The sequence below is a fragment of the Hydractinia symbiolongicarpus genome, chromosome 6 (genome assembly GCF_029227915.1).
Source record: "Hydractinia symbiolongicarpus strain clone_291-10 chromosome 6, HSymV2.1, whole genome shotgun sequence".
NCBI classification, from domain to species: Eukaryota; Metazoa; Cnidaria; class Hydrozoa; order Anthoathecata; family Hydractiniidae; genus Hydractinia; species Hydractinia symbiolongicarpus.
In genome coordinates this window covers 9079152-9203337 of record NC_079880.1, presented here as the reverse complement: position 1 = coordinate 9203337, position 124186 = coordinate 9079152, and the positions used below count along the sequence as shown (strand labels likewise).

At 34.5% G+C, this 124186-nt stretch overlaps 11 protein-coding genes and 1 long non-coding RNA gene across 15 annotated transcripts; 6 read left to right on the top strand and 6 right to left on the bottom strand.

The window, feature by feature from the left end:
- Positions 1 to 3338: 3338 nt before the first annotated feature.
- LOC130647349 (schlafen-like protein 1) lies at positions 3339 to 9250 on the bottom strand. Its single transcript, XM_057453174.1, has 7 exons — positions 8612 to 9250; positions 8417 to 8489; positions 7730 to 7838; positions 7432 to 7537; positions 6481 to 6564; positions 4157 to 4249; positions 3339 to 4059 (listed from the first exon to the last, which is right to left on the bottom strand). Exons 1-7 carry the CDS (start codon positions 8705 to 8707, stop codon positions 3907 to 3909), a joined length of 714 nt encoding a protein of 237 aa, XP_057309157.1. The 5' UTR covers positions 8708 to 9250; the 3' UTR covers positions 3339 to 3906.
- A 4711-nt stretch (positions 9251 to 13961) lies between these two features.
- Positions 13962 to 14570, bottom strand: LOC130647994 (uncharacterized). The gene has a single exon (XM_057454012.1). It carries the CDS (start codon positions 14568 to 14570, stop codon positions 13962 to 13964), a length of 609 nt encoding a protein of 202 aa, XP_057309995.1.
- Positions 14571 to 14618: 48 nt separating this feature from the next.
- Positions 14619 to 16652, bottom strand: LOC130647993 (uncharacterized). Its single transcript, XM_057454011.1, has 2 exons — positions 14847 to 16652; positions 14619 to 14720 (listed from the first exon to the last, which is right to left on the bottom strand). The coding sequence occupies exons 1-2, from the start codon at positions 16650 to 16652 to the stop codon at positions 14619 to 14621; spliced, it is 1908 nt and encodes a 635-aa protein (XP_057309994.1).
- A 2113-nt stretch (positions 16653 to 18765) lies between these two features.
- LOC130647966 (uncharacterized protein F58A4.6-like) lies at positions 18766 to 22984 on the top strand. The gene is made up of 7 exons (XM_057453979.1): positions 18766 to 19731; positions 20339 to 20444; positions 20577 to 20691; positions 21151 to 21296; positions 21678 to 21723; positions 22465 to 22525; positions 22603 to 22984. The coding sequence occupies exons 1-7, from the start codon at positions 19503 to 19505 to the stop codon at positions 22629 to 22631; spliced, it is 732 nt and encodes a 243-aa protein (XP_057309962.1). The 5' UTR covers positions 18766 to 19502; the 3' UTR covers positions 22632 to 22984.
- Positions 22985 to 24968: 1984 nt separating this feature from the next.
- On the bottom strand, positions 24969 to 32598 carry LOC130647967 (uncharacterized). Its single transcript, XM_057453980.1, has 3 exons — positions 32372 to 32598; positions 26038 to 26106; positions 24969 to 25469 (listed from the first exon to the last, which is right to left on the bottom strand). Exons 1-3 carry the CDS (start codon positions 32441 to 32443, stop codon positions 25380 to 25382), a joined length of 231 nt encoding a protein of 76 aa, XP_057309963.1. The 5' UTR covers positions 32444 to 32598; the 3' UTR covers positions 24969 to 25379.
- LOC130647968 (uncharacterized) lies at positions 29319 to 32363 on the bottom strand. Its single transcript, XR_008982914.1, has 2 exons — positions 31127 to 32363; positions 29319 to 30872 (listed from the first exon to the last, which is right to left on the bottom strand). It is a non-coding gene; the product is annotated as an uncharacterized LOC130647968 (long non-coding RNA).
- A 277-nt stretch (positions 32599 to 32875) lies between the features above and the next one.
- On the top strand, positions 32876 to 34591 carry LOC130647965 (transcription initiation factor TFIID subunit 6-like). The gene is made up of 2 exons (XM_057453977.1): positions 32876 to 34102; positions 34177 to 34591. Exons 1-2 carry the CDS (start codon positions 32888 to 32890, stop codon positions 34474 to 34476), a joined length of 1515 nt encoding a protein of 504 aa, XP_057309960.1. The 5' UTR covers positions 32876 to 32887; the 3' UTR covers positions 34477 to 34591.
- Positions 34592 to 36574: 1983 nt separating this feature from the next.
- LOC130647964 (inactive ubiquitin carboxyl-terminal hydrolase 54-like) lies at positions 36575 to 49105 on the bottom strand. The gene is made up of 15 exons (XM_057453976.1): positions 48913 to 49105; positions 47786 to 47878; positions 47262 to 47345; positions 46821 to 46871; positions 46203 to 46316; positions 45922 to 46001; positions 45646 to 45733; positions 45195 to 45276; positions 44800 to 44894; positions 43713 to 43862; positions 41965 to 43072; positions 41406 to 41516; positions 40685 to 41012; positions 39711 to 39774; positions 36575 to 38721 (listed from the first exon to the last, which is right to left on the bottom strand). Exons 1-15 carry the CDS (start codon positions 49069 to 49071, stop codon positions 37939 to 37941), a joined length of 3390 nt encoding a protein of 1129 aa, XP_057309959.1. The 5' UTR covers positions 49072 to 49105; the 3' UTR covers positions 36575 to 37938.
- Positions 49106 to 54907: 5802 nt separating this feature from the next.
- On the top strand, positions 54908 to 63528 carry LOC130647962 (SIN3-HDAC complex-associated factor-like). Of its 3 annotated transcripts, none has more exons than XM_057453974.1 (2): positions 54908 to 55054; positions 60278 to 63528. In XM_057453974.1, exon 2 carries the CDS (start codon positions 60280 to 60282, stop codon positions 61051 to 61053), a length of 774 nt encoding a protein of 257 aa, XP_057309957.1. In that variant the 5' UTR covers positions 54908 to 55054; positions 60278 to 60279; the 3' UTR covers positions 61054 to 63528. The 3 variants fall into 3 exon arrangements, with proteins under 3 accessions (XP_057309957.1, XP_057309955.1, XP_057309956.1); XM_057453972.1 differs by lacking the exon at positions 54908 to 55054 and adding an exon at positions 59880 to 60053; XM_057453973.1 differs by lacking the exon at positions 54908 to 55054 and adding an exon at positions 59909 to 60024.
- Positions 63529 to 63754: 226 nt separating this feature from the next.
- Positions 63755 to 74632, top strand: LOC130647961 (uncharacterized). 2 transcript variants are annotated; one of them, XM_057453970.1, is made up of 9 exons: positions 63755 to 64245; positions 65256 to 65354; positions 66039 to 66106; positions 66543 to 66616; positions 66723 to 66817; positions 68181 to 68257; positions 68471 to 68548; positions 72136 to 72870; positions 73703 to 74632. In XM_057453970.1, the coding sequence occupies exons 2-9, from the start codon at positions 65282 to 65284 to the stop codon at positions 73931 to 73933; spliced, it is 1431 nt and encodes a 476-aa protein (XP_057309953.1). In that variant the 5' UTR covers positions 63755 to 64245; positions 65256 to 65281; the 3' UTR covers positions 73934 to 74632. The 2 variants fall into 2 exon arrangements, with proteins under 2 accessions (XP_057309953.1, XP_057309954.1); XM_057453971.1 differs by lacking the exon at positions 66039 to 66106.
- On the top strand, positions 68853 to 72017 carry LOC130647963 (P2X purinoceptor 7-like). Its single transcript, XM_057453975.1, has 3 exons — positions 68853 to 70225; positions 70611 to 70731; positions 70826 to 72017. The coding sequence occupies exons 1-3, from the start codon at positions 69937 to 69939 to the stop codon at positions 70980 to 70982; spliced, it is 567 nt and encodes a 188-aa protein (XP_057309958.1). The 5' UTR covers positions 68853 to 69936; the 3' UTR covers positions 70983 to 72017.
- A 19835-nt stretch (positions 74633 to 94467) lies between the features above and the next one.
- LOC130647312 (ras-related protein rab-6.2-like) lies at positions 94468 to 100118 on the top strand. Its single transcript, XM_057453112.1, has 7 exons — positions 94468 to 94605; positions 96230 to 96288; positions 96750 to 96803; positions 98366 to 98471; positions 98831 to 98942; positions 99210 to 99303; positions 99721 to 100118. Exons 1-7 carry the CDS (start codon positions 94551 to 94553, stop codon positions 99856 to 99858), a joined length of 618 nt encoding a protein of 205 aa, XP_057309095.1. The 5' UTR covers positions 94468 to 94550; the 3' UTR covers positions 99859 to 100118.
- Positions 100119 to 124186: the final 24068 nt, after the last annotated feature.

The following is a 124186-nucleotide window of genomic DNA, read 5'->3' as shown; positions in this document are numbered from 1 at the left end:
ATATCCCCTTTTTTGTGTTACAACATAATCCACCATTTTTGTTAGGACCTTCACACAGAAGTAAGGCAAAATAGCAACTTTTAAAGCTGGCATTCTTTACTGGATTATGTGTTAACTATATAGATGAAACTAATATGAAAACTTTAGAAAGGGATATCTGAACTGCATGTTCAAAAAAAAAATAGACATATATATATATTAGAAGAAAAAACAAGAGAAAATGTCTCACAAAAGCTTGTTTTGTGGTCGTTTTTTGGACTCAGCCGTCTTTCTCTAGCTTAAATACAAAATTTCAACTTGATCTGATAAGGGAATCCACCGTGCTCAACTACTTCAAATTTTGTTACAAAAAATGTTGTTGTTGCGGGCTTTCGTGCCTTGGTAGTGAGCCAATTAAAACGCTATATTTGATCAGTATTTACTGGAACAGCCATGGCAAATGAGACATAGAGAGAGTTGAGGAGTTGAGGAAAACAACAAAAAAAACAATGAAACGTTGGTGTAAACATTGCAATTACCCCAAATTCAATCGTCTTTAACTTATGGACAATTGAATTTGAGGTAATTTTGAAAATATTTACGCGATCTCAGGATTTTGCAGCGCTGGAAATGGAAATGCTAGCATCAGTACATAGACTTTTTTGAATGTTTACATTTTCTGTGGTAAGTCCTTCTGGCTTTCTTGCTGAAGAAAGGTCTTTTTCTGCCTATTTCTTTCTACGGAAAAATACTAAAGTATTAGCGAACTAAAGTATTACCGAGTGTAGATGTAGACTTCTGATTAACATAATTATATAAAGTCGCATGACACCTTTGTGCGAAGAAACGGTCTAAAAAGGACCTCACTTCACCTAGCGCCTGCATCTTTTTTCCTGCAATTGTTAAAGCCACAAGGGATTACCACCACAGAAAATGTAAACATTCAAAAAAAGGCCTATACTTTACTCTCCAGCAGTTTCCCTGCTGACTCACTATCCAGCCATAGCTACACATGCACACCATTCATGTAATTGGGACGTTCTTTAGCCATTTTAGCTAATTTAGGTAGTTCCCACTATATAAACAGGCCGTTTTCGCAATTTGGGCAGAACACGATCAACCCAAAGGCAAGTCGTGTTGTTGTGTTTGTGTTTAGGGATGGTAATGTTGCATGGAGATAAACTTAGCAATGTTGCCTATTTACACGTCAGAGCATTAGTTATTAACAAGATTACAACATGAAAATTTACATCGCATGCTTCCACAAAATAGATCTTACTGCTACACAAACTTAAAAACACCTGTTTCGCTTTATCATTCGAACGAGCACGCAACTGTGGCGCCATTTTAACAAATCACAGCGTCCTTAGTAAACAGACGGTTACCGAGTTACTTGATCATCACACCGCAGGACAGGGCTTTTTCTTTTATGATGTGACAGCCTTTCCCTGGCCATTCGTGAAGAATAAATATTGCAGACAGACGCGAGGAAGTAAAAGAGGATATACATTTATGTAAAATTTGTAACGAAAGAAGTTTTATGGTGTTGTGGTGCTCCAACCTCGATCCCCCAGGACCTGTTGTCTCTTTTTCGTCAGCTCTGTCAAAATAAGAAGAGCAACGCTTGTGTGAGGTAAAAAGGTTTCAACATCCTTTAAATACAATGCGCGGTTGTAACAGTTACAGTCAGAGTGGAGAGGAACGTTAAATTTCCTATTACTTGAATACACCTTTGCTATAATTCAGGACAACTAACACTCCATCGCAGCTTATTCTGCGATCGGAAGAGGGAAACATCACAATTTTATTAGAACGATGGAGAGCCGTAGGAACGCATGTACAATTTAATTATCGTAAAGGTGTATTGAACATTTTTTGTTAGAGAACCGATCGAGGAACAGTCTTTGCTTTGAAACATTCGCTTCGTCGAAACAGTTCCTACTTTTTAGCGGCGAAATATTTCACTGTAAACTTTAAACCAATCAGAGCGCATTTATTCTCAGGAAAACTCATTAGTGAAAAGAATTTAAAATAACTGGCTGGTACTTTAAATTCGCTATGATTTTCTTTTCACCTGAAAATCAAAAAGACATTTCGCAGCTAATTCACCATTCACAATTCGCTCTGTTAGTGAATCTGGTGAAGCGGTTTTTGACATCTAACGTTACTGCTTTTTTTTTCTCAGTTCGACTTCAATTTATCAGCTCCTCTGTCCAATTGGAAGTTTTGCTTAATTTTTGTCTAACCTCGTCCCAAGGGCTTTTTGTGTTTTTACATCCAGTTTGAATCTGGTTGAAAACCTATAGGTTCCTTCCTGATGTAAAAAAACTAAAACGCTTTGGGGATTAGGTTGTTTTTTACCAAATTTGCAGTCTAAACCTAACAATTGATCCACTTCATTCAAGCGTAGGAGATTATTTTTCTTCATCCAACTTTTTTTCAACACGGTAGAATTTTTTTTCAACTTTTTCTAAAAACCAAGTCTAACAACCTGAACTTAAATACATAATGCATGCTTTGCACCATCGGTACATAAATTTAAAAAACTGTTACATAATGTACAAATACACTATTTTTGAAAATCAACCTCGTTCCCGGCGCCTGTTGTCTCTTTTCTATTGCCGGGACGGCGAGAAAAAGATACAAGATGCCTTGGGAACGAGGTTGAAATTAAATTTCATTGATATCAGATGTATAACTAGAGACCAAACACATTCGTGTGGTTTGTTACTTGGTCTTTACCTTCCCATGTACTTGATGACAGATGTCACTAAGGACAATGACGCTATCAGAACTCTGTATTTCACACTACACTGAAAAAGCTTTACACAACCTCGTCCCCAGGGCTTGTTAGGCTTGTTCAGTCCGTCCAAATATAAAAAGCCTAGAAGCCCTGGGGACGAGGTTGAGCTTTACATTAACTTAAATTTCAAGGTTATTTCTCTGAGTGTTTTCTTTTCCAGGATTTTTAGGCACTTTCTTTAATTCCAGGCTGTTAAGGGTTTTCAAATTCTCCTGGCTGAGTGGCTATCCTGCATATAGACAAATCACAGCCACACTGAGAAAAGATTGATAGAAGCGGCTGTTTAGTATTTATGCCGTGTTAGCTATGTTTAAGCGAAATTCAGAGTGACTGAAAAGCTATATTATTTCACAGGTGGAGTAGATCTTCATAAATGCAGCATTTTTTTAAAAACCACACCTGAAAAACTTTAGGGCAAGTTATACTTAAGAGGATAGAAATAGATCTCCTTATAAGTTATACCGATCTTACTGAGTTGAAAATTTACACTACAAGACATTTGGCCGTGTTTTCCAGGCAGGATATTTCTTGTATAAATACAAAAATAAAAATAGTATTAATCAAAATATATTTTTATTTCCTCTTTTAAATTTTTTTTACGTGCTACGCGAAAAAAGGTTATAAATATACCAATACAATTAAAAATATATACAAAGTCAAAATAGTCACTTTAAAAACTTACCTCCCATCCCATCACCCGACTAACATATTGACTCTTAACGCGTTTTATGGATCCGATTTCAAAATTCCCCACGGGTCATTTATTAGGACTCCCTCACATATTCAACTTTCTTTCACCCGGGTTACGGTTAAATTCGGAGCATTACTACAGTCTTATTTTTGGGGGAAAACCAACACCATACTTCGACTATATATACTTCGTTTTTTTCGTGTAGATAAATTTAAAAAATTCAATGTTTTTAATTTTCTTAATACGTTGGAAATAAATTTGTTTAAAAACAGACAAAGTTTCTTCGCGAGTACGGATAATGGGATATTGAACGCAACTAAATTTTCTGTATATCAATCGCTTCTCATCGGAGGAAAGTACGGGCATTGCTGGTACAAAATTCCACTCTTCCTTTAGACAAAACATTTTCCATCTCTTCTTTATGTCTAACTTTTCAAAAAAAATCACAGGTGTATTTGATGGTATTTCGTCCCTTTATCAGAGGAACTGGCTTAACAGCTTGGCTTGAAACTTGCGACTTGAGAGGCGATCTCTTCGATTCGTGTTCTTCTTCAATGATTTTTTCCAAACCTCTGTTGATTCTTAGCTATGTAAATCACAGACACGGACAGTAGGAAATTTCATGTTATAAGAAACTAATAAAATTTGTACACATCAAAGAAACAAAAAAAAATAAAAGTAACCTTATCAGCCTCAGACTTCTTTTTGGCTTTTTCACGTGCAACCGCTAAATTGGGAGTGGCGAATCTAGCAGCTTGCTCAGCGCCCTCTAAAGACTAGAAAAAGATTTTCTTTGCTAGAGAATTCACAATCTAGGTTCTCATAAAGAGTAGATCATGTTGAGATGCGGATTCTTTTACACCTTTTCCGCTCTGTTGGTGGCACGCCTACACATTTTTTTTTATAAGCAGCTCCACTTTTTGGTTTAGGGCTGCGGTTGCTATGGAATTTTAAAAATTCAGGACTAAAGTTGCTTAGTAGGTTGCTAAGAAAAAAACGACCTGGAAAAACAAAGAAAGCACGCGATCACGCAAACACTGCATCACTCCCTGAATTTTTGATAAACTGTCTGGCCTTTTTCATTTTAAAAGTTGCATGTGTCTGTGTTCTTATTTTGCCTGGTGACTGTTTTTTCTATAGATATTTTTGTTCTTCGTTTTCTTTATTGGTTTGACTAGCCGTCTGGAACACATTGTCTGGGTATATTCCATAGATAAAAAGTAAGTGATGAGTACAGTGTTAAAAATTTAATGATCAGTACAGTGGTAAAAATTTATTGATGACAGTTATAGTATACACGTGAAATTTCTTCTGGCAAAAAAAAGAAACAAGCAACTTTGGGGAGATTCAAATTTACAAGAACAGTTATTCACCAGGATAAACAAGTCCAATTGCATATGCCTGACTTTGTCGAGGAGGAAGGTCATGTAAAATGTCCGAAATGTGATCATACGTTTATGAACACACAAGGGTTGGCTTCTCATTTAAACTTTAAACATGGGAAATATTCCACTACCGCCACAACTTCTTCAAACGGTAGTGAGAATGATTTCGAAATACTGTCTGGTGGCTATAGAAACAACAAATTGAAAAGAAAGTTGGCAGAAGCATTACATATTAAGCACGTTAAACCAACCTTGAATGTTCAAGAACAATCAGTGCCATTGAAATTGTTGAATTAGGTCGTCATTTTTTATTACTGGTTTTATATAATATATATGTATTTATAGAAACGCTTACTTACTGTAACATTTTAACTTTTAATTTGTAAAAATATACACTCTGATGATGTCTACTGGAATGTGTAGACCAATATATAGTTTTTAAAGAAAAGCGTTTTACATCCCTCTGATTTTCACAATGATTAAGCTTCTGGTTATTTTATTTTTAATCAAGTTGTATGCCCGAAATGATATTTTCCAATGGGAAATATTCCACCACCGCCACAACTTCTTCAAACGGTAGTGAGGATGAAAAGATCAATCCAGAAGGGTTACCTGAATACGAAGTGACATCTCCATTGCCCCTTGAGCCCTCTATTAACCCACCCGAACAACTCGATCCCGAGACAATTGAAGATATACCGAGAGCACTGAAGAGGATGAAGTTAATGATGGCTTAGAAAGTTAAAATCCCCTGGACAATGAGAACGAAATTGTCGAAGATAACGGCAGAATCGAAGCTGATCGTAATATTTTTGATATATTTGGTGACTTCTGATTTACATTCATTTAACAAGGACACGAAGACATTTGATATTTTACATATAAAGGGTGTCCCAGAAAAAAAATAAAGTCTTTGACACACATTGCGTAAGTAAATATGCACCGTGAAACAGTGCGTTTTTACTTACGCAATCTGTGTCGAAGACTTATTTTTTGTGAGACACTCTGTAGTTGATCTCAATACGTTTTGTTTACGTGATATTGTTTGAACTCCACCATTCTTGATTCTTGTTTGCTTGCTGGTTATAGAAGTAGTTTTTGATAATTAAGCATCTTATGTTTTTCATTATACTTACCATAGCTTTACTGTACTCCAAACTGGTAGTTGGTGAAGAAAAAAAATACACATGCAGGAGAAAATGCATGCCAACTTTACTGTGTCAGTTACTGAAATTTCTGCTTTTTGAGTTTTGCCAAACAACATCTGGTTAATTTTATAAAATATTTTGCTGGGGAAAAAAGTTGCTTGGCTAAGTTCAGGGCTGGCTGTTGCTAAGCATTTGCTTAGTTTTTTGGCAATTCTTAGGGCTGAGTCCTTAGCAACCAAGTGACTTTAAAAAAAAAATGTGTACACAAAATTTCTACAAGGAAGTTACAATCTTGGACAAAAGATTGTATGGAACATTCAATTTCCTTCCTTCCCACAACTTAAGGTTTAATTTGGGGGCCAATCACTGTTTGGACTCCGGTATTCAGTGTAGAGCAAAATTTAATACTTGTCCACTTATTTATGTCCAAGATTGTAGGTATCTTTGATGACGAATAACAGCGCCAGTTTTCACCTCTTTATACTTTAACAAAATCAACTCTTTCAGCTCTTGTGGAAAAAGTGGTCCAATCAAACTCCCAGCATCGACCAGATAAACCTGAAGGCAGAAATAGAACATCACAATTGAGATTTTTTTTAATAAAATTTCTGTCGGTATAATGCTTAGTCCCTCAACCGAAAATGTCTGTGGACCCTCAGCCCACCCACATCTTCTTTCAAGCGAATTTTCCTATACCTGCATCCTATACATTGTCGTGCCATTACATTATCGTCCCATACATTATCGCAACATAGATTACGGGATAAAGTTTATGTGTGAAATCCAGAAACTTATATCTGGTTTTTTCCAGCTACAAACTTGTTCAAAACATGTTTTGAACAAGATGTCAACACTTCGTGGTGGTATCAAGAACATGATTACTTCAATCTCCTACATGGCTTTTCTTGTTGTTGCTGAATTTTAGTAAGGATATCAGGCTGGAGATTTTAAATGCCGTTGACAAATGCTCCCTAACGAAGGCTGCGAAGTAGGCAACAGTGAGATGATCTTCGTACTGCTCACATATCACTACGCCATGGTTGTATAAGCTATGGAAACGAAAGAGTCCGCCATTTTTCCACAGGTCCCTGCCTTCGTTTTTCTCTATTTTTAATGGAAATGGAGACTCTTGTCATGCTTTCTCCGCACCATTAATCCTGTGGATCTGGATTAATTAATGGGGTTTGACTTGTGCGCAAACAATGTGCTGTCAAAGTAAAAACAAACAAACAAAAAACAATAGAACACTTGGAAACTAGTTTGCGAGTCAGCAAAAACAAATGACTATGCTGGCACAATACAATGAGTGTTCTTAAAAATGCACGAAAGAAAGTCTCACATTTTATAGATTTGAAAAATTAAATCTACAAGGAGTGGTTTGCATTTAAGAAGTAAACAAAAATTCTGTGTACATTTAACCATCACCTTTAAACATCCGTTTTCGTAGATTTCACCAATCTCACCAACAGAAACTTTAAGTTCAATGATAGTGTTCGTTCTTGAACCATCTTTCACTTCTAAGAAGGATAACCTAAAATTAAGAAACGATATTCACAACCGAACATGGTTTTGTTTTGTACATATATGCCTGACTAGGTTTTGTGCACATGTCTGACTAGGTTGTGCACACATTTTATTGTCAAGAAATCAAAAAGTTCATTCTCCAAAATTTCTTTTTATTTTATAGACATTCCAAGCACATTAAAAATGATTGATGACCCACCTGTAATGGCTAGCAGTAACAAATGGTTGAAAAGATCCAAACACATGATCAACAGCCAAACGGTAATCATCCTCATCTTTACGTGAAATTCTGCTACCGAGCACTTGACCTACAATGGAGGTGTTTATGTCTGACGGATTTAGTTAACAAAAGAGACTTTATATAATTGCCTCAATTAAATGCCCTGGGTGTTTATAAAATTTTTTAAGATTTTTAGGGATGGGGGAGCGTTTATTAGGGAGGGGCGTTAATAAGAGGGGAGTTTATTTATAAAAAAATATTGTTTGATATGTTAGATATTTTTATTTTAATATATCCCAAATATTTACAAGGTCTTTTTCTTCATCAAAGTCAATTAAATCTTATTTAAAGTTGGAGGATCAAGAAGATGTTTCTGATTCAGGTTAATTAAAAGAAAGAAAGCAAGAATTAATAACAACTTTATTTTTTTTTTAAATTATATTTTTTCTAATTTTAAAAAGAGGAGCGTTCAAAAGAGAGGGGCGTTTATATATAGAGAGGAGCGTTCAAAAGAGAGGGGCGTTATATATAGAGAGGGGCATCTAAAAGAGAGGGGTCTTTATTGGAGAATATAAATAAAATTATATTTTGAAAATTGAAGTAAGTTGCACATAAAAGCACCAAAATAATTTATGCAATGGAAGGTTATTGAACTAACTTACTTACCACAGCTATTAACACCAAAATATATGACTCCACCATGTGAGTTCAGTAAGCCATTAGCATAACGTCTCACATCCTATAAAGCATCAATGTTTGTTAGCAGCTAATTACATAAAACTATATAACAAATAGGTCAAAACTCAATGTCACGCTTTTAAATGAACTGAAAATATAACAAAATGTGAACGAAGTATGTACCTCCTTAAATTGCCCCTTGGCATAACCAATCTCTTTGATAAAAACAGTCTCTCGTCCTTCTTTCACTTTTAAAACGTGAAATTTCTGCAAAACCATTGTTATATTTTTCTACATAAAAGCAAGCTCTAAGCACAACTGCCATAGTGTCAATCCACTTCTTTTTTGCCCATTTATATTTCATCCCCACCTCAAGTTAGATATCCCCCTATACATTTATCATTAAAGGGGTTTACTTGAATGAACATTTAAGCTGGTTCTATCATTATAACACCTTTGCTCTTAAACTTCTTAGAGCCAATGGTATTCTCTTAAAATTACGTTATTACTTATCTTGGAAAACCCTACGCACTGTATATTTTGCCCTTTCTCACTCTCATCTATCATTTGCAACTCAAGTCTGGGGTCAAAATCTTCCACTCAACTCTCGTATTTTTAAACTACAAAAATCTGCAGTTCCCCTCATAACTTTTTCTGATTACTATGCCCACTCTCAACCACTCTTTGATACTCTAAATATACTTACTGATATAATTTTCACAATAAACGTTTTCTTAGTGTATAAAACTCTTAACAACTTATCTCCTACGTATATACAAAATTCTTTCAATCTGACTTATCTTCCAAATACTCATGTAACTAGAGGATGCTCCTACAAAGTTCTTTCCATACCATCTACTTGGACTTTAACATATGGTATAGATTCTATTCACTATCAAGCAATAAAAAACTGGAACTCTCTCCAAAAGCATTTTAATTCTATTGATATTACCTCACTTCGTATTTCTAGACTTAAATTATTTACATGTGTACATTTCTCCAAAAAAAACACACCTCTTGAAATATTTTTTTTGCATATTGCATATAAACAAAAATAGCTTTCAAACTATACCTAAAGGTGGCCTCCTTAGATTAGCTTTTGCTAATGGTGGGTCTCCTGACTGCTATAGCTTATATTGTATTATCATGAACATACAACTTTATATACAATTATATATTTATATATTATATACTGTACAAACTATATAACAGCAAATAAATACTACTACTACTAGCTAGCTATATACCACAATACACCAGCAAAAGTTGCAGCAGTTCAGTTTTTTTACTTTATTGAAGTTAGTTTACGTTAAATACAAGGTCTTGATGTATGCAAACTCCTTTTAACTCTATGTCGTTGGTCCTGGCCCGTCAATTGACAGGGCAGCATATCAAAAGATGGGCCATCTTGTCAAAAGATGGGCCACTGTGTCTAAAGATAGTCCATCCCGTGTTCTAAGTTGGGTCATATATACTTGTGTACCACACAAAATGCTATTATTTGAAGGTTGTTTAAAAAAAAACCTGCCCCCTATGTATAATGTTGGCTACGGCATACAAATCGAAGAAGCTATTTCTTATGTGGCGCCGTAGATTAGTGGTTATAGCTTTCGTACTCTGTGCGAAAGACCGGGGTTCGATTCCTCTTGACGGCGATTCAACATGGGCGAGTGAATGTTACCATAGCCCCGGGTTAACCCAAGCCATGTGAGGGAAATTGGGGAGATGGCACACTGTGTGAGCCGTTGGATGTTGCCGGGAGTTGTCTAGTAGAGCGTGGGCCCTACTAATTGGGTCTGCGTAGCTCAAAATGAGCATTAAATACTCTAGGACTCTCCATCTAAGCCATAGCCCCTCCTGGAAATAATAGACAGGGTATATCCCTCGATATTTGTGAGGCTAGCCATGTAAAATATGCACATCTATCTATCTATATACATGGAGATCTATAAGAATAATGTGACAGTAGTAACCTTTGTGAATTTTCTTAAAATAATAACCTTTTTCATGCAGTAGTACTAACTTTCTTCAGCTTAAGTCGATGAGCAGATAGAAGGACCGCGCCATCAGTTTGTAGCCAGCTAAGCTACACTAGACAGCTGTAAAATAAAGTAAAAAAAATTAAGAGAATGTAAAATAAGATCCTTTATATGGTGGATGTGAAAAATCTCATTTATAAATTTTCCTTACACTTAGTGGTGTGTGACCGGCAGACAAAACGATGTAGTAATATTACATATACCTAGCTTCCGATCTCCAGAAAAGCAAATTAAATTATATAATATATATTAGAAAAAAGAAAAAGCTACCTAGGAGGTAAAAAGGCTGGCTGGGACCTTGGAGGAAAGAATACGGATTCTTTCGTATTCTTTCCTCGAAGCTGGGACTGAACATCGTGCTACGCGGGTTTTCAAAACAGAATGGTTGGCTTAAATTCCCGCGATTTGCCTCGCTTATGCCTATTCCAAGAAATTTGCCTTGCCTATTAAGACATTACTTTTAACAACATGGCCGCGAGTCAGTTTGGTAGTTAATCTTGAAGAACTCATCCAGCTTGACTCTATCCAGAGACTAGCTAGCCAAGCTCAATTATTCTCTCCTTTTTTAAAAACCCCGTGTAAAGCACAAGAAGGAAGACTGCACAGGAGGGTGGGAACTAGATGCTCTCTGTATAGATAGATAGCTAGATACACAGCTAGTTAGATAGATAATAATAGATGTGCATATTTTATATGATATTCTTGTGGTTGGACTCGTGTCATAATACTTGTTGAATTAATGTCATGTTATGAAATGGTGTACAAATGCCATAATCGTAATGTTTTTGTGATGAAACTTTCAAGTAATTATTTTTTTTTAGTCAAATCTTCGATACGTTTTATATACTGCTTAATTTTGCCATTTTGCGACATTTTAACGCCATTTTGCTTGTAAATTCTGATTAATTAAAATTTCTACTGTAAAGGTTTGATCGTGAAAAGTCCACTTTGTACCCCATCGAAGAGCAACAAAGGAGAACATTCCGACCGCAAGAATACCCTGTAAATTTCCTGGATGGGCCCTGGCTTAGATATAGTATTTAACGCTCATTTGAGCTACCCAGACCAAATAGAGGGTCTTCACTCTGCTAGACAACTCCCTGTCCAACGGCCCACACCAGTGTGTCATCTCCATTTCCCTAACACAGCTGATGTTAACCCAAAGATATAGTAATATATATACTTAAACAAATTGACAGGCAAAATAATGTGTGTAGTAAGCTGTGGACCTTCCCTTTTCAAGTGACAGCATCCTTAGATCTTGATATTGAAATATATAGTTTGCATGTTCCGAGTCACTAAGGACTAAGCCTCAAACTTGGACTGAAAATTAAGTAACTTCCTAGCAGCTCTTTAGGCTGACAGGAAAGATGTAAGCAGCTTGTTGAGAAACAGAGAAAATAGACAACAAACAAAACTTAAGACAACACAGTTAAACAAAATTGTACAGTAATTGGTAAAAGAATCTTCTGTAATATTGTCCTGCACTTTCTCGCTATTCTGCCCATCTTTACTATCAACAATGTAAAATTATAAGTCTGAATTTTCAAGGAACTTCCCCATACACTAGGTGTTTTTTAAGGAGAGATATTAATAACGATTGAAAAGGAAAAAGGTCTTCCACTGTTCTCAGAAATAATTTGAACTTTTAGCAACTACTTGGAAACTTTGAGGCTTAGAATCCAATTTTTCCTTAGCAACTCCTGGCTTAAATAAAATTGGAGTTACTTATAAAAAAACTGCAGTAGAACATTTGTTTAAAGAAGTTGCAAGCTATACCAATAAAGTTTTTTACAATAGTTTGACTTTCCTCATCTTAATTCTGCATTTAATTGCCTGTTAATTTTTCAGATTTTCTACGTATAGACGAGAGTCCTGTGAAAACGTAAACATTAAAACTTTTCTACAGTGTATATTAGGATTTCTGTGAAGTAAATTTGGTACAACGTGAAAAATTTAGCTGGATACTTTATCAATTAGATTGCTTTTATTTTTTATCCTTACGACATCATCATGCTTGTTGTTGGAAATGTTTTTTTGAGTAAAATATAATTCTTTCACATACATAACTATCCAATTGTCACAATAGACAATTAACATTCTTGGACTGCAATCTTGCTTGTTGTAACTGAGTGTTGCTTTAGAGAAATTCAAATTGAGTTAAAGCTCAGACATTCACACCTGTCAATAGACTATGAACAGGTGTGAATTTCAGGGGTAAAAAATGTAAACATAAACTGTTGCCAAGAAAGAATACACAAGAGTTTTGATAAGTCACATAATAAAGGCAAGTGCTAATGACTTTCCAAAAAAATTCTTGGGTTTTTTTAGAATTAGTTTCTGCACCTCCAGAATTTGCATAAATTATTTCAAAAAAGAAAAAAACCTGTTTTAATTTTGTTTATTTGACAACAAAAAATCTTTAAAGTAAAAAGTTGTGTCAATTTTAATCAGCATTTGAAATTATTTCCAGTAAGTGCCACTGGAATATATACTGTGTGGAATTTGCCATTGGTACCTTTTCACTAAAAAAGGGTGTTGGGTTTGATAGTAATGACCATACCTTACCATAAGTACTGGCATAAGGGTGCTGATCTGCACACACCGATAAAGTTCATGTATTTTTGGGTGAGCTGTGAGTTCTAAAAAGATCAAAATATATATCTGATCCACCTGAAAAGTTTGTACTTCCTTTGAAAATTAAGAAAAATTCTTTGACTGTATTACACAGTGTCAATAAACTTGCTTAGTAAAAACACAAAATTTATATCAGCATTTTTTCTATTAACAAAAACTGTATGCACCAAAGGTTTTTGCTGAAATTGGAGAACATAACTAAATACATAACCTGTTTGTCCATAAATAGGAGTCTCCCATTCAAATCAGAGAGTTGGAACATATTAAACATGCTGTGGGACACTACACGGTCTGGATTAGATTAGAAGATGGTTATGATATTTATTAAAACCACTAACCTTTTGTCTTCTATAAGACTTTCTAATATTCTTCTTCCTCAGTAATATTTTGTTCTGATAGTCTCTAATCTTTTTTATTGGAATCCAATAGCTTCTCTTGCTTTCTAATATTTTTTCTTGCTAAAAAATACTTTCATCCAATACTCACATGCAATCTTTCTTGTATAACCCAACACCTTCTTAGCTATATTTACGGGGTCAGTGATATTGTCTTACTCTTTGTTCTATATGACAATAAATACATGTTTACAATCTTCCCCTCTTTTCTTTCTCTTTCTTTTGTCAGTTTGATTAACTTTTAGTTCAACCAAATTTATTAACAGAATTGAATGGATATCCATATGCAGCTATATCCGACTTAACAACAACATAAGTCATTTGACACATAAACAAAACAGCACTTTTAACCAATCCATATTGTGGCCAGTTTAACGAAATCAACTCCAAAATGGTTAGTATTAACAAAATAACAAAAATGTTTAAACTATGTACACATCTCTCCTCAGATCTCCTCTATTTTTATTTTTCTTGTTTGAGTGCACCAGTTGCCAATGTAAAAAGAAGATTCTTGCAACTAGCTCCTTGTTTGGTAAGACAATCAGCGATTTGCTGTTCTTTTGAGACCCATGTTATTCGATTCACTTCTTTATTTCGAATGATTTCTTTCAAAATAGCCAAATCTACTCTTAAGCGATTGTCCAAAACTTGTTTTGTGGAATGTACAGCATCGTAAAGTGTTTTACTATCTGTTAAACATTGAATTGATGGTGCAATATTGAAAATTTCTTCGAAAAAACATCGAATCCAATATCCTTTGCCAGCAGCATCGATCAATTGCATGGTCTCTGCAGAAAGGGTACTATTCACTACTCTTTTCAATTTTCTTGACTGCCACGAAATGAGGAATAGTGATTGATTTAGTTGATTCGCTAAGAAAATTAAGAATCCACCTTGAGACCCTTCTCCCCTTAGATTAGCAAATGATGCATCATGAAATACTAAAAGTTTAGCTTCCTCTATGTTTCCAACTGCCTTGTATTTCAATTCCACAGGTTCACACTTAGCTCTTTGTAACACTTTGTTGGCTCTTCGCATATCTGAAACAGTGGCATCTTTGACGTTACCCATTAGTTCACAGCAATCAAAAAGAATGTCTGGACGTGTCTGTGTAGCCAACTAATTTAATTGTCCAATCAATACTCTCAAATCATGTTTTTGTTTCGTATTCAACAATTCATCTTTATCTTTGTGTTTATCAATGGGGAGTACTGTAATCTTCTGCAAATATGAATCTTGTGATACAATAATGCTATCTTTTCTTTTCATTAAATCTAATCCCAATTATTGAAATGCTGTGTTGTGCACTGTCCCAATTTTAAAGGTCTGATGCAATGGCAATATCACATTATTTAAAAAACGTTTGGTACCACCCCAACAAAAATCATCTACATGGGTTGTCATAATTCCATGTAGACGCCCATCTTTTCGATAGTAGAACAATCCTGCATCAAATTTACTTACTGCAACTCCAAGCTTTACTCTGGAATACCATGTTCTAGATGCATCTGCAAGGCCATAGACTGTGTTATTCAATTTCCAGACATATCCATCTTTCTGGAACTCTTTAGGTGGTTTAAGGTATATATCTTTTTCAATGGGTTTTTCTTGCAAAAAGGCAGCTTTAATGTCAATAGAGTTACAGTCCCATTCCTTACAAGCTAAAATTGACAACATTAAACGTAATGACTCCTTTGTGCAAGTTGGAGAGTCTGTCTGGATTGGTTTTTTAAAGTCCTCAAAACCTTGTGCCACTAATCTAGCTTTCACAATTCTTTGTCCATGAACATTCTTCTCTGTCAGAATCCATCTGGTGCTAATGCAACTTTGCTTTTTAATTTTCACTTTATCAAAAACTTTATTTTCGATCCAGTTGTTCAATTCCTTCTCCTTGGCAGACTTAATGTCATTTTCATTGGCTTTATTCAAGCATATTAAAGCCTCTTGTGATACCTTTTCAGCAAAATCCCACTTTTCAACCTTTGTCCTGTCTAAATTCTCAACATTCCCAACTTTGTCAACAATATTCAGCCAATTCCTATACTTTTCACTTGCTTTCCCAGCTCTTGAGTGCACAGTTCCTCTTCTCCAACCAACTTCTGTTGTGTATTTCACTTTATCTTTAATGTTTGGCATAATATTCTTTGCTTTCACATTTGTCTTCAATAAATTGTTATTCTCAAATGAAGTATCCATACCTGTATCATTATTAACATCGCTGTTAGTGATTGATGCTTCACTACTTAATTCCTCATTTTCCAATATTTCCTTTCCAGTTTCCTTCTCCTTGGCAGACTTAATGTCATTTTCATTGGCTTTATTCAAGCATATTAAAGCCTCTTGTGATACCTTTTCAGCAAAATCCCACTTTTCAACCTTTGTCCTGTCTAAATTCTCAACATTCCCAACTTTATCAACAATATTCAGCCAATTCCTATACTTTCCACTTGCTTTCCCAGCTCTTGAGTGCACAGTTCCTCTTCTCCAACCAACTTCTGTTGTGTATTTCACTTTATCTTTAATGTTTGGCATAATATTCTTTGCTTTCACATTTGTCTTCAATAAATTGTTATTCTCAAATGAAGTATCCATACCTGTATCATTATTAACATCGCTGTTAGTGATTGATGCTTCACTACTTAATTCCTCATTTTCCAATATTTCCTTTCCAGTTTCCTTCTCCTTGGCAGACTTAATGTCATTTTCATTGGCTTTATTCAAGCATATTAAAGCCTCTTGTGATACCTTTTCAGCAAAATCCCACTTTTCAACCTTTGTCCTGTCTAAATTCTCAACATTCCCAACTTTATCAACAATATTCAGCCAATTCCTATACTTTCCACTTGCTTTCCCAGCTCTTGAGTGCACAGTTCCTCTTCTCCAACCAACTTCTGTTGTGTATTTCACTTTATCTTTAATGTTTGGCATAATATTCTTTGCTTTCACATTTGTCTTCAATAAATTGTTATTCTCAAATGAAGTATCCATACCTGTATCATTATTAACATCGCTGTTAGTAATTGATGCTTCACTACTTAATTCCTCATTTTCCAATATTTCCTTTCCAGTTTCCTGTTTGTCTTCATGGTCAATTTCCACTTCTACATGTGCTTCTAACTTTTCTTCTTTTAATCGTAGTCTGCATGGATGCATTCTAACATATGTTGATCCATGCTTCACTAGAACTTGCTGACTTAGGTATCATCAAATCTCTGTTTATAATATACTTTATCTCCTGCTACATACTTCACACCTGTTGAAGGTCTTACATTATGTTTCAAGGCTCTTCTGAGCTTTTCAGAGGATTCAGATTTTATAAAGGCTTCTCTTGCAGCACGCAATGCGTTTAAGTTATCAGCAACTACTTGACTGCTTGTCCTTCCTTCTAGAGCGGGTGGATCATTCATTTCTATAACTGGAAAATTGGGATTGCTGCCAAACACTAGTTGGTTCGGTAAAAAGCCATGTACGTTTTTTAAGGAATTCTTAGCAGCAACAGCCCAAGCCACAGCTGTTTCTAATGAATAATTAGGCTTGTCCATCATTTTACAGACTGTATTGCCAATATCCATCATTTTACAGACTGTATTGTGGAATGATGTTGCTCAACAAGTCCATTACTCCATGGGCTCTCAGCAGCTGTTGTAACAATATTGATGTTTAAATTCTCACACATGCTACGGTAATCCTCATTATCAAATTCCCCACCATTATCCACTAAAAACTTTTTAGCAGACCCAAATATGGAAATCCAGATCTTAAAATTTGAGTTAATGATAATTTCTTTCCTTTTACTTCGAATAACACAGAATGCGCTAAATCTGGTCAAGTGATTAACAAGATTTAACAACCAAATTTTATCACCATACGACCATTGTTTCAAATCCATGCCAATGCATTCATTAAATACTGTTGCATGTGGTAACCCAACAATTGGTCTTGGTTGATTTCTTCTGTACTTGATGCATGTATCACAACTATCTGAAACTTCAGCAGTCAATTTTAAAATATCTGGGTCAGTTACATCAGCATTTCTCAAAAGCTGCTGAAGCTTGTCCTTTGATGGATGCGCAAACTGTTTATGCAATTTCAGGGCCACTTTTTCTTTTTCTTGAGTATCATCCAAATTATTCATTATCAGACATACTTGAGCAAAAGTCTTTTCAATTTCGCTACCCTCTTTGTTAATGGAAATACAATAATGTCCGGTGGAACTAAATTGGATCTGGTGTTCTTGTCCCAGAGTTTCAACCTTGTCATTTTCAAAATCAATAAAAACTTTACTAAATAGTAATGGTAAGTCCTTGTCTATAACTTCTGTTGTTATGCTAACATATTTTCCACTAAGTCAAGCAGGGATGGGGACACGTTTTGATGCTTTGATTTCTTTACCATCTCCGAATTTAAATACTGTTGATGATGGCTCTGCTTTGATTGATGAAGCATCCTCGTCTGAAAGACTTTCTACATAATAATTTAACCAATTCTGCCCGCAAACTGTTCCAGAATCCAACACTGCCATGGTAAATGTCTCACCAACGAGAGTTTCCATTATTTCCTCCGTATAAAATTGAAGTTTAATCTCATCACTCTTACTTTCAGCTTTATCTGGACACCCCCTAGCAAAATGGTAAATACTTCCACAGATGTAACATCTTGGACGATCACCCGATCTTCTATTCTCCTCTCTGTCACTTCGATTTCCACTGCTTCTACGATAATCCTTTAACCTATACTCTTGTGTTTTTCGTTGCCCATGATATCCCTGACCCCGTCTGTTCCACCCTCTGTCCGCATACCGTGAGTGAGGAACCTTGCTGTGTGAAGCACCATAAAATGTCTCATTGGAAGTACTATCACCCGAAACCTCATTAATTTGAACCGGCCCATGGTCATCTTCTTTTGAATTTGAAGATTCATTAAATACCTTCTTAACTTGATCAACCATCAAGTTATACTTTAAATCTGGAATTGTTGCTCGAACAATTTCTTTCTGTTGCGTAGAAAGGTTAGCACTATTTAAATATCGATAAGCTGTAACAGCATCTGGTAAATCAATATCATAATTTTTTAAATTATAGTAAAGGTCTTCAAACTCAATGGTATAATCCTGTAACGACATGTCCTTCTTCCTTTTAAATTGCTCAAATTTTTCATATGCTAATATGCACGATGCTTTACATCTTTAAGAAATATCTTGTCCAATTTGTCCGTAAGTTTTGTAATACCATCTTCAGTTTTTAAATCTTGAATGTCAAGTTGTTAGGCAGTCTTTTTAGCCTTACCATCTAATGAAGCAAATACAGCTAAAGCTTTCTTCTCATCAGCTAAATCTGTCAGTGCTTGCCACACTTCTAACTCCTTTTTCCAATGAATATCATTGGACCCATCTTTTAATACAGGTGGATTTTTGTAACTTGTTGAGGTCATAATATAGATCGTTCCAATTCTGCTACCATTGATATTTCTTAAAACCACTAACCTTTTGTCTTCTATAAGACTTTCTAATATTCTTCTTCCTCAGTAATCCTTTGTTCTGATAGTCTATAATCTTTTTGATGGAATCCAACAGCTTCTTTTGCTTTCTAATATTCTTCCTTGCTCAATAATACTTTCATCCAATACTCACATGCAATCTTTCTTGTATAACCCAACACCTTCTTAGCTATATTTACGGGGTCAGTGATATTGTCTTACTCTTTCTTTTATATGACAATAAATACATGTTAACAGGTTATTCTGTAAAAATAGTCAAATTGTGGCCTATGAGGATGTAAAAGCTTCTTATGTTGTTAATGTGTCAAATATTTCTGCTAAGTGTGATAAAATAAATTGGATTGGATAGTATATACAAATTTTAAAATTGGATGTCCCCACCTACCCCTATAATTAGGTTACTATAAGACTGTTGGGATTTTGTTGAGATTTATAAATTAAAATAGAATATTTTATATATTACTTTGTCCTTAACAGGTATATATATATACATACATACCTACATACATGGAAAAGAATTTTGAAGTATTGTTATATGTCGAAGAATTTAAGGAAAACGATCTTGTTCTTCTGAAGAAATGGAAAAGGAAGAAATTTGACAACAAAAAACTACTTTATATCACGTTATCTGTATCTGATCAATTCCTCTTTTTATTCAAATTGGAAATTTTAAACAGCAGTAGATTCCGCCAAGGATTTTTGCACTGGATACTCGTAGATGGCAAGAAGACAAAGGGTATGTTTTAAGACCAACTACAATTTTTTAATAAACTTGACTCAAATTTTAGTTTTTTAAAAATTACGTCTAGCAATCATTACAATGACCTATATCCTGGAAATTAACTTATATAATATTACAAAGCCATAAACAATCAAGGAACATGTAAAGGATTATATAAAACGAAACTTTCACAATGCAAATTTAGCTCATGCACCATTGTTCTTCATTTTCCCTCCCTCACACTGTACTTTTTTTAATTGTCCCAAATTTGTCATTTTACTTTTAAAATGACAATGGCAATAAGTTATGTATTGGTGGGACACTTTTAAAAAAGCAATTGGTTGGGAGAACCGAATAGAGACATATATTTTCAGGTACAGGGCGTTATAAAAAGGAACCTGAAAAACAGTGATAGGCTACAACATGCTCAAACTCTTCTCTAAAGATATATACATGTGATGTGAAGATAAACATAACAACTAACAATTATAAAGTTTAAATGTTCCAATAGAAATAAATAAAAATATTTTTCTATTTTATATACAATATGTGACAGAATTATGGGACTTTCTAACAATCCTTCAAGTTTTATTCTCCCTTTGATCTGTCAATTTTTAACTAGACTCTCTCTGTATTGTGCAAAGTAACGAAGATCAACAAGACAACATAGTTGTAAAGGTCTTAGCAAATAAAGAAGCAAAACTTTCATTCAGTAAAGAATATTTGTGGTAAGAAATTACTTAATACTCATATAGGATTTGTGCCGTTAATCAAAATATTTATTCATTCGCATCTGTTCCATCTAGGTGTCAAAGTCTTAAGAAATTTATTTTTTTGTGATACAGTCTGTTTCGTTTTAGGTGGCGTCTACTTCATCCTCTTCTTGTTCAAAAAATACAATTAGAATATATGATGGCTTGCCTCTCTACTCTGGGTGGAGCACATTCTTCTTTAGGAGATGTGTCAAAGAAACATGTAAGATTTAGTTAAAACTAGTTAAAACTACTGCAAATACACACATTGTTGTACCACAAAGAGCGTTAAGATAAAGTCTGGAAAAGCTACTCTTTCCCGCAGGCAGTGATTATCTTCAGTTGAAGAAGATATTCTGTAGCATGTAGCATGCATTTTGTAGATAAAAACAGTCTATTAGGTTAAAAAATATTCTGTTTTTGTGTTTCTTTATAAACGAAATATACGTAGCGTAATAAACTGAAGATAAGATACTGGACCTATCATTTAAAATATGAAAATTTAGCAAGCATTCATTGTTGCAATTAAGCCCATGAAGTGTTGGATGGAAAATCAAACTGTGATGATAATAGCAAATTGGGATATGACCAATTTGGAAGTGAATCCGATGTCTTTAAAATGAATATGTACACGTCTATTCAAGCTCGACTATTCACTATGTTCTTCTTCTATATCTCTTAGGCTGAAAGAGCTGGCGAGATTTCTGCACAGCAATACATAGTTGCTATAAAGTTAAACGACTCTGTCACCAAATCTCGATGCAAGTTATTTTTAGCGCATAGCTTGATGCAACGTGGTAGATTGAAACTGGCTTCTAATATAATACGGTAGAAACACCCTTTCAGATTCTCTAGTTGCATGCATGAAGCTCTAACAAAGTTCAAGGCAGAAACTTTGTTCTTATTAAAATTTTTATCATGGCTTATCAGTGTATACATACCCTGCATATATATATATATACATATATACCCTGTATAAATATACCATATATATATGTATATATATATGCCCTGTATAAATATACCATATATATATGCATATATATACCCTGTATAAATATACCATATATATATGTATATATATATATGTGTGTGCCCTATATATTCCTATATATCTACCATGTAAATATGCATATATATACCCTGCATATATGCATACATATCCTGCGATAATACTCGATATATCCTTGCTTATTTTTATTATTTTAGAAGTGAGTACAATACAGCAAAGGTCGCTAGGAGTGTTAGTACGCTGGTAATATTACTTTGTTCACAATTTTAATCGATTGTTTTAGTTGAATACCCTTGAGAAGATTGCTACAAGAATGTTTTATTTATTTGTTAATTTTTTGAAAGGAAACATTTCGCTAAATGTAGGAAAAATTTCGGTACTTATGGAGAATTTGATTTTGCAATTTACTATCTAGTGGAGTGTTCGCTTCAGGTTATCTTTTGGAGCCACGCACTCTGAAAACAACAACATGAGTAAATGAGAGTGCTCAAAAAACTTAAACTCTAAACAAGTTTGATATATTTGAATAAAAATGAACTGCACTTAGCTCTACGTCTTATAAAAAAACGTGAAATACATACCAACACAGATAAGGAAAAGAGTCCTTGGCTAATTTCTTTAATTTGAAGTTTTTTTGAAAGTGATAGATAATGGTCAGGTACACGGGACCATATATAATGTGTATATTAAAAACATTGCGTAAAAATATCATACCCTTATTCCCTTAATTTTCGCGCCACACCGATTTCCGCACAGGATAAATTTTCGCGTAGCTTCTGAAATTCATGTGGCATAAAATTATGATAGCTTTAAAATTATTCCCTATCTGTTGTCTTTTTATAAAGATTTGGCTTAAAAAAATTTCTTGGCTTTCTGGCATTTTTGATATTTACCCAAATAGGCTATTTTGTAGCTTAATTATTTGTTATTTTATTGTTCAGTTTGTTCTTGCATTGTTATTAACAGGCCATTATTTCATTTCAGTTGATAACATGTTGTCTTGCTGCATGGAGCAAACTGAAGTATCTATATACGCTTAAAAAAGGTGAGAAGGAGAACTACATCGTGTTTTGATTGGTTCGTAGTGTAATTTAACGATTTTGTTTACGTTCTTCTTCGTAGAGAATAAAGCACGAATCGCCGCAAGATAAAATAAATCTGTGAAAATCTATGTTCAGCTAATCTGGGAAATTTCTCTAGAATCTGCCGAGGTGTCGAGGAATTATGAAACTGGAATTTTAATATTTCATCAACGCGAGACAGATTCGTGATACAAGGCAGATGATCTCAGCGTAGCCATCAGCTGTAAAGTATTTGTAATCCGCGAAGATACCGTCGTTGATATTGTTGCTCTGAGTGCTATAGCATTTTGTGCATGACTTTGTTTTCTAATCCTTCCGAATGTGAAAACTGTAAACAACGTGTTAGTTGTAATGTGATGAAAAATTTTGTCCGTGTTTTACAACAAATCGTAAGTCGGTGAAATATAAAAAGCATCGAGAAACAGTTTTTTCTTTTGAAGAGGTTTAAAAAAGCACTCTGAAATACAAAGTTTAACCTTCTCCAGAGGGTATCCTTTTGCTTCTTTGATATCCACGCACGGAAACAAATTGAGAGATAAGTGTTTGCGCAAAGATATTGTTACTTGCATTTATAAGAGAAAACTAAAGTTTAATAAACAGCTACTTGCAAGAAAAAAACAATCCAGCTGCCTTAACGATAGCTTCCAAAATTTTACTAGAAACTTCTATTACAACGAATCGACATCATGAATTTTTAAGTATATTAAGAATGGTAGCAAAATTGCCTTGATTGCAAGGCTTGAACTTTAATGCTGTTCCTTTTGCTTTCCTTATCCATCAGCCTTTTCGAGTAACCGATTATTTTCTGCATGTTTTGGTTTTCATTTTATAAATAATTATTGTTGACTTCATGTTATCAGAGTTTAGTCTAAAACTAACGAAAAGTAATAGTAGGTCACGTGATGCCATAAAAAAGAGTATTGTAAAAAATCACAAATAAAAACTGCTTTACTGGTATGCTCAATTACATCTGTTTTGACGTTCGAATTTATACCCTAATGGATTAAATTTTCGCGAGCATTAAAATTTCGCGATTTTTTTTACTTTTCGCGTAACGCTTTAGTTCACTGTTGCCATTCGCTAAAATTTGTTCTCGCGAATTTTGGGGAATAACAAGGTTTAGTGTTTACGCATATCATACCATTTTTCATGTCCGCACTTTGTGTATTTTAATAACAGAAATAATATTTTTATTAGCCGACATGCCAGCTGTAGAAGTGTGGAGACACATCATTCGGTGACTTTATACGGGAGATCCATCACGTCGATGATAGAAATAATGATTCCTCGGATGAATCTGATTAAGACATGACTTGGATGCAAATGAAGGATGAAATATCTTCAACTTTTTGATTAATAGCTGTAAACTTGTGCCAAAGCCGAGTTTGTTTCAAATTACCAACCAATGTCAATATTGCCAGTGTTTTCAAGACTGTTGGAAAAAATTATGTATAACGAGTCGTCAATTAATTTACTAAAAACTCACTTTTCTACAACAAACAACTTGGCTCCCGTAAGCAGCAATCGACAAAGGACACCATTATGCATTTTTGGAAAGATATACACAAATCCTTCCCAAACGGAAAATATACCCTGGGTCTCACTTAGACACTGTTAACCATGACATTTTAATAGACAAATTACATGCTTATGGTACAGATGAAATTACACTAAATTGGAAAAGTCCAAAAGATATCTAGCTAATTGCAAACAGTGATGAAATGAGCAGCTGATTAATTGTGGGGTGCCACAAGGCTCTATACTTGGTCCCCCTAGTGTTTCATTTACGTAACGATCTTAACTGTTCCACTCAAATTCTACATCATATTATATTTGTAGTTGACACCTTTTTTTATTCTTATGCAGGTCTAAAAACTCTCTATAAAACTGTAAACAATGAATTAATAAAGTTGACAAACTAGTTTCAAGCAAATTTTAACGTAAACTAAAGCTTGAAATTTTGCCGAATCTAGTTGAAACTGGTCGATTAGATAGCCCTAACTTATTATGTAACGAACTGACAATTATTTTAGTGACTACAAAACGGAGGAAATAGTCAATTTTGTGATAAAACATCTCACGATGTTGATATAATAGGTCATTAACTTGTGTTAGTGATTTCTTGTCCAAATTGAAACATTCAGCTAAATGCCTGCTTTGTCAATACGGCTCTATTTATTTTATATGGTCACGTTGTCAGCAATTACGTCATTTTTCTTTCAAATTTGTATTTTTATAATGTATACTTAGAGTAAAAAATGAAAGAAGTTTTGTTTAAAATTCTTCCCTGGTTCAAACTTTATAACACACAACACAGTGTGGTAAAATGTGAAGTTTTTAATCTTAAAAAAAGAATGCAAAAGAAAAGTTGGGATTAAAAAAGGATTCAAACATAACAACAACAAATAAGATAAATCTAAAATTTTATCTCAAGCTATCAAGCAGAAGGTGACAAAAATACAATTTTTTTATATAATTCAGCGATTTCCTAGTTATTTTAAAGCTAAAATCTCAGATTGTTCAAAATTCGCATTTTGCTTAACTAATTCGTGTTTTGATTTTTTTTTTACTGCGAAAAGTATAGAATAGATATATTTCCGTCACCACAGCCACCGAATAAGCCAAAAAACCAAACCGGATGGATCATATTACATTCCGCAACAAGACATCAAAAAGTGCCTCGCTCTGAAAGAAACTTCTTCACCAACGCGGTAGACGGGGCACGAAACCAGCGTTATAATATATATAATATCTACAACGATATTTTTTTGAAAAAACATCACAATATAAATAAAACGTCCTCAATAAATTTTTAATTTATTTAGCTGTCATGTGCCTCATTAACATATTGTTTAGTTTTTCCAACTTTTTTACATCTTGAGCTTGGTCTGTTCGGTATTTTAAACACTAAAGAAAAAAAGAAGAGTTCATGACTTGTTTTTTACATACTCTGAGAATTACACCATTGGACTGTTCTTGCTGAGATGATGCTTTCAGGATAAAAAATAACAGACAAATTTGCTGTCCTGTTTAGAAGAGAAAAAAAAAGATAGAACTCCTAGCCTAATACAGTACAAGCTTATTAAAATCCGCTACACTGGGATCTACAGAAATGGACTGTGTGTTCCGGTAATTATTATACTTATCGGACTAAGATGCTCAAGAGCTTTTCATATTTATATGAAAATGTTTAGGCTTTACACAACAAAGATTTTGGCCAATCCGTGGACAGGAAACAGAATATTTCGGAAGACACTAACAAAATTGGTCTATCGAAAATGTTAATTTTTAATAGTTGTTACAAGAAAATTGCCTGGATTGTTTGGCTGAAAAACCAGTTTTACTATAGATGTAAACTACGCTTTAGAAAAAGATTGCCTCACTCGATGTGAAACACACTTTAAAAAACCTTCTCTTACTGGATTTACATCAACCCTTAAAATCAGCTAAACCGAAGTTTAGTATTATCACATACCACTTTATCATCTGTCATCTTTAAAACTAACTTGCCATCACAGTTTCTGTATTTTGTCACGAACCTCGTCTAAAGAAAAGATAAGAAGACAATTTAAATGATACCAATATTAATTACACCATTTTAAAATTATTCACAACTGCAAGCGCAAATTCTCAAAACATTACTCATTTTAACGCAAATAAGAAAAACGTAGAATTTCAAAAAAATGATACACCCAGTCTTATAATAAACAATGTCACATGATAAAAACACCTGAGATCTTAAGGAGGCATAATGCCTTTCAATGAGGGACAAAAGACCCATAACCAGGTAATAGGAATAGAATGTTAAAATGGGGCAGGATCAATTACTTTTATGGATTTCTCCGATAAAGACTGGCCACCCAGGCATGACATTTTCAATGATTGACATGCCAAAAAAATGAAGATTATCCTATTACGTGATTATCTAAACAAACTGTTCTGTGGAAAAAATGAAATTAGGAAAACTTAATGAAGCCAATTAACAAAAAGGATCTGTGGAGCACAGGTAGCAATAAACATGCTTTCTTAAAAATATTCCTTAGCCTGTCTAGTTGTACAATGTAGATTTGTCTGGTATTCAATGACTGATTGCAATTATAACAATTTATTAAAATGTTGTGTCCAAACCACACACAAATTGTCTCATTTCTGTGTATAGTCAGGACATAGGGACATTCACAAGTCATGTATCAGTGTGGCATCAAAGACTTCAAATCTAAGCCATCGCCCCTCCTGGAATTACAGACAGGGTATATGCCTCAATATTTGTGGACTAGCCATGTAAAATATAAACATCTTTAGTGAAATTGGTAAATGGTAGATTATAGACTGTCACAGTTAAGGATGTAATATATTTTCATAATCAATCCATAAAATAATGTGAAAGTTCCGTGTGCCTGTGACTTTTGCAAAGTGGATTAAATAAGGGGAAGTATGTTAAGATTAGTGAAGCCATCACAACTGACGTCACCTCTTGCATGTGTAATTAAGTAATATAGCTATAATATTACCAGAATTTAATATTTTATAAAATATATTTTTAGCACTAAAAGGAGAAGTTACAGTTGTATGATTTGGACAGAAAGTCGTAAAATAGCAAGGGGTAATGAATAGATATGACTGCCGTTTGCAGAAATAGCAATAGTGTGGAAAGCATCCAGATTTGTATAAAAAGATAATGTAGATGTATGGATAATATAATTTATTTATGGAAACATAATTAATCATAATTAATGCCAGTGAACCAAAAAAAAGAATCATTTTTGCGAAGCGAAGCCCATTTCCTTATTAATTGCTTATGAAAGTACTTTTTTAAGCCTAATTTAAGCTTAGGTTATTCTAAAAGGCAAAAACATTTCATCATCATCCTCATTCTCGGCTTAACGTCCATTTTCCATGCTAGCATGGCTTGGACAGGGTATATTAATGACCCTCTTCCATTCTGATCTAGACTGTGTTAGATCTAAACTTAACTTCCACTGTGTATTTATTCCTCTGTGTATTTATTCCTCTGTGTATTTATTGGAATATATTATAAAAAACACATAATCAGGCTCAAAATATGCTAACTTGAAAAAAAAATTGTATTTCAATTTTAAAACACTTAAGAAAAACACTTAAACACTTAAGAAAAATATGCATATGGAATGAGAATTGCCCACCTGTCCTTACAATGGCAACTTGAAGATCTGAAACCCGAAACTATAGTGGCAAAACATAATCGTTTTATCAATTCATCTATATTATAATGCCCGTATACGTCTGTCTGTCACACAAAATGGTAGCTTAGCTTCGCAATAGCGAGAAGCACGCCATGCGGTATAAAAAAGAAGGGGCGAACCCGTAGATTTTCCACGGGCTAACGACTAGTAATTTATATTATTTTTGAATAGGAAGCTTTGTGAGTTATACTGTTTGTAAAAATCTTAAAATGTATTGATGTCAAGAAATTATAAGATAGGGTATGTATAACTAGTTAGTACTACTATTTTAAAAACCTTTTTGGACACTTTGACAATGTTTTATCAATACTATATATCTTTACTGGCCACGGGATCCAAAGTAATGTTTTTCTAATTAGTTAATAAACAACTTTACGCATACATTATGGCTCCAAAGGCTGTTTTAAACATATTTCTCACATTTAGCCTAAAAATAACCCTTTGGACAATTTTTGACAACAATAAGATTAAGTCCTTTTTATTCCAGATCTTTTACCTAACCTATGGACCATAAAAAGGTGTTTTCTTAACTTAATTTCAAAGATATTGTGGAAGACATTCATCTAATTTATAATTTTTAAGACATTTTTAGACATTGACAAGTGTCCAAAATTTATTTTCTGAGCATTATGAGATTATTTATTTTTTTTACGGAATATAAAAATCTTATTTCCATCTTAAGATATCCAGTTTTAACCGGGAGGGTATATCAAATTATTTTTTCATAACAATTTTGTCCTCTGCGAAACAGCCATGTGTACACCGATGCCATGTCATTCTTGTTTTGTGTAACATTTTTAGCCTGATATATATATTACGTTCTAAACAAAATATGTCACTGGCCCATGGAATACTGCGTCCAGAACAGACTGTGGTACCACTACGGCAGAATCCCCGGAACATATTTTATCAAATTAAACCTCTTGTTTTGGGGAAAATACAACCGTTTGATTAAATACAGATAGATGTGCATATTTTACATGGGTAGCCTCACAAATATCTAGGGATATACCTTGGTTTAGATGAGGTCCTAGAATATTTAAAGCTTAATTTGAGCTACACAGGCCCAATTAGGGTCAGCGCTCTTCCGGATAACTGGTGCAGCATCCACCGACTCACACAGTGTGCTATCTCCCCGTTTAACCTAACCTGGTTTAATCCTGGGCTATGGTAACCTTCACTAACCCATATTGAATTGGCACAAAGGGGAATCAAACTCTGGTCAAGAGTTATAACCACTAAGCTAAGGTGCCAACAATAAATAAAGAAGAATATAAAATAAGAATAAAATGGAGCACATGAGGACTGTGTTTTTATACGATTCGATTGAAAGTAATATCTATATACAATTTTTTGCTTGCGAACATAGGGGACCCTGTACCCTACTTTGCAACCCTTTCCATATAGACGAATTGCAGTGAAATGTAGTTGTTTTGATTTTGCATTTAAAACAACGGACATGCGCACTCTCATACACACAGGCAAGAAATATAAAGAACAGACCACAACGATCAACAAACCAAGTTAAAAGAGCAACTTACTTTTTGAAATAATTAAATCCTAATCTTAAAAAGAGAAAATGATAGTTTATTCCTTAATTCTATACCTTCTTTCCTTACCTGTAAAGATGCGCACGCATATACTAAACTTTGTAAACATTTGCAACTTATTTATAGACCACTTTCTGCAAACTATTTAACTTTTGTAAACATTGGCAAGTCAGTGATTTGAGGAACGAGGGTCACGATAAGCCGCTTGCGCCATGAAAACTGTGGGCATTTTCAGGCGAGTTTGGCGTTTTGAAAAAATTCATATATTTGCCCAAGAAACCCGCATAGACCCAAATAATGCCAGAAAGAAAAAAAGATTTACCTAGAAAACACTCAAAGATTCAACACAAATGATTCAAGAAACTATAAAAATTAAAATCAACTATGTTGTGGCGAAGCTCTTAAAAGGACTGTTTTTGATGATAAGATTTACTTGATAAATAACTTAAAAAAAACTTTATCAACTCCTTTCTCTTCAAGCACCTTTTTCCAAAATGTTCACATATTATATTACAAGGAGTTGCATTTCGGGAATGCTCTGGGCGAGTCCCACAGCTGTTTCGAAGCCGACAAAAATGTTACGAAAAAATAATTCGAATTACCCTCTCAGTTAAAACAGGATATCTCAAGAACAAAATAAAATTTTTATATTCTGTAAAAAGAATAATAATCTCAGATAAATTGTCTATATTATTAAAAGAAAAAAATTTTTGGACACCTGTCCGAAATTGGTATATTTAGGCCAAAATGTCTAAAAATGACTTAAAAATTATCATTTAGATGAATGTCTTCCACAATATCTCTAGAATAAAGTTAAGGAAACATGTTTTTTATGGTCCACAGGTTAGGTTAAATATCTGGAATAAAAATTAATTAATTTTATTACTGTCCGAAATTGTCCAAAGCGTTATTTTTGGGCCAAATGTGAGACCTATGTGAAAAACGGCCTTTAGAGCCTCAATGTATGCTTAAAGTTTGTTTATTACCTGAATAAAAAACAACTTTGGATTCTAAGGCCATTAAAGATGATGTAGATGACATATTAGTCTGTCCGAAATTGTCCAAAGGGTTATTTTTGGGCCAAATGTGAGAAATTATGTGAAAAACGGCCTTTAGAGCCTGAATGTATGCTTAAAATTCGTTTATTAACTGAATAAAAAACATTACTTTGGATTCTGAGGCCATTAAAGATGATGTAGATGTAATATTTATCTGTCCGAAATTGTCCAAAGGGTCACTTTTGGTCCTAAGGGTTTTCGGGCCAAATATGTGACATCATACATTAAATAAAATGTCATTCAGAGTCGACAGTTTCAACATTCTAGTTTATCATGTTAGTAGAAAATATCTCAAGTTGTGCATAAATAGTTTATTTATTATATACATTAAATATATACAAAGCAATCATTTTGTGTTTCTTTATAAATTGTATAAAATAGCACCCAATCTAGTGATAAAGCCAAGATTAGCTAGCTAGCTAGCCATAAACATCTTTGATTTCAACAATTTTAGCTTGAAAAAGCCCACCAAAGTCTTAACTAAATATAAAAAAGAAGTATTAAGTGATTTAGCTACAAAACACGATGCAAAATGCAAAACTGTAGGACCAAAAAATAGCTACTCTTTACAGAAAAATACAAAACAGAAGAAAAAAGATTAAAAAAGATAACAATTAGCCACGTTTAAAGTTTTACAAGCTATAAAACAATTTCTTAAAACCAAGGGTGATATTATAGCAAAAAATAATATTAAAATTCCTGCAAAATAAAGTAGTTTACTGTTTTTCCCTTACCTCGTGCTCTGCCAAACTTTAGCTAGCTTCAAAATTGCTAAGACACCATTGTCTTGCTTATTCCAACATTTTCAAAAAATCCAGGTTTCGGATTAGGATTCCTGGGTCGAGCAATCAAGTCAAAAGTAAACACCGGGTTGCCATAATTTTGTTGGGAAAAACCATACCTACTAAAATATTAAACGCCATCACTGTGACTTGCTTAGAAGGTTAGATAATTATTTAATTAGACAGAAAAGGGATCACACTACATCAAATCGCTGTGCACCACTTTGGCAACTTTTTCTCCTCTTTTTTAGCGCCTAAAGAAGACTTTAACTTAAAATTTAAGTAGTTTATAGTTTGCGAGACGAACGGTGCACGGTACCGGCCAATAGAACCATGTTTCCAGGCCCCCCATAACAATTTTCAAGTCCGTAGCTAGTAGGGCGGCGTTGGCACAAGGTTGGAAAGATGGTATACTTTCGCCAAAAATAATGTTTTTTTTAGTTTTGTGTGTTTTGTTCGACGAAATAACTCGAAATTTATAACACACATGTATAACATATTTATATATTTAAAAAGGGGAAAAGTAGATCGTTTTAATACTTTTTAATTCAGTAAAATTAAAACAACACAAAAAAAGTTTCAATAACTTAAAAAATGATAAAAATACAAAATTTCCAAAAAAATTGTGGAAGCCATCTTAATTTTGTCTGCAATTTGACCGTAGTGAAACAGCCGTGGTCCCAGCATGCTCAGGAAAGTGTTATTGAGGGATATACCCTCTCTATTATTTCTTGGTTGGGGCCATAGCTTAGATGGAGAGTCCTAGAGTATTTAATGCTTATTTTGAGCTACGCAGACCCAATTACAGCCTGTGCTCTACTAGACAACTCCTGGCAACATCCAACGGCCCACAGTGTGCCATCTTCCTAATTTCCCTCACATGGCTTGGGTTAACCCGGGGCTATGGCAACATTCACTCGCCCATGTTGAATCGCCGTCAAGAGAAATCAAACCTCTGTCTCCCGCACAGAGTAAGAGAGCTATAACCATTAATCTTCACGGCGCCAGTCCCCCAGTCCCCAGATCTGGGTACCCCAGCCCAGCTGCTGTAACCTGGCTGGGAACCATTTCTAAATACAGATACTCTTTCTCCATTAAATAACATTTTCTACAAAAACTCGGCTAGTTTGAGTATACTGCTGTGAAACGACGAAAAAGGAAGCTATAAAAACAAAAACAAAATAATTTAGGGTTTACCTTTGTTGGGTTACTCAAGAAAAGCTGTTCAGCTGCCTTTGCAAACTCTTCCCAGTTATCAATATACGTCATAGTCAGGATATAGCTACCAACGCAAACAAAATGAACATACACGATCACACTGTGTTGTTAGACTGTTGTCAATACTTTCATTTACAGACACATCATGTATGGGTGGCAGCAGGGTATAGCCTGGCAGCGATGGAACAACTTTGTCTCATTAACTCGTTTATTATTTAGTGAAATTTGAAGATGGCACCCGAATAAACAAGATATAAACTAAAGTACGGACCCCATTAGAATAATTAGTAACTGAAATTTACAAGTATTCTTTGAATTTTATGAAAAAATAAAAATTGAAAATTAATGAAAACTAATAATACTCATTCTATTTAACATTTTTTTACCAAATATTAGTAGCTATTTGGGTTAGTTGTTCTAAAAAAATTGTCCTTTTTTATATCTGTGTTCACAATAAAAGCCATTGCTCTAACCAATGAATAAGTTCCTTTAAACATGGCGGGTGTAAATAGTGAAGATTCACAATCTAAGGTCAAAGATCTTTATGTGGAAGGGGCATATACAAATGAAGTAGTTAAAACTATCGTAGAGTCAGCAGGTTACGATAAGCCCCCTGATGACGTTCTTCAATATTTGGCAGAAACTATCACTTTCCGTATAAAGCAAATAGTCCAGGAAGCAGCTAAGTTTCAAAACAAATCAAAACGGAAACAGTTGAAATCAGCTGATATTGATAACGCTTTGCGAGTGAAAAATGTCGAACCCGTATATGGATTTAGCTCAAGTGACTTTGTTCCATTCCGGTATGCTAGCGGGGGAGGCCGTGAAGTATACTTTCAGGAGGAACAAGAGGTTGACCTTGAAGAAATTATGTCTCAAAATTTGCCAAAAATTCCATTAGATATTGCTCTCAAATCGCATTGGCTTGCAGTAGATGGTGTTCAGCCATCTATACCTGAAAATCCACCTCCCATATCTAAAGATATCCAGTTGAAGGATAATGTGGATCCAGTGATAAAAAGTGAACACATAAGTGAAGTTCCGGTTGATGGTTTACCCCAAGAAGAAAAGACACATGTCAAAGATACAAAGCAAAAAGAACATAAGTTAGACAAGAAAAAAATGGAGGAATTTAAAAAGATGAAAGATGCACACAAAAATGACGTTCAGAAGTTAAAACCATTGGTTACACATGAGTTGTCTGTGGAACAACAATTGTATTATAAGGAAATTACAGAAGCTTGTGTTGGGTCCAATGAAGTAAAGCGTACTGATGCCCTTCAGAGCTTATCTTCTGATCCTGGACTATATCAACTTTTACCTCATTTTGTGACTTTTATTGCTGAGGGTGTACGTGTAAATGTTGGTCAACACAATTTGGCTTTATTAATTTATTTGCTTAGGATGATCAAGTCCTTAATGGAAAATTCAACGTTGTACTTGGAAAAATATTTGCACGAACTGGTCCCTGCAGTTATAACATGTATTGTAAATAAACAGTTGTGTCCTCGGCCTGATTTTGAAAATCATTGGGCTTTGCGTGATTTTGCTTCTAGATTAATGGCCCTAATCTGCAAACATTTTAGTACAACAACAAATAATATTCAATCTAGAGTTACAAAAACTTTGTGTACATCGTTGTATAATGAGAACGCACCTTTAGTAACACATTATGGAGCTATTGCTGGACTGTCAGAGTTGGGTTTAGAGGTAAACTCATCTTTATCACTTATATAGTTTAGCAAGGTGTTTATCTTGCCTACAATATAATTGTTCTTTTTTAGGTTCTTAAATTCTTCGTTTTGCCACGATTAAAGCTAGAAGGTGATCTCATAAAACAGGCATTAGAAGGTAACACTTCTGATAAAAAATCTGCAGAACATTTACAAGCCTTACTCATCAAACATTGTTCTGTGGCCATTGCAAAGACTCATTCACCACCAGATGTACATGCACAGTTTGTAACTGATTTTGGATATCTTGGTACAGCAATTTGCACTAAAGTTCAACAGTTGCGAATGTCTCAGGGCAATCCAAGCAGAACACCAGTCACACCTGTTTTATTGCAAGCAATGTCAAAATAATGCATATATACATTAATTTGCATGCAGGGTCGGCAAAGTGATTTTGTCGCTTTGGTCCAAAATTTTGTACATACATTTTATACAAAATGATCCCATGTTTATAAAAATCAAAAGAGTTATAAGTGTGACAATCAAAACCAAGCATTAATTCCAAGTTACAGTAAGAGAAGAAATTTGGGAGGAGTTGATTTATTAAGTCCATTTGCGAAAATGTAGGTTTGCAAAACATACCAAATCTCGCGAAAATCAATTATCGCAAAAATGTTATACACTTTTTTATAATTAAATTTTTTATGAGAAAGTGGGCCTCAAAAACCTTAAAATCTTAACAAAATTTTAAGAAATCACCAGCCTCAGCAACGTGTTAAGAATCAATTTCCTGGAGAAGTTAATATTTACATTTACACTTACTAAATCACCATAATTTCAAACACAACACAACCAAGTTTCTTTATATACATCCTAACATAGTTTTTTCCTAAGAAGTGTTTTCTTCAATAAATTTGCAACCGTCAATAGAATATCGTAGTTATTTATGAAGAAAACAAAAAAATTAAGAAAATTTCAGCCCATATTCAGGCATTTTGCTAAAAAAATTGAAGCTCAGATCAAACAGTATTCTTATAAAAGAAAGTTGTACTGCGCTGAAACTTACATGAATTTACTATTCTCTTTACTTATCCTCGTCAATTATAACCACACTATATCCACTATAAATAGTTTTCTAATATCTGTTCCTCCGGTAATTTTTCTTTGTTATTCTTCTCGAAATTTAATTCCTGTTAAATGTTTGTAAATACTAAACTAAACATTAAACTAAAATTTCTTCTCGTCAAACGAAAAAAACAAAAACAATCTAAACAGTAATTCGCGAAACATTTTTCACTTAGATAACAATTATTCAAAGGCGTTAATTTTAAAAAGGCTAAGCGAATTTAAAAGCAGTTAAGTTTTATTTGTGTATGATTTTCACAGGGGTGGCACTAATTATACTCTGTTTTCTACTAAATCATGAGTCCCCATTAATTCCCCATCATTAACAATTCAAATGATAGAAATGGTTCGAATTTGACAGCAAAATTTGCCTTATTCTTGTTTCTGATCCTGTTGTTCAAATCTCTACAATGCTAAGAATTTTCATTTTCGGTCAAAATCTAAAGTAAATTTTTTAAGATATCCTTAGCTTAGTCAACTAAGCTTTCTTCGAAGTTATTAAAACGAATGTCCCTGTTATAGTTATTAATAAAACTAAATACTGTGAAACCCTCTTACAGGACAAATCCTTTATAGCGGACACCTGTCTACAGCTGACATGTCTTTCAAGGACGTATGAAATTCTGGTCAAACTCTCATAGTAAAGCCTCCTTGTAGCGAACACTTCATAGCGAACGCCACTTAAGATCCCTATCGACATTTCTTCCTATTTTTTGCCCTCCTTATACCCAAAAAACGTTTTTATTGAGCCGTTTCAAACATCGACTTACATTCTGATTTAATATTTTCTTCATATGCATTATTTTCCTTTTTAAGTTGCACCATCAAGGCCATAAAAATAAAATTTTACAGCGTTCTGTAGCCCGTAATCTGCTCGAAGATTACCCAAAACCGCAAACCTCAGCGTATAAGCTCGCCGATAGAGAAGCACACCACCAGATTAGCCCACCCCTTTCTTGTGTGCGTATTATTTTATCCCTGTGATTGGGTAGCTTAAGTTTTCCATCAAAACAAGTAAAACAATGATTCATAATCTTTTTTTTTGTCGTAATGGAAAAAGATTACAAAACCGGAGCGAGAATTCAACCTGGAAATCATTGACAAAAAACAAACTGAAAGTGAATACAAAGAGGCAAGCGAACGTTTTAAAGAAAGCGCTTCAGCAGAAAAGAATTATTTTAACCCATGAAAGTATCCACTTTAAGAACTTTTTTAAAATTTGTGCTTATCACAAAACGGTTTGTTGCTAATTTCATCAAAAAAGACTATGAATTGACTATGACTAAAAATATGGCAAAGAAATGAATTTTGTTGCCTAACGTTCACACGGTTTGGAAGCTAGCCGATATGCGAAACGGAATAATTCCGTTCCGCTATAAATAGTGAAATGATTCCGCTCCTCTGTTTTCCAAAAAACATGTTCACACGTCATTCCGGAACAAAACGATTCCGGAATGAAACCTATCCGCAATGTGTGAACATAGTCTAAAACGCAAATAAAACGTTTTAAAAGAAATCGACAACAACATCGATGTTTGCTCGTGAATTTTCCCGCACTTTAATTTTTAACGAAGCATTACTTTTACCTTTTGTGATATTAAAACCCGTCACGGTAAATTAGAACATAATAGCAAATCACATGATTTGTTCCAACTAATTAAAAAATAAACACAGGTTATATAAAATACAGAACATAGTTTTTAGGAGTGTATTTTAGGGCGCTTTTAAGGAAGATTGTAGATAATATAATCTGTGTATAACAGAGTAGTGTGTTGAAAGAATCAAAAAGTATCGTAAAACATTTTCCCTTTTGTTGGGTATTTATACATATTTACAAAATAACAGCGAAAAAAACTTTAATTAAAAAGCTAGTGGAAATAATTTACTAATTGTATTTTATAAATATAAATATATATATGTATTTAACTGTAAAAAAACGTATACACTACTATGCAGCGATTCTAAAAAATTCGCAATAAAAAGTAGAGGAATCACAAAATCAAATTGGAACAGGACAGTATAAAGCGTGGCGTGAAGTTGAATTTTAAAAATCTATATTTTCCGCAACTTAGAAAAGTGTAAAAATAGTAAGAAAAAGCTTTCTAAAAACTTTTTCTTCGTTTTTTCCATCTTCACTAAAATAAGCCCTTCCCTCCACAAATCTTTGTGGAGAAAAAAATTATGTCAACTTAGTAAAATCTCTCAGTATGCATTACGAAGATTTTTGTTCTGTGTTGTCTAAATATACAGACACGCGAGCCTTTATAGAAATAATTTAAACCACGATTTTAGCTACAACAGATATTCAACTTGCTTGGTCTACTGCTAGAAGCAACGGCAAGCTTTACATAATCCAAGAAGAATGTAACAGCTTTGTGTTTTGCTTTAGAAATTTTGGCGTGATTTTTTTCGTTTGTGCTTCTTATGATCTTTCAACAATCTTTTTAACCTAAGATTTTATATTTATCTAATTTCATATTTAGTTACGTCAGTAGATGTGAGAATTAATATTGTAATTTCTAAATTCCCTTATTCGTACTAATTTTCGCGTATATTAACTTTCGCGTAGAGAAAAATAATCAATTTCGCGGTTTTTAAATTTTCGCGCAAATTAGTACGAAAAGGATACTACTTTTACTCTCTTCTCATTTTTACTAAACATTGAGTATTGACGGGAGTGCAAAATCCTAGAAAAAAATTCTAAAATATTTGTTTCCAGATCGAGAAAATGTTTATGCAAATCTTTCGTTACAAAAATTCAGACTGACATGCCGTACAACATTTCCCCTCCACCTCAACAAGCCTCCATCCGCATTGAATGCACTTCATTCGCTTGCCTTGCGTTTTTATTTTTTGCAGCGTATCCGAAACCGGCTTTTTAATCACTGAATCGAGAATCTCTTCATTATTTAGTCTATCTATCAAATTCCGCGTTCTTGTTTGCTCCGTGCCTTTTTTAAACCATGCAGGTATGGATACGTTATCATCGTATATCGTTTTCTTCATATTTTCGTTATTCTTCGAAACATCAGTAAAGCGCAACTCACGCTCGTTATTATTTAACCTATTGTCGTATTGAATACTTGTATCGCTCTCAACGTTATCGTAAATGCTCCTTGCCCTTTCGTTTTTAAGCTTTGATCTAGCGGATAACATTTTGTTGGGTAATGTTTGCATGTAATAAGGATTGTACAGTCTTGGGTTTTGTTGAATGGATTCCCTTAGATCATGTCCAGACGACTTCGGTTGACGTAAAGTTTGCACATTTAAAATCGGTTGTCGGACGGGTTGCTTCATCGACTGTGAGTTTCTTAACTGAGTGATTTTATTAATTTTGTATTGGGAAGAGTTATTTGGTTTATCTGTAACCCATTCCACAGTTGGTCTTGGAAAACTAGTACCTAGATTCTCCGCATTCCGTGACTCGTCTACATGAGAAGCGGCGCTGTTAAAACTACTGATAACGCCTTTTATTTCTTCTAATTCGCGGTAGTTTGGTGGTTGAGAGTACTGTGGCAGGTTTTTCGTACCCTATAGAACACAAGAGAGATAATAGCTTATGGCACTGGTATTTTTTACACTTTGATTTCATGTTTTTGAAACTGACTTTCATAACAAGCAATGTTTTGTTATTGTTGAAGGCCTTCTTATTCTTTATCTGAATGAAAAGCACGGGTAAAAAATTCATGTGTAAGATCTTGAAGGTAAAGAAACACAAAGCAAATGAAACTCTTTTCCTCCTCATCCCTTGTACTGTGGAAAATCAAGTGAAATGCTACTAAAAGTCATTATAAGACAATATGCAGTCCCCTCGTATATAAGTCCCCTCGTATATAAGTCCCCTCGTATATAAGTCCCCTCGTATATAAGTCCCCTCGTATATAAGTCCCCTCGTATATAAGTCCCCTCGTATATAAGTCCCCTCGTATATAAGTCCCCTCGTATATAAGTCCCCTCGTATATAAGTCCCCTCGTATATAATTCCCCTCGTATATAAGTCCCCTCGTATATAAGTCCCCTCGTATATAAGTCCCCTCGTATATAAGTCCCCTCGTATATAAGTCCCCTCGTATATAAGTCCCCTCGTATATAAGTCCCCTCGTATATAAGTCCCCTTGTATATAAGTCCCCTCGTATATAAGTCCCCTCGTATATAAGTCCCCTCGTATATAAGTCCCCTCGTATATAAGTCCCCTCGTATATAAGTCCCCTCGTATATAAGTCCCCTTGTATATAAGTCCCCTCGTATATAAGTCCCCTTGTATATAAGTCCCCTCGTATATAAGTCCCCTCGTATATAAGTCCCCTCGTATATAAGTCCCCTCGTATATAAGTCCCCTCGTATATAAGTCCCCTCGTATATAAGTCCCCTCGTATATAAGTCCCCTCGTATATAAGTCCCGAAAACAAGCAATCCTGTACGCAATCCCTGATAACAAACAACCCTACATATAAGTCATAGAAATAAACAACCCTGCTTATAAACCCTGAAAACAAACAACCCTGCTTATAAAGCCTACCTTTTCCCGACTATCAAACGATCTTTTTTCCGGACTAAATTCAATTAGATTCGGCGGGCTTTGTCTAAATAAATCACACAATGTCTTGTTACACGTACTTATTTTTAAAAACGATTTTATCTCCATGACATTCACACGAAGAGAACGAAAATGACTAGTATCTGCAACAAACAACACAGTTGTTTTTCCAGCGGAAAAAACTTCCGTGTAAAATTCAAGAAACAGATTTTAAGTAATACTTTGGATACAATCAATTTTAAAAATCGGTTTTGCCTTTAAACCCAATCCAAAGAATTAAATAAATTATGGAAAGCAATCCTATGAATGTTAGATTTTATGTATTTTGCGAGAATAATTTTAATATGTGGATAAGTGATAATGGTCTGAGTTAGCTCTTCTGTCTGTTGGAAGAATTGCAAAGCATTTTTGTAAATTTTTGCGAGTTAAAAATTGAAACGTTTTCTAACAATAAACTTTCGCGAATCAAAGTTCACTATAGCAGGGTGACCACTAATAAAATGAGAACAGCAATAAGGATATTAAGGAGACTTAAGGAGACAAATTGATATTTTTAAGCATATTTCGCTGCGAAAGATAATAAAAAAAATATTTTTAATGTTACATGCTATGTTCTATGATAAGAAAATTATACATATTATACAAATATGCATATTTGAATTATGCCCTGAAAAATAGAAAATATAGGATTTTAGGTAACAGAGAAATATGTCTTATTTTACTGGTGATGAACAATCCATAACACATTTTTTTAGGTATATTTAAGTTCTTTTAAGGAGATTTTCTTTTTTTTAAGGTTATTTAAGGAATTTAAGGAGGAGTCACCCTGTATAGCTTCAACTAAGCACACCAATCTGTTTTTTAAAAAATAAGTGTCAAATCTTAATATTAGTTTTTCCAGAAAGTGAAATGATTTCTGGACGACCCTCTCGTTTCAGTAAATTAAATTAACTTACCTTGCTGCCGAAGTCACCGATCCATGTTTGTTTTCATACCATGACATGTTGGGTGACTTCTTGCTGTCGTATGTTGGCACATTACGTAAATCACTTTCGTCGTTAGTCTTGTACGATTGCACAGAACCTGACACGTCTTCGTGTTGCGAAGACGAAATTGTGGAGGAGTGTATGCTGCTAGCATTGGGAGTAACTCCTCCTTTAATGACTTTATCTGCTTTCTCTTGTAATAATTTTGAGCGCAAATAACTGTTTGAACGTTGGTCGTCGACAAAGTCAAGAAGACTTTTGCTAATACCAGGTAACCGGCTGGCTTCACGATATGCAGCTGAAGAAACAATGGTTATGGTTATATAAATGGTACAAGAACGGCAGGACCCTGTAACTGTTTTCATGAGGGATGGGGAGTAACTACCAACATAACGAAAAGAATAGTAGAAGTTTACAGAAGAAGCAATTAATTATGTGGATTACGTGAACACCTACTATAGAATCAAGAGCAAGGTTTTGCTTTTAAAACAGGGGGTTTCCTTAAAAAGTCTTCATTTCTCTTATACGTTATGTGATAAGAATTCCCGTATCTTATACGTTATGTGATAAGAATTCCCATACAGCAGTACGCCCTGCGTATTCTTCCTCAAAATGGCACAGGGTTACAGTCGTAGATTTGACAAGACAACATAGATGTCAATAAGCAATACTTTTAACACAGTGATCTTACCTGTGGCTTCTGAGCATATGTGCAGCGCACGCAGAATGTCTCCTTCGCGTTCATAAGCGTATGAATCGTTCATCAAACGCTCGCCTGCGTAAAGAAGCTTCTCAAATTCACCTGTAACGAAATAAACGAATATGAATTCTTTGGTGAAACGTTTATGCAACTACTTTGCACTGCTAACAGTAACGCATGTAGTCTACATGGCTCTACCCCTTTTTGTACAAGGTACATCAATAACCATCACAGTTAAAGATAAAGTGAATTGGGTTAGACTATAACACAGGACGATGTGATTGTTAGGAAAGAAAATCACTGGTTATCCCATTGAATTTTCTCAGTTTTCTGCAATTTGAGAAAAATATAATAAATGGATGAAAAAATTGGCATTACGAGTTCAAAGATGAACACATTGATAATAATAATATTAACCATATTTTTTTCATTTTTTTAGCGAGTATTTATTATATATAGTAATAATTTCTAAAGCTTTCTCTTTTTCTGAGCTGGTGTGAATTTTCCTGATTTACCTAAATTGCGACTAACCCTGCGAGAAGCACCCTACCTTTCAAATGATTTTCGTAACTTGGTGGCTGTGTGAGAGTAACAACTTGAGGTCTGCTGTTGAAGTGAATTAAATCATCATCTTTCACTGGCGCATTCGCTCTATTAGAATTTTCTCGCTCATATTGCAGAAAATCGTTTGCGTCAGTTTTTTGGTAATTCTCTATAACTTGATCAGCTGATTGCACAGGTCTGCTGTTAACGTCGTTTACATGGTAACCATTATGTTTGTCTCGATTTTCTTCGACGTATTTATAGTCCTTTTCCATATCGGTGGACATGTTTTCAGTCTTGGTCAGATCATCTCTGCTACGATTTAGCATGGCTTGATGTATTGACAGATTTTCAAGTTGTTTCGTCGGGGCATTGTCCGAACTTTGAGGTTCATTTCGCGTTTGGTAGGGCGAGTTAAACCCAATGTCGGCATAACATATATCGTTTAGAGAGTTCGAGTGCGATATCTTATCGTAACTGTCGGAAAGTTTCGCGTTAACGTTCTTAACTATCGGTTTTTTACCCAGAGGGTTTATATTCTTCATAGCATTGCTAAACTTTTTCTTAATAGAACCTGACCGTTTCTTAGTTAAATTGTCTATTTCGTCGAAAGAGTTTTCGAGGGAACTACCAGTCTTTGAGTATTCAAAGGTCTGACCGTTTCTAGTCGAATCCACAATGGAGTTGTCTGACAGGCTTCCATGAATACCTGTTCGTGTCATCTTACTTGATAAGTGGTTTTCAAAAACAGAAGTGTCGTCTGTTACTTCGACAGGGCGTTGTCCTTCTCTTTTCGTTTTATGCTTTTTAGGACTTCTGGGCGACATCGAAGCACCTGAACTCCTGGAGAAAGATCTCTCCACCCCATCAGTGGGGCTCAAACTGGGCGAGCTTGTGCGCGACCTGTTTTTCTTATGTTTACGATGTTTTTGTTTACGATGCGTTGGTGACTTCTGTGGTTTGTACAGAAGTTTTTCTTTTGACACGATTTCCACTAAAGATGGTGCGTTAGCTGCGTCGATGGGCACACCTGAAGAGTTTGTATAAACAACCAGCAATGGTTGGAATCGATTGCGGCGACATTTTGAGACCACGTGTTCCCACTTACTTCCAATCTAAAAAAAAAGTCATAGCTTCGTTAGTTTAAAATACGGAATATTGCTTTGGCAATGCCATGGCGTGACAATTCACGCGTGTTTATGCAATTAATAAAACACAGGGCATTTCTGCAGGCATGAATCTTGGTAAATTGTCATTCTTGAAGATTTTTTGTAAGCGTTAACTAAAGAATTTTTGGTAGTATTTATTTTCGCTTCTACGAAGTGTTAGTTTTTGCGAAAAAACTTTCGCAACCACACGAATTTAATTGAAAACAAAGTAGCAAAGAAACAAAAACAGACACAAAAAAATAAGTAAATTATATGCATATCCCTTTAGCAGGCCTAACATTACTGATGACAAAAAATGTCAAAAATTTGCTATTACCTGGAATACGACACCATAATTTACGCTGCATACTGAAAAGCTTAATCTTAAGAACGAAAAGAGCTTTTCAAAGAAATTAGGGTTCGCTAAATGACTTTGTAAGCTCTACAGCATAAGTTCAACATCATTTACGACCTTGGGGCTCCTTTAAAAGAGATGTTTCTTTTAAACACAATAATAACATGTCAATAGGTTAAAAACAATCATAGTTCACAAAACACAGACATTGGACACCCTGTGGTAAACAAGTACCAGCCAATGAACACATACCTTCTTCACGCGTGCGTCGTCAAAATACACCCACTGTTCCTCTCTTGCGTTGTAAAAGAACGAAGTATAATGTCGACCATAATATGAAACAACACCAGCCAACTTCAGTTCTAAACGTCTGTATTCATTGTCAGGAATGTTATCAAACAGCTGAAGAAAAATAACACAAAAAGAGTGATCGATACACTAAACTGTATACGCAAAATCTAATTTTATTGTTACAAACTGTAAACAAGGAAAAATTTGCATATTCTTCAGCTAAAGTAAATAAGAGCTAGCGATTCAAGTAATGCATCAGACCTGGATTTGAGTCCCTTGGCTGTTGAGGCAAAGCGGTTCGTGAGAGTCACTTAAATATATACATTCGTCATTTTTTTTAATTCTTGGAATATATAAGTCCTTTTTATACCGCATTGCGTGCGTCTCGCTACTTGCGCAGCTAAGCTACTATTTTGCATGACAGACAGACGGACAGACAGATACAGGTATTATAATACAGACTAGTCGTTAGCCTGTGGAAAACCCACGGGTTCGCCCGTCCTTTTTATACCTCATTGCGTGCGTCTTGCTACTAGCGCAGCTAAGCTACCATTTTGCGTGACAGACAGACAGACAACAGACAGACAGACATATACGGGTATTATAATATAGATAGTTGTTAGCCCGTGGAAAAATCCACGGGGCCGCCCGTCCTTTGTATATCGCATATTTCGTGTTTCCGTAACACGACTTTTTTTTCGCGCACAAACAGACAGACGAAATACGGCTATTAGAATAGAGAAGTCGTTAGCCCGTGGAAAAATCCACGGGGTCGCCCGTCCTTTATATATCACATTTCGTGTCTCCGTTACGGGACGTGGTAACCTTTTGAACAGACAGAATACGGCTATTATTAAAGAGATAAAATTTGGGAAATTAACAAGTTTCTGAAACCACAAAAATTGAGAACGCCACTACAAGTTACATTTTATACGACTACACAATTATAAACACCAACATCATTTTCAAAGGGTTCGGTGGTTTTTTGCATCCTTGAGTCTAACAGGTTGGTTGAAATAAAAAAGCAATATCTACGCTAGTCACTTACATCTATCAAATACAAACTCTGACCAATACAATCCAACACATCAGTTATATAACTCGCACTTGGACTGTCTGTGTTCCATATAATACCAACAGTCACTATGAAACAATTGTGTAATTTACAGAATGGCAAGACACTCATGCATGTCCTATCAACACAAGGGTTAGAAAAGTTCCAATTATCTAGGGATTCCTACATTAGTTTTGCATGGAACACTTTATGTTTTGTTTTTTTCAAAAAGAACACAATTTAGATCAGTTGATACTACTTTTCGTTTAACATGTCTGCGTTATTTGTTTCAAAAAATCAAACATTAAATTTTTGTTTAGTTTTTAAAAAAATTTGTTCCATGTTTGTTTTATCATGCACTGCTATTATTATTCTGAGCATATACGCACCAACATCGGGACAGTTAAGCAGAGTTGTTTGTACTGTTGTCATTGAATCTGGGGCGTTCTTGTAGTAACATCGTCGTTCATCCTACAGTGAATAAACAAACTAATAATCTTAACATAATCTTACTGCTTTTACCACTGACGTTTGACATGAACCTCCATGTCCATTTTTTCCTCCAAACAACAAATTTGTTTAAACAAACGCAAAAATATAATCAGACTATAACCGCTAATCTAAGCAAGCCTTTTGTTGTAAAATTTGTAAACATTACTGAAGATTTTTGGCAAAGACATACAGCAGATGTAAAGAAACTAATATTCAAAAAATGGCATTTTTACAAGTATTAACATAACAAAGAACTCTCCTTCCAACATGTTTTTGTGACTCGTTGTTGTATTACAAATTACACTAAAACACCGAATTTATCAGCAACTAAGGCAAAAAAAGATTTACCGGACATGGTCTTGATTCCCCAGACACTGTTGATTTTAAGACCTGCCCAAATGTTAAACTCTCACCATCATCATTTTTCATTTGATCTCTAAAAATCACAAAGAAAACCATATCAATGAAATTTCTATATACAAGATTGATTATAATATTTGTTTGTGAGAAAGCCAGGGATATTTCTCTGATTAGGCAATTTCCTTAGGGTTATTGTGATAAATGAACGTACTTAAAATACATCGTTTCAATAGATAGCACCTTATTTTCATAAAATATACTGACACAATAACTGAAGCAGCAACATAGTACACAAACTGATAAAAAGACTTCGGTTCACCACTTGCTTGACACTTGCAAAAAGTCTAAAAAAAAGATAAAAATTAAGTACAGAAAAGTAAAATACAGCACTTAGCCAAATTTGGCAGCTTGCCAAACTTATAATTTAAAAAACTTGTCCAATCCGTAAAAAAGCTATTTTAGAAAATAATGTTAAACTGGCCCATGTTGAACATTCTTGACGCTACATGGCTTTTTTAAGAATGACAAAATGTCTGCAACCATACCTGCTCAAGTATATGGAGAGCAAACTTTTGATGAGGAATGCAGTGTTTTGCTGCACATGCATCGTCTGGTTCGTCAATCGCTGTGTGGCTATGCAGTCGGTTTAATATGTTCTCCTAGCATAATATGGATAGCAAAGTTACACAATAAGGAATCAGGGTGTAGCATCTAAAATTGCCAAAAAAGACCACGTTCAGTAATTTTTTCAAATGGTTTGAAAGGTTTCTTATTAACAATCACAGCAAACATAACAGAATATTTTCGACTGAAAATATCTCTTGATAGAAATGCATTCGAAGTGAAACTAATTAGAAAGGCATGTTTAGGAAGGTATGTTGAACCAATCACAAGCTAATATTTTTTCCCGAGCTTAATCACAGTGAAATCTCCCCAACCACCGATCATTTTCATCTGAAACACGATCTTAGATCATAGTCAGGCAATTTATGAAGGTGGCAATAGCAATCAGGTTGACATGACTTTTACAACATGGTCAGGTGTTAAAAGAGGGTCAACTAATTTTTGAGCACTAAGTCCCTAATGATGTCTTCTTTGTTTGTTGACTGTCAATACTAGCCTTTAGCTTTGGATCTACTGTCAAAAATTTTTTGATTACTTACAAAGCATTCAGCAGCATCATCCATTCTTCCCAGTTGGAAACGCTGGTCATCCTATAATAACCATTTAATGTATACCATGCAAAACATTACTTCGAGAAAATGTGGCATGAACTAACGTTAAACAGGAGTCCGTCAGAATACAGCAAGGATTAATTACATAATGCGAAAAAGTTTAATTCAGTATCAATCCTCGAAGAGTCTGCAAATTTTAAAATTCAAACAAATCTAAGCACCTAATTTTTATCTTTGATTTTAATTTTTAAGATAAATACATTCTTTCATGAAAAAAAAAACTTTTCATTATTTATATAATCAATACAGTATATATTCATAGAAGAATAAGCCAATGTGACAAAAAATGGATAGTATTTTTGTTATTACTATAGCTGACATTTCTCTTTTTATTGACATTTTGATGTTATGAATAAATCTTTTTCTTACACTAAATGCATTAGCCATAGCTTGACGTAATCCGTCGGGAGCCAGAACTGCTGCATCACTGTCTTGGAATTGTTGAAATATTCTCTAAAATGCAAAAAATTGTGTTATAAAAATACCAAAACAATTATCCAAAATGCTCATTAACGTTTTCAAGCAGTTTTTTATTTCAAAATAGTCTCAACATGCCTAAAATTTGGAACAGGGCTAAATGTGTTAATGGTTATTATTATGTTTCCATTTTACGTAGGAACCCCAGACACAAGGCTATTTTGTGTTTTCTTTCTTAATAATAATTTGCTAGGCATTCACTTTATGTGTTTTAATTTATTATTGTTTGACATAATCTCTTATTAGATTAATTTGGTTCAAATTCTATATCTGTCTTTAACTTAACAATTTTTCAGGGTAGAAACTCTTGATCTTGAACCTAACACAACAAAAGTTCACAAAATAAAACATCTCCATAGTCTCCACTTCCTAAATAGTGGTATCCAGATCCAGAACAATGTAACTAACATGTTTACCTTAAGAGCACAAAATATACAAGCATCTTCCAAACAAGCATGCCCCTCTAATAACCTAAAGCTTCTTCGAAACACATTCAGATGCCATAAAACCTTAAAACAAGAAATATCTATATCTGATAACCTATATTTTTACATCTACTTGAGCATATTATACAGCTTTACAAGCAAAATAACCAAACTACAAATAAACTATACATAAAGAAACAGACAAGTAAGAACTCTCATTGACATTTTAATATTAGGTTTATGCAAGGATATCATAACACAACAATAACATAAAAAATCATATGAAAGAATAAGACAATATACTATAGCTTTCTCTTGTAATGGTAAATTGTGTTTACATGAATACTTAAGGGCAAAATTAAGTTTTGCTTTGATCATTTTGACCAGAATGCAATCAACACCAAAATGAGTGTTAGTTTGCCTATATAAATATTTACAAAAACTAGACTAGAAACTGGAATAAATTTTTGACCCCAAAATAGTCTTTGGCCCTTTGAAAATACATGGAAAACATTAAAAATGTATTGTATAATTGCGATTTCATTGTAAAGTTTTGATGAAATGTCTTTTTAGAAACTTCTATATCCTCTTGTTTTATTAATCCTTATTTTTTATGAAAATGTGACTTAAAACCACTTGTCAATTTTGATGCACTTCAGGAACAAAATTTAACATGCAGTTTTTACAATAAGTTTTAAGGTCTTCACAGGATACAACAGATTCTTCAAAGCCATATGCTAAGTAATGCTAAAGAGATGAATTAATGTGATAAACAATACACTGATTCATATTCTCATTTGTTGAAATTAACAACTCTATGTTACATATACATTCAACGTTGAATTTCAAAAACTTTGCTTTTGTCTAACCCAACATGAAACGGCAATGTCAACTCACAACGTTAAATAGCACTGGAAATATCTGCAAACAATTTATAGGTTACTAATTTCAAGTAAACAAATCCCCGACACAACCATCCAAGAAATTACAGTGCTGATAAGAAATTCAGATTTTTATATATATAAACTAATAATAATATAAAATAATAATATAAAAAATAATAATATAAAAAATAAATACATTGTAAAGTAACAACAGTAGTTATACAAAAAACGTACCTGGACACTAGCATTCAAAAAGCAATTGTTTTCTCCTGGTGCATTAAATAAACCTTTACTTGGCAAGCAAACTGACATGCGACTGTCTAATCTTGGACGCCTTGACCAATCTTGTGGCGTACTGAATGTAAAATTATCATCAAAAGTGTCTATTTCCATTGCAACATCTGTCAGCTTTCATTGATTTTTATAACTGTCAAAAAGAAATGTGTATAGGAAATAAATAAAATGATAAATCTTTATGGTGTTTATATAAATAACATATATATAAAATATTTTCAATGTCAATCAAAGAGTACTAACAATAACTTATTCTTTTCTCGTTAAAAGTGAATTATCTAATATAAAATGGATTTCGAGTGGACGTATTGAACAATTCATGTGTATAGACAGGTCTTTTAAACAAAACAACACTTTCATGAAGTGGAAATAATAGTTATTATATTAATAGGTAACAAAACAATACGTAAAAAGGAAATCTACACATTGACAGAAAATCAATTATATAAAATTAAAAATTTGGCTAACAACATTTTATAATCACATGTCCAACATGAACCTGTATTACACATAAACAAGAACTCCAGAACAACCATTTTTCTGTTTTGTAAAAATATATCATGTAAAAAATTTGTGTTATCTCCTTGTCATTAAAAAGTTTGAAAATATTTTAGACATTATTTGCAATACTTTAAATAAGTGGAAAAGGTTTAAGTTGGACATAAAAAAAAAACTTTGAACCTTTAACCACTCAGGCCATATACTGAAATTTCTTATCAATGGAAAATAAACAAATCAATTTTAAAAACAAATCATCAGTGTGATTGTAATCACCTTTTTAAGTGATAAACCAATTTTTTTTTACCAATCAAGTTTACTCTATGCAATATTACCAAATATGCTCACTGTCTGAATCAAAGAGATCCTATTGAAAAAAAAATAGAAAAAAATTGCTGCACACAAAGAGTTTACAAATGACAGGTGAATGACCCTTTGGAAAATCCACTTAATTCAGGAAGTATAACATTTATAACAGAGATAAAAGTTTGACAAAATCAACAATAAATCAGTCCTTTTGCAAAGAAAATTTCTATTGTGTACAGCTTAAAACACTATTGTTCAAAACAATAAGATCGTGGTTTAATGAGTAGTTAAGGACATTTATTCGTGTTTAAAGATTTTGGTGTATGAGCCACCAATGTACAAAATGTCTACTTCTAATGAGTAGATCTCGAAACACTTAATTTCTTATTAGAGAGCTGAAAAAAGTGGTCCTGGGATCTTTTTAAATTTTTGAAACATCTTTTCAAGATATACAGGGCTCTAAAGTTTCGCTAATTTTGCGAAATTATGACATCAAGAAGTAGCTCTAAAAAAAATAATTGCTGTGATCATTCTTAATTATAAAAATATAAGCTTGGCTAAAGACATTTACAACCTCATACCTTAGTAAAACTGTTATATGCAACATCCCACTTAAAAGTACTTGATGTTGCCATGCATAATTAGTGGATGTCTAAAATTTTAAAGAACTGATAAGATTTTTCAAAAGACATACCTACATATACCATATTCCTTGACAGCTTTTTAAGCTCTTTCATATGGAATCAATATATTTCGAAGTGGAAGGAATAAGCTTTAAGGTTCAAAAAATTTTTAATAATGTCATAAACTCATCTATTATAAAATGGATTGAGTAACCTAGATTTGAGAAACATATGCAATTTGGTGATCTCTAGCTGCATATGTGGGGATAAAGTAATTAATACCACCATCCTTTTTCATGCTGTTTGGCCTTAAAATTGTGAGCACAATGCAATGGTTTCAAAAATCTGATATAAGGTATTGACATGATAATGTACTATTGATCGATGTGGTAACATAACGTAAACAATAAAATGTTACAATATTTGTCCTTTAGTTTACAATATTAATATAATATCTGTTCATCCATCTGTCTTTATGTATTCACATAAAGACAGATGTTTCCAAAGCAAGTGTAAAACGGATTTGTTATTTTCAATCAAAAATCGCAAATAGACGCAAATAGACAACAGTTTTTTTCATGTGTAAAGGTAATTGTTTAACTTGTTTTATTTACTTTGATTGCTTGTTACTTCCAATGTGTAGAGCTCAAAACCCTAATCATAGGACCTAGTATTTTTAACTAACCAATGATTAAGGAGATATAAGGGTTTTTTTGCTGCCATTAGCAAAGGCAAAACAATGCACAAAATTTGTATTTTTAGTGATCAGTTAATTGTGTTAGTTCCTCAGTAAGGGATCGTCCCAATATGTTTGTTTGATTTTTTGTATAATTATGCAAAAACTACGAAGCACTTCGTTTCGTTAAACAAATGTCATAAAGTGCTCTGTTTAAAATAAAAAATATAAGTGATTCCAACTTGTGCAATGCATTCATAAGCCTACACACAACCATGGCAATGTGCTTGATCTGCTTATAACAAATAACAAGGAACTTATTCACAGTTATAAATGAAAGTGATTGAAAAAATAGTACCAAACTTTGGTCAGGAAACTGGGAAAGGAGGCATCACATGGTACACGAATGTTTGTTTGGGTCAAAAATGTGTTGTTCCTGTAGTGAAGAAAGGGCCATTTTATAAGATTCGTTGTGCTAGCTTGGCTGTCCAAGGAGTACGATTGTTTAATGGTCTACCAAAATCAATACGCAACCTATCTGATTGCAGCATAGACTGTTTCAAGTCGAAGTTGGATTGCTTTCTTGCTACTGTTCCTGATGAGCCACTGATACCCAATTATGTTCAGTTTCGAAAGGCCAACACGAACAGTATCATTGACATGATGAGCATTGGACTCGCCGAGTTGGATGCATGAAGATCTCACAAAATGTACTTCAAAGTATTCAAAGTAAGTATAAAAGAAGTTAATACAAACTTTTTTAATACATTATATATACAAACTTAAAGTTTTTTTTATCATACAAAATGAAATGATACAAACTTTGAACGAAGAAAATCACTATACCATCTTGAAACGAACTTCAAAAGTACCGGTGTAATTGTGTATAATTATGTCAATACGAAACCAGAAGCAAAAGAATTAAACCAAGTTTTTGGACACCTATACAAAAAAAATGATACGAACTTCAAGTTAAGTAAAATTACTATACAAACTTAAAACGAACTTCAAAAGTACTGGCGTAATTGCACATAATTATTTCAATATGAAACCAGAAATAAAAAAAAGTCAAATATACTAAGTTGGCTTCTTTGAAAAGACTAGCAAAATTGCGTGTTCATAGGTTCAATCTACAGCAATCTCTTAGCTCCTACGATCCTGTTTTCATGATTTTTAAAAGATGTACAGCAATCTTTTCGCTTTATACAATCCCGTTTTCATGATTTTTAAACGATTTACGATCTCTTAGCTCCTACGATCCCATTTTTGATTTCTAAACGATATACAGCAATCTTTTCGCTTTATACAATCCCGTTTTCATGATTTTTAAACGATATTTTCGCTTTCTACGATTCCGTGGAGATAATCCCTAAAGACCTTAGATAATATTTTTGAAAGATGCCATTGACATCAGTCGAAATGCATTGATGTTGTACCCTAACGTTAAAAAATAAATGAACACATCCACTATGCCTGCCACAGGACACTTGTCAAAGATATATTTTTTCAAAACATTTTTTTACTATTGCCTCTATTGTGTAGAACTTGAAATGCCGATCAAAATAATGCATAGAAAAATGAGATAGATATAGGAAGATATATATAAGGGTTATAAGGAGATAAAAGAGTTTTAAATTTTGCTGACGTCAGCAAGGACCTGTCAAAACAGGAAAAACACTTTGGCAAACGGTTACAGAGATATTGATGTTCAAAGGTTTTTTGATGTCACCAATCCGTCCATTGGGAAACTCAATCCTGGGCCTAGGTCTTGGAAATTACTCAGATTGGTCCCAGGGTGTCCCTAATTACCTATGTGGTGACAAATGACTGACATCACCACCTCGTTTCGTAGTTATTTGGCCTTAGAATTATAACTACATTGTAATGGCTTCAATAATTTAGATTAAGATATTATCGTTAACCTAGTGTTATTGACATTGTAAAGTTAAATTTGTCAATTAACATTTGAGACATGTATTATTGTCAATTAACATTTGAGATATGTATTTTTCGACGATATCAAAAGAAAAAAGTGCATGTTGAAATAATTGTCCCTCACCAAACACACTGACGCATCATCATCATTCTTGGATTAACGTCCGTTTTCCATGCTAGCATGGGTTGGAACAAGGTATATTAATGACCCTCTTCCAATCTGATCTAGTCTGTGTTAGATCTAAACTCAACTTCCTCTGTATCAAGTCTGTCCTTATAACCTCCTGCCAAGTCTTTCTCGATCTGCCTCTGGGCTTTGCCCCAGGAACTATCAAGTCTCTACACTTTCATACCCAATTATCCTCCTCCATTCTTTCCAAGTGCCCCAGCCAATTCAATCTTCTTATCTGGATAACATCTTTAATTCTACAGAGACTTAGCCTGCTTCTTAGCTCATCTGAACTCTTTCTGTCTCTCAGACTGGCGTTACACATCCACCTAACCATTCTCATATCATTCCTTTCTAAACAATCAAGATCTTCCTGCTTCACTGCCCATGTCCCACTACCGTACAACATAACACTTCTTACACAGGCCTCATATAACCTACCTTTTACCTCAATTGACAGGACTCTACTAGTCAACAAAGGAAGTAACTCTCTGAACATTTTCCAAGCAGAACCTATCCTGCAAGTAACACTTCTTCCAACACCCCCTTCACTGCCCAACATATCACCTAGGTAACAGAAGTTCTCAACCATCTTTAACGAGCCACTGTTGTACATCATTTAAGCTGGAAATACTTCATTCTCTATAATCTCACCTTTGCAACGCTTGCATACAAACTGAATATCAGCTCTTAACCTTCCACTAATACTACTGCACTTCTTATGTACCCAATGCTTGCAAGTCTGACAAAAAATTGAGTTACTACCAACCCCTTTCCTGCAAACTCCACAAGGCTACTTTCCAACTACAAGGTCACACTTGGCTGCAATGCGCTACTAAACATGACTTTAGATTTTGCTGTGTTTACCTTTAGCCCTTTCTCTTCTAGTCCTTTCTTCCACTTCTCAAACTTTTTAACTAATTCTTCCATCGACTCTGCTATGAGAACTAAATCATCTGCATACAATAACTCCCATGGACAACCTGTTCTGAACTCCATCGACAGCGCTTCTAAGACTAGAACAAACAACAAAGGACTAAGTACAGAACCCTGATGTACACCAACATGAAAAGGGAAGAATTATTAGCATAGAGACGCACTGGCATGATGTTCTTCTCACTACTTATTCAAGCAAAACAAACTTAGCTACATAAGAATGCACATAGCTAGCTAGCTACATACACTTTGACTACACTTCCTCTAATTTAATTTCAGAAAAAAACCTTCTTTTTTATAACTAGCTAGCTATATTTAGCAACCCATGCATTATTTTCAATAGTTAGCTAGCTAGCTATATTGTGAATAAAATACCCAGCTAGTTAGCTAAACAAATTAGAGACAAACTTTACTTTAATTTTACTGAAAAGAAATATAGCTACCTTATATAGCTGGGTTAAACGATGTAGTTAACTATAGTGCAATATATACATTAAGTAAAACTACCTAAAATGTACATGTTAAATATAGTTTCCTGTATTAACAGTTAAAATGTGTAACAAGCAACACTGTGTATATAGTTTGGTTTGGTGTATACTAGCTTTTTACCCCCACTCTGATATTCTCCATTTTGTTTTGGTTTTGAAACGGCGTATCACAGATGGCCAGAATACTACAAATATTAAACAAAAATATTTTGTCGTAAAATAGAATTTTGCAGTGATTTGCCGACTCGGGCTTAAGCCCTCTGCTCATTTGGCTATACATCAAAATAACGCGTTCAAGAATCATTTGCGAGAGGGGGAGTGAATGTGGGATATTTGTGGTGAATTTTGCGGTAAAATCAAATAGCCAGCTAGCCCTAGCTACTATCTATATGTGTAGCATGTGTTTTACAGCTTTAAAATATTAATGTCTGCTTGAAAGTTACAACAAATAGTAAGCTATGTAATACGATATAAGTTTGTGTTTGCATGAAATAAAGTTCAACGCAACGTCAAAAAAGGCAATCTAGCTAATCCTTGATAACCAAGCAACTTAGTAGGGGATGTTGTAAAAAAATTTTTTATAGTTTTTTAAAAATAGCCTGGATGCTGCTAGGAAGGTTTTTAGATTAGATTACATTTTCAGCGGTAAGCTCTTTCAGCTTGGCATAGGCGTCGTAGATAGTGGTTATAGCTCTCGTACTCTGTTACCACAGCCCCAGGTTAAACCAAGTCATGTGAGGGAAATTGGGAAGATGGCACACTTGTGTGGGTCGTTGGATGTTGCCAGGAGTTGTCTAGTAGGGCGCGGGCCCTAATTATGTCTGCGTACCTCAAAATGAGCATTAAATACTCTAGAACTCTCCATCTAAGCCATGGCCCCTCCTAGAAATAATAGACATGTTATATCCCTCGATATTTGTGAGGCTAGCCATGTAAAATATGCACATCTATCTATCTATCTATCTATCTAGCTTTGACATTTGAGTGGCAGGAAAAAAGATGGGGTGCTAGGTGAAGCAAAGTAATTATCAGTCCATTTCTTCCCACTAAGGCATTCTTAGGACTTGTAATGAATTCAAATAAATATAGCGTTGTAGTTTAGTGGCACCGTAGTTTAGTGGTTATCACTCTCGTACTTTGTGCGGGACACTGGTGTTCGATTCCACTTGACGGTGATTCAATAGGGGCAATTGAATATTACCATAGCCGCGGGTTAATCCAAGCAATGTAAGGGAAATTAGGGAGATGGCACACTGTGTGGACTGTTGGATGTTGCAGAGAGCGCTGACCCCAATTGAGCGTAGCTCAAAGAGAGCATTAAGTACTCCAAGACTCCCTATCAAAGTCATGGCCCCTCCTGGAAATAATAGACAGGGTCTATCCCTTGAAATTTGTGAGGCTAGCAATGTAAAATATCAGCCCTCAAAATTAGCCAAAAACCTGTCAGCAATAAATTGCCGACGACATAGTCGTTTGCAGCGGCAACTCCTCAGCAGTAATTTGCCGATGAGAGAGAAAAGCATCGGCAATTTTGAAAATATTATTTTTTAAAGCTTCATTAGTCTTAATAACCCTTTAAATATCATTCTCTTACAGGAGAAGCCTTGCACACGATGGCAGCCCTCAAAATAATTTTTGGAGATTCGTCAAACAAATTTCCGCCACATTTCGTCGGACAAAACGTCCCATAGATTTTCGTTTTGGTGGAAAACCTTTTGTCTTAGAATTATTGAATAGCCCTGGTCCTTTTAATCCACGAGCAAGCCTATTCATAACCAACCTGACCATCCTGGTTAATTCACCGACTCCTGACTTAGTTAAAAGAACTACGTAGACCTAAATCTATTTTGCCTGGCTCCTTCATCGTTGGTAACCAGGTCTTGCACAAGAAATCCAGCCATGCGGTCCTTAACTAATGGGGAGGTCAACGCCGAAAACTGCACGTACAGGCGAAACAGATATTTTATTGTGGATTTAATTGTAGATAATTTCTTGGTTTGACAAAGCAATTAGAAACCATAGCAGTTCCGAATTTAATGGATTTTTTTTATGCCGGAAGTGTTATTTAAACAGTTTTAAAAATGAAATGCGGTAAAAAACATTTGTTATAACATATCGGGTCCACCGGTATGGTCTTTAGTATGCAAACATTAGGGGTCATCTACAAATTTTGTATGACATTTTATACAAATTTAATTGCTTATAATTTGTATAAAAATCGTATACAATTCATATAGTGGTAATTAGTTATACGATTTTTAAAAAATCTGATACGATTTTCATACGAATTGTGATACGAATTGTATTCTTACTTATACGAATTTTCATACGAATTATTAAGATTTTCCAATACAAATTGCGATACAAATTTATAAACGAATGGTCATACAAATTTCATTTTCAATATAATTTCTTCATAGAAATCTAACTTTTCGCTATGCAGCTAGCCATATAAATAAACATTAACAATTTCTAAATGCCGATCTTATTATTTCAAATGATTAGAAATTACCAACAACCATCTCTAAACGCTGTTTGTGCAAATTGGTACTATAAACGAAGAATTGGTACTGTAAACAAAATGATTTAAACTTATAATGTGAAATTAAAGAATTATCCCTTGCTGCTTTTCGTTCTTAAACTTTTAAAATGCGATCTAACGAAGCATTTCTATTGCCGTTCCTCATTCTTAAATTTTTAAAACGCGATCTAAAGTATTTCTATCGCCGCTTTTCGTTCTTAAACTATAAAAATGCGATCTAACGAAGCTTTTTTATCACTGTTCCTCGTTCTTAAATTTTTAAAACGCGATCTAAAAAACATTTATATCAAGACTCACTAACTTACAAGACTCGCAAGATAATTAATAAGAACAAGATAATTAATAAGAACGCCTCCGAGAAAAGTACGCGTACGCTTACATCTGGACTGTGCTGTATTTATGTAAGTTTTTTTTTCCTTACCCATGCAAATTTAATAAAAAAAACTGGTATGATTTTTTTAAAAAAACCCTAACGCATTTAATTATAAAAACTTAAACAAATTTTTTTTAAAAACTTATATACAAATTTAATAAAATCTCGAACGAATTTTTTTAAAAAACAACAACACACGCATCTAATTAAAAACTCACAAATTTTTTGTTTAATTTAAAACTCATACGAATTTAACTCATACGAATTTTTTCAAACTCATACGAATTTAATTTAAAACTCATACGAATTTAATTTAAAACTCATATGAATTTTATATGATTTTAGAAAACTTTCATACGAATTCAATTATTGTATGGCAAAAGATTTTTAATACGTATTGCTACGAATTATGTAGATGGCCCCTTAGTGGTTGTTTTAGACAGGCAGTCTTCTTTGAATTGTGTAGAGCCCCCTAACAGTCTTGAAATGCAGTTAAATAAACTTTAGTTTATTGGCAAACACTACTTTTTCTGGTTTTGAGTCATACCCATTTTCCATTACCATGCATTATTTAAAGATTTCTTTGAGGTCAGCTCTTAATCTCCTCTTTTTCAGAGACATCAAATTACATTGCTGAAGTTTTTTTTATATATGATAAATGACCAATACCTGTGATCATCCTAGTAACCTTCTCTAGAACTTTTCGATAATTTCATTGTCCTTTTGCCGGAATGGTCTCCAATGTGTAGACATTTACATTTATTAAAATTGAAAAGCATGCACCAGTATTTTCACTAATTAAACATAGCTTCAAGATCATTTTTTAAAAATTGGGGTATTATAATGTTTCCTTTTAACCAATCCTTAGGCACAACTTTTTTTATGCTTTTCTTAAAGGGAACCCGAGGTACAAAATGATGTCTGACTTATATTATAGAGCTTACAAAGTTAGCTAACAAGTCTTTTTGAATTTTTTAAAAAGCTCTTTTCGTTCTCACGATATTCACATTTAAAGAATTTCAGATTTAATGCTGCATGAGTTATGATGTCATATTTCAGTAATAGCAAATTTGGACATTTTCTTTCATCAGTAAATTTAGACCTGTTAAGGGGTGTGCATTCAAACTTTATCAATGCATAGGTATTATAAAGATTAATTGATTAACATAATTTTTTTTTGCCAAAATGACTCGCTTGCTCGTCCCAGGCCTCTTATTTTTTGCTGACAACTCAATAACTCGGGATCTGCAACTTGGTTTGCAATCAAATTTTGTTGGTAAGCTTGTATAAGCCCTAATTGTTTACTCACAAAATTTGATTGCAAACCGACAAAATATAAATAATATTGACAATGGTTCACCTAATTCTGATAACATTTCTTTTAGTACAGTTGGATATAAGTTGTCAGGTTCTGGTGCTTTGTTTCACAATAATGTACTCTGTAGTGGACACCTTCAACTGTTATTTCAAGTTTCGTATCTCTGAAATACAATTAGCAAGGCTTAGGAAGCTCTTTTAACAACTCTTGTGTAGAAACTCAGGCAAAGTAGTTGTTAAACATATTGGCAGTTTTTGAATGGTATTGGATAATGTTGCCGTTCGAGTCCTGCACTGCCCCTACTGTATTCTTGGTACATCTTTTTGCTTCTTGCATATTCCACCATTCTCTTTTTCTTTCGTACATATAATTTAACAGCTTCTATTTTTAATTTAAACCTATATTTGGTCTACGGTTTTTTCATCAAAATTCCAAACAACAGTTTGAAAATATTGTTTCATTTCTTAGGATTTTCATTTCTGTAATCATAGTATTCTTTTTTCCGTGTGAACACTTGTTTCGATTTGCATTTTAAAATTACTAGTATTGTGATCACTAGAATCCAAGGGTAACTTCCACATCAAAAATCATTTCTTTTTCAGACGAAAATACTAGATCTAGTATAGGTTCACTGACATTTTGATTAAGGTAACTATCTAAAACATTGTCGAGAAATTTTTCGCTATCATTTTGTGCATGTGGAGTTTGCCAGTCAATTGATCTATATATTTGAAACCTCCACACAATATCAAGGTGTCATTTACATTTTCTGCCACTGCTTTTCAAATGAGATTTAGTAGCGCTTTCTCATCAATTTAAGTTCTGTAAGGCAAGTTGTAACAAACTCCTTATTTGATGTTTCCCCTCTTACTTGTGGTTAAGTTAAACCAATTTGATTAGTGTTTGATGTGGAAGTGATCAATTTAAGGTTTTGTTTCTTTTTATATATTATATATGCTTTTAGTTTGTCCTATCCATTGATGATGCTATATGTATTTAGTTCTATGTACTGCAGTTTCATTTGTTCTCAATTTGAGAACATTGAATACTGTCAGAAGGAATTTATTTATTTAAAATTTTTATATATAGTTCATTTTTATCATTATCAACACAAGACTTTTTGGATTTATTTACAGTTGTGTTTGAAGAGTTCACTGGTCAGGTTAATTGGGTGATTGGGGATCTGTGGTAATTATTTCTCCCCTTCGAGAATAAATGTCAGTAAATCTGGTGTTCTTTTTTTATTAACCACAGGCTATGAATGCTAATGAATAGTTTAGGTTTACTTTTGTCTTCTCTTCTCAGAAAGATTGATTTTCTACAAATGGTGTCACCACCTTAAGTCATTTTGCGTATCTGTCAGGGTGTGTCTTCGAAAAAAGCATAGGAATTTATGATACAAGTTGGAAATCATTTTTATCTTACAATTTATTTTTTGCAGAGATGCGATCAGAACGAAGAACTCTCTTTCGCTCCATTGCTGGGTGCACAATCTGCGGAGTAAAATCCGCTAGACATCCTTTTCAAGACTCTGCAAAATGGTCGAAATATTACGAGGACTGTTTTAAACTTTCTGAAAATCGAACTAATGAAATATGTTATTTGTGTTTGAAGTCAGTTAAAAAGTGGCGAAGAACACCAAAGTATGCAAAACCTGATTTTAGCAGTGCTGTTGACAGCAAATGTGCTGGACTGCAACATAGAAGAAGTTCGATAAAGAAGAGAAGAAGTTCCTCACTGGTGGAGATGGAAATTGGAACAAAGGAAGAGAATAAAGTTGCATTGATGGAAGAAGATGACCTCTTATCAGAAAATGATTCCAGTGAGGATGATGTTGATAGTACAGGTGTTCCCAGCACATATTTTGATACACCAAGCCCAGATTCTTTGACAAATGGTAATGGTGAAGAATTCAATTGTAAGCAAACGAAAGATGTGTCTTGTCAAACGTCATTCCTTTTTCCTTCTTTAACTTCACCACAGGCAAATGAGTTTAAGTTACCATACATAGATCTTTCGAAATGGAGGCAGGAACAAATTTGTTGTGGTGTTATTTTCCGTGGTCCTGCTGGAGAGGTGTTAGTTGACCCGAAGTGGTTGAACCCGAGTTGTGGGTTTTGCAATCGCAGTTGCAGCACTCCCTCAGCTACAGAAACGTCGAAAGAAATTAGCATTTTTGATCACAAACTTATTGGACTTGTTGAGTCTTCATCATAAGTTTTTGTATTTGATTTAAGGAATTTATGCCACATATAATTCACAATTTATTGCTTTAAATAAATAATTTAAGATGAAATGGATACAAGTTTTTTACGTCCATTTTATTTTATTTTACTGAAAGGAAGTTTATGGAACAAAAAGTCAGTGATATCACTAATGAATTGTAAAATTGTGGCATTTATCAATGAATATAATTTGACTTATCTTTAATTTTTTTAACTATATTAAAGTGTTCAATGAAAGTTTTAGACAAAGTTTTGCACCTGTACTTGTAAGGGTTATATTCACGGAATGTATATACAGTCTAGTTAGCAATCCACATGTACATTATAATAAAGTTGCCTTATTCTTTTTCAAACGTATTTGTTTGTATATTTTCTTTTGGATTATATCTATCTATAAATCTCCCTGTAAAAACTTTTGTGGTTATACTGCTGACTTCTATAAGGGTTTTTAATTTTGATGACAATGAAATAAGATACATAGTCTGACAAGATATTTTATACTCACTGTTTTTTTCTTTGCAAATCAATGACTCGTGCTTTTTAGACTGATCTTTGTTGACACTTGTTTTATTAGGGTACGTTCATGCCAGTATTTAAGATAACATTTTTAAGGATGTATTTACTCACTTTCTATACACTCACTGGATGTTTTCAAATTTGATTTTTTTGATTGATTTTTTAAACTTATTATACTTGTGTTATTTTGATTTTGATTAAGTACTTCCCTCAAACACTTCAAATAAGAGCCCCAATAGCAACAGAAATTTCAATAAACCAATCCATACTAAAGCATTGAAATTTAGTGCTTGGGTGCTTAATCGAAACATTTTCAACGTATGAAAAATATTTTTTAGTTTGCTGAATTATAACATGATATAGAGAAGTTTTAATTCTCAATATATGTAACAGTATTTGTATTTTAGTAGTTAATAGTAAGTGGAATGATGAGTTTATAGGAGAGTATAGAATTATTTTTTCTGGGTTTGATTTTTGTGTAACTTTTGTGTTTTAGATTTTGCCAATATTCTAAAAATTTGCTAATGTAGTCTTTATTATCAAAACATAAGAAAAATGTAGGAAGATACTATACAGTATTATCCTATACTATATACAGTATATACTTTCATTTACTAGGATTATATTTAAGAAATTGTTGAATTTGGTGTTGTTGTTATCCAAGGTAACATTAACCCAGCTATACAATTTTTGTCCTTGTGTCTTTTCTAACTGCTGGCAAAGAGATCTTCTTGTGCTTCGTTAGGGTTTATTAGTGAGAAATTTAATTATTATAGCTTTATTTTTTTATTTGTTTATATTATGACTTGATTGCACGTTTTGTTTTAAATTGTTTTCAAATTTGCACTGGTTGTTTTAATTTATTTTTTATATATTATTGGTTGTTTTTTTTTCTTTATTTTTGTTACAATTTGACTACATGAAGGGATGTTAAAAGTATTGGAATGAAAAAGGCTGGTAAAAATGTCTGGTAATTTACAATGTTGTTCACTTTAGTTAGAATCAAATGTGAAAAATATCTGCTCTTTTTGATTAAAATGCAAGTAAAATCTTATTTACAGCGTTAATATCTTCTACCAAACTGCACAGAAAGTCCTTAAATTCTCTCGTTTCTACTAAAGTTGTGAAAAGAAGTAAAAACTCTGATATAAAAAGAAAGATATGTTGTATTTGTGCTAGTGGTGCACAAATGTTTATCTTGAAGCCCTATTTATCAAAACTGTTAACACAGTCAATTATTTTGTTTGAGATTTTGATCCTGATTTGTGTTGGTTTTTTATATATTATTTTTAAGAATTTTCTTTTAAAGTGTTAAAGTTTGTTTCTTGTGGAGATTTTCCCAGAAAGCAGTTAAATCTCTGTGATTAATTTCTTCTCTTCCGTAATTTTAATGGATAAGAAGGTGTTAGTTTCTTCAAAATAAAAACTTTTAACTCTTTATTAACCAACCCTAGTTCAAATTCTTCAGCAAGCAAAAAATTCTTTAGTGTTTATTTTGTTGTTTTGTTATTATTATAGGGTCAAATTTTTCGCATTCTGAGTGTAAATATTCGTAATGAAATAAATTTCTGCTTGTGATTGGATAGTGTATGTATCTTGCTCTCCCCCATCATTAACTCTTTTACAATGTCTACTTAAACTTGAAAGGAAGCATGAGATAGGTAGAATAAAAACATGATTGATTTCCTGACCTTTCATGGCAGTCTGTTTGTTTAAAAGGTATACCTTTTTATGAACTTTCTTATAATGAGAAAGAGTAATTCATTTATAATGATAAAAACAAACTATTAACGACAAATTTTAGTGAAGGGAGAAATTAAAAAAAGTGGAGTTACACCTATGCGATATCAAAAATAATCTTGCTTGTGTAATCTAATATCATATATATAAAAAATATTTTAAGAAAAATTAAAGATTTCAGTGCTTATTTTGTGTATTTTAATTTAAATTCAATTCAATTTAATTTAATTCAATTTAATTTAAGAAAAAAAGAAAAAAATTTTATCTTGGAAAAATGGTTTTTAAAATATTTTTTATATATACTATATATTTTATATACGATATATTTTTCAAATATTGTTATGTGTTGTACACATAACAGTTTTTGAAAAATGGACTATTTTTATTATTATGGCGTAAGTGTAACTCTGCATTAAATTATCTTTTTTATTTAATAATATATGTGCCAGTAAAAATGAATATCTTTAAAGTGCAGAAAGAATTTTTTATTTGATATGCATAAAGTTTATCAGGTCAGAGACATGTAAGGAGATTTTTTTACGGTTTTTTTTGTTTTTGTTTTTTAAAACTTTTCTGTTTTAAACTTCGTGACTGTTTAAAGACAAAAAATGGCTAACCTGACAGGCCATTTTGTTTAATAAACCTAAAAGCCAGAAACGTTTTTCTTCTGTTTCTTGTGTTAAGGTTAAAGGTATCCGTAAGCCATAAATCTAATTTTTTACATATCATTAATACAGCTAGATTTTGTTCAAAATGGCTGCACACAGCTTCAAGAAAACCTGTTGATGTTTTTACGGGTTAACAACTAGTTTTATAGATATAGCGAATGATTAGGATAATATGGTATACCTTTTTACTGATGAATTCTGTATAATATACCCTAGAGAAAGTAGAACACAACCGATTCGAAGAATGATGTAAAGAAACTGTATGTATATTATACTTTTTTTGTGGACACTGTTGACAGACTCTTTCAGAGGATTTTGTTTTACACCTGCTCATTTCAAGCCAGTGTATTCAGACCCTGAAAAACCTGATAACCCTGAAAAAGTGGTCATAAGAGCCTCCTGATGTTTAGATCAAATTTTTTAAAAACCCTTAGATTTTTAAATAATTAGTTTACAAAAAACTATTAAAATGGACTATTGCACTTTTAAGTAGGTGTACAAAACACTTTTTAGGAGTGAAAATATTTATATAATATCTTAAATAACCAAACGATAATAAAAGTAGAAACTTGTGTAATAATTTGTAACAGATTTTGACTAGTTTGATTTCAAAAATTTATCATCTTCGTTTTTTATAAGATTTGCATTTTATACGTTCTGAGTGGAGTACCAGTGGGAATGAAAGAGAAATTACTGGAAAATCATTTTATCTTCATCAGTTGTTTTAAGTTTTTTGTTTATTATTGATTTATTTGAATCTAGTATTTTGATGTTCCACTGTGAGAAAATGTCACAAATTTGAAACACTTTTGGCTTGCTTATCAACTTTCCCTTCACAGTTAGACTCTGACAGTCTTCTCGAAAGCACCATATAACAGTGCTCAAAATCACTCCAGAAAAATTATTTTGAGCGTATTGAGGTCACTAAGGATTTACAATGTCAGTACTGCATTGGTAAAAAAATAAGTGCTATAAGCAACCTGTAACTTGCAGATCCAAGGAGCCCTTACCTTTAACAAATTAACGTTAATTTTATTTGTGTTGTTAAAAAAGGCGAAGAATGCAAAGGTATGTATGCAAAGCTTGATTTTAGCAGTGTTGTTGACAGCAAATGTGTTGAACTGCAACATGAAAAAAATGTGGTAAACAGAAGTGCTAAGCAACCAGTAACTTAAAGACCAAAATTACGCTAACACTTAGCGAACTCCTAAAATACCATTGCTTATATAAAAGAAACGCTGTTTATTTGTTTTATTTATTTTATTTTTAGATTTCTTTAACTAAAGTAGTGTTGCTATGGTGGTGTGCAAATTCTTCTTGCAAGGCACCTGCAAATTTGGAAACAACTGTCGCAATGAACACACAAAAGGTTTAAAGTTTGACTTTACTCTTCTTTTAAGCTGTTTTAAATGAAACTAACTTGTTTTTTCACCAGAGGTCAGCTTTAATCTAGTTCTTCCCTTTCTTAACAATAAGTTTCAGTAAAAAAAATTTCATAATATGTAAGAAAATGCCTTTAAATTATTTGTAAATGAAAAGGTTAAGTTTGAAGCCATTTGCAATACTATGCTCCATGCACGGTCTAAAAAGGAAATTCTCTGTATGCTCTTTGTTGGTTGAGAAATTATGAGGCCTCTATTTTGTAAAAAAGGTTGCATGGCCATTGCTTAAAATTATCTAAAAATTCTCAATATGAAAAGAAATTTCTCAGATAAAGACAAGGCAGCCATTTTGTCTTGTTGTGAATTTTGAAATTAGTGTCATGATTTTACCTCCAATCTACTTCTCCTAGAAAGTCTTCTTTGCTTTTTCTAGTGCATCCTATCAGCCCAATCACTCTTGCCCTCCTATTCCCCCCAAAAACAATTGTCAAATGTTATTTGAAAAGTGGACTTTTAGGCCTGACCAACTTGTCATAAAGTTTTGTTTTTGCATGTGTTACCAAGAGCACCGAAAAATCGCTTTCCAATTTATTATTGGAAATATAAAAACTTGGGATTTTTGCTAAAGGTAACTACATAACATGTAAGGAAAATTTAATGTTTCATTATAGATGGCAACAGTTTTATGAGATCCTCAACATTTGGGCAGTCAGATCGATATCATTTCAATGCAGGAAAGGTAAAACACTGTGTTGGAGCTATAAAGAGAACATGGATATAAATGCGACATTAATAAATAATATGGCATTTTGCAAAATCTTTTTAGCCATACGTTTATAAATATTTTGCAATATTTAGTGTAATAACGGTACTATTTCTTGAGCGCACGTCTTTTTGCCATTTTTTGTGGGAAATGCACACAAAAAAACATTATTTTCTGTCACACAAATACACAAAAATTAAAACACGCACATAAAACTTACTGACTTTTGAAAAGGAAATTACAAAAAACATCGAGTGTAGTCAAAGTGAAAGGCGGAGTTAAATTTTCATGAATTTGCAAAAATTAATTACACCCTAAAAGTATTTTATTAGATTCGCATAAATTTATATAGACGAGAAATGAATGCGTTTAAAGTAGCTAGATAAGCACGTATAATTATAATATTATTCAGAGTCCTGCATTTGGAGGGAATAGTTCGCTTTTTGGGCAGAATAAATCTACGAATTCAACTGAACAGAGCCTTATGTAAGTTATGTATTGTTGTTACTTTGTTTTCTGTATTTTGTTTGTTTGTTTTTTTAGTTTGTTTGTTTTGTTTGTTTGTTTTATATTATAAGTTTATGTATTTTAGAACATTAATTCGTAAAGAATTACAGGATTGGGAAGTTAGCAAATTATGGCCGCTTTCGTGTTTTGCAGCACAAAAAGATCAACAATGTTTACCAGGTGTTTACTGCTATAGTTTGGATTTATTATTGTCATGAATGTTTTGATGACGTTTTTAAAAATGCCAGCATTCAGTTGTAGTTGAAATACTTTAAGTTGAGGTTAAGAATTCTGAAGAACAAATTCGAAGGATGAGGTTAAACACACAAGTAACGGTCAGAAGTGTTATTCACGCTCTGTTGACCAAACTTCAGATAGGGTTATTTCAAAGATTCTTCACCACGATTGCATCAGCCCAAGTTACTGCCAATTACTAAATAATCGTGCCCCTGCCTGATTGTTATTTTTTGACCCTTCCCCGTCCCTGCCCTCCGCCGGCTCTCCATTTGATAATATATCGGCAGTTTGTTGGGACCATATGATACATCTAGACAAAATTCAAGAACAGTTTTTCACTGTAGTGACATGCCATTTAATATCCATGTTCCATATCCATACCCATGTATAATCAACTAAAAATTTTTTAAAACTCTGACAGGTTTTTGTCTTGAAATTTCGATCCAGCTGTTGAAAGAAATTCTAAACGTCGTTTGAATTTTGTTATAATATTTCGCCGGTCAGCTAGTACATGAGTTCAGATAACTTCTCTAATTAAATAATATAATACTATCAATTATGTGTATTAAGTATGTAACTAGTTAGTGTAAGACCCACGGAAATTCACCTGTCGTACAAGAGTCGCATTTGTTGTTCCGTGTTTCCATAGCAAGGCTTGGAAATCGCGCGGATACAGACAAAATTGGGATATTGTTTATACTAGTCGGTGTCCCGTGTATAAATTCACGGGTTTGGCTGTTCTTTATTTACTGCATTTTGTGTGTCTCGCTACTGCAGTTACCATTTTGCGTGACAGACAGACGTATACGGGTATTATAATACAGACTAGCCGGTAGCCCGTGGAAAAATCCACGGGGTCACCCGTCCTTTATATATAGTATTTTGTGTTTACGTAACACGACGTTTTTCTTGCGCACAAACAGAAAGACGAAATACAGATATTATTAAAAAACTAGTCATTAGCCCGTGGAAAAACTCACGGGTTCGCCCGTCCTTTTTATACGGCATATTTCGTGTTTCCGTAGCACAAGATTTTTCTCGCGCACAAACAGAGAGACGAAATACGGCTATTATTAAAAAACTAGTCGTTAGCCCGTGGAAAAACTCACGGGTTCGCCCGTCCTTTTTATACCGCATATTTCTTGTTTCCGTAGCACAAGATTTTTCTCGCGCACAAACAGACAGACGGAATACGGCTATTATTAAAGAAAAAAGTAAAAAGTAAAGTGTTCAATACAATTATAGACGTTAGCGCTACTCCTATCCACTTTGATCATTAACGAAATTTTGTTTTTAATGTTTTCAGGTCTTCAAGATACATCTCCTGAGGAACTACGAATAGAAGCGTACAAGTGCATCGCGACCGGACAGCTCAAGCCTTATGTAGGTCTTTCGTTTCTTTTCCTGTGTGATCTTCTGAAATGAACATAATAGATGAAATTTCTTCTAGAGGAAATAAATTTTACGGTAAAAAGAAAATGCTTTGTCGCTTCGCTTTAAACGCAAAATAATTTCCCGGTGATATTTTTTCGTATAAATTCTCTGTCTGGATCTGTCGTAGTATTATCTCCCTCTACAGTTGTAAACTCTTTTTAGTTAGATGGCTTGGCAACTCTGAGTAGCAAGACCATGACCAGAAGGAATCAACTGAAATCTATGAACGATCAACAACTTGTACGTAAAAAATTTTGTTATCGTAAGAATACGATTTTCAAGAAAAGATATTTTTTGCGATTTTCGCGTTTTTTCATTCATTCAGTGAAATGTAATGCCCACAATATATTTTGTTTTAAAAACTTTTTTTTAATAAAAAATTCGCGAAAATTTATCATTTTCACTGTTGCATACTTTACTGAAACCAATTATACTAATCAATTATTTTTGTTAGGGATAACATAAGAGGCTTTTTTCAGATCGCAAAAACAAAAATTAATTGACGCAAAATACGTTTTTATTTTATTTACTTTATTTCTTTTTTTTTCTATTCGCGAAAATTAATCTCTTATTGTAGATATTATTTTTTCTAGCCGAAAAAATAATAACATTTTAGAAATTTTTATTACTATTGCATTTTAAGAAGGAGTATGAAGTATTTTGTTCTCGTATCCAACTTTAAGGCATACACGTTTCCCGAATAACATGTTTTTAAAAGTTATTGAATTTTGATGTTTTGACTTTAAGATCATATTTAGCATCATTTAATTGGTGTGTGTAAATTTTCAACTTAATCCGACATGTGAAAATGATGTTTTTCTGGTATTATGCTACACGGTCAAGGTCTTCTTAATTTTTGATTTGTACTAATAAGCTTCTGTTTCAAGCAGAGGTCAATTAGTACAGAGTTTAAAAAACATGTAACAGGTAGTTCCTTTTGCTATATGAATCTAAAGATTTTACATTTTATCCAGTCTCATGTGAGAATTTCAAAAATCACATTCATTTTGTTTGACAAAGTTGAGAAATAGCAGCGGTATATCAAAGACAGCTAATTCGGGAGATGTGTATTCTGTCCCCGATTTTTTGTCTAATATACTTGAAAAGCAATGGAAATACATCATACATGGAATTACCATTTTGTAGATGTTGTTCTGAAGACAATTCTGTTTATAGAAAAAAAATTTCTATGCATTGAGAAATCTTTATTAAAGTAATTTGATGACGTCATTAACTTATGGTTTTAAAGGGCAACGACCACTTTCCGCGTGACGTAGTTGTTTTCATTTAATTGTGAGAACAATGGACTCACACAGTAAAATGATTATTAATAAAGATTAAAGGGGCACTCCAGTGAAAAAAAAATATTTGAAAAAAATGTTATTTTTATAAGACAATACATAAATATGTCAAAATAAACCTTTTACAATCGTTAAAAATCTTTATTTATACCTTAATCGCGTCCGTAAACATCTTCAATTTCAAATAAATTTGCAAGGTCGCGTAAAGTCGAGAGGACTAGGTCCGAATAAATTAGCATACGTCACATCGTGCAAAAAGTCCGTGAGCTCAGCAGCACGCCTTCTAAAAGTTTTGTTTACTTACTGTTTACATTGTTCGTTGATAAGATGTCTTGTAATAATGACGAAGAATATAACTTAGAAAGCTCAGAATCGGATAATTCTCTTCATGAAAAAGACTTTACAAAGCTACAGCCATACGAATTTGAACCTCTTGTGTCTGACGAGGAAGAAGTTAGTAACGGTGTAGAAAATGACGAGGTTTCTTTTACTGATGCAGAGCCACGTACGGGTAATGCAAATTGGTGTGAATGTGGAAATTGTAGAGCAATGGAAACCGATACTGAAAGCGTGTGCTGTGTCGAGTCAAACGAAATTCCTGATGAGTTTTTCCAAGGTAGGTAGGATATATACTGCAAATATAATTTTTTTCTAAGCGAAATTTTCCTTTTTAAACAAATAAAAAATATATTTCATCGCTTTTCTTTTACATTCTTTTCGTCAAAAACTTTATCTTTTGCTTCAATAAAATAATCTTTCATCACTTTTTTTTTACTTCACAAGCCAATTTATTTTTATTTCACGGTTCAACAATCTAATTCCTCCGCATGCGCTTTTTTTTGCACACAAATGCAAAGAAATCTTATGTAATGTTACATTTTCTCCGTGATGGAGAACATTGAAATGCGTGATCGAAAGATCGAATAAGGTTCGTGTGGAAATGATAAGTTAGTAAAACGGGGGTATAAATATTGTATAATTGAAAATCACTCTTATCATAGGTCATAAATGCGTTACAGAAGCTGCTGATTTTCAAGTGGTTGTTTTGACAAAAGCTGTTTTAGAAACTGCGTTATCTGCATTGCATGATTTGAGAGGAGACACTTTAGAATTAAAAAATGAGTAAGTAGCTCAACCTCGTTTCCAAGCCCTTCTTTTGTCCGAGAAAAAGAAGGTAAAAAACTGACAATAATGCCTCCCTTATTTTTCTATATAGATCTTATCGTTACGCTGGTTATAAACAGTTCACTTGGTGGATACACAGTCGATTGGGAAAAGGGGTGAGAAGAGTGATTCCTTCTTGTGTAGTATGGGCAATTCGAAGAAAATATCCGGCAGAAGATGAAAAATATGTTTTATTCAAAGAAAGTTGAATAAAAATAAAAAAATAAAAAAGTCACGTTTTAAATCTTGTCCTGATGGCTTTAATGGCAACATGAACAACTTGAAAGTCGATGATTTTATTGATGTCTACGCTCATTAGAGTGTACGTACCATACTTTGCACTGTAACCTGGAGAGTCACTTTACATACAAAAAGCGATTTAAATGTAAGCCAGAGGTCTTAACATGAACGTTCTCTGCGCTCGCTTAAACTTTCTGCACGATGTGATGTCATTGTTTATAATCGGGTCCAGTCCTAAATGAAATCGCGCCTGTCTGTTTTTTTATAAGAAAAAAATTGAATATGCGAAGGCTAGTACAACGATTTTAAATAAGGAAAACAAGTGAAGTAAGTTTTTTTTGATTTCTTATGCTTTTCTGAGTACGTATAAAACAAAAAAGAAAAAAGTGATTTTTACTGGAGTTCCCCTTTAAAGATTTTTTGAGTAGCATAATATCCAAGAGGAACTGGAATTAAATTTTAATTCTATTCTTATTATTATTATTATTTTTTTTTTTTAATTCACTAATATCAAGCAGAAAAAATTTTTTTGGATGGATTTCTTCGATTACTGTGGCTGTTGTTTATATTTTCAACCTACAGAAATGCCTGCGCATGTGCGAAAAACTAAAAACTTTTTTTAATTTTGTAAACATTGGCAAGTCATCTATTCGTCGCATTGAGTACATGGTTTTTTAGAAAGTCTAAAGAACATCAATCACTTTTCGGATAGTATATACTCTGGGTTTAAATAAAAAAAAAATTATGACTCCAACCAAGTCTGCTGAGTATGGGACTTTTTCGGTTTGATTTTACTATAAAAAACTTTGAAATGGCTTAAACTGTGTAATAAAACATGCAAGAAAATAATTGGTGACAAAAATTGAGGTTCTGGTATTTTTGCAAACACGCTTTTTCCTCAAGATCACCATGAGACGATGGCACAGGTTTTTGCGTGAAATTCGGTTGTGAAATGTGTTTCGCATAATTACTCTTCCACTTAATGTTGAGAATGTCAAAGAGAATGGTGATGAAATCCATGCCCATCACTGCTTTCGAAATGCACTGGAAAGGGAAATAATAATTTTTTATACTTACAAAATATTCGCGAAAGTTAATCCTCTAGAGTCGCTTTATTTTTAGATTCAAGAAATCAACGCTGCCAGCTCAACGCCCTCTTCCGGCGATCTCTTTTCGAGGCAACCGACAAGCTTATTCAGCACGCAACAAGGTTCAAGCGGCTTGTTCAACACAAGCTCAACGGGCTTATTTGGATCCGGTGGCCAAAATAAATCTTCTGGCCCGTTTGCGTCTGCATCTCAAAACATATCAGGCGGTCTTTTTGGTCAAAATACATCCTCGTCTCTCGGGGGCGGACTATTTGGATCGTCCAGTAACGCCCCGTCAAACCCGTTTGTAAAATCTAATAACTCGACTGCTGTGTTCGGTGGCAGTACAGGCTCTGGAGGCAGCACTTTATTTTTTAACAACCCAGCGACACCATCTGCTGGATTGTTTTCGAAGAACACCGGTGGTGGATTATTTTCAAGTACCAACAACAGTTTATCTTGCGTCCTCGGTCCAGACAAACCAGTGAATGCTTTTCCCACTCCGTCCGGAATTTCTACGAATCCATTCGGAGCATCGACAAGTACCGGTTTGTTTAGCTCACTACAAACTCAGGGAAGTGGAGGGTTGTTTGGCGGGTCGCAAAATACAGGCGGTGGAGGGTTGTTTGGCGGGTCTACTAGTGGTGTGTTTGGTTCATCGCAGTCAACAAGTAGAGGGAATTCATTGGGTTCGTCCAATTCCAGCAGTGGTGGAGGGTTGTTTACTTCGCAACAGACAAATGTAGCTGCCAATACTTCATCAACTCAGGTATGTTTTTAAAAAAGGAACAGCAGAATTGATAGAATTTTGTTTTTTTATGACCAGCCGGACCATTGAGATTTCTTTAAAGGTAGAAAGTTTCGCGAGGCAAATTTTTTTTGTGAGTTTCGCAAAGTAGTTGATTTGGGGGTTTTCGCAAGATATATATATAAAAAATGTACTATACATTATTTCACATTTTCAATTTTTAAAAAAAATATGTACAAGTGGAGTAAGAAAATAAGCTATGTTTCAAATGCGTTTCTGTCATCGACGGCCAGGTCAGAATCGTCACTGTCATCATCATCAGCTGCTTCGAATGCCACAAAGTAAAGCACTGGTTTAAAAAGTCCTTTAAAAGCTAAAGGGCTGTTTTGTTTTACAGAACCTTTATATAGAACCGCCAGTTGTACACGACTAACCTGCACGCTTTCCGACCTGCGAATAAGACAAACTTCCTCCTGTCCTTCTTTGAATATAGAAAGTTTCTAGAGGCAAAAAGATATATTTTAAAGTTAGATCGGTTCTAGTTTTTGTTTTTGTTTGGAAAGAATAAACTGTCGCGATTTGTGATAACAAACGCGAGAATAAACTTTCGCGATTTATAGAAATTTAATATTTCGTAGAAAGTTTTTACGTTTAAAGCTATAGATAGCGCAATTTTGTAAAGGCGTTTTTGTTTGGATTCCACGTTCCTGGAATTTAAACAGATTTTATTCTCTGTGTGTACGAGTATCATTCAAAACAAATGGAATAGCAAACTCGCGCGAGCAAACGTTTGTAAATTTCGCATATTGGGCGAGAAAATGTTCATGAAATGTTTTCCTTTTCTCCCTTCTAGCAAACTTCATCCGCACCTGTTAACCCATTTCTATCACAAGCGATGAAAGAGAAAAAAGCGCAACAACAACAACAGTACCAACAACTTCAACAACAACAACCTGCTGGAGCGTCTCAGTCCATTGTAAAAATTCCAGAAATAACGCCCGAAGATTTGGCTAAATTCCAGGCGGATAAATTTATACTTGGGCAGATACCGACGTGCCCACCTCCACCAGAATCGTGCACGTGAAATTCTTGCTGGTAGAAAATTGGTGAAATAATATGGCGGACGTTCAAGTTAAAAATTTAGTTTCACTGGAAATTGAAAGTTTTATTACTTATGGCGAGTAGGAATAATGATACCTATCAGATGGTTATGCTCGAAATTTAAAAAAACATGGAAACTAAACTTTTTTTAAGCTACCGATTGCTTGGGAACTGTCCTGCTTCAAGAGATTTTTTTATAAAAAATTGAATTTAATGAGTAATTGATATAAGAATAGTCAATATTCACTAAGAACTCTTGTGTATAAATAATTGTATATTAATTGTGACGACATGATGATTATTTGCGTTATTATCGATGCCAACTTTGTACGTTGTGTTAATGAAAATGGAGAAATTTTAGTACGCTTTTAACACGCCAAACGCCAAAAGTTCAGCGTTTGCTGCATGCTAAAGTATGGGCTTTTCTTCTTAGTAAATAATACGAAACAAACGTTTCAGCTTAGGTTTCAGAAATAACAGCTATGGGTAACCGAGGGTTTTTTGTTTTTTATTCACGTTTATTTTTTTTAATCATGTGGTGAGTCTTTAGGTAGTTTACTACAGTTATGTTAAATATATTTTTAGACAATATTGACGTTAAATTTGGTAGCATAAATTGAAATTGCTGTTTTTTTTATTCATGTGAGGGATTTGATATAAATTCATTTTTAATGCTTCTTGATATTTGTTATTTCGTGCTTGTTTACATTATATGCTACCATTTTTCTTGACGACAACCTATACCTGTGCATAACGACCAATCGTCAAGAACGCTAAGCCAATCAGAAGGCCTAAAACCCGTATTTGCCACTAGTATAAATGAACTCTCTCTATTTTATATGTTTGCGCGCGAGAAAAATGTCGTGTCGTGTTACCGAAACACGAAATGTGATATATAAAGGACGCGCGAATCCGTAATACAATAATAACCTAACCCGGTCTGTGCGCCAAAATATTGCCCAAAATCAAGTATTTATCGAGCTCGTTGCATACGATAACCAAGCTAAACGATTGATAGCCATGATATTTACTTATGTCTCCTCAAAGAACTTCGCCATTTTACTTCGGTAATTTATTTGACAGTTTTAACAACAATAAAAACAACTGAAACGTCATTGTTTATCTTATTGTGTGATTTAAAGCCAAAAGGTGAAAAACCGTGCAGGTCCAGAGTACTCCCGGCTTCGATTTCTGATTTCAAAAAAATGCTGATAAAAGCGCTATGGCTATGCCTTGGGTTCATTTTCGGATCTTTGTAAGAAAGGAGATACAACTCACGAATCGGCCATTCAATTTCTATTCAAATTTCTATTGAAAGCAGTGTCCTTCAAAGCTATGCGAGATGCAAAGTTTACTGAATATGCACATATCTTCTTTCGGCACACTTACGTCTGTTTACATTCTTCAAAAGCCTTTTAAATACATATACCCTGAAAACTGAGGTATAAGTGGCTCCGTGGCCTAATCAAGCATAAGTCATCAACATATAATTCATAATAAAATTAACTAAAATACTTTTTTGTGTAAAACTTGAAACTGGTCGGTTATGTCACCAAAAGGTTAGGTTAGGATTGAAAATAACGATTTGCCCCAACCTAAAATCTTTAAAAACAATCTGAAGTTGAAACATGGCCATTTTTTCCATCTTTGTCCCCAGAGCTTGTTGCCTGATGTCAAATTACTTGACGGCGCCGGCTGGCCTTGATGTGAAAAAGGCAAGAACCCTTATGGGACGAGGTTGGCATCATAGCTTTTTTCTCGCCGATAACCTTACCCCAAAAATTATGTGGTCTCTCGGACAACACACATCACCTTTCCACTTTGAAGCAAATGTGCAACCATACTGACAGTATAATTCGAAAAAGGGCGAAAATTTAAAGATCGCAACATCGAACAACTTACCCATTTGTTATATAACATGAGTTTAGGATTTCCTGAAAGAAGGTGTTCATATGGAATTATCACGATTTGCCGGGGACAGATGCATTATATCGTTTGGTAATTTTATTCCCTAAATTCTAGTTACATTCCAGTGCTTCGCCCCTTACGTTATGTGGAAATAAATCATTACGCTTTAATACCCTGTGAACACTAAACAATTTCGTAAATAAAATCTCGCTTGATGCAAGAAAGTAAAATCTGCATGTTTTGTAAAATTCTATTGAAATTGATATTGATATTTGTTTCCAGTTGTTCTATGTGGTTTGTTCATTAAATTTTAAGTAAAGTTATTGCGTCTATCAATTTTCAGGAATTCATTTTCGCGTCTATTTATCTTAGCAAACATGAAATTCGCGAGAACTATAACAGGTGTCAAACTTTAACCGAAGTATAATTATTTATTTAAGTTGTTCTTAGATGTTTATTATCTTTTTCCGGAAACCCAGATTTACACCTTGGCTACATTCCTTTCCTGTACAATAGTCTCCCTAATGAGCCGACAGCATTGATGCAAAAAAAATCTATCCACTAATTAGATGTGTCCGCCCTATGAAAGTTGACATTTTCAGGCCTCTATTTTCGATAAGTCGTGTATATTTCTGTTTTGTTTTTTGTTTTACTGTTTTGGAGTTGCGGCATTGTGGTGTAATTGTTTCGGAAAAGAAAGAGATGCTTATTATTTTTTACCCAGGATAGCCTGTTTTCAGTTTCTGCCTCCATTTGAGCTAGAGCAGGCTTGTGAAGGCACAACAGCCTAACTAGACAACCACCTAAGATATCAAGCCTATTATTATGCTGGACATTTTAAGCAAAATGGAACTATTAACACTTTCAGTCTCTGGTATGACTCAGTCGGGGATCGAACCCACGACCTTTCGCACTGGAAGCGATCGCTCTGTCATAAGGCCATCACAGAGTTTCCACTCTCTCTTTTAAAACAAAATTAGAGATTTTGTAATTTTGAGGAGTTTTTGTTAACAAAATTGAGGATATTTGAGGAGAAAGACTGGCATCTCAATAAAAGATAACTAAGAAACTTTGTTCAAACACAAACACAACAAAAATAAGTAATGTTAACAGGCCACAGCAACCACAAGTTTTGGTAATTCAAAATAAATAATATAAAAAATAGCATATATAAAAAATAACAAAATGTCAAAATGTTTTTTAGATGTGAGAAGAAAATCTTAATTACATAAAAAATTGAGGACATTTGAGGAGAGCTTTTGAATTTGAGGAGATTTAAGGAGTTAAGAGGGGGCGTGGGAACCCTGTCATCAGTAATATCAACATTAGGTTGAATCGTAAAGGATATTAAATTGAAATACTGGTTTATAATTGTCTTATATTGTCCCAGTAAAGCCATACTCGTTGGTAAATATAAGCTAAGAACATGTTTAAGGAAGCAACGGAAATAATAATCTAGTAATCCTTTTGTTCGTTATTTTTCTACAAAAAAACAGTTCAAATAGCAGTTGCATCAGTTTCTGCAGAGTCTGCTAATTAGAAATAAAAAAAATAAAAAATACCCGTGTATTTTTAGATATTTGTCCGCTAATTTTTTGTCTGCTTTTTAGAAATCTTTTACGACTGGTGAAAAAATAATTTTAAAAATCGTTCGGGAAATGAGTTTACTCCTTGGGTACTTTCTTTGTATGCATAGACTATAGTTCAAGAAATGATAAACTTTCCACAGTAATATGAATACTGAACAGACAAACCGAAATAATATCTTCAATACTTTCACTGGTGTATTGGAGCGTCCGTGAATTAGAGAGACCACTGTAATCTCAAATCATTTCAAGAATAATGTAATTAAGCTATATAAATTTTTAGAAGTGTTTTTTTACAAAAATGTGCATTCTTTTTTCCTAACAATATAACGTTTTAGATTTCCAAAATTATTTAAAAATGACAAATATTTTACAAATATATACAAGTCTTTAAACACAACTATAAAGATTTTAAGAACATTAAGAAAATCTGTGAAAAATAATTTCTGTGGAATTCTGCGCATTTTTTTGCAAAAATTGACTCAAAGATACATATACCGTTAAAGGCATGCTTAAATCTTAGTGACCATACACTACACTATTTGTAAATATTTGCGCTGTAGGTGGTAAAATTGTTGTTGCTTGAATTCCAGTCTCTTTAAACAAATTAGAAAATAAGTACAAGTAAAACGCTGTTAACATTCTTGAACTACAAAGGCTTTTAAGATCTTTAGGAGACTAAAGTTTGTAAGGTGTCAACATTTTATAAATATATAGATTGAAAAATCTCAGTTGAAAAATACATAAAATGAATTCCACAAAAGATTTGCATTGTAAGAAAAATATATCGATATAGAAAATAGAAAAAAGAATAATTTGTGTGATCATATCTATTATTTGACCAAACCTTTAACACAGTATGCAAGATTTAAATTAAAATGCACCAAAATCGATCACCATACAGGTGAATATAAATAGAATATAAAAAGAATATATGCATGCTTTAGCAGTATAACCAATCTTTATGTTGAGATGGTCGGCAAGCCTTTGGACACTGCTCTATTTCGTAATTGCAAACTCTTTTGCAGCCAATAAAACTTCTGTTGTCTTCTCGTTTAGAGGGATAGGGTGTGGTACCCTTGTATCTTTTACACAAATACGAATCATGCTGAAGAGTATCGTTCCTTACAAATGGCCACATAAATTTTTTTAATATGATTTGATCGTTTCCCATTTCTACTTCTTGCATGGGCGTTCTACGGTCTGCATTGTCTAATATCAGTCGAGTTATTCTTGAAGCCAGCACACGGTTTTTACTATTTCTATAGCACCATAAGCCACCTAAAATAACAGCACTGTGTTTCTTATGGTCACGCATTACATGCATAAGTTTACCAGAATTCAGCCATTCTTTTACAGCAGATTCTTCCCTTTTTAAAATAGGCGAATCTAAGTCCCGAGAGCACATAACATCAACTGTGTTATCGTCTAATGGTAAAAATCTCCAAACCATTGCATTATACGATGACACATCACCTAAAAGTGGTAGATTTCTAACATCATAAAAATCAATGTTTTTATAATCGTTTGTGTATTTCTTCAAAAACCTTTTCTTTAAGCTGCCATCATGGTAAACTCTAATCGTCCAATTAAAATAAAGTTCACTTTTTTTAACTTCAGATGCCACAATGCCAATTCTTTTTGCCCATTTCTTTTTAGTTCCAAAAATACAATATGACAGAACATGCAATTTCATTTTTGACCTTGCCTGTTTCTCTTCAACATGAATACTGCTAAATATTTTTTTCGGAAATATATTGGTTTTAAGTTTGCAGTAAGTTATGATAATTATAATACACAATGCAGCGGCAAAGATAAAGAAAAATCTCTGTTTATTATTTGTTGTCACAATTGAAATACTAGTCTGTGTTGTGATTATCTTTGCTGTCTCCATGACAGTTTACTTTCTATAAATATATAAAACCAAAAGTCAAGTCTATATAGTTTCTATCCAACACTTTTTCTGCAGTACCCTTAGGTCGCAATCGCAAATATGTTTGGTTAGGTCACCCGCCTGCCTCAACTTTTAAATAAAAAAGTTGAATATTTTAGGAGTGGTGGGGCAGAAATCTTTAAACAATTACTAGCTCCTTTGTAAGCAATATAAAAGTGAATTTTTTTTGCTAACTGTTCCTATTTCATAAATGATTTGTTTTTGTTTTAAGAATGAACCAACTCAAACCAGCACTTTTGCACCACCACACTAGCTTTAAACAATTCAGCAAAGTCTTTAGCTGAATTCGATCCAACAATGACTTCTAGAATACAAGTGTGCAGAAACAAGTGGCACAAGCACTGGGAACGAGATTGTTTAGATTTTATTTCTTGTTTTTTTATACAAAGACACAAGTAACTTTTTCTCCATAGTGCATTATTCATCCTTTGCAGTTTCTTGTTAAATTATATAGAGGATTATTGTTGGTATTTTTTTGTTTAATTTTAAACAAAATCAGGACAATATTTCATACTGCCTCTGTCTGCCTGGCCCTAAATTTACAGGTAAAAATGACCTGAACCAAACATATTTACAGTTGCGGCCTTAATAATATAGCTACAGAACACACACACGTAGTTTGATTTTTTATACTTTAAAAAATAATCTTGTCTCTCTAATATTCTCTAGTAAACTACCAATCCCACAGCAGGAATAATGGAGTAAATTTAATATATAACCATATGATATGAGAATGGTTAGGTGGGTGTGTAACGCCAGTCTGAGAGACAGAAAGAGTTCAGATGAGCTGGCTAAGTATCCTTAGAATTAAAAATGTTTTCCAGATAAGAGGATTGAATTGGCTGGGGCACTTGGAAAGAATGGAGGGGAATAATTGGGTAAGAAAGTGTAGAGACTTGATAGTTCCTGGGGCAAAGCATAGAAGCAGACCGAGAAAGACTTGGCAGGAGGTTATAAGGACAGACTTGATACAAAGGAAGTTGAGTTTAGATCTAACACAGTCTAGATCAGATTGAAAGAGGGTCATTAATATACACCGTCCAACCCATGCTAGTATGGAAAACGGATGTTAAGCCGAGAATGATGATGATGATGATGACCATCTGTTACGTAAACATCTAATGAGGTGAATTTAATTTTCTTGCTAACTTTCTCCTTTCACTGGCAACACCTGATGGCTATGACATGATATCCTGAGCCTTATGTCTAGGATCTACCATATTATTTAGTGGCCCCCAGTGGAAAAAATCTTCCACATATTATTATTATTATTATTATTATTATTATTATTATTATTATTATTATTATTATTATTATTATTATTATTATTATTATTATTATAACCAATTTCATTGGTACTGAAACTTGTGCGTTCTACAGAACAGACAGCTTAAACATCGCTGGGTAGGTCGCTGATGAGAAAATTTAGCTCTAAATAATACTGTAAAACTAGACAGGCTGGAGAATATTTTTAAGAAAAAAATTAATTGCCATATGTTCTTTTCTCCACAGACCCTCTTTGTTAATTCGCTTCACCAAGCTTTCCTAATGTTGTGTTCGTTTTTGAGCAACAGAAAAAGGAACTTGTAGATGTCTGAAGCAGCCACTAGCTACATCTGCCACAAGTGGCGAAGTATTGCAGCCATTGTAATCATAAAATAGGCTTTACATATAATTCCAGTGGATCTCACATTGGAAAAAACACATCATGCAACTAGGATGTTTTAGGTGATTCCGTTTTTGCTTGACCCTTGGGAACACCTGGGTTGTTTACCAGCATTTTTGCAAAATTGTTTTAAGGGATGGCTTATAGTCAAAATAGTAAAGTTATGTAGCGAGCAAAGCTGCTAGACTGTTGCTACAGCAATTTTTTTCAATTAACACGTTATAAGTACGGTATACACTATACACATTTCTCTATCATGTAACTAAAAATGCATATATTTCATTGCAAATGCACAATTTTTTTCTTTTGCAAACATTTGTTTTGCATTTTCTTATAATTATGCATAAGAAGCCTTCTAATCACAAGAATTTGTTCAACAAAAATTTCTTCACACAAAAATTTTATATATTAAATATATAAATACAGACAGCTATATCTAGCTACCTAGGCTATAGCCTAGGTAGCTAGATATAGCTACGCTTTATATAGATATAGCATATTTTTGCTAGCTTTTAGCTAGCGCTAGCTAAGCTAGCAAAAATTTAAAACTTGTTAGCTAACTTTGCCACTAAAAAGTAGTTTGCAGCAGCTTTTCCCACATGTTCATAAACATCTACCCAGCCACCTCGCCATGCATACAAGAATACTGGAGGTTTCGTGGGGCATGTATAGTATGATGGAATGCACAAACTTTCTTGCTATCTAGCAAGCTACCCTCCTGCACAGCTGGTCCTGCTGAAGGATATCTTTCTGAATCGATTCGCCATATGAACAATCTTAGCTAGTTCTAAATTAGCTAAGGGTTAATCATTATTAAAGGGTATTTCTACATATTTTTACAGCAAAGGTAAAGCTAGCTATATGTGCAAGGAAAGTACCAGCTACCAACAAATTTTACTGTGAAAAATCCCAGGCTCGTGCATCTTTCACATTGTTCCATTCACCAGTCAGAATGCACATCTATGCAAAGTACGGGTAAGTCGTCCACGTATTACTTCCTGAATATGAAGGAGATATAGTATTTAACATGCTTATGGAGATAATGACTTCCTATTCTCCATATGCCCACTTTAGCACACAATAGTCTAGACTCTAAACAACAGTGTACCATGAAGCGTATTTTCATGTAGCACACTGTAGTGAGGCTCATCAATGTCTGTTGTCGAGTGTAGCAAGCCCTTTCTTTCCTTGTAGTACAATGTAGTAAAGCGTAATTTTTCGTAGCGATGTGTAGCGGTACGTTATTTTCTGTAGCAGGCCGTAGTAGAACGTATTTCTTTGTAGTAGAGCGTGGTAGCCTGTAGTAGCATGTAGTAGCCTGTAGTAGAGTGTAGTAGCCTGTAGTAGAGCATAGTAGAGCGTATTTCTCTGTAGTACAGTGTAGTAGCCTGTAGTAGAGTGTAGTAGCTTGTAATAGAGTGTAGTAGAGTGTAGTAGCTTGTAGTAGAGTGTAGTAGCCTGTAGTAGAGTGTAGTAGAGCGTAGTAGAAAATAACTTTTCTGTAGGAGAGCGTATTTCTTTGTAGTAGCTTGTAATAGAGTGTAGTAGAGCGTAGTAGAGCGTATACAGCCTTCAAGCGTAAGGTTATGGGGCTCTATAATGGGGCAGCCAACACAAGACCTACACTTCATGACGAGGTGGAAAAAGAGGCCGAGGAACATATCTTGAAGATATCCAAAATCTCTATAACAAGCTGGGGCAAGATTTTACACCACAGGAACATAAGCATGCTCTCCACAGGACCTTCCGAAGTTTCTGAATTTCTGGTATGGCAGGCGCCGACGTTGACGGGTATTTAGGGATGGTGCGATCAAACGTGAAAACCTTGGTTGGGGACCAGGTAGAAGATATGGGGTCGACAAATAGACAGCTGTCACTATGGATAATGTGGAAGAAGCCGTCAAATATAGAGGGGGCCAACGATGAATACATTGAGGCAGAGAAGGTCTTCCATAGTAATATGGCCTCGGTATTTCAGGGTAGCGACGTGGACGATTTGCTACACAGGATGTTTGCTCAAATCAAAACGGGTGTGGAAAACCCAGCACTACCCAAAAGTGGCTTTACAATATCTCGAATCCTACACCTCGATTTAGACTTTCACAAATTGAGGCTAACGAGGGGTTCATCGTATATACAAGCACCTAAATGGATAGCCTCCAAGAAGGCCATTGTTAACCCGTCGAATGAAGATGAGGAGTGTTTCAAGTGGAGTATAATAGTATCCTTACATCATGAGGAGATAGGGAAGAACCCAAATCGAATATCTCAGATGAAACCCTATGTAGACCACTACAAATGGCATGGTATAGAGTTCCCTACAAGCATCAAAGACATTTCCAAATTCGAGGATAACAACAAGGAGATCGCGGTAAACGTCCTATATATAAAGGGGAAGAAGATCAATACACTGCGTCGATTGGTGCACAACGGGCGCAAGAAGCAGGTGAATCTACTCCTCCTTACAGATAACAAAAAGACCCACTACACAGCCGTAAAAAGTCTCTCACGGGTCCCGGGTAGTGATACCTCAGAAAATACGGCAAAAATGCACTTCTGTCTAAATTGTTTACAAGCCTTCCCCACGATTGAATCGAGGGATAAGCATTATACGTACTGCACCGATCACGAGGCAGTCAAGATCACAATGCCAACAGAGGCCGAAAAATGGCTATACTACAGGGATGGCCAGCAACAATTCAAGGTACCCTTTGCCATCTATGCAGATTTCGAGAGTTTGCTAGTCCCGGTAGAGGATGCAAGAGGAAAAAAGACCAAAAAACAAGCATGTACCATTTGGATGGTGCACGTATAGTACCTTTGCCTATGAGCATATGCCGGACCCCCTAACAGTTTACAGGGGTGAGGACTGCGTCACCCGCTTCGTGAACCACCTAGAGGATGAAGTGAAACGTCTCTATAATACCTACCCGCAGCAGGACATGAAGCCTCTAACAGAAGTCCTAAAAAGAGAACATGACGAGGCATAGAAATGCCACATCTGCCTAAAGCCGTTTGATAACTATTAGAATAACCGTAAGGTCAGGGACCACTGCCACTATACAAGTCTGTATAGAGGCTTAGTGCATAAGAGCTGCAACTTGAAGTATAAGATACCAGCCACATCCCTGTCATCTTCATACACCTTTCAGGGTATGATGCCCATCTCTTCATAAGAGAATTAGGCGAGAAGTACAACACCCAGGACATTGGATGTATCGCCGAAAATACTGAAAAACATATCAGTTTTAACGTGAAAATCAAGGTACCCCTTGGAGGTATGGGATACTCAGATGGCGAGAAGTACAAGACCATAGAGATACGGTTTATCGACAGTTGTCGATTTATGGCATCATCGCTGGACACATTGGCAAGTAACCTCATTGGTACAAACGCTGCAGGCATGAAGTGTCATCATTGTGCGGATACCTGTCCAGAATTCCAGGGCATAGACGCCGAACACATGGCAAAGTTTTGGTGAAAAAATTGCAATTTAAATACCACGAAGCAGCTTAATCAGGGCAAGGTAAAGGCAAACGTACCGTCCATGGCAAAGTTTATCAACAAAGATGATGTCTTCAGGCTAATGCTGAGAAAAGGCGTGCACCCCTAGGAATATATGGATGGATGGCAGCGATTCGAGGAGTTAGAGCTGCCATCAAAGGAGGCATTCTACAGCAAGCTGAATATGAAGGGTATCAGCGACAGGGACTATACCTATGCGAAAGAGGTATGGAATGTCATTACCCCAGAGGGTGATAACGTTACTATGGGGGACTAAGTACGGTATACACTATACACATTTCTCTATCATGTAACTAAAAATGCATATATTTCATTGCAAATGCACAATTTTTTTCTTTTGCAAACATTTGTTTTGCATTTTCTTATAATTATGCATAAGAAGCCTTCTAATCACAAGAATTTGTTCAACAAAAATTTCTTCACACAAAAATTTTATATATTAAATATATAAATACAGACAGCTATATCTAGCTACCTAGGCTATAGCCTAGGTAGCTAGATATAGCTACGCTTTATATAGATATAGCATATTTTTGCTAGCTTTTAGCTAGCGCTAGCTAAGCTAGCAAAAATTTAAAACTTGTTAGCTAACTTTGCCACTAAAAAGTAGTTTGCAGCAGCTTTTCCCACATGTTCATAAACATCTACCCAGCCACCTCGCCATGCATACAAGAATACTGGAGGTTTCGTGGGGCATGTATAGTATGATGGAATGCACAAACTTTCTTGCTATCTAGCAAGCTACCCTCCTGCACAGCTGGTCCTGCTGAAGGATATCTTTCTGAATCGATTCGCCATATGAACAATCTTAGCTAGTTCTAAATTAGCTAAGGGTTAATCATTATTAAAGGGTATTTCTACATATTTTTACAGCAAAGGTAAAGCTAGCTATATGTGCAAGGAAAGTACCAGCTACCAACAAATTTTACTGTGAAAAATCCCAGGCTCGTGCATCTTTCACATTGTTCCATTCACCAGTCAGAATGCACATCTATGCAAAGTACGGGTAAGTCGTCCACGTATTACTTCCTGAATATGAAGGAGATATAGTATTTAACATGCGTTAGACCTATGTACGTTCCCAAGCCTTATGGAGATAATGACTTCCTATTCTCCATATGCCCACTTTAGCACACAATAGTCTAGACTCTAAACAACAGTGTACCATGAAGCGTATTTTCATGTAGCACACTGTAGTGAGGCTCATCAATGTCTGTTGTCGAGTGTAGCAAGCCCTTTCTTTCCTTGTAGTACAATGTAGTAAAGCGTAATTTTTCGTAGCGATGTGTAGCGGTACGTTATTTTCTGTAGCAGGCCGTAGTAGAACGTATTTCTTTGTAGTAGAGCGTGGTAGCCTGTAGTAGCATGTAGTAGCCTGTAGTAGAGTGTAGTAGCCTGTAGTAGAGCATAGTAGAGCGTATTTCTCTGTAGTACAGTGTAGTAGCCTGTAGTAGAGTGTAGTAGCTTGTAATAGAGTGTAGTAGAGTGTAGTAGCTTGTAGTAGAGTGTAGTAGCCTGTAGTAGAGTGTAGTAGAGCGTAGTAGAAAATAACTTTTCTGTAGGAGAGCGTATTTCTTTGTAGTAGCTTGTAATAGAGTGTAGTAGAGCGTAGTAGAGCGTATACAGCCTTCAAGCGTAAGGTTATGGGGCTCTATAATGGGGCAGCCAACACAAGACCTACACTTCATGACGAGGTGGAAAAAGAGGCCGAGGAACATATCTTGAAGATATCCAAAATCTCTATAACAAGCTGGGGCAAGATTTTACACCACAGGAACATAAGCATGCTCTCCACAGGACCTTCCGAAGTTTCTGAATTTCTGGTATGGCAGGCGCCGACGTTGACGGGTATTTAGGGATGGTGCGATCAAACGTGAAAACCTTGGTTGGGGACCAGGTAGAAGATATGGGGTCGACAAATAGACAGCTGTCACTATGGATAATGTGGAAGAAGCCGTCAAATATAGAGGGGGCCAACGATGAATACATTGAGGCAGAGAAGGTCTTCCATAGTAATATGGCCTCGGTATTTCAGGGTAGCGACGTAGACGATTTGCTACACAGGATGTTTGCTCAAATCAAAACGGGTGTGGAAAACCCAGCACTACCCAAAAGTGGCTTTACAATATCTCGAATCCTACACCTCGATTTAGACTTTCACAAATTGAGGCTAACGAGGGGTTCATCGTATATACAAGCACCTAAATGGATAGCCTCCAAGAAGGCCATTGTTAACCCGTCGAATGAAGATGAGGAGTGTTTCAAGTGGAGTATAATAGTATCCTTACATCATGAGGAGATAGGGAAGAACCCAAATCGAATATCTCAGATGAAACCCTATGTAGACCACTACAAATGGCATGGTATAGAGTTCCCTACAAGCATCAAAGACATTTCCAAATTCGAGGATAACAACAAGGAGATCGCGGTAAACGTCCTATATATAAAGGGGAAGAAGATCAATACACTGCGTCGATTGGTGCACAACGGGCGCAAGAAGCAGGTGAATCTACTCCTCCTTACAGATAACAAAAAGACCCACTACACAGCCGTAAAAAGTCTCTCACGGGTCCCGGGTAGTGATACCTCAGAAAATACGGCAAAAATGCACTTCTGTCTAAATTGTTTACAAGCCTTCCCCACGATTGAATCGAGGGATAAGCATTATACGTACTGCACCGATCACGAGGCAGTCAAGATCACAATGCCAACAGAGGCCGAAAAATGGCTATACTACAGGGATGGCCAGCAACAATTCAAGGTACCCTTTGCCATCTATGCAGATTTCGAGAGTTTGCTAGTCCCGGTAGAGGATGCAAGAGGAAAAAAGACCAAAAAACAAGCATGTACCATTTGGATGGTGCACGTATAGTACCTTTGCCTATGGGCATATGCCGGACCCCCTAACAGTTTACAGGGGTGAGGACTGCGTCACCCGCTTCGTGAACCACCTAGAGGATGAAGTGAAACGTCTCTATAATACCTACCCGCAGCAGGACATGAAGCCTCTAACAGAAGTCCTAAAAAGAGAACATGACGAGGCATAGAAATGCCACATCTGCCTAAAGCCGTTTGATAACTATTAGAATAACCGTAAGGTCAGGGACCACTGCCACTATACAAGTCTGTATAGAGGCTTAGTGCATAAGAGCTGCAACTTGAAGTATAAGATACCAGCCACATCCCTGTCATCTTCATACACCTTTCAGGGTATGATGCCCATCTCTTCATAAGAGAATTAGGCGAGAAGTACAACACCCAGGACATTGGATGTATCGCCGAAAATACTGAAAAACATATCAGTTTTAACGTGAAAATCAAGGTACCCCTTGGAGGTATGGGATACTCAGATGGCGAGAAGTACAAGACCATAGAGATACGGTTTATCGACAGTTGTCGATTTATGGCATCATCGCTGGACACATTGGCAAGTAACCTCATTGGTACAAACGCTGCAGGCATGAAGTGTCATCATTGTGCGGATACCTGTCCAGAATTCCAGGGCATAGACGCCGAACACATGGCAAAGTTTTGGTGAAAAAATTGCAATTTAAATACCACGAAGCAGCTTAATCAGGGCAAGGTAAAGGCAAACGTACCGTCCATGGCAAAGTTTATCAACAAAGATGATGTCTTCAGGCTAATGCTGAGAAAAGGCGTGCACCCCTAGGAATATATGGATGGATGGCAGCGATTCGAGGAGTTAGAGCTGCCATCAAAGGAGGCATTCTACAGCAAGCTGAATATGACGGGTATCAGCGACAGGGACTATACCTATGCGAAAGAGGTATGGAATGTCATTATCCCAGAGGGTGATAACGTTACTATGGGGGACTATCATGACATCTACCTGACCATATACGTCCTGTTATTAGCTGACGTATTCGAGACATTTCGAGGTGTCTGCTTGGATAACTACAGCCTTGATCCAGCCCATTTTTACAGTGCACCCGGCTTGGCATGGAAGGCAGCCCTGAAATTTACAGGTATAAAGCTAGAGCTTCTCACCAATCCTGACATGCTCCTAACGTTTGAAAAAGGTATACGTGGAGGTATAACCCAGGCTGTACACCAGTATGCCAAATCTAACAATAGGTACATGGGAGACCAAAACGATTCAGAAGTTGAATCCTCCTACCTACAGTACCTCGATGCGAACAACCTGTACGGGTGGGCGATGCGTCAAGATCTGCCCACAGACGGCTTTAAATGGGTATCAAACGTTGAGGCATTCAACAAAAAGCAAATCGAGAAGCTCGTTTAGGACAATAGGCATGGGTATATCTTGGAGGTTAATATCGATTACCCCAAGGAGCTACACGATAAACACAACGAGCTGTTGTTCCTACCCGAGTGCACTATGGTCCACAAGGTTGAGAAATTGGTACCGAATTTGTAGGGCAAGCGGAAATATGTAGTACATATTAGAGCATTAAATGAGGCTATAAAACATAGACTTAAATTGAAGAAATTGCGCAGGGTCATACGATTTAGTCAGAAGGCATGGCTGAAGGGCTACATCGATCACAACACCGATTTGAAAACAAATGCAAAGAACGAGTTTGAGAAGGACTTCTACAAACTCATGAATCTCCCGGTGTTCGGCAAGACCATGGAAAATATCAGAAATCACCGCAACATCTAGCTTGTCACACACGAGGACAAATATACGAAGCTTGTGATGAAACCTAATTTCAAGGGTGGGAGCAGGTTTAGCAAAAACCTGGTAGGTGTAGAGATGGGTAAAACAGAGGTTAAAATGAATAAGCCCGTATACTTTGGCCAGGCTATATTAGATATGTCAAAAATGGTGATGTACGAGTTTCACTACGGCTATATACAAGAAAAATATGGTTCTAAAATACAGCTCTGCTACATGGACACGGACTCCTTTGTGTACCATATACGAACGGAAGACTTTTACAAGGATATCACGCAGATTGTTGAGGCACGCTTCGATACAAGTGCCCATAATCCCGATGATGGAAGCCCCCTTCCTATAGGAAAAACAAGAAGGAAGTAGGCTTGATGAAGGACTAATTGGGTGGCGAAATCATGACCGAGTTCGTCACCCTAAGGCCCAAGCTATATGCTTACAAGAGCCTTACAAAAGAAGGTGGTGATCACAAAGCAAAGGGCGTAAAGCAATGTGTTACCAAAAAATCCATCACCTTCGATGACTACCAGCGATGTCTGGAAGAGGGCGTTGACATCTACAAAAGCCAAGTGCTTATTCAAAACAAGGACCATTAACTTAACATGGCAGACGGCAAACGTATCGTGCAGCAGAATCAAATTACGACGCTTGCCCGTGGCCATTACCGCCTAGCGTCTGCAGGGGAATAAAATGGTGGTGTGCACACTAGTCGCTATAATCATACCGTATGCTCTATCGCATTTTCCTTCCTCAGATATAGACGTATAATAAAGATGTCGTCCGATATCGCACAAGTCTTTAACAATGCCTCTGCAGAATATGGAAATATTGAAAAGCCCATCGATAACCGTCAGGTGCTGAAAGAGGCCCTACGCAAAGACAAGGAATATCGTCTACCGAATAAGTGCACGGAATGGTTTGTTGACAAGGCCCCAGAGGAGGCCATCGTCAAAGTCCATACCGAGTATGTACAGCGAGAACTCCACGAAAAGGGAGAGAAGACTGCACAAGAGTTGACTACTCACGTGATTAGCCTGTATGCAAATTTGATTGGAAATTTTGTCGACATCGACAATATAGATGAATTATGACGAGATATAGAGGAAGATCCCATAATCCGGTACTCCATGATCGATCTGGGAATACTAGTGTATTGCACCATAGGGAGTGTTTAGCCCCGTTGCTTGTAGCAGGCCATACTGCCCGGCATATGAGCAAGAAGAAGAAACGGAATGCGGAGAAGGAGGCGGAGGAGGCTGAGACCGTAGTATAATAATAAAATGAGTGAAGAAGATCAGAAACAAGAAGAGGAGAGAATCATTAGAAAGCCGCCGAAGCATCCGGGGAGGGTTGCACAGGGACATCAGTTGGCGGCACTGATGATGAAAAGGAAGGAAGAAATGAAGCAACAAGAGGGTACTGTAGAGCCTGAAGCTAAAACCTCTTCTGGGACCAGTTCCATACAGTCGGTTCACATTTATGGGGTAGGAACGATGTCTTGCGTTTTAAACTAGTCCGGGACAAGCGGTAGCATCATGGGTTCCTTTGCAACAGCTTCGTTACACATGCTTTACCGGTCCGGGATAAACGCGAGCGCATAGAAATTCTCCTCAACAGCCTTGATCCAATTTTCCTGGCTTGCGATATCGTTCTTGAGATGTTGAAGCAGATCATTCTTGCGCAGTCCCTGAACGCCTCTACATAATCCACGTGTTTTTGCGATATCTCGTAGCTGTTTTACGGTGAGTCCATTTCTATTTATTGTATACAGTTTTTTGTTTTGTCGGAAAATTTCATTCTGCTCAAAACTAACACAGTTATTTCCCTTTCTACTTAGTTTTGATGATAGGGCATTCCCCTTATATGCGCGTTGATAATTATGGAATTGTATTAGAAAAATGTTGGATCTTTTATTCTACATATGACGTCACTACATTGAATATTAGGGACTTTAACCTTATGCGTTGATGTCTAATAAGAAATAACCATGGCTAGGCATTGATTAATAGGGATTTGTTGTGGCTGACCTTGGGCGTGCGCGTGTGCGTTTTAGGGGCTGTGCTAGAATATACATTTCTCTATCTCTGTTTTACACTTATGTAGCTAGCTACGCTTACTTTGTATTCTGATGTTCAGTAGTAATAATAATAATAAAATTAGTAGCTATCTACCTGTACTATCTGTCTGCACTTTTTGTTATTGCACCCCGCCGAAAGGGCGCATATTTAGTGGACTGCGGGTATATAGTATTTGTGTTGTGTATGGCAAAAAAATTTTCTCTTTACTTTCTCTCTTTACTTTGCAGGGGACTTCTGCTCAATCATCTAACCCGGCTCTGATATAACACAACCTGTGCGTTTGGTACCACCAAGACAAAAAAAAAACACTCATCGAGCAAAACTTTTTTTGTCTGGGTGTCCTTGTTGTCTCTAAAAATTTGAATGCGATAAAAAATATTAATCGAGATTCTTTTGTTATGTTAATATGAAGCTTTGTAATACGGAGGTTTTTTTGTCTCGTTTAATGTGCTTAAATGTCGCTGCAGCCACGTGAATTTATCTTCAAGAATAGATTTATTTTTGTTTGAACCACGTTGTTGCTAAACCTGTTAACGGTGAGTAAGTGGAAGGATTACTTATGTCTTATATGAAATAAAACCTGTCGTTGATCCAAACGCCGCAATTTAGGGATGCATCGAAGTTTTAACTGGGAAGTTTTCTTGTGCCGTTGACACATTTTTTGAACTTTTTATTAATGCTGTATGTCAATACTCGCCTTCTTGTGAAGAAGGATGTTCCATGCTAAGGTTGTTATCTGTTGTTAAAGTACATTATGATGTCAATTATCTCTAAAAATTTCGTGTATATACGGCCATGACTAAAACTGCCTACATTTTGTTGGTTTTGCCTTCCTGATCTGGCTTGTCGTAGTAGCTGTACTGATGTAGATAGGGAGCTAAATACTATTTTTAAATTCCTCTAAAATTACTTTTACTAGCTATATATCAAGCTAGCCAGCTAGCTAGCTACACAAAATAGTGCTTTAATTAACTTTAAAAAACCTTTGTCCTGCTTTGCATAATTTTATCAACAAGGGTGCTGATAAGCCGCATACCCCGTAAAAAGTTAGGGCGAGTCCGGCGTTTCGAAAAATTTCAAGTATTGTATCGAAAAAACTCACATAACCCAGAAGATTCCCTAAAAAAGCGCCTTTTTCCAACTGTCGTCCGCATTGTATGTTAAAAGGAATTGCATTTCGTGAATGCTCCGGGTGAGTTAGGGAGAGTTCGGGAAAGTGCGTACAGTTTCAGAGGAAACCAATAGTTTCATTCAAAAAGCCGCCAAACTCATCGGCACCTTCTTTTTATCATGAGGGCCTGGATACCTGACTCCTGTTCTTTTGAGAAAAATGAGGCTAAAATAACTTCCGAAGGCTATTGCTATCAGGTAAAAAAGATATTCGTCACAGGATTTTTATATCTTCTGCAGAAAAGTTGTCGAAGCCTGACAAAAATATTTTGTATCTTGCACTGAACAGTCAAGGTGAACTAATAATTAGCCAATAACATGATAGTTAGCCGTTGCAGTATAACAATACGCTACAAACAGCATAATTGTCGTTACAGGCTTCTTTGTGTTCTTTACTTTTCATGAAACTTCTTGAAATCAGAATAATGTCTTCTTAAATAACATGACATACTGCTACAGTAACACTATTATCTTCTTGTCACAAGCGTTTCTTGTTCCTATTTTTGGTTTTAATTGAAATACAACTTTATGTGGATCTATATAAATATAGATGGCTATGGGGAGATCGATAACGAAGAAATGTGTGGAAATTTAAGTCAAAAATTTATATCGTCTAATTAGCTGTATGAGCGCATAATTATACTGTACGCACCCTATATGTAATATTAATATTTAGGTTAGTGACAATAATAATTGAGAATTAGAATACTTATGATTTGTTTACCCATTGTTCTCCGTTTTCAAAGTCTATACTTCAAATTTCAGAATCTTCCAGGCTAATGACGGAAATCTTCAAACCGCAGGGCTTCTTATTTATAATTTTCCCCCTGGGCAATAAGCTTATTCACAAGTCTCTATTCGATTCCGTTCTGCATTTCTGTTATCATACCCGTTATCACGCAGTTACATGAAACATCCACCATTTTCCATTTTAAATTTCGATCCCGTTCTAATTTTGTATTTATTAAATCGTTAATAGCAATTCGGGGAGCATTAGTGATAACAATGGCTAGTTAATATTAATTTGAGCATTAGCAGCATGTAGTACACCTGGGATGAGTGCTAACTAGTTAAAATTAATTTAAACTATAAAACAATATAAATTTATTTTTCAAATATAATTTTCTGATATAAAACACATGTGGCGCCGTAGCCCTGGGTTAAGCCCAGCCATGCGCGAGAGAAATTGGGAAGATGGTACACTGTGTGGACCGTTGGATGTTACACGGAGTTGTCTGGTAGCTTAAAATGAGCAATGAATATTCTAGGACTCCCAATCTAAACCATGGTCCCTCCTGGGAATCTTTCGCATAATTAGGTAAAATGTCGCGACCAATCACGACCAGCGTCCCCCAAGCCCTTTTTTGTCAAACCTATCAATAAACGCAGCGCCAATGTGAGACAAAAAACCCTGTGAAGGAGGGTTATTAGTCCTATTAAGAAGCGTGTAAATGTTTCATGAGACTCATTATTTGGCGTGCCTGCTAAAGAGAGAAAAAAACCCTGGGATCGAGTTTGGTTTGACAGGGTAGTGTAAATTAGCACCTTGAAAGGACGACTGCTGTAAAGAAAAGCGTTCCGTATAAATAGCAAGCCCTTCCACAAGGTCATTCTCATCCCCAAGGTTTGTTGCCGGATGTTAGTGCTTACTTGACGGCCTCGATTTTAAAAAGAAAAGGACTTCTGAGGACCAGGTCGCCCCAGGGTATCTTGTATTTTTCATCCATTAATGTGTTCTCAATCGAGAAAGTATCGCCATATTCGCTTATATTATATTTTTATTATACTATTCGCTTTTATCATATTAATAATATGAATTTGCGCAAGTTCCCTATTATTCGTTCAACTCAGGTTCCTGACAGGGCTTTTCTTCCCTTCTAAATTTACGTAAACTATTTCTCAGCTTACGCAAAGTTATTTTTGAATATAGTGTCACTGCGGAGGAGATCCTATAACTCGCTACAAAACAAAGAAAATTGAAGAGCAAGCATTTTTTTTCTCCGAGACACATGATGTAAACAAACATCTGACAGATGTTTCGTTTTCAAGGTAAAGCATGTTTGAAGAAAACTTGAAGAAGTTTAAGTTGGTCTCGTTAGGAGAACAAAGCGGTAAGATTATTGCTTCACAGACTTTCTCATCAGAGACAAAGAAAAAAATTCGTATGATTTCAAACAAGGATATGTTACGAAGCTCACCAAAAAGGGCTTTTATGCTTCTTTCTCGTAGTTGAAATCTTTATCTATAAGAGATCTCCGTTTGCTTTTTTTTTTTACCTAGCTTTCACAAGATAAGAGACGATGAAGTGTTATAAACTTTTACTACTACAAGTAGTCAAACATTTTTATGGTTTTGTGTTTTGTTTATATTTAATCTATGTTTAGTTTGATGAGTAGCTATCTTTGCTAGTAAACAAGCGTGTCATTGTTGCTAAGCAACGCATTCTTACCTTATGATTCATAACATTACGCTTTCTTGTTGTACAAATCTTTCATCTCTAACTTTCCCTTAACCCTTAAAAATTAGGAATAATTAGAATCAGTCTAATTGTAAAGTCATTTGCAGTCCATTAGTTTTCAATACAGCTGATTTTAAGTAAATACGTTATTCACGAATTAAATGATAACCGAAACAGCTGGATTAAATGCGGTTTTTGTTTTCTGTCTGATATGTTTTAAAATATTAAGCCATTTAAAAACTACTTCAGGCTATAGACTGGACTGTTATGAAGCACGAGTCACAAGGTGCAGCGTAAAAGTATTTCCGCGCGCAACGCTTTCGCGCGCAAGGCTTTCGCGCAAACTTCGGGAATCGTATAAAAATATTTTTTTAGATTAGAAATTAGCAACTGACAAATAATGTCATTTGAAAAAATTAATTTTTTAATACCGTAATAAAATTATTATACTTTTGTATACGATCAAGAATTTCTGATGACATTACAAAAATAATCGATGACGATGCTAAATTAAATTTTGTGTATTTAAATGTCCTTCACTACGTGTGTGCTAAGTTTTTTAAACAATGAATTGTTTCGACAAAAGTTCGACGATAAGGTATACATCCCAAGATTTACCTAAAGGCGCCCAGAAACGTTAACCGTATTTGATCTCAGAAAGATTGATCCCACTAAAGCGATTTTTTATTGACTTTTGATTTCAAATTTTCTATGAATATATTGACATGGGGGACGAGTTTACGGTTGGAACTCGAAAACTAACAAAAAAATTTTGATCAATTTGGGAAAATAGCTTGGACACAAGTTTTCTGTGTTTTTTCAATTTTGTACTTCACAGTTTTGTCACAGAAGTATTAAATAGTATTTATTTATTCGTTAATATACCTATTGGTACTTTATCAAAAATTCTAAGCATCTGATAACATCACAGGAATAACTACTTACACAAACAAAAAATGGTCTAACGTTTTTTTTATGCCTCACTACGAGTATGCCTGCTTTGATTTTATTATAAAACACTTAAAAAGTTGCAAATAGAACCCTTAGTTCTAATCTTCGCTATGCCTTGGCCTATTTTTTTATCTTGAGTAATTTTATCTTGAATACTACTTTAAGAATAATAACGGTGATTCTAATTAGTAGACACCAGGACAATAAATGCAATGCCTTCCTTTTGTCTTCCCTTCTCTTCCCTTATCTGCTTTGTGGAGGTCAGTGATCATGCCAAATTTTCGATGTCACATGCAACTTTCATGTATTATTCTTTGCCATTTTAGTTGGGAAAACATCTCTTGTAACAAGATGGATGTATGACAGTTTTGAAGACCATTATCAGGTGAGAACATGGCGCAGCGTGGTCGCACACACGCAAAAATAATAATCGGAAAAAATGTCGATGCGGGTGCAACTAATTTCTTTTTTTTTTATCCTGCCAGGTTGCATTAACTTCCACCATGTGACCATTCTTCGAAACTATTATTTGGACATAATTTTTGCAAGACATAAATTCTTGATCAGCTTAGAGAAAAAATCCTTTCTGAAATTCCGATTCCGAGTTTTGTGCATGTTTGAGCAGCTCAAAGACATCCTCTTTTGGATTTTTCTTCATAAATCTCAACTTGCAGCCATTTTTAGTTCTCTTACTATGCTACTGTGCAGTATTATATCACAACTATTTTGTACTTCTATAAAAAACGTCCTAGATATGTAGAAACTTGGAGGAAAGAATACGTATTTTTTCCTCCAAGGTAGGAACGAAGACGATCTAACCAGACATATGTCTCCTGAACATTATAGGCTACAATTGGAATTGATTTCTTATCCAAGACATTGCACGTGGATGAACAATGTGTAAGCATACATAATACTTGTTGATGTTGGTACAAGCTAATTTTATAAATAACAAAAAAATTCGGCTGAGGCACAATGATGCTTATATTCACTTATATTCACTTATATTCACTTATATTCACTTATACTCACTTTTTACTTATATTCACTTATATTTACTTATATTTACTTATATTTACTTATATTTACTTATATTAACTTATATTCACTTATATTTACTTATATTTACTTATATTCACTTATATTCACTTATATTTACTTATATTTACTTATATTTACTTATATTTACTTATATTCACTTATATTTACTTATATTTACTTATATTTACTTATATTAACTTATATTCACTTATATTCACTTATACTCACTTTTTACTTATATTTACTTACATTTACTTATATTCACTTATATTTACTTATATTTACTTATATTTACTTATATTAACTTATATTCACTTATATTCACTTTTTACTTATATTCACTTATATTTACTTATATTTACTTATATTCACTTATATTTACTTATATTCACTTATATTTACTTATATTCACTTATATTCACTTATATTAACTTATATTCACTTATACTCACTTTTTACTTATATTTACTTACATTTACTTATATTCACTTATATTTACTTATATTTACTTATATTTACTTATATTCACTTATATTCACTTATACTCACTTTTTACTTATATTCACTTATATTAACTTATATTCACTTATATTCACTTATATTCACTTATATTAACTTATATTCACTTATACTCACTTTTTACTTATATTTACTTACATTTACTTATATTCACTTATATTTACTTATATTTACTTACATTTACTTATATTCACTTATATTTACTTATATTTACTTACATTTACTTATATTCACTTATATTTACTTATATTTACTTATATTAACTTATATTCACTTATACTCACTTTTTACTTATATTTACTTATATTTACTTATATTTACTTATATTCACTTATATTTACTTATATTCACTTATATTTACTTATATTCACTTATATTTACTTATATTCACTTATATTCACTTATATTCACTTATATTAACTTATATTCACTTATACTCACTTTTTACTTATATTTACTTATATTTACTTACATTTACTTATATTCACTTATATTTACTTATATTTACTTATATTAACTTATATTCACTTATACTCACTTTTTACTTATATTCACTTATATTTACTTATATTCACTTATATTTACTTATATTCACTTATACTCACTTTTTACTTATATTCACTTATATTTACTTATATTTACTTATATTTACTTATATTCACTTATATTTACTTATATTCACTTATATTTACTTATATTTACTTATAAAGGGAGCGCAAGGATTAATTTTGTGGCCAAACCTATTGCTTGTAAGGATAACGTCTCAATACCTATTCCTGAAAACTTAAATTAAGTGTTCCTATCACTGAGATCTTAAAAGCCTAAATTAACGAAATATCTTATCCAGGTTCCTAAGTTTTTGAAACAGACTCTTTAAAATTTGTGTTTTTATATTTATTTAGGTGCGTCTACAAATTTGGGATACAGCCGGACAAGAACGCTTTCAAAGTTTAACACCTGCTTACATACGTGACTCCTCTATTGCGCTTATTGTCTACGATGTCTCAGGTTTGTCTTGTATTACGAGGGTCCACGCACAAACGTCGGAGGAGGGTGTCATCCAAAATTTTTTTGTGGTGCAATGGACGGCAGAATACAGTTTTTCTATTATCGCTTGCGTAACAAATCATATAGCTAAAGAAACCTAGATAAACCAGATGATAAGAATGAATTGATTGTATTAATATTGAGCACAACCTTGTTCCGAGTCCATCTTATATCTCTTTTGACATCAGTTGGCGATACGAGCCATCCTTATATAAAATATGATGCAAGATGTCCTGAGGACGAGATTGTGTTGAACTATGACAATTACAAGAACTAAAGATTTTATTTCGTTTTGATTTGACTAGATTCTTCTTCCTTAGATAAAATTTCATTTGATAAAGTTGAAAAATGGACAGAATCGGTCCGTACAGAGCGCGGAAACGCTGTTACTATTATTTTGGTGGCGAACAAAATTGATCTGATCCATGACAGGTAGGGTATAAAATTTATTTGAGATTTTTTTTATATTGCCGTTAAAAAAGATTTGGTAAGTATTTTTCTCTCCCTAATGGGCCGGTTATACAGGATTTCAACTGGATAATATGTTGGCACATTTTTTTTTTTACATTTGCCTCACTATCCACCAGTTTTTATATATGTGTTTTTGGTAAAAAGTCTAAAAGAATATCCAACTACAGTTAATTTCTTTCTTATTCCTTCATCCTGTGTGTTATGATATTTTCTTGCAAATATAAATAGAATTATCTCGACGAAAAACGGAGAAGAAAAAGCGAAGGAGCTTGATGTTTTGTTCATCGAAACAAGCGCAAAATCAGGCTACAATGTGAAAAAGGTAATCTGTTTTATTCATTTTATTTCAATATTTGCAGAAAACAATCGGATAAGCGTGTTGAGATTTTATAACAACACCTCTATTTCATCGATTGCCACTAGAATGTACCGTAGCATTTTTTTAAAAAATCAATATGTTTTAGCCTCAGCACCATATAGCTAGCAAAAGAACTTGCTACAACTTTTGTGGAATCATTTATGCATCCCATCTTTTGACGATTGGAGGGGTGAATATTAATGTAGATATATTCAACCTAGAACGAAACAACGCCTAGCGAGACGATTATCCCTAATCATGCTCTAAGACAAGCGCAAATCAAGTTACCAATACATATTTTGTAGAATTTGAAGCTGAATGTCAAATCATCAATTAACAGGTCCACCTTTAGTGACACATTTTTTCCTTTTTGTTATTTAGATGTTTCAGACAGTAGTTGCAAAAGCTTTGGCAGCTCCAAAGAAAACATTGACTGTTGAAGTGAAACCGATAACTGTTCCTTTACCTTCGTCCAGAGAAGAAGATAGTACGTCCTCTCAAGAAGGCTGTTGGTGTTGATCACGTGGGATGATTACAGTTCCCAGAATCATCTGGAATGCTCGTCTAGGAAAGGTGCTAACCAATAATGTTGTCCTGATGCCCAACGCGATTCGCAAACTGTAAGCTGGTAGCCCTGTCGTCATAAACGACATTTTAATAGTGAGTTTCCCGAACTTACAGGAGAAAAAAGGTTATTTAAGAAGAAAAGAATGAACAGAGATACTCTTTATGTAAAATTATGAAAGATTCATATTAAGAAAAGACGAAAATACATAAAAGTTTTCACTAGACAAAACAGAAGGGCAGAAAAAGGAGAAAACTAAAAAATTACACAAACTGAAAAATATATGTCACTTGGATTTGATTTTCTGTCACGACTGAACGATACTTGCTCTTTAGTACTAGACATTTTCTAAACGATCTGAAAACCTTTCACATTTTAACCAGGAGGCCTAGCATTTCTTACCACCAGGAAATCAGAATAGTTAAGTTGGAAAACAATTACGTTAGGTCTCAAACAATTTTTCTGTGGTCAGAATGCTGACCGCACTTGTTGATCTGTTAATTCTATTGTTCTTTGATCACGTGGACAATATCGAAAAATGCTTGGTTTTGAGCGTGAATAACCTCACTCATCCGAACAAATATAATTAATTCTTGTATTATTCAGGAGGGTAACATGTGACCACGCTGAATTTGTGCTCATTGGTTGATTGTTAATTAAGGTTTGTTATGACGTGAACTCGAATTTAGGGATTTGTTCTGATATTTGTCGACGTCTAATCTTTCGTTTCAGAGAGACTGAATTTGATATCGTCGAAAAAGCTTAGTTCACTAGACTATCCACATTTGTGAAATAAAGATCTCTGTCACATTTGTCAATGATTAGACTTAGATCTTGAGGTTGTGTTTAATAAACGGAGGGATCAGATTGTTGATTAAAACATAGGAGGTCCTGAGTGAGTAACTGTTGAATTACTGGAACACAATCTGATGGAGGTAAAAGGCTTGATCTGATTGATCTGATGGTTTAATTTAAAAAACTATAAATGCACTTTCCATAAGGTGTTCTTGGCCGCAGTTGTAATTTTAGAAAACCATAAATGCCACCTTCCATTAAAGGCTCGTTTCCATTTTCCGCTATAGCGCAACAGGCTTGCGAGCTTTTCATTTAGTGCATGTGAACTTTGACAAAATTAGCGATTTTATCTTTGTGCGCACGCGCTAACTAAAGAGCTCGTGAGCTTTTTGCGCTATAGCTGAAAATGCAGTCGAATGGGAACTAGCCTTAAGTCGTGTAGTATCTTGGCATGCGCGGTGGAGATTTTTCTGACTGCGACGTTTGCATTTTGAAAGCTTTAGAAGTTAAGGCGAGTCAATTTCCAAGTGATTGCAAACAAACCATTTTGATAACAGCCAATAAAAACACAGAAAGTACTGACATCTTCAATGTTGTGGAAATTGAGTATATTGAACGCCGGTTTAAACTCTGAGAACTGTGACTATCGCCTTGACGAAAAACAGGTTTAAGGCACTTGAAGTATAGTGTTAAGGAAAAAGAAAGAAAAACTGTAAACTAGCAGAGTTATAAAAAAAAAGTGTTTTTTTTTTACAACGTTGTTTCAAAATTTTCTCAATACAAAATAAACATATACAAGATATAAATATACAAATTTTTCGTTTTTACAACAAAACAAATACGTTCACAAATTATCGAGTCGTGTGCGTTCTCGATACTTTTCGTTTGAATTCAATCAAATTATTACCAGTCGATATGCTTTTCTCCGATGCTATGATGCTCGGACAGCTCGTCTTTCGTGTGCGAGCGTTGAATAGAACTTCGCTGGCTGAGAATGCGCTGGAATCGCGTGGATAACGGTGTGGTTGTTGGCACTAAAGGAAGGAAAGAGTGAATGATTTTCGTCATACACATTTCATCAGCATTTAATTAGTCTATTTTAGCACGAAGTAGTCAGTTGGAAGACTTTTAACAAAATAATTATTACTCCAATCAAAAAAAGTAATTTTATATGATATAACAAATTAAAATTATGAAACCATCCCATCCCTGTGCTATTTATAAAGAACAAATAACAAAACAACAACAACAAAAAACAACAGAAAACAATAATAAACAAAAAAGCAATCAAACAGAGAACCAGAATCACGTGCATGAATTATAAATAACCAGACATTCTTACCAATGACAGAGTGTTCAATCTTTGAATGTACGGTGTCGGCGAAGGTCTGCGACGGGCGGCTTTTATTGACGCTAACGTCACGAACAAAGTATTCTTCAGAATGACGCATCCGTTCATGCAAGCAATAGCATTGGCGGCATCAGCTGGTGAAAGAAACGATACTGTGCCACAGCGCATTTTTTTAGTCGATTTCTCTGCACACACACTGCAACAAACAATAGGACCAAATTTGGCGAACTCATCTCGTAAATTCTCCTCACTTATATCATCGTCTAAGTTTTGTATGTTCAACGTGATACCTGAAAATAAAGCAATTAAAATCAATTGCTTTTTCTTTGCCTATAACTTCTTATTCTAAGGGTAATGGACGCGATGTAGAGAAAAGATCAACCATCTCCGATCATGACGGTAGAGTATAATTTGTGTAAATCAAATGTTGTGCCTTGCTAATACTCATGGGTGGATTAAAATATTAATTTTTAAAATAAATTACACTCGTCCCAACCCCTTTTTTTTGCAATTTTTTGTAGACATTATCCTAACCTACAAAGCTCTTTTCGTTTGTTCGAGAAGGGAATTGTTTCCGTTAAAAGAAAATGATAATAAAAGTAATAAATACCAATCTTAAATAGACGTTGAATTAAAGCTTGATTCCAAAGTTTTTGTTTTCCAGCGTCCTTATAAAACAAAGAGCTCAGAGTGAGAATGAAATTACTCTTTATAGGCAAAATTTGCAGTATCTTTTCACAAAACCAGTCCCAAGGTATAACGCGCAAGTTCTCAGAGAAAGTATTTTCACATTTGCACTGAACTGGGTGGTTATTTATAAAATGTTTGCAACCCCTATATAAAAACCTAAAATGCCCTGGTGACGAAGTTGAAAATGTTTGTTCACATACACCCATTGTCAACTTTGTACCCACAGCTACGTTGATTCATATCAAGTGCTATTGTTACATACATACTGTTAAAATTTATCGTTAATAACCTGGGAACTAAGTTGTATATTAACTCGTAAAACGTTCAAGAAACACCTAAAAAATTTACCTACCTTCAAACTTGGAAGCAGTTTCTCGTTTCACTGTATTCATTGTATTTACCTCTGTTACTTCAACGAATCCAGGAATATGACAAATAGATGCCCGACGTATCTAGATCAAAACATACAAGTCTCATCAGAGCGAAAATTAACTAAACATGTTTTGTACAAGATTACGGATATAACACTTTCAAATCAATTGCCATCCGGTTGTATGAGCAACACTAATTATGCCTCGTTAACAGGTTAATTAGCTTGACCGTAATTTACGTAAAAACGTAAAAGGATGTATCTAAAATTGAGGCGGTATATAATATTGTACACTACCATGAGAAGAGACCTACGAGAGAAGTCCAAAATCGAAGTGAGTTGCACTTCATGCAAAGGCTTCTGCAACTCATTTAAATTCTTGCGTATGTGATCTCATAGTATATTATCCTTGCAAAAAAAGACACGGAACCTCAATTCTTAAACTTGAATTTTTTTTACGAAAATAATTATCTTAGGGACTTTGTTTTACGCAAAGTACCAAGTAACAAATTAGTTATGGTTTCGTAATATGATAGGGCCCAATCTTCCCTCGCCTACTTAATAGATGGTTTTATTTATCTCCATGCTAGTCGGAGGCTTTTGATGATGATTAGGTATTCAAGTTAGATTTCAATCTTAGGTGCGCCCCTCTCACTCCAACAACAGAAAATCGTGGCAAAAAAAGCCATCTTCAGTAAAAGATTGAAAAAAGCACACTTTGCAAACTTTAAAGGCTACGTCATTGGTGTTTCAAATCTCATTAAAGAAAGAGAAGTCCTGGAAACAAAGTTGGTTGTTACGGTTGAAACGTGCTTCCTTCACGCGACTTGCCTAATCTTCATACACGTTGTGTGTCCAAAGTAAGCAAGGTTCAATATATTCACCAATTTATATTGAATTATCCCATGTTAGCAGAAATGTAAAAAAGCATACAATTATTGGAAGATCTGTTGCTACATGTGTATTCTTACTCAATATATTTTGTTGTGTCAACGTTCGATAAAAAATTACTTATTAACTCCCAGTGTTTTATTAAGTATTTCCTTAAGCGTTCTAATATTTCCGTGATAACGTATTGAGCAGGATGGAAACGATGGATAACGTAATTGCAAGTCATAATGCGTACATTTCGTGCCTAGTCCACTGTTTAATGCTTTGTAATACAACCGCATTGGGAACAGCATTGGATAAAATGACGTCAATAGTTTAAATTGTATTGTCTGCACAATGGCGTTACTACGTCCTGCTTAGGACTGAAAGCTGGAAAGATTAAATTTCAGGAATAGAATAAAGAGTACATCTCCTTTGTTATTTCCAATATCTTATTTTCCCCTCAGGTCTTTTAATCTTGTTTATCCGGAGATGGTGAATTTTTCTTTACACCACTATTGTTTTCTCTCCCGCAAATATAAGCAACCGTTAGGCCAACCACAACCACATTGCTTCTTCATATTCTCTCGCACTTGCCAAATGTCAAAAAGCAAAAAGAAGCACTGAGAACGGCATTGCTCACAATTTTTGTGAACAAGTATGAGATATAACAGCCTATATGTTTTATAATATTTTTTTTTGTTTTTCCTGCACTTATTGCGTTTACGCCTCCTTTTAATGGGCGGTAATGGTTGCAGAACACAACGATGTTGGATGTTTGTCTCTTTTTATATAAAATTCATGTTAATATTAATGTTCCTTGTGTTTACATGGATTCAAATGTTTTTCTAAATCAACATTTCAGTTTATGTATCAAACTATGCTTAGTATAAAGGTAGCCTAATCATCAGAGGGGGCTTTCTGTGTAATGTTTAAAAACAAAAACTCTTCCGTGCGAAAGTTTGGTGCTTGTAGCAAACCACTAATAATTCTGTTGTTTGAAAAAAAAAGTTACGAAACAACAACAACATTTGTTTGAAAAATCTTGTTGCAGAAATATCCAACTTTTTCAATCAAGTAGCTCTTATATTTTCACAACATATCAGTAGCTAATGGTTGTTTAAAAATGCTTAGGAGCTAAGGCGGTCATCTTGTTTTCGTGTCAAAAAGGGATAGCAAGCCCTGCAAAAGAGGTTTAAAGTTGACTTTTGGTTCTTCTTCTCTCTTCTCATACTGAGGCTAAAGTCTGGCATGTTTTAAGTTTTGACCGACTAAGATCTTATGCAAAGTATTATTTATTCATACGGGTTGGCATGTTTTTGTATTTATGCTAGGAAATTACAGTCTGTGCTTGCCAACACGCAGCAGACAGGTCGATTTGTTTACAACAAAAAAGTGATTGACCAGTCACTTGGAATAATATTTGACTTGGCTCTTCAACTACCGGTTTTTCTACCCTGTGGTCAAGATTTTTGACATCGAAACTCCAAACTGCCATGATGAGAGTTTCTGCAGAAAAAAAACGTCCACGAGTTGATGACAACATCAGTAGGAAATACTGCCGTAACAGAAATCAAATATTTTTTAAGAAGTAAAATACTTGAAATAAAGTTCATCGCACATGGATTTTTAACCACGAAATTTTGTTTTAGAGATAAGCACTGGGAAAAACGTATATTATTAAATATCTGTTTTTCCCGGACTCAGCCATATTTCTACAGCACGTAAAAAGACCCAATTAAAAACAAAAAATAGCTCAAAAAACAAAAAATAATTAAGGCAAAATCGCGCCTATCCGAGCAGTTTTTTGGTTTGGAACATTTTGGCTAAATCCAAGGTAAAATCGATTCCAGGGAAGCAAAAGTGTTAGTTACTTGATATGACACTCGACTTAAGCAGAAAATCTTGCTGCTACAACATCTTGCTTCGTAAGGTGTAACAATTTAGGTTAGAAGAAGAAAGATCAGGTTAATAATGACATATTCACAATAAAAAAACATAGATTTACCTTTCCCTCTTGCACCATCTTTTTTACTCTTTGTGATACCTCTTTTAACGAACTAAAAATTGTAATTTGTTCCTTGATTTGAAACGGTGTTGATTTATATACCGTTTCGGATGATGTCATATCCGCTGTTCAATATAACACAAGCACCCTTGTCCGTTATGAAAAAAAAGTGTACTCGTTGGGTTTAAGTTGTGGTTTGAAAGCATGAGCGAGAAAATTTATAAAAAGAAACAGCACTCATCCATTGTTAAATTTTTAAGTTATTATAATAAAATTAAAATTTCTTTCAAATTGATTTTACCAAGGTATTTTTCCTCAAATTTTCGAGTTATCCTGGATAAGGCCTTACATTTGTACTCTGTGTTTTGATATTCTGGAAAGTACGCGCATGCGCACTAGATGTGAACGGATTTCATGCAAGTTTGGTAAATTACAAAACGCCTTCTTTCATCGGTACCCTATTTTGAAAAGTTCATATTTTCCTGTTTTCCCAAATTTTTAAAATCTTGTTAATTTGTTACAAAGTTTCTATAATTTTTTTGTTATGCGGACGTGTATGGAACAAAAACAAACTACCTACGAAGGATGCATTTTAGCGCGAGTTAAATTTAGAAGTTTTGCAAAGTTTGGCAAAATATGCACAATTCAATCCACTCAGAAATAAAAAAAATTGTTAATTAAAAACATCTTTAAGACTTCCTTTTGTTGCTACCACTATTCAGCGATTATATTATATAAAAGTTTTGCGCTGTTAATTTGCGTTTTTTCACAAAAATAATTTTACACACATCCTATAAAACCTTCCATGCGCAAAAATTAATCGACACAAAAGTACTACGGGACTGTCAAAACTAAGTGCAAACAAAAATCTTTCTTCAAAAAACAAAAAGTTTTCTGGTTATATAACAGATAATTTTTACGGAAATTTTTAGTTATTTTTAGTGTATGATTAACATCTTGAATTTGTTTCTTGCCTCTGGACTTACGCGAAAGTACCAAAAATTTCATTTTCTGTACTAAATAAATGGTCTGTTATATCTTATTGTCATATTACAACACTAGTTTGCATGATTACTCGTTACATAAAGTTTTTTGGTACTATAGGAAATAATTAACATCTTAAGATTCTAAATTTTACATACCAATGTGGGGAGGGCGGGTAAGTGGTACTAGATGTGTTACGATGTGTTACAAGGGTGGTAAAAAGGTGGTAAAAAATAGGGAATTTGTGTGTTACGTAACTATTAAATGGCCTGTTGAAGAAATGTCTGTAACGAAAACCTTATTGTCGCTAAACATTTTTTACATCAAGGAAATGTTAAGCACACGCAATAATAATTATTCAGTCTGTTGTCTAACAATACGGTGCTGAAGAAAGATTTAGAACGCTTTTTTGCTCAGATAAAAACACGTACTACTGTGGAAAAAATTCTCCAAAGTCAAAACAAATCAGGTCAATAGTTCTACTTGTGAAACACTTTCTTTTGGGCACAAACACATGTGAACAAATTTTTTATTTCTGATTTTCTGACAAAAACAATGACAAAACAAAAACAAAAAGTGATTTTACAAAAATAAAATTTGACACTCTGAAGTATCCACAGGCTGAAGCTATTGTACAAAGCTCTATCAATATTGATAAAGTCAATGAAATTCAAATATTCTGAAAAAAATAAAAATAGCTAATTTGATTAAACAACGAATTCTCTTTAAAACCCTCTATAAGTAACTAAAATTATTCAAGATTTATGATTTTAAGATTCTTAGGGAAAAGGTTTTTATTCCGGCTTAATTTAATAGCATACGTATCCTTCGATCCCTAAAAGAAGGAAAGGGGAGGGGTAGAATAAACGGTGGTTAAGAAAAAGGGAGGTGGGAATATGTTGAAATCGACCACAAAAGGAGACACAAGGCGCCAGAGAGTATGTGGTACTGGTAGAGTCAGGAAAACGTTTAGTCAATATTTCTCGTTGTTTGATAAACATATTGAGTAGACTAAAATTTTTACCATGTTGTAATAGCTGCTCCCCTTGATACAAATTTCTCCCTTGTAAGGGATTATAAAATGTTTTAGCTGTGTATCGCAATATGTAACGGACAAACTAAATCATAGTGGTCTTTTTTATGGACTAACAACTAGTCTCTTTATAACAATACTGTAGTACAATACTTTTTGACTACCTGAATGGCAAGCAAATTGAGTAACTTTCGGCACAGTTGACATTGCAACTACCTGTATGAAAACTACAAGCAAAAAACAAAAAACAAAAACTAAAGAAAAGCCAAAACAAAGCTACAATCTTAATTTTTTGGTTAAATCAATGTTCCTAAAACATGCTAATTGTTGCTGACGTGAGCACGACCATTTTTCCTAATTTTCCCGACCTTCGTAGGTGTACTGGAGAATACTCCTAGCAACCATTGTAGCTATTACATAAATTATCTAGAAAAAATCGGTATGGGAACGTGCTTGCTTACATCCATTTTTGTGCGTGTTTATACATATTATTTGACATAGGAAGTGGTTCTTCTTTAGGGAAACTTTGTGAAGTGATTTCAACGCGGATATCCTGAAGAGATTAGCCTGTTGATATTACACTGGTTATATAACAGAGTTTATTATCTACTGGGATAATTTTGTTTATTTTGAGTTGTTAAGAAAGTGAATAATATAGTTTTCTTTTTGACAAAGTTTTCCGGAGTTCTTACGAAAGATGTAGTTTGTGCATTATGAGCAGGACACAAATAGGATAACGTAAGGACAACAAAGAAAACAACTTCGTTATTTTTGCAGACTTTTATATTTCCTTCACTTCTTGTTTTGTTGTTTGTAAACTCGTGTGTAATAACAATAAGAATTAAATATCAATATTCTTTTTTAGCAAATATAAAGTCTATAGCTAAATAACATCGCTTATATGCTGGTAAAGGCAACTAAGAAGTTGAAAATCATGCAAAAACTGGGACTGTGTTGCCCAGTTAACGTGACTAAATTATCGGGGACAGCCGGAGTCGGAGACCCTCTGAACTAAAATTCTCCTGGGGATACATGAAGAATGGCCAATCTCTACTCGTGTGGTGGCTGTTTGTAAGGACTATTAGCGCTAATTTCTCGAGTGTTCTAACACATGTTCAATGGCAATACTCGTATACTAGTCGATGACCTGTGGAAAAACCCACGGGGTCGCCTGTTCTTTTTATAGCACAGCGTGTGTCTTGCTACTTACGGGATCATTTTGCATGACAGACAGACAGACGTATAGAGGTATTTTAATATAGATTGTGTCCGGCAGCTCAAAGATCTTCGAATATTCTTGCTTCTTGCATCATTGTATACCAAGATGAAACTTTTACTTTTCATCTTGTTATAACACTAATACCAAATAAATTCAAACAGTTCAACGTATACTTGAATACTTGTACTTCACGACCAGTTGATAATTCCAGGAAAGTCTAATAGAACGCTGCCGTTAAATTAGTTAATTACTTAAGTACCGTACTTCATATACGCATAATCACGTCTCGTGTGGACGAACCTGCATGATTATACTCGACATCATAAAGGCTGTTTTGACTCAACAAAAAGACACACTTGCACGTATTCTGTGAACTCACATCAAGGAGGAATAACATTACTATAACACCAATCAATTGATGACCAACGTAAAAAAAAAGGTTAATTTATACAGACACTTAACTAATATATACTGCCATTAAAACGTAGCGTAACAGTTTAGCAAATAGCACTTAGGTAGAGATGTATTTTCGTACTAAAACTATCCGGTACAAAGATTGGAGAAATAGCATTTGGATACAAACATGAAATTTTGTGACAATTGTGTGATAATTCAGATGGTAAAGGGATCCACTGATTTAAATCCTACAGTGGAATAATTGCGGTATGAAGTTGGTTTTTAGTATCCGATTAAAATCGATGGTAGCTATGTCTGTTGTTATTGTGGAGGCTGATTTGGGATCGTTGGATATAAGGAAGTGGATGCTGGTTAGAAAGAGTCTTCAAATTCACCATACTGGGGCAGTGTTCTATCCTTCTTACAAACTGCCACAATTGAAGAAGAATAACATGATTTACATTTTTCTATCCATAAAAGGCTTTCAACGTAATTCTCCTTCACTTTCTCATGGAATAGCTTAGGCAGGGAATAATATGTTTCAATTTTTTTCAATATTTTGCAACCTAAAATACCACCAATATCATCTTATCCAGTACATTCTTTAATAACTTCTCCACCTTTCTATTTTGCTTCTCATTAAGCTCACTCAAGTCAATCTTTAATGCTGTTCATTGACTTATCTTCTCTTTTGTTGAGGTTGGTTTTAAAGGTTGCACTTGATGAAGATACTAAGGGGAGTTTTCAATGACAGTATTATTTCATACCGAGAAATTCAGGAAACTTTGCAAATGATCTTGTTTCCTTTTTCAACGTTATAAATGTTTCAACTAGCTCCAGTGAGTTAACATGAGTGTCAACCTTGGGTTCTAGCATCACTGGAATTCCTTTTACAAAAATGATTTATTCCAATATTGTTTTCTAAAAAGTTAAGCACCGACTCTCTGATGTTTTCACTGTTTAGTATTCAAGTATAGTTTAGTATAGTATTCAACTCACACAATTGAATTAGATATTTAATTGCATTTATACCAAATATTATTGTATTGTCCAGTCTTTCTTTGGGATAATTTAGTATCTCTCTCCTTCCTTCTTTATTTGTCTAAGCTCTCTTTTTAATGGCATTATATATTTCCGAAATCCTTTCATATGTCAAGCGCGTCTAATCATGCCAGACCTGTACGTTCTACATTACTGTTAACTTCTTTCACCTGATTAGGTTGGGCTCTAACCTTACCCATAATCAACTTAGCAGCGGGAAAAATCCTGATCAGCTAGTGATGCTTGACCAACTAAGTACATAAAATATTTTTAGACTTGTCATGACCCCTCAATATGTAACGGACAAACTAAATTATAGTGGTCTTTTTTATGGACTAACAACTAGTCTCTTTATAACAATACTGTAGTACAATACTTTTTGACTACCTGAATGGCAAGCAAATTGAGTAACTTTCGGCACAGTTGACATTGCAACTACCTGTATGAAAACTACAAGAAAAAACAAAAAAACAAAAACTAAAGAAAAGCAAAAACAAAACTACAATCATATTTTTTTGGTTAAATCAATGCTCTTAAAACATGCTAATTGTTGCTGACGTGAGCACGATCATTTTTCCTAAATTTCCCGACCTTCGTAGGTGTACTGGAGAATACTCCTAGCAACGATTGTAGCTATTACATAAATTATCTAGAAAAAATCGGTATGGGAACGTGCTTGCTTACATCCATTTTTGTGCGTGTTTATACATATTATTTGACATAGGAAGTGGTTCTTCTTTAAGGAAACTTTGTGAAGTGATTTCAACGCGAATATCCTGAAGAGATTAGCCTGTTGATATTACACTGGTTATATAACGGAGTTTATTATCTACTGGGATAATTTTGTTTATTTTGAGTTGTTAAGAAAGTGAATAATATAGTTTTCTTTTCGACAAAGTTTTCCGGAGCTCTTACGAAAGATGTAGTTTGTGCATTATGAGCAGGACACAAATAGGATAACGTAAGGACAACAAAGTAAACAACTTCGATATTTTTGCAGACTTTTATATTTCCTCCACTTCTTGTTTTGTCGTTTGTAAACTCGTGGGTAATAACAATAAGAATTAAATATCAATATTCTTTTTTAGCAAATATAAAGTCTATAGCTAAATAACATCGCTTATATGCTGGTAAAGCCAACTAAGAAGTTGAAAATCATGCAAAAACTGGGACTGTGTTGCCCAGTTAACGTGACTAAATTATCGGGGACAGCCGGAGTCGGAGACCCTCTGAACTAAAATTCTCCTGGGGATACATGAAGAATGCCCAATCTCTACTCGTGTTGTGGCTGTTTGTAAGGACTATTAGCGCTAATTTCTCGATTGTTCTACCACATGTTCAATGGCAACACTTGTATACTAGTCGATGACCTGTGGAAAAACCCACGGGGTCGCCTGTTCTTTTTATAGCACAGCGTGTGTCTTGCTACTTACGGCATCATTTTGCGTGACAGACAGACAGACGTATAGGGGTATTTTAATATAGATTGTGTCCGGCAACTCAAAGATCTTCGAATATTCTTGCTTCTTGCATCATTGTATACCAAGATGAAACTTCTACTTTTCATCTTGTTATAACACTAATACCAAATAAATTCAAACAGTTCAACGTATACTTGAATACTTGTACTTCACGACCAGTTGATGATTCCAGGAAAGTCTAATAGAATGCGGCAGTTACTTAAGTACCGCACTTCATATACGCATAATCACGTCTCATGTGGACCAACCTGCATGATTATACTCGACATCATAAAGGCTGTTTTGACTCAACAATAACACCAATCAATTGATGACCAACGTAAAAAAAAAGGTTAATTTATACAGACACTTAACTAATATATACTGCTATTAAAACGTAGCGTAACAGTTTAGCAAATAGCACTTAGGTAGAGATGTATTTTCGTACTATAACTATCCGGTACAAAGATTAGACAATTAGCATTTGGATACAAACATGAAATTTTGTTAGAGTGTTTGACAATTCAGATGGTAAAGAGATCCACTGATATAAATCCTACAGTGGAATAATTGCGGTATGCAGTTGGTTTTTAGTACCCGATTAAAATCAATGGTATGTCTGTTGTTAACAAACACGATTTCTTGTGGAGGCTGATTTGGGATCGTTGGATAAAAGAAAGTGGATGCTGGTTAGAAAGAGTCTTCAAATTTACCATACTGGGGCAGTGGCATCCTTCTTACAAACTGCCACAATTAAAGAAGAATAACATGATTTACATTTTCTATCCATAAAAGGCTTTCAACGTAATTCTCCTTCACTTTCTCATGGAATAGCTTAGGCAGGGAATAATATGTTTCAATTTTTTTCAATATTTTGCAACCTAAAATACCACCAATATCATCTTATCCAGTACATTCTTTAATAACTTCTCCACCTTTCTATTTTGCTTCTCATTAAGCTCACTCATGTCAATCTTTAATGCTGTTCATTGACTTATCTTCTCTTTTGTTGGGGTTGGTTTTAAAGGTTGCACTTGATGAAGTTACTAAGGGGAGCTTTCAATGACAGTATTATTTCATACCGAGAAATTTAGGAAACTTTGCAAATGATCTTGTTTCCTTCTTCGCCGTTATAAATGTTTCAACTAGCTCCAGTGAGTTAACATGAGTGTCAACCTTGGGTTCCAGCATCACTGGAATTCCTTTTACAAAAATGATTTATTCCAATATTGTTTTCTAAAAAGTTAAGCACCGACTCTCTGATGTTTTTACTGTTTAGTATTCAAGTATAGCTTAGTAAAGTATTCAACTCACACAATTGAATTAGATATTTAATTGCATTTATACCAAATATTATTGTATTGTCCAATCTTTCTTTGGGATAATTTATTGTCTCTCTCCTTTCTTCTTTATTTGTCTAAGCTCTCTTTTTAATGGCATTATATATTTCCGAAATTCTTCTATATGTCAAGCGCGTCTAATCATGCCAGACCTGTACGTTCTACATTACTGTTAACTTCTTTCACCTGATTAGGCTGGGCTCTAACCTTACCCATAATCAACTTAGCAGCGGGAAAAATCCTGATCAGCTAGTGATGCTAGAGCAACTAAGTACATAAGATATTTTTAGAGTTGTCATGACCCCTCAACCGATGCCTAATTGCAGCTACAATGCTTCTACTCCTGTTTCAACAGTTTCTGTAAATCCGTTGTCATCGTTTATCATATTTAACATTAGCGCTAGAGAATTTTGAAGTAAAAACCACATTCTTTTACCGCGGTTGATAACTTGTGTGCTAATTTTTAAGCATTTTGTTACCCAGCGACTCAATGATAGATATTATAAACTTTTGTAAGGTAGATCCCGGGACTGACTGCCGAAATTACTACATCAATTATATCTTGTAGTCTAAGTAGTCCTTTCTTCGTCCTTAATCCCTCTGGCTGTAGGGACTAACAGTCAATCCTTTTGAATCAGCTACCCAGCTATCATTTAATTGGTTCTGAAATCTTTTTGAAAGGTGCTCCAATCTATTCCACAACGGAGGTTTATATGATCCAACCATGCCCAAGAATTGTATGAAAATACCCTTTGACCTTACTTTCCTTTGTCGATCTACTAAGGATGCGATAGGGCTTGTCTTTGTTGAGTCCTCTGTTTTATATACAGGAACTCCAGTGTAATTCTTTATACAAACAACGCTATGTAACTTTTCTTGTTCTTTCAACTGGCCTGTGTATTTTTCTGCTACGCGTCCTAAGTCTGAGCTAACATCTTCTTCGATGTTTAATTAATTTTATCTTATGTATCTTCGCTCATTTTGATTTCTTGAAAAAACAGTTTTTCCGAAAGCGCAGAAGCCTGGCGTTTGTTTACCTTTTTTTCGCTCGTTTCAGCATCTGACGACTAATAAAAATACAAAATCTTGTTTCTCTTGAAGGTATTGTTTTTTAATACTGATTTAATACAATCATAATTTGAAAGACATTGTTATAACACTTCCTGTGTTTAATGTGGATTTCACTAACCACATGGTACCTAAAAAGAAAAACAAAGCTACCCCAACCAAAGACAGTTTAATTTTGACACTGACGACACAAATGGTAGAGCTGTTGCAAGTCTTTCACAATTTTGTCAGAAGCAATAGAAGATATCTATCGGATCCAGGCCTGTCAAAAAACTTCAACTTCAACTAAAAACCGTAAAATTCGACTACGCCCTGTGACCCGTTGTCTTTTCTGACCTTCGTGTTTAGAACAGCTTTGTATTTATTTATTTTGATATTTTTTTTTGTAAATTTTAAGATTTCGGCTACAACAATAGATTTCAAGGGAGCATCCTAAAACCAGCTAGCAATCTAGTCTTAGCTATTAATTGCTATTCTTTTTAGGTTTGTTTTTTTTGTGTTTTTTTTCACTAATCCTATTTTTACTCAGCCAACCCTAAGGATTAGGCTGCAGCTCGCTAACCTCCGGCTAAAATATTAAAAGTAGCAAAATACAATTGGTTACAACTGAATTTTTAAATCATGGTTCTTATACTACTTGCAGGTAGTTAGCTACACATTTACTGTGATATAAACTTTAACAAAAGTCAGAAGTTTATAGATGAGACAACCGTTTAAATATTTTGAAACTACAGGTTTTAGGATGTGTTTATATTTAAACCGAAGTTGTGATAAAGTATACGCATCTGCACACTGTTTACCTGTACTAATCGCTCAGCCCGGTGTCAACGACGTGATTTTTCCTGATTTTTTATTTAAACCGGACTTGTGATAAAGGTTTATCAGGTTTAGAAAAGAGTGGTAAACCTATATAGTTATGTGCCTGTACTAAATGCACAGCCTGGCCACGATTAACATTTTTTTCACGGGAACAACAACAGGTTTAGCTAAAGTTGCTTGAAAGTTATTTTTGAAAAATATATTGCATCTGAAACACTCCACTAAAGCTCTCAACCTGGTGTTTAACGTTGAGTTGTACTTATTTGTGGCTTAACCCAGTGTTCTAACGCCGGTTCCCTCCACCCAATTCTTTATCAATAGCCGTATTCTGTCTGAAAAATAGGTGCGATTTTTACAAAAGCTTATATTTAGTTTAAAAACTTTGTGATACAAAAGTCATGGGTGGTTAGTTTTTATTGTTCGTGCACAGAAGAGTTTCGAGCAATTAACATTCAGTTGTCTATTTCGTTTAAGAAGTTTTAATATTCGCGCCTTTTGAAAGAAATTAACAAGAACAAATTTTATGATAAGTAAAGAACAGTAACGAAGCTGTAAGTGTCTTTTTTGTTTTTTGTTCATTTTAAATTAATAAACCGAGTTATAATAATGTCTTTTTAATCTGTAACCATTTACATTTGTTATGAGAGAAACACTAAATATAACACTTTGCGATTCGTTGGATTTCCAATAAACTATGTACCTTACAGCATTCGGCTGGATGTGCGACACAACTTATCTGCACTTAATTGTTTAACAAACGTTCAACATCAGAAAACCTCTATCATTGCAAGTACTCCACTATATTTTTGACGCCGTATACCGTATATGTTTATGGTTAAATCACTCCTCTACGTCAATAAAGTAACAGAGAGCTACTTAAACCAAAAAATAGATATAAAAATTTTGAATGAAATTTCGTGAAATTCGGAATTGTGTTTGCCCCATCTCTACTCAAAGTTGTAACTTGAGACCTAAAAGGGGCAATAATAATTGCGTGGTTGGATCACCTTGGAAAAGCAATCACGTCCCGAGGCTCCTTTTTCGCTTTTGTTTTGTAGTAAGACGTTGTTTGTACTAGCGGGGCAAACGACTTGTTTCAAAAATCACCATAAAAGATGATTATTTTACCCCAAGTTTTGACTAGCTGCCGCCAAGACTTGCGTGTCCCTACAATCAAAAAGCAAAAAAGAGTCCTCTGAAGATAAGGCCGCTAAGCCAAAGACAGTGTAGGAGATTAGTTTGAAGGAAAGAAAAAAGATCGCTGCTTTTGCATCATTGAAAAATCATTCGTTTAGTCAGAGAGTGCGCTAATTGCTGCTTGCTATATAAATATTTGTTTTTATTTCTTTCTTTTTTTAGAGCTGGTTTACATGTATAGTTAAAAAAAACTAATTTACACCAACTATTGAAAAGTAAAAAATAAAATTGTAACACACTCACAAAACATTGTTACTGGCAAATCAAACAGTTTATTCTCGTGTTTCGTATCAATGCTTGAACCTACTCAAAGAGGACACATTCTTTATGGCGGCCTGTGCCACTCTGACGTGGAAAAAGTTTAATCCATAATTATTGCGAACCCTAGGGATTACAACACTGACTCCTCTCCTGGGTTCATAAGAATAGGATACTTTATTAAATGTAGACTACATTAAGCTAGAACCAAGTGGTTTAAAATTTTATACACTTCTATAACAAGGTAATAAAAGTTTTTCTAGTGAATTGAGTCCTGATTCAATCGAGTCAAATAGTTTGAGTCAGTAAGAGAGAAGTCACTATGTCTTACTGACATTGCCTTGATGAGTTGATAAGACCTTTTAATACAAAACACCCACACAAGATAGATAAATTGCAACAAAATATATGCATTAAATAAACGAGTGCTTCATAGCGGATTGAGAAGACTACGTATACGTGCCAAAGCTTTTTTTTGTGAAACATTCTTGCACACTTGTTTTACATGTAAGTTAAAGCATAACCTTGAGTCCATATAAATCCCTCAAAGTTTGACACTACTCGAATATCAACCTGCAGAAATAAATCAGTACAACCCTTTATATAGCGTAGATAAGACAGGCAAAGTTTATAAAAAACTCCACCGTTGTCCAAGTTTTATTAAAAATCTTATTGATAAACTGGTTCATGAACTAGTAACTAATTGTGCAGCTGCACAATTAGTTACTAGTTCATCTTGTGCCACGTGATTTATAGTTGACTATTTGGTTTTAATAATATTATGACTTTTCTGCCGGTTTTGCATGGAGTATGACAAACGTTACAGGACCAAGATCTTTTTTCACCTATAACCATAAAATATAGGGTAATTAAGTGAGAAAGGAAGTTCCAAATCGTCTTTGTCAATAAATCCAAACAGTCATCTGCAATAGGCAAGCCCGTATTCCCTCGCATATCTACTTTGATTATGCTCTGGAAACCATCAATCTTTCAGTACCTGGAAAGCTTATGTGCAGATTTACTTGGTTAGAAGTCCTCGGAAATGACATTATACCCCAAGCATGTCTTTTTAAAAGAGGATCTAAAAATAGGTTATGTCGACAATGTAAACATGCATATGCATATAAAAAAGGAGATGATTTAAAAAAAAGAAGCACAATCTAGACTTTTTAATATAATTTTTAATATAATTTTTAATATTTGTATGTATACCGTTTTATATACAAATGGAAAAACTCATTACAACAAAATATTTTCTTAATCCATATCACTATGTCAAGTTTCTTTGTTCCACTTCTCTAACGAATTTTACTACTTGATACAAAACAGAACGACCAATCAAAACAAGGGTAGACATTATTCACGATTGGTCAGCCACAGTTATCCATCAGCCAATGCTTCACACGTCTCGAGAGAAATGCAGGACTGTCGTGCAGCAAACTTTACAGGTTGGTACTTGTTGATTCGTAATGTGAACAGATGTTCACTACTCAAGCAAATAACGAAATAAGAATATAAGGAAATAGTTCTAAGGAAACAAAATCACTGATGATCACGTTTTTGTTTAGATTGTCAGATATATGTTTAAATTTTTATAAAATTCTTAAAACTTTTGTCATTATATCATGGAACAGATTTATGTGACACCTGTTTGCATTTTTACGCTTTTACGCGGCATATTTTCTGTCCGTCCTGATTTTTTTCCTTGAATCTTTCTGAATATCTGTCCTTGAAAATAAAGTTGTATTATGTTATACTCTCAAAGTTGTTTTAAAGACAAAAAATAAATGCTATAAATATATCTAAGGATTTTAAGTAAAGATAGGTTATAAAGGTTTCTAGAAAGTACTGTTTCTCATAACAAGGCAGTTTTCTCGTTACACTATATATATACCAGAAATTTGAGTGCCAAAGCTACAGAAACTCTTGTGTTGGCGATGGCACGAGAACCGCTAACCAAAATTTAAAAAGACTAGGTTTTTTTTTCATAACTTTACAGATTTCATTGGTCAAACTGTGATACATAGAGCTGTGAAAACCCAATATAGTAAAACTGGTTTCTCGATCAGGAGATAAATTCCCCATTCGCCCGAACTGATACTGTATAGAAATAATTTCTGCTTTCGTTTGACCAAAATTGGTACATTTAGTAAAGTGGCAACAAGTCGCATGATTAATTTGTGAAGCCCAATCAAAGTCAGAATATGTAGAAATTCATCATTACTTATCTTTTCGATGCGTAAAGTCATTTTTCATTTTAAAAGAAGAAGTGAAATGTACCAATGGCGAAAAAACGTAATAAAATGTTTTTAGTTTTACATGGCATTATGCAATGGTCATAGAGATTATGGGGAGTAGCTAGGAGACCCACCGTAATTTTCTTAACACTAATCGGAATAGTTAGGTGATAAAATTACGCTGGCTGACAAACGAATTGTCTACGGACAGAATACTAACTGCGCTTTTTAATTGGTAACTTCCATTGTTCGTTGCTTACATTCTCTTTATTGGGAAAATCCCTCCTTATTTAATGTTTTGGCCAAAATTCTTCTCACTCATCAAAACATTCATAACTAATACACCTTTCCCGAGACCATGAGTCATACTTTTTATAAACTCGTAAAATATGAATACCATATTTGAATTCAGCATAGTTTGTTTAATTTATGTGTAAAAGTTTAACTTGATACGCCAACAGAAGTGCTATTTTGAGGAGATATATATCACAGTTAAAGTATTCTTAATGCTCAAGTTACCATGTCCCGCCTCGTTTTCAAAAAGAGGTGGGACATGCCACAAATCTTTAAATTAGAATAGCAGGTTGTTTACTTGCTGCATTGTTTCGAAATTTTCTTTGTTTATGACATTTTTGATAAGGAATTCAAATCTGTTGTCCGTTTTTCATAAAACTCAACAGAAAAAGTTGCGGCACAGCAAAAGAATAAGTCTCGAAAAAGGTGTATTCCCCTGTTAGTTAGGAGGATAAAATGTATATATATGCTCATTGCTTGTTTTTAAGTATTTTTTGTTTTTCAGTGAATTTGAATTTAGAGATTTTCTCTGACACATTTTGTTTGCTTTTAAGCTTTTGTAGAGAGAAACTTAACCTTCGAATATACAACTAGTTATGCGGCAGCAATGAGCTGTAAGTCCATGGATCACTGAAACAATAGTCGTGAATATTATCCTTTACTATTATCTTTTCACACTAAAACCTTTATTTTTTTCTTCTTTAAAAAAGTAACAAGAAAATCAGGGTCTATGATATCAATACCAGGGTCTCTGGTATCGACTGTTAAGGAGCATCAGGCCCCGGGTATGATCAATAGCATCGGATTCCACCTTCCTTCAATGCAGCAAGTTTTAAAGAGGGGCGCAAAAAACAATCTTAATGTGACCGCAGCAGTCTGTTTTAATAAAACTTCTTCAGGGCATGATTTAAGAAACAAAATTTGGATTTTTTTGAATATTTTTTGTATGTATCCCGTTTCATATACAAATAGAAAAATCATTACAACATAACAAATATTTTTTCAATCCCTAAATCACTATGTCCAGTTTTACGTTCCATTTCTTTAACGATTTTTACCACTTGATACAAAACAGAATACACCAATCAAAACAAGGGTAGACATTATTCACGACAGGTCAGCCACAGTTATTCATCAGCCAATGCTTCGCACGTCTCGAAAGACATGCAGGACTGTCGTGCAGCAAACTTTACAGGTTTGTACTTGTGATCCGTAATGTGAACAGATGTTCACTACTGAAGCAAAAATTGACATCAGAATATAAGGAAATAGTTCTAAGGAAACGAATGAACCACAAGCCAGCTCCTGACAAATCCACTTAAGGCGTAACCAAACCAGATCTTCTTTTCGTTCTTTTTTAAACCTTTTTCTTTACTAAATACAATCGACCAACCAAACACGAGCAGGCCAAAAAATTGACCACCAATTTTGATGAAAATTTTCAAGTTCGGTGTTTGTTAAATGATAAACAAACTCCTCCCCAATTATTTTACAAGGCTGGGTCAACCTTGTGGTACTCCTGACTTAAAAAAGTCCAAGACCAAAGTTTTCATTTAGATAGTTTTTAATTTTCAAGTTTTGTTTTTTTGAGTTTATTTCTTCTTATTTTAAGGGTTAAATTAATTTTAATTTAATTTTAATTTTTTTGTTAATCCTTTAGCAGAGTGGGAGTTATCCCAAGGTAACAACCATGTTTCACTATCATTGAAGACTGTCTAACAGTGTCTTGAATTGAGCTACTGAGGGCAGAGGGCGCTCGTTTTCCCCTGTAATACTGGTTAGTGAAAAGTTTGTGTGTGTAGTTGTTACTTTATAAAGAGCTTCAGATTTGAGATCTAACCAATATTATCAGTACCCGATTTCATCCTTGCAAACTTTATTTTTTCATGAGTTGAAACTTTAACTTATATTGTCTGTCGATTTGTTACACCTTCGTTGTTTTTATGACCACACGCTGTTGACATCGTTCTACCAGCACATCATGAACCCCCATCTTTCTTCTTCATGAATTCAGTGCGCCAGAGCTCCCAGGAAGGTTCTTTTTACATACAACCATGTTGCTTTTAAACAAACACTATCATAGTCCGTCTTTTTTGTCTGATTATTATCCAAGCAGTTATGTCTTTGTTTATGCTTAACATAAACTTCTGAAACTGGTTTTTTTTTGTTTGATAAAACTTTATGTACTTATAGAGGCGTTATAATTGATTTTGTCTACTGTAACATGTCCGTATTTTATTGGTTAGTTAATCCAGTAGCAAGTTATGATTGGCTATATTTGTTGATTGTTTTTTTTTAAATGGAATTAATCATTCTTTATAGACTCTACCCTCCTACACACACCTTATCATGTGAAACATTCAACTGAAAAAAAGTTAACAATAATCTCTACTGAGGAGATTAAATGACGCAATAAATTAATTATATTATTGCAGCTGTTAATGGTTACGCGGTATTCATTAGCTAGTCACAAGACAGAATTAAAATGGTAGCTATATGGTTGCCCACTTAGTTACCAAACTGCTATATTTAACAATGTTTGTCAAAGTTTGTCGGATCAGTTGATATGTGAAAATTGATGCCAAGTACTTATAATTTCTGAATGTGGTGGCCAGTGATTGACAGTACTAAGAAATTCTTGTTTGGAACGCAGTGATATGGGAAGAAATTTTTGGTAGACCACCTATTATGACATGACGCCTCCAGAAGCAGATATTTAATCGAGGTTGCTTTTAAATCTGTTCTGCATTTTATTCCTTCTTCTTGGAGGTTTTTTGCCATAGTTTAGCTTAGAAGGTTGCTAGTTAAGTAAAGGGGGGGGGGGATTATAGCATAGATATAAAGGCCTGGGGGTTGCTAAGCAATTAGCTTAATTTTTTATCCAATCTTAAATAAAATACTTTATTTTATAGCTTATCTAAACCAGCTATCGTTCTTTGTTTCCTTATTGAATATATAACTAACTAGTTAGATGGCACAATCTAAGACAACTTTGTCCCAGAGGTTTTTTACTTGCAAAATATAAAAGCTAGCCAGTTAAGCTAGCTATGGTTGTTATGCATTAGGCAAATCCAAACAAATTCACACGTTGCCAGATTCTTTTGCTAAATAATGCTTCTTAAAATATTTTATTATTATAGAATATACTTTCAGGGCGAACAAAAAAAGAACTTGGTTTGAAATAAAACTTTCTACCGTCACGCCTTAAAAATATCTGTAAGTTAAGAACCAGAACTCGATAAACTTGCTTTTAATAGCCGCAAAAACCGTAACAACGAGACAGCCTAATAAAATATTTATAGTAACCAATATACTGGGTAACAAAAGCAATCTGTACCAGGGACTTGTTTAGCCGTCCAGTAAGAGCTAGCGGCTTTGACATCAGGCAACAAGCCTTGAAGACGAGGATGATGATTTTTTAAAAAAAAGAAAATATTTGGATTTTTTTGAACATTTTTTGTATCCGTTTCATATACAAATAAAAAACTCATTACAACATAACAAATATTTTTTCAATCCCTAAAGGGGGATTTTCACGAAGCGAATTGAACGGCGAATTGTATCTGAGCATGCGCAGTTTTGTTTGTTTTGATTTTGCTGCGCATGCTCAGATACAATTCGCCGGCGAATTCGCCGGTAAATTCGCTTCTTAAAACACTATGTCCAGTTTTTCCGTTCCACTTCTTTAACAAATTTTACCTCTTGATCCAAAACAGAATAGCTAGAGTAGAGGAGGAATTAAAGTACAGTGCCACCCAACATGCCGAAACCCCCCATTAAAAAACGCTGCTTTTAGACCCCCTAAAAATCTGTGACGTCACAGTAGCCTGGCGCGGTTCACATAAACAAATGGACAAACTGCGACAAGAAGCTAAAGCCTTAGGTCTCAAAGGGTACTCTACGTTGAAGCGAATAGACCTTGTCGAAGCCATACGCAAAGTCAAGTATAAGGATGCGTCGACACAAACGAACGGACCTTACTGCGAGCCTTGTGCTAAAATTGCATGCGAGAAAAATCTTGAACAATATTTGAGGGATCTCGCTAAAAAACAGCGACGTGTCGTACATGATGGCGACTTGCTCATAAATCAAGATACGGGAGAAGTGATCGAAATTGTCTAGTATGTTGACCAACATATTAGACTCTGTTAGCGGGTGGAGACTCTAAGTAGCGCTGGCATACTGCGCAGATTGCAGTCTTTTAAAAATTTCATCTTTGGCTTCTTGCCTGCCTTGTGCCACCAACTCTGCGCGTTCATTCTCGTCGATGGATTTCAACGCTTTTTTCGTTCGTTGTCGGATCTGCTCCTTGAGCACCATGTAGCGTTGTTTTTCCTGTATGATCCATGTAAACTCGTAGTCTGAAATTGTACCATCTTGGATCGCTCTGGAAATCTTATCGTATACAGTGTCTAGCTTTGATTCAGCTAGGAGTTTGATGCACGCATGTTTGTGCACCTTATACTGTATCCGTTTGGAAGCATTCTTGAGGCCTACTTGGCCCATGCACACTGCAAGAGCCGCGGCTTCAAGACCAATTGCTATAGGGGCTCCGAATCCGGTTGCAAGCGTGGTAATACCTGCTGCGGAGGTGATGACAGTAACAGCAATCATACCATGATCAGCATAGCGAAGCCCCATCCCCCAAAGCTTGAACTTTTTGTAGAGTTTTTCTCTCTCTTTGATCTCTTCTCGGAAGAAGATCTCGATTTCTTCGATCTTTTTTAGTCTGTAGACCTGATTTTCGTGTATACTATCGTGCTCAGGCGCACTTGGCGGCAAAGTTGGGTAAAGCTTCATTGTATCAGCCATTTATTCTATGAGTAAATGCATCGTAATTCCGACGAACGAA

Excerpts from the sequence above, each read along its gene's own strand:
- LOC130647349 (XM_057453174.1), bottom strand. The coding sequence starts at position 8,707 with ATGGTTTTGCAGAAATTTCACGTTTTAAAAGTGAAAGAAGGACGAGAG. Across the intron at positions 7,538-7,729 it reads GTTACTGCTAGCCATTACAG|GTTATCCTTCTTAGAAGTGA; the intron begins GTGGGTCATCAA and ends TCTTAATTTTAG. Across the intron at positions 4,250-6,480 it reads TTTTGTTAAAGTATAAAGAG|TCTTTAGAGGGCGCTGAGCA; the intron begins GTGAAAACTGGC and ends ATCTTTTTCTAG.
- LOC130647994 (XM_057454012.1), bottom strand. The coding sequence starts at position 14,570 with ATGGGTAACGTCAAAGATGCCACTGTTTCAGATATGCGAAGAGCCAAC.
- LOC130647993 (XM_057454011.1), bottom strand. The coding sequence starts at position 16,652 with ATGCATCCATGCAGACTACGATTAAAAGAAGAAAAGTTAGAAGCACAT. Across the intron at positions 14,721-14,846 it reads CCAAACGTTTTTTAAATAAT|AAGATTACAGTACTCCCCAT; the intron begins GTGATATTGCCA and ends TCATATTTGCAG.
- LOC130647966 (XM_057453979.1), top strand. The coding sequence starts at position 19,503 with ATGGAAAAGAATTTTGAAGTATTGTTATATGTCGAAGAATTTAAGGAA. Across the intron at positions 20,445-20,576 it reads TTCAGTAAAGAATATTTGTG|GTGGCGTCTACTTCATCCTC; the intron begins GTAAGAAATTAC and ends GTTTCGTTTTAG. Across the intron at positions 21,724-22,464 it reads CTAGGAGTGTTAGTACGCTG|TTGATAACATGTTGTCTTGC; the intron begins GTAATATTACTT and ends ATTTCATTTCAG.
- LOC130647967 (XM_057453980.1), bottom strand. The coding sequence starts at position 32,443 with ATGACGTATATTGATAACTGGGAAGAGTTTGCAAAGGCAGCTGAACAG. Across the intron at positions 26,107-32,371 it reads TCTTGAGTAACCCAACAAAG|ACGAGGTTCGTGACAAAATA; the intron begins GTAAACCCTAAA and ends TCTTTTCTTTAG. Across the intron at positions 25,470-26,037 it reads AGATGACAGATGATAAAGTG|TGTTTAAAATACCGAACAGA; the intron begins GTATGTGATAAT and ends TTTTTTCTTTAG.
- LOC130647965 (XM_057453977.1), top strand. The coding sequence starts at position 32,888 with ATGGCGGGTGTAAATAGTGAAGATTCACAATCTAAGGTCAAAGATCTT. Across the intron at positions 34,103-34,176 it reads TGTCAGAGTTGGGTTTAGAG|GTTCTTAAATTCTTCGTTTT; the intron begins GTAAACTCATCT and ends GTTCTTTTTTAG.
- LOC130647964 (XM_057453976.1), bottom strand. The coding sequence starts at position 49,071 with ATGGAAATAGACACTTTTGATGATAATTTTACATTCAGTACGCCACAA. Across the intron at positions 47,879-48,912 it reads TTTTGAATGCTAGTGTCCAG|GTTTTATGGCATCTGAATGT; the intron begins GTACGTTTTTTG and ends TCTTGTTTTAAG. Across the intron at positions 46,872-47,261 it reads CTATGGCTAATGCATTTAGT|GATGACCAGCGTTTCCAACT; the intron begins GTAAGAAAAAGA and ends TGGTTATTATAG.
- LOC130647962 (XM_057453974.1), top strand. The coding sequence starts at position 60,280 with ATGCGATCAGAACGAAGAACTCTCTTTCGCTCCATTGCTGGGTGCACA.
- LOC130647961 (XM_057453970.1), top strand. The coding sequence starts at position 65,282 with ATGGTGGTGTGCAAATTCTTCTTGCAAGGCACCTGCAAATTTGGAAAC. Across the intron at positions 65,355-66,038 it reads TCGCAATGAACACACAAAAG|ATGGCAACAGTTTTATGAGA; the intron begins GTTTAAAGTTTG and ends GTTTCATTATAG. Across the intron at positions 68,258-68,470 it reads CCGGACAGCTCAAGCCTTAT|TTAGATGGCTTGGCAACTCT; the intron begins GTAGGTCTTTCG and ends AACTCTTTTTAG.
- LOC130647963 (XM_057453975.1), top strand. The coding sequence starts at position 69,937 with ATGTCTTGTAATAATGACGAAGAATATAACTTAGAAAGCTCAGAATCG. Across the intron at positions 70,226-70,610 it reads TCCTGATGAGTTTTTCCAAG|GTCATAAATGCGTTACAGAA; the intron begins GTAGGTAGGATA and ends CTCTTATCATAG. Across the intron at positions 70,732-70,825 it reads ACTTTAGAATTAAAAAATGA|ATCTTATCGTTACGCTGGTT; the intron begins GTAAGTAGCTCA and ends TTTTCTATATAG.
- LOC130647312 (XM_057453112.1), top strand. The coding sequence starts at position 94,551 with ATGTTTGAAGAAAACTTGAAGAAGTTTAAGTTGGTCTCGTTAGGAGAA. Across the intron at positions 98,943-99,209 it reads ATTGATCTGATCCATGACAG|AATTATCTCGACGAAAAACG; the intron begins GTAGGGTATAAA and ends AAATATAAATAG. Across the intron at positions 99,304-99,720 it reads CAGGCTACAATGTGAAAAAG|ATGTTTCAGACAGTAGTTGC; the intron begins GTAATCTGTTTT and ends TTTGTTATTTAG.